The 144,179-nt window shown below is 41.8% G+C and overlaps 1 protein-coding gene across 1 annotated transcript; it reads left to right on the forward strand.

Annotated features, from left to right (window-relative positions):
- The first annotated feature begins 19,388 nt into the window (after positions 1–19,388).
- Positions 19,389–97,686, forward strand: LOC129783214 (amyloid-beta A4 precursor protein-binding family A member 1-like). The gene is given in 13 exon segments (XM_055793092.1): positions 19,389–19,438; positions 19,946–20,651; positions 20,653–21,138; positions 31,652–31,750; positions 35,539–35,578; positions 39,971–40,116; positions 74,893–74,979; positions 75,619–75,804; positions 88,704–88,883; positions 89,656–89,868; positions 92,818–92,937; positions 93,585–93,725; positions 94,095–97,686. Coding segments are annotated over 13 exon segments (2,526 nt in total). The 3' UTR covers positions 94,167–97,686.
- The last annotated feature ends 46,493 nt before the right edge of the window (positions 97,687–144,179 follow it).

Here is a 144,179-nt window from a genome sequence, read left to right on the forward strand (position 1 = left end):
GTCGCCACAAGGCTTGTCTTTCAAGGCCCAGGATACTGTTTTGAGCCATGGCATGGTGCACAGGATATTGTAAGCACATGGCGCTTGCCTTGGTAAGTCTGTGGGAGTGTGATATAGTCAATCTGCCAAGCCTCCCCGTATTTATATTTTAACTATCGTCTTCCATACCAAAGAGGCTTTGACCGCTTGGCTTGCTTAATTGCAGCACACATTTCACATTCATGGATTACCTGTTCAATAGTGTCCATGGTTAAGTCCACCCCTTGATCTTGGGCCCATCTATATATTGGATCTCTTCCTTGGTGGCCTGAAGTGTCATGGGCCCACCAAGCTATAAATAATTCATCTTTATGAGTCTTCTCTTCTCTAGACTAAACAGGCCCAGCTCCCTCAGCCTTTCGTCATAAGGGAGATGTTCCAGTCCCCTAATCATCTTCGTAGCCCTCTACTGTACCTTCTCCAGTAGTTCCCTGTCTCTCTTGAAATGGGGAGCCCAGAACTGGACACAACACTCTAGATGCAGCCTCACCAAGGCAGAGTAGAGGGGGAGGATAACCTCCCTCAACCTGCTGGCCATGCTCCTCCTAATGCACCCCAGGATACCATTGGCCACCTGGCCACAAGGGCACACTGCTGGCTCATGGGCAACTTGTCCACTAGAAATCCCAGGTCCTTCTCTGCAGAGCTTCCCCCCAGCAGGTCATCCCCTAGCCTGTACTGGTGCACGGGGATGTTCCTCCTTAGGTGCAGGACCCTACACTTGCCTTTGTTGAACTTCATTAAATTCCTCTCTGCCCAACTCTCTAGCCTGTTCAGGTCTTGCTCAATGGCAGCACAGCCTTCTGGCGGATCAGCCACTCCTCCCAGTTTTGTATCATCATCAGCCTTGCTGAGGGTACACTGTCCCTTCATTCAGGTCAATAATGAATAAGTTGGACAGGACTGGACCCAGTACTGACCCCTGGGGAACACCGCTAGCTACAGGCCTCCAGCTAGACTCTGCACCGCTGAACACAACCCTCTGAGCTCTGCCGTTCAGCCTGTTGTCAATCCACCTCACTGTCTGCTCATCTAACCCACACTTCCTGAGCACTCATCTAACCCACACTTCCTGAGCTTACCTATGAGGATGTTATGGGAGATGGTGTCAAAAGCCTCACTGAAGTCACGGTAGACAACATCCATTGCTCTCCCCTTGTCTATCCATCCAGTCATTCCATCATAGAAGGCTATCAGGTAGGTCAGGCATGATTTCCCTTTGGTGAATCCATGTTGAATACTCCTGATAACCTTCTTTTCCTCCACATGCTTCGAGGTGACCTCCAGGATGAGCTGTTCCATCACCTTTCCAGGGATGGAGGATGGTGCTTTCAGCCCAGAAAACCAACCAAATCCTGGGCTGCATCAAAAGAAGCATGGAAAACAGGTTGAGGGAGGTAATTCTTCCCCTCTACTCCACTCTCATGAGACCCCCCACCTGGAGTACTGCATTCAGCTCTGGGGCACCCAGCCTAAGGAGGACATGGGCCTGTTGGACCGAGTCCAGAGGAGGGCCATGAAGATGATCAGAGGGCTGGATCACCTATCCTATGAAGAAAGGCTGAGAGAGGTGGGGTTGCTCAGCCTCGAGAAGAGAAGGCTCTGGGGAGACCTTATAGCAGCCTTCCAGTACCTAAAAGGGGCCTACAAGAAATCTGGAGAAGGACTTTTTACAAGGGTATGTAGTGATAGGACAGAGGGTAATGGCTTTAAGCCAAAAGAGGGTAGATGTAGATTAGACATTAGGAAGAAATTCTTTACTGTGAGGGTGGTAAGGCACTGGAATAGGTTGCCCAGAGAAGCTGTGGATGCCCCATCCCTGGGAGTGTTCAGGGCCAGTCTGGATGGGGCTTTGAGCAGCCTGGTCTAGTGGAAGGTGTCCCTGCCCATGGCAGGGGGGTTGGAACTTGATGATCTTTAAGGTCCATTCCAACCCAAACCATTCTATGATAATTCTATGAATCTATTATTTTATGAAGTTCCCCTAGCCCCTCCAGTCCCTTCCAATATTGTGCACAGTATGTTTTGTAAACACATAACGTGATATTAATACATACGTGTGTGAGCACACACAGACCATGCATAGACATTACACTTGTATATCAGGGATTTGTTATTGATCACTAGGAAAAAAATAGGAAATATGTCCATACTCACTTTAGAGAAACAGGGTTTCTCTTTTTTGGAGAGTAACACCTTTAAATTGGATCTATTTCAATTTCTAAGTTTTTCTGTTCATCTTTTTCTTCTTTTCTCTTCATACTTTAGTGGATGTGTTAGTATCCAGCAGAATACAAGGACTCTATTTCCTAATCAACTCCTGAAGTTACCAAACTTACAATTAGTTTAAATTTGAAATTTAATTTTTAATTAAATTGAAATTACAATTTGGCACTAAGTTTTTATCTCTAAATTACTATTTTGTTTTGCTTTGCATCCCCCCTTTTTCTGCCTTTAAGGGTATTGGGTAGTCATACTGGTAAATGTAACAGTTTAAAAGGTACCCAATGTACTGCACACAGTTTTGAGTTCTTTAGGGGAGGGTTTTGGTAATACTGATGATTTAAATTTTGCATATTGGTTAGATTTGGAAGTAGTTTTGCAAGGATCCAGATTTCACGCATTTTCTCTTCTGTTGAATAACCCAGTTCCCCAGCCTAGCATTTTATTCTAAAAAGTCAGGGAATAGATTATTCTTATTATTTGGTTCTTCTAAGGGCATAAGTTTTAAGGATTCCTGGCTTGGGGGATGGGAAGGAGGAAGGGTGTCCCTAGCTGCTGCTGCTGCTCTTTTCTTTTCTTTTCTTTTCTTTTCTTTTCTTTTCTTTTCTTTTCTTTTCTTTTCTTTTCTTTTCTTTTCTTTTCTTTTCTTTTCTTTTCTTTTCTTTTCTTTTCTTTTCTTTTCTTTTCTTTTCTTTTCTTTTCTTTTCTTTTCTTTTCTTTTCTTTTCTTTTCTTTTCTTTTCTTTTCGCCTTAAAGAACCCCTTGGCTCAAGGTCCTTCTCCAAGCATCCTTGCAACACAAATTTCCTATGCTGCTTGCAGAGTTATACCAGACTATCAGGCCCCAGTGTGCTCTGTTCAACCACTTCTTGTTAACTAGCAGGGGTGGCAAGTATTTGTCTAGTGACGGAAGCCGTGGGTTGTTAGATATTTTTAATAGGTACATTATTTACAGGGTTTAAAGGATTAAGCAGTGTTTTATAGCAAAATGAATCAAAAAGGGAGGAGGGGATTACTGGAAAAAGGGAGGTGAGACACAGACAAGAATTAGGTGTTTCTTCATAGGAAAGTGGAATTGATTTCTGTATGCTTTACCTTTTACAAAGGTTTATAGTTTGTTTTTTTTCCCTTTATAACTCAGAGTCTGAATGCTCAGTTCTGTATAAATTGAATCTCTCTTTAGGTTGAGGAGACATCCTTTTGCAATTGTTTATTTTTCTTGTATAACATTTTCTCACATTCCAGGGACTAGTTTGCAGAGAGCTCAGCCTCTGGGTCTCTGTCTGCTTTATGGCAAATATAGCAAGGCTCAATAATTGTGGTGTTCTTTAGCTTTCAATAGACCCTCAATATACTCCTTCAAGTGAATGTTACACATTTTGGTTTCAGACTCTAATGATTTGGACACATTTGCAAAAGGAGCAGTCCCTTCCTCATTTAGAGGTTCTGTACCAGCCATTCCCTCCTTACAACAGTTGTTAAGGGGCAGCCAAGTTCTGTGGACTTTGCTTTAGGGTCATCTCACCTCTTTCAGTTTGCTAGGGCTTCTGCTTTTCCCAGGTCTGAGCATAAATTCCCAATAGGCACAGGTATGGTCAACCATCAATAGATCAACAAAGATGGAAGAACAGTGCTTTTACAGCCACTACATACACATATAAACATGGACAAGACAAATGTCCTGATCTTCCTCTTACTCTCTGGTGAATCAGACTCAGTGCTGGCCAGCAGATCTCATGCACTCATTTGCAAACATCTCATCTTTTTGTACTCCTTGGCTTGTACTCACAAACAAGATGCCAGATATTGCAGTATATCTGCATACTGTTCACCTGGCACCCTGAAACAAGTGTTAGTTTTAACCAGCTGGTTTGCAATCCCAATTGCTTGGTTACAAATGCTACAGCACTCTGCATCTGACTATGGTATGAGGTTATACTCTTTTTGGGAAACACTGATATCTCTCACATCACACAGACCCCACATACACCTGACAAACAATCATACATATTACAGGGTTCCATGCTGTTTTGCTGATTGACTGGATACCAAGCAAAAATGAATTCCAAACCAAGTATAAGAATAAATGCAGTTTATTACATTAAACTATAATAAAGAAAAACAGCATGAAATATGATAAAAGGAAACAGTACTAGTTATTGTGCACAGTATGATAAAAGAGCAATAGGAGCAAAGCATCAGATCATTACTGCAAAGTGTTACAGAGACTAAGAAAAGGATACATCACCAGTTACCACATTAACATCATCCAGGCCCACACTTTGACTGGGAAGCCCCATTGCAGCTGGTGCCAGGAGTCTCTTGGTAACTGGGAAAATTCCTACATGGTGCATCCACTCGTAGGTGAGGCTTCTGGCCCAGTCCCAGAGCTTGCCCACCTTTATACTCAGTGAAAAACAAAAATAGTTTACACACCTAATATATGTAAACTTTTAAATTTAGGTTAAATGCAGGCATGCACTATCTCATGATTCATAAGGCTCACACACACGCCAGGGACATTGGCCATATGCCTGAGAGTGGTGGAGTTACTGTCATGACATAGCTGCACACAATATTTATTGTCTAGATGGTCCTGCTGATATCTTGCTTGTTCAGGGGTCTCAAGACAAACACCACCTGCTCATTAAAATTGTCCTTGAGCTCCCTGAGCTCCCTGCCCAAGTTAAGTGATCTCTAATTAAAGACAAAGGCTTTTTCATAAGCATTAATCAATTTAATAAATTTTCATCACATATGCAAACACTTGTTCCTTATTATATGTCCTCACCACAAAGAAAACAAAATTCTGTGCAAATACCTGTACTCAGCCTATGAATAGACAGGGTCTCAAACAAGCATTCCAAGGGCTGTGGTCCTACTCAGATTGTCAAAACACAGTATGTGAAAAGGCTTGGGTTGTACACTCAATACACAACAGAAAGAAATCCCCACAAATGCATTCAGTGTGCAAAATTATAGAATTCCCTGAAAACAAAGGTGCCTAACATTAAAAAAGGAGAATTCAATACCACTGATACTTTGGTTAAAAATTCAGGCATTTAGGGGTAAGGTAACAGCAGGAACAGAACCACATCACTCAGTGACATGAAATTTATCAAGTGTGATGAGTATAGTGGGGGGGATAGTGATTTCTATCCTAAGATTCCTCTTCTGTGACGTGCTTGTACTTCACACTTGCAGCAGTCTAGGCTGCTCCCTCTCTCGTCCAGTTTAGATAGGCACCATGGACTCTAGGGGAACTAGACACCCATTCTGATTACTTGATGTGTCTGGATCCTTGTTAGTGGCCCTGCCATTATGTGTTACTGTTACACTGTGTGTTCAGACTTCTGTGTGGTGTTGGACATCTGTGTATTGATGTTCCCCATAAGGGACTATACTCTTCACTGTTTATTGCTTTTGAACTTATGTGGTTGGCCTAAGCTATTGTTGGCCTCCGTGGTTGCATCACCCCACACCAAAATCTTTGACTTACTCCATATCTAAGGCCAATTAGCAGTTGTTTACCTGGGTTGCTGTCTGGTGTCCTGCCCTAAATGTGTTCTAAGGATGTAAAGTTATTAAGAGTTTATCTGTGCTGCTTTGTTTCTTTCCTGTGCATGCCTAAACTGTTAGAGCAGAGTAGATGGAGCCCAGAGATTTTGGGTAAGTCTTCTCCATAATAGTTACAGACTATTTGAGGTTGGAAGGCACCTCTGGAGTTCATCTAGTCCAACCCTCCCTGCTCAAAGCAGGACTAACTAGATCAGGCTTCCCAGGACTGTGTTCAGTTGGGTTTTTAATATCTCTAAGGATGAAAACTCCACAACCTCTCTGGGCAACCTTTTTCAATGCTTGACAGTCCTTGTGGTGAAAAAGTTTTTCCTTGTATCCAGTCTGAACCTTTCTTGTTTCAACATATGCTGGTTAGCTCTCATACTCCCACCATGCATCACTGTGAGGAGCCTGGCTCTGTCTTCTTGATGATCTCCTCATGGCTACTGGCAAGCTGCTGTTAGAGCCCCCTGAAGCCTTCTCTTCTCCAGGCTGAACAAGCCCTGTACTCTCAGCCTCTCCTCATAGGGCAAGTGCTCCAGCCCCCTGACCATCTGATGGCCTTCTGCTGAACTCACTCCAGTTTGTCAATGCTTTTCTTGTATTGGGGGGGGGGGGGAGTGAGGTGGGGGGGGGTGGCAAAACTGGATATGGTGTTCTAGAGGTGGTCTAATGAGTGTTGACTAGAGAGGAAGAATCATTCCCTGAAATTTACTGCTTATGCTCTTTTTAATCCTGACCAGGATGCTGTTGTCCATCATTGCTTGCCAGGGCATACTGCTGGCTCATGTTCAGCATTGCTGTCTTCCAAGACCCCCCCCAGGGCCTTTTCAGCAGAGCTGCTCTCCAGCTAGTCTGTTCCCAGACTGCTTTGTTGCCGAAGTTTCTTCCTTTGAAGAAGTACTGACAGGGATGTAAACAACAGTGGAAGAAAACCCACTGCATCCCAAAACTTTATCAAATTGGAGAAGCAACATGGACCCCCTGCTCAAACATATTTAAGAAAGAAATCAGAAGGCATGGATGGTTGGATACTGTCTTGGAGGGATGACTCTGTGCCAGAAGGGGGGAGTACGTACAGGCCTGTAGGGATTGTGACCTGTGGGTGACCAACACCAAAGCAGATATGCTAATAGTGTGGCAGGAAGAAACTCTTATGCATATGACCTCAACCTACTATGCTGCTTATTGACTCTCCCCTTCTTAGTGTCAACTTTCTGTGTTTTTGCCATGGGTCACACCTGGGATGTCTCCAAGTGCATTATCCAAGGAAATTAGCCAGAAGGGATAAGACACAAAATAGTAGGGGAGAGAGATGCTGATTTGCTGTGGAGGTGTATCAGTACATATTGTATGTTTCAAGTAGAGCTCAAAAAAGATTGGAATGCTTAACAAAGGTCACAAATGGAGGTGATGTTTTCTAATGGAGTAATGGTTTGCCAAAGGAAGCATTAATGAGTGCTCAGTGCAAAGAGAGGTGCTTGATCAGAAGTTACCAGCTAGTAGCATTGAGCTGGCAAAATTAAAAGCTATGTGCCAAGCTTTCTGTGCTGCTAGGAGAACAGTCGGTGAGGTTAAAGGTGACTGCCATGGACTGGGATCCCAAAACTTGGGAAACTGGAATGGTGAATTTAAGGACTCTGATGATGAATTAAAAGCAGAGTCCTATCAAGAAGCCCCAGTTACAGCAATTAGGCAGACCTATGAGAAATGAAATACCATTCCCCATAATGTGACCAGACAGCATGTGTCCTTTACTCATAGCAAGATTAGGGATATATAGAAAACTTACAGCCACTACTATGAGGAGACACCCTTGCAGTGGCTATAGATGTGCTGGGAAACTGGAGACAACAGGATATAGCTGATGGCTTGAGAGCAGGCTTCTGGGGAGTTTGGTGCCTATGCCACTTGTAAATGTTCCCCTGCACAACGGAGGTGGGCTTTGGGCTAGGCTGATGGAGGGATATGTTTAGCAATAGGCCGATCCTGTTGAGTCCATGAATATGGTAACTCTCTGGAGGGACTAAGAAGAGGGTAATCAACTACAGTTGCTCGTGCTGCTGGAGTGTATCTACAGGCAAGAGGGGAGGGACCCCAAAAAGTTGGTGATCACTGATGCTATGGCCTGAACACTCCAATGGGTAGGCAGGGTTAATAACACCCCTCTCTTATCACCTGTTAACTTGTTGGGATGCCTTATTGATCAAGGAGTGATCTATATGTATCATATGGGGGAGGGGGGCAGTGGATGGGACAGAACATGCCAGATTAGTGTGAGATCGGCAGCACAGCTAAGGATAATGCTTAAGAGTCCAATAGTAGGCTGCATCCCTGATTTTCCAGGTAAACTCATTGTGTTAGCAGATGTGAATCTCATTTTAGTTGGGACTTTAACAAAGAGATTTAATTTGCAAATATATTAGACTATAAATAGACTGTGAAGCTTAAATTTTATATTTTCATCCATTCTTTGTGAATGTTAAAAAAATCTGCATCTCTTGTATGCTCTTGCTTATCTATTTAATTTCTGTGCATGGAAGCCTTTGAGGTTCATTGGCTCCGAGAAAGGAGAGGCAAACTATTGAATATTTAAAATCTGCTTCTCAGTAATGTAATCCAAGAATATTTCAGATCCTTGAGAAGGAAATGTAGGATATGGCAGCAATAAAATTTGAATTAATTTGATTTTGCAGGGGGAGAAGGGAGTGGGAATGAGCTGATGTGCTCACATTAAATACCTTGAATTTTTATACTCGCACAACTCACCTGTTCTCTTCATCTCCTCCCTGATGTACATATAATTCCCACATCTTTGTTGTTGTCCTTTTCAAGCCTTTCTAGAAGTCTTTAACACACCACCCCCACCCCCCAAAGAAAAATAATATTAGGGTACTAACTCTAATTGAAACAAAGGTTTTGGACCTTCTATTTCTCTAGAATTTAAGGATTTATAAACTTTTTATTTTATTTTATTTTAATTTATTTTTTTTAAAAAATATGGTTCTCAGGCAGTGGTACATTTTAGCTGCACATTACAATATAAAAGGTAAATAAATTATGTAGTATTCATTGGCTGTTCCACTCAAAGTCAGAAGTGACATTGACATTTGTGGAATAAAATTGTAAGGACCTGGAGCACAACCCCCTTCTAGGAATTTAGTTGGCTAAGTAAAAGAGTTTAGCTGGCTGAGTCCAAGGTCAGCTCCTTCACTGATAAGAGCTGTTGTGAAGAAAGCTAGAAGTGAGAGCCTGATCCTCCTTTTCCCCTGGGAGCTGCTTTTAAGGTGAAGCATTACCACTGGCCCCTGCCTGTGCTACATTGCTATATCACAGATGTGTAGCAGCTATGTTTGTGTCTGGTCTTGGATCTCTGTGATTCTGACTGTGACCTGGACCTACTGGCTTGCCTTCCTAGCTTGGCCTTGGACCTGCCTCTGACATGCAGAATCAGACTCCACAGTCTATCAGATTGTAAAGTAGGTATGTTTATTCAGCTCGGGGGGGGGGGGGGGGGGGGGGGGGGAGGTTGTCAGGTTGTCTCACCTGTGCACACCTGGGGCAACAATTTGCCTCAATTTATATAATCAAATGTTGCATATACATAAGGTTTCCAAATACACCTATACATATTCATGACCTATTCCTGCTTCATATTAAAATTAGTTCCAAGAAGTCATTTCCATAAGTCCCTCCCAACTGTGCTTGTGTGGTGCCTCTTTGTGGGGGTCATGGGGATGAAGGCTTGGTAGTCTCCCTCGATCTGAGCTTTTTACCTTCTCTCTTTGTGCAGACTCAGTTGTTCCTTGGTCTTTGTCCAAACTATAGAGTTGGTTTTATCTAGTTCTCATCAGGAACTGTCCTTCAGGAGGAACTGCAGACTCCTTGCTTCAGTTAATTTACACAATGGTTAGTAAAAGAAAGCATTATTTATCAACAACAATCTAGGTAATTGTTAAGCAATTAGATCTACTAAAATTTCTTTAACCCCTTTCCTCACCTCATCACTACAGACTTGCTGGGTGATCACTGGACTGCCTCTGACCCCACCTACTGTCTCTAGCCCTAATCCTGACCTGGATTTACTGCTCCACATTATGGCTCCTTGTTGGTGAGGTCACTGCTCCTGCTTGCCTTATTCTTGTGCTCCAATCCTGGCACACTTGATTGCAGAGCAGCCAGCCTTTGCTGCTCTCGGACAAAAATGAGACAAAGAAGAATCAGGTCCCACTTCCTTTTATATTGTATGAATCCTGATGGCTTCCCATGAGGGAATATTCTCTTAGCTTGAAGTTTTCAAGTATAACCAATTCCTCAAAAGGAATTTATTTACTGAATGTGTGACAGAAGCTAACTGGAAATTTACTGAAGTTTCAACACTTTTGATTGATATTGTGCTCTTGACTTTAAGTTTGGTCTAAGAAGCAGTAAGTCTTTAGATCAAGAGTCTGTCTTGGTAAATACTAAAATTATTTCTTTGTAATAAATGCCTTTAAGAAGTAAAAAAAATATTGCTTAACTGTTCTAGAGGCACTTCAAATCTTGTATATGCTTTGTATTCCATTACTTTAGCCTTTTAATGCTTTTTTCTGCTTTGAAACAATCTGGAACAGCATTCTGTAACTTGCTGCACTCTATCCAAGGAGCTTAATTGGGAATGATCTCTCTAATAAAGATTAAAGCTAGCCTCATTATAATATTGATATTCACTTAAATGATATTCTAATTTCTCTTTTTTCTTTGGAAACTGACTTCTTAATAATTATGATTTAAATGCCAGTGTGGCATTTCCAGTGGTCAGAATTGTAGGCTATCTTGGCAACTAATTTAAGATACAAGCTATAATAAACCCAGGGGGGGAAAAAAAAAAAAAAAAAAAAAAAGAAAAAAAGAGTAAGCTATCAGTGAATAATTGTGTGGTAAAACCCAAACAAGAAAATCAAATTTCCCTAGCTTAGACTTTTATACTAGTAATTTCATCTATGATGCTTAAACTGTAACTTCATTTGGCAAGAACAAACACATTTATTCTCTGTACCACTTGCTATTTAGGATTTGTTGATGTCTTTTTTATCATTTTTGATCCAGTCTGTATGTGAAATCCATTGTTACAGAGATGGACATCTGTGGAGGCTTGCAAAGATTTTTGTCTTCACTGCTTTTGGTTTGCTAGTACTTTGCGTTATAACATTGGGCAACCTTTCTATGGTGGTAGATAGATGGTATCAAATCCCTCTTGAGTTCATTGGCTCTGTTTCTTCTGTTGGCAAGACATTATTGCTAAGAAAGGCCTATTCCTTTCCTGAGCAGAGATTGCTCATACATGTTCTTTCTTTTTCTCTGTCTCTCTCTTGTGTCCTAGAGATTGTGGTGATGCAGGTCGAGGCAGACTGAAAAAACATTATGTCTGTGTAGTTGGGTTCAGACAAAATGGCCTTTATTGTTTATACAAATTATTTATATATCTTAGACAGTACATTTGTCAGACCCTGATAGATTTTTGTGTTCTTCTTGCTTGCTATTTGCTGTTGCTGTAGGTGCCCGTATGCTGCGGTTCTAAGTTCCGATTCTTCACATCCTGTTTACATATCTGACAATTTGTGGCTGTCTTAAAGGTACGTGACTAAGTCTTTGAAGTCAACTAACTTGTCTGCAGACCCGCTGCAGACCCCAACAAGAGATGACTGTCATTTTGTTCTCATTCACTTGTATACATTGATGAGGTCTGGTGTATCTGAATTGAAGATTTGCACCTGAATCATGTTTTTTAAAACTTAAACCTAGATCAAAACAGAATAGAAATTGGATATTGGGACTTCCAATTGGAAGAAAAGATGAACATTAATGGGGGTGACTTAATTCTAGGTCTGTTACTTTTTTTAATTATAAAGGAACTTGTGGAGTTTGGCTATGTCAGGTGCAGGATCCTTTCAGTTCCTTTCTCCTCAGATAGAGGGGGAGATGTGGGCAGGCAATGAAGGGACTTTTTTACCCTGCATCTGTTAGACTGGCTTCATTGTTGACTGTATACTAGCTGTGTATCAAGTAGTCAATAAGTATAGGTTTAATGTATTAAAGGATGTTAAGACAGGCATCCCCTTCAGCCACTCTGGCTCAGGACTCCTTCCTGATTTGTTATCCCAAATCTGGGTTCTTCACCAGGTGTGCAAGAGCCAATCCACACACAGAGTCAAGATATTTGCTTATTGCATGTCTGCCCAGAGATGGGTGCTAAGTGGCAAATCCACAAAGTTAACACACCTCAACACATAGAAAAACATTTTATACACTTTGAACAATTCTTTAGAATTACATTTAGTCACACTTAATTCTCATTAATTCTTACAAGCCTTGTCTCCATTTAAAGGTACAGCATTCTTTTTTTTCACTGCCTATGTTCTGTGGGTAGGGGGCTTTGTTAGTGAGGGGCTTTCTTTGATCGAAGGTGAATCTTTTAGTATGCTAATTAGCATAGTTTACCCATAATTCTAATAATTTTCTGTTTAGTCTCATTAACCACTTGGTTCTCCTTGAGCTTGTCTTGTTTCCCAGCTTGACATATTTATGGTGTCTATTCCTTCTCCCAAGGCCATGTTTTGTTAACTGTTTGTAAGGATTAACTAACATCCCCTGTTTCTCAATTCTTTCTTGTTTTTCACGGGTTCCCTGTTGCACCATCTATGCTTATATTCTTATTGCTTAGCTACCCCTCTAAAGTGTTCAGAACAGAGTAAGTAGCCCCAATATCTACCAAAACATCAACTTCATTTCCCAGCTCCGCTTTAACCAGAGGTTCTGCTGGGAAAGACTCCTCCAGTCCCCCTCATTTCTCACTTACTGGGAGCAAGGGTGCAGAGGTGGTCCAATTCTTAAGTGGCACTCTTGTTTCCAGTGTACATCCCTTTTGCAGTATGCACATGGATTATCACCTAACCGAAACCCAGGCCGGAGACCACCTCTCAGGGGTCCACCCCATCCTTGGCCCCTTCCTCTGATCCTAGTATTTTCCTCTAATACCACCACCAATCTAATATTTACTCTTTCCTTTTGACTAGCTCTATTTCTATATGCAATCCAAGCAACATCCAACAACTTTCCCCAATCTCAAACATAATTTCCTTGTAATTTTTTTCTAATATTATCCAAGGACTGCCCCACAAATAGAGGGGCTAATTGATTTTGTCCCTTTTCCAATTCAGGGTCAATATTTGTATATTTGTGGGCTACCTCCTTCATTCTATTCAGGAAATCTGTGGGGGACTCTTCTATCTTGCCTAATCTCATACAATTTAAACATGTTTATTGCCTTAGGCATAGCATTTTGAATTCCAAGCAAAATCCATTTCTGATATTGAGTCAACAGTTGCCTGGGTCCGTTAATATTTGGGTCCCAGTTTGGATCAACAGAGGGGAAATGATGCTCCACAGTTCCTTGTAAAATTCCTGAGTTAACCTGAGCTTCCACATGTATTCTAGATACTCAATAAATTGTCTCCTTCTCTACTATCAAACAAAACCTGCATTATTGCCTCTATATCCTTCCAGTCTGCATCCTGTATTTTAACCATCATTTCAAAAGCACTAGCCACCTTCTTGGGGTCTTTCCTGTAATTCCCAGCCATTGTTTTCCAATTATTCAAGTCTGTTATTGAAGATGGGACCCTCACCATAATGGGTCTTTCATTTCCCACAGCCTGGTGCAGGGGAGCCTGTATAACTTCCCCTTGTATGGCCCATGCCCGCCCTGCTACTGGGCTAAAACTTTCTGCCCCACTAAATCGCTCTCGCTGTTCATAGTGACTTTCCCTGCCACCAGCCTTACGAGCTTGCCTATGACCATTTTCTCTTACCCATGTCACATCAGTAATATCATCGTCAGAAGTCTCCCAATCTCTGCTGGGGAGCAACCATTCACTCAAATCATCTTCTTCCTTTTGTTCATATAATTTTAAACATCTTTGTCCTATACTACAAGCAGAGCAGCACCTTTTCAAAGACCTGTTCTTATCCTTTTCCAAAGCCAAGAAAAAAGGATCACTGGGAGGTAAATTTATACCACACTTTTTGCCATTCAGGATGGTTCTTTAAAGTGAAAAAAATATCAGCATATAAAATATCATCCCATTTCTTTTCTCACCTTAAAAACAACATCAGCTGTAACATTGCATTATAATTCCAAGTGCTGTTCATTGGCCATTTTTCCCCATCATCCAGTTTATACAATGGCCACCACTGATTACAGTATTTAACTTGGTTGCTTTTAGTTACATTTCCCCCAGAACCACCCCCTATTTGTTTCCAGTGCCCCAAATATCCCAACAGATATTTCTTTAAAATACCCCCTTTAGACTGACCAGTGCCCATTTTCTTTTAGTGTGCTTAAAATTTTATAATAATAGACATGTATATAAATATATTCAGATGTTCAGAGTGCACTATACCAGACAGAAATATATATATATACACACTCGAGTATGTCAGGCAGAAATTTTACCAGACAGATTGTTTTCAGGGGAGCCCTCAATAACCCAACCCAGTGGGGCTTTCACCTCAACTTATGGGCAGGTATCCCAGACCAGAAAGAATGTCTTACATCTTACCAGGGAACTTTGCTTTGCAGCCTTCGTTCAGGGGATCAGAGGTCTTCCCCAAGAATCCCTCAGTGCCCGCTGGAATTCCTGTGATCCCACAGATCTGCTGATGCTCAATAGCAGAGTCCCACCTGGGTCACCAGAAGATACTATAAAGTTGGTCATGTAGAAAAACCCTCTAAGACTTGATTTGAAGTTTTAGAAGGCAGGCATTCTTTATTACAGTGCTGGGAGCACGGGGGAATGTTTCCTCCAAGCATACTTAACAAGTTACTCGAGGGTACACATTATATACAGTAGAGTACTTGCACATTCATAGTGTATTACATATTCATTTTCATTCATGTACAGGATTGGTTACAAGTTTCTCACTTCTAATGCAAACTAGTATGCATCCTCATATAGCACTACTGAAGGTTTTATCAGCTACGCATGCTCCTGAAGCAGGGGTTTGCCCTCTATTGGGGAGGCTATTTGAGTCAGAGGTCACGATCTCCCAATGTCACAATTACCTTTGTCCTACTTTCAACTAATTTTCTGTGGATTGCAACATCTTATCAACTTGTTTCCTCTTTTGCCAGAACTTTCTCGCTTGGAGGCTTCTTTCTGCATAATTTATATAACTGTGTTCTTATCATTATCTGGTCTTTGTTTCCCAAGGTTAACTCCCTTGATTGGAAGGCCTTTCATTCTTCAGTTTTGATGACTTGAGAGTCATCTTGGCCTAAATTTTGTGCACGGATTTGTTTAACATATAGCTAAACACTAAATCAGAGTTTGCTAATTCTGCAGTTTATTCATTTTGTCCCTTATATGACAGATCAAAAGGTTAAGGCCTTTTGCTGAGCCAGCAACCTTCCCTTAACAGAGTACTTTGACATAAATGTATATACAGTGGTGTTCATACAGTGGCATCACTACTCACTGGCTAGTCCAGCTTTATGCTCATTAGTAAAAGTGTATGCACTCTCACACACTCATTCCGCATGCACTCCACATTCACAAGTCCCCCTGGGCATACCAGCATGGACCCTTGCCTGCCTGATACCCCTGTCCAGACCCAGGGCTTCCTACTAACCATGTAGTCTAGCTTGAAAGTTAGCTAGGAAATATGCATGCACACCCCACACACCAGGTTTGGAGAAGATACATTCTGCCTGTACCAGCAACCAGTATGCTGTGCCTGGCATTCCTGATCCAACTGCCAGTGCTTAGCCCCTCACTTGCCTTACTCTGGTCCCTCCCAGTAGCTGGTTTTCAGGACAATGAAGAGAAAATTCTAGTTGTAACTGATATGGAGAAATAGTGTGAAATGGGGAGAATGATAGTGATTGTATATGTCTGCTCAAGGAATGTGGGTATGGTGACTGGTCATGGGTGTGGTGTATGGTCACATAGTCACACAGCTTTGAGGAGACACCTACCCTTCTTCCTCTAACAAAGGGGCTATTTATAAAAAGGATGAGAAAAGGATGAGAGACGTTCCAATGTTATCTAGAGGAAGGGAGTGCTAAGTCTTCTTGTTGGAGAAGATCAGATGGTCACAAGGACATGAATCACCTACAAACCTGCAAGACCACCACATTCCAGACAAAGGACTGATAAGCTAATTAACATACAAAGCGAGAGTAAGCGGGTTTAGGTAACGAATATGTATAGGTGTTAATTGAATATTAATTTGGTTTATTGTATAAATGTGAGATGGTTCGTCACTTTGGGCATGCACGCTTGTGGAGGAGCGATCCCCCGTGCATCTGCGCGCAATAAGCATGCCTACTTTATAACTTTCGAGTTATAGAGTCTAATTCCGTACGTCATAACTGCTCAGCAGTAGTAATTTGTGACCGAGGAATGATCTAGCATGGAGGGCAAGAAGGCCCAACTGTAAGAAGGGGGTTAAACGGTCTGGAAGCAGAAATGCCAGAGATAGAATGACTCCTTGCCAAGGGAGTGAGATAAACAGCTGCAGCATTGTGTTTTAGCCATCCTGGAATGCAGGGATCACTCAGGGTCCACCTTTGGGCAGCAGAGCTGGTGCTGGGGGATGGACCCAGGGCCAGGCTGGGGTGCCCCATGCAATGGCTCATGGGATTGAGCTGGTGCAAGTGTATATAAGAAATCTGCTCATGATGCATCTTTGCAGACTCCTTGTAGAACCACTTATGGTGGTAGGACTCTGTGCAGTGCACTGTTCATTAATATTTTTTTATATATTTAAGCACAAATGTGTTTAAATCACTTTAAGGGCTACAATAAAAATTCCCTAACACTTTTGTGAGAAGAGGCCAGAGGCTGCCCTGTGAAGGTCACAGCTGGTTTCAGCTGGCTTGGCAACAGATCCACTGAATGCCAAAGCTGAGCCAATCAATGAAGCTGATGGTGCCTTTGTGAAAACATATTTAAGAAAGGGCAAAATGGTGCACAGCAGAGTGAGAAGTGAGGAAAAATGTGTGAGAACCACCAAGGTCAGAGAAGAAGGAGGGGCAGGAGGTGCTCCAGGCACTGATTCCCCTGAATCCTGTGGAAATTTTAGAAGAGATCACAGTGAAGCAGATATTTCCCTGCAGCCTTTAAAAGGAGACCACTCCAGAACAAATATCCACACTGCAGCCCATGGAAGACCCCATGCTGGAGCAGGTGGATATTTCCTAAAGGAACTGCAGCCCATAGAGAGCCGATCCTGGAGCAGGGGAAAAGCGTGAGGAGGAAGGAGCAGCAGAAGGGAACTGTTATGGACTGACCTAAGTCCCCTGGTTTCCATTCCCCCTGCATTGCTTGGGATGTGGGGATATAGAGGAGTCAGGAATGAAGGGGTGAAGTTGAGCCTGAGAAAAGGGGTGTTGTTTAAATATGTTTCTCATCATCCAAATCTCTTTTAATTGGCAGTAAATTAAAATAATTTTCCTCAAGTCTGTTTTGCCCATGAGTCATTAGTAAATGATCTTCCTGTCTTTATCTTAACCCATGAGCTTTTCCATCTTATTTTCTCCCCCTGTCCTGTTGAGGAAGGGGAGTGAGAGAGTGGTCTGGCAGCCAGCCAAGGTAAACCCACCACAGTCCATAACTTGATGTTCAGTTAAAGATATGTAGCAGGATATAAATTATAAACATTTCAGAAAATTTGTCATTCTGTGTGGCTGTGTGTAACTTCATTTCTCTCTACTACTACCCTTTCTCTGTGAGTGAGCCACTGGCTCTTACCTAGATGTCATTGGTGCTTTGAGTGCAACTGATTGAAGGCAGGATTTTTGAATAACATTCTGTTTAGGCCCAATTATTTGTCTTTGTAAATCAATGGGAATTTTACCACAAACTTCAATGCAAAAAATAAATTATTGGAATGGATTTTTCTAAACCCTAATATTCCTTATTATCTTCACTTTTCTTTTTGTTTAATTTATGATTAAGATTTAAAAATCTTCAATGCTGTTGTTCTTTATAGTGTTTTTATAGTGTTTCTTTAAACAATATAGCTCTAGTAATCTGTTTGGGGAGTTCTCATTATTTATAATGCATGTTGTAAGAAATCTTCAATTTCTCCTCAGTTCTTAGAAATCTTGGATGAAAAAGGCATTACCCTGTCAATGGAGGGCACTTTCACTTTTTCAGTTAAAAGAACACCTCCCCACCCCCACCCCAATTTTCTAATATTTTTGACGCAAGTGTAAATAAATGAGCTACTTCTGTTTGCTGTTCGTTTACATGAAGTCCTAGTTTTGTGTATGGTATGTTTATCTGTTCAATAATGTTTTTATGTGATTTCTTAATTAGTATTTTGTATCTATGTATTATGAATTAAGTCCCTAGGTTTGTTTTCGGGTTTTTTGTTTGTTTTTTGAGGAAGGTGGGAAAGGCATGTATTAGAGGCTAAGTATAGGATGTTAGATTTGTGCAAATTATGTCTGTGTTACTTCTGGAAATGAAAAAAGTCTGTCTGGAGCCTGGGCCAAGATTTCCTTTTCCTCTATTTTAAGGACTTAGTTTTAAAGACTAAAACAATGGGTATGGCACAACAAGGTGAAACACTTGCTGAAATGGAAGCTACACCTGCTGGGGGTTCCTATAGAGATGTAGCACAAATAACTCCTAGCTGCCCTCCCCTGCCCATCTGACGAACAGCAGATGAAATCACTATTGCTTTTTCTCTGCAGGAATAAAAAATAATTAAAAAAACCACAAAAAAACCCCCAACAACCAAACTAAAAACCCAACAACCATTTCTGTGGCTTTGCACAGAGCTTGTTTAGTGCAGCAGTGTAATTTAAGACTCTCTGCCTGAATTCACTAAATTTTGTTCAAGTTCTATTCTATGTGTTGAATTGATTTTTAATTATTATTGGTATCTGACATATTTTATAGCATCATTTTATATAACAAAATATAAGTCTTCTGACAGGCATTTCTCCCCCCTCCCCCTTATATTTGGTAGTAAACCACAGGCTAAAATTATATTTCTCTCATGGCTATGCAATAACACTTGAAATACATGATATGGTTTTCTGACACTACATTTTAAAACACTGGACAAGGTTCAGAATAGCTGCTATTTGTAGGTAAAACCTATACCCTCTGAGCTAGGTAAACTTGGTTGCTTTGAGAAACATCTAGAGGATAAGCTGTATTCTTATAGGTTTATCTTATTTCCATGCTGTATATAATTATCATTGTTGGCAGACCTCTGTTGTAATTATGTCATCATTTAAGTTTTTTTTTACTCTGAACAGAACACATTTGATAAAACTAAAATGTCTCACTAGTCTCAATGTAGCAAGGGTCACAGTTATGAATATTTGTAATGTCTCACTGTTTTAGGAAAGACGTTTGGGGCAGAAGTATTTTTGCATAATTTTAGATGTATTTAATGAAGATGTCTATACTAGAGCTAGCTATCTTATGCTTCTCTAGGGAAGAGAAATAGGCACTTTGCATTGTACCCTAAAAGTCTTTTTTTCTCTCCATTGACTGAAAGGTACCTAGAATGAGGATCTTGGTTGAAGATATCATGTTGGAAATGTCTAGTCTGCAAAGGTATCATATATCTGACCAATTGCAGACTACTGCAATGGGATAAAATCTCTGTCATTTTACACTGCCACATCCTACCACAATATCTCTACCACAACTGAGCCCCTGGTGAAAGTTAGTTGCTTTGATGTGCATTTTTTCTACATTGTCTAGATGTCTGGATATTCCATAGAAGCACCTCTTGGACTGGTCTGAGACAATGGATTCTTTCCCAGAGAATTTGTCCATAAAACTGTAAACTGCAATTCTCAAAGGAATTGTGGTCCCATCTCTGATTGAATGGTGCCGGTAGAAAACAATTTGCATTGGAAGGTCATGCTGTTGTGCTGGTTGTCCTCTGACTTCAGAGCTGATGAAACCAAAACTTTGTTGGAGAAGCAAGGGTGCCTTTGGTTACTCTGGGGTTGTTTGTTGTCTCCATATTGTGGGGCTTTTTTGTTTGACTGTTTTGTTTGTGGTTGTGTTTGGGTGGGGTTTTTTAATACCATCACTTTCTTAATTTCTTTCCAGTCCTGGTAGACAAAATGTCTATAGAATAAGTGGCCTACACACCAGAACTTTCCATGAACCATCTGAGGTGGAGGTGAATGAAGAGCCAGCAAATGAAGATATGAATGAATCAGTGGAAGCTGACTTGGAGCACTCACAGATAGAAGAGGAAGGACAGTCTCTGATCTGCTATTCAAGCCACAGAAACAGCAACCAAGGGGTACCATTTGGGCAGGAAGAGGAAGGGATGCTAGCTCGATCAGCCAGCACTGAGAGTGATTTCCACAATCACATGGACATGGTAGAAAGGGATGTTATAGCCACAGCAGAGCATGGCTATGATGTAGATATAGTACAGGAGAATGAGGATGAGAGTATATATGCAGTGCAGTACAGGCCTGAGTCTGAGGAGTACACAGAAAATGCTGAAGCAGAGCACACTGAGGCTGTTCATAATCAAACACTGCCTGATCATGTACATTTCCACTCCATTGAACATGAAGAAACCATGAATGCAGTGTACTCAGGTTATGTCTACACTCACCAGCCCCTCCGCCAAGGAGAGGATGAGCAGTATGCTGAGCCCTATGCTGACTATAGGCAGCAGGAGCATGTGTATGAGGAGATTGGGGATGTGCTGGACCTTGATGTTAGGGAGGGGCTTCACCTCTATGAGTGGGAAAGGGAGGAAGCTGACAACTATCGCAAGGAAGCTCTTGGTGCCCGCCCTTCACCATTATGATGAACGATCTGATGGAGAGTCGGACAGCCCTGAGAAAGAGGCAGAGTTTGCTCCATATCCAAGAATGGACAGCTATGAACAAGCGGAAGATATTGATCAGATCGTGGCAGAGGTGAAACAGAGTATGAGCTCTCAGAGCTTGGACAAGGCTGCTGAAGACATGCTAGAGGCAGAGGAGAGCTTGGAGCATGTTCAAGCTCTCCCTGGCAGGGAGCATGAAAGCAATGGTCAACTGTCAGCTGGCTCTAGGGCCACAGCCAACTCAGGAGAGTCAGTACAGAGGTGCAAAAAGGAAAAAAGGGATGCAATATCACTGGCCATCAAAGATATTAAAGAAGCTATTGAGGAAGTAAAGACAAGGACTCTTCATTCTCCTTATACCCCTGATGAACCAAAAGAACCTATTTGGGTGATGAGGCAGGACATTAGCCAAACCAGGGACTGTAATGATCAGAGGCCACTAGATGGATACGTAAGTATGCAGAGCTATAGGCTCACATGTTACAAATAAAGGAACAGGGACCATGTAATACACATATGGTTTAACCCTGGGCAGCATCCAAGCACCACGCAGCCGCTTTCTCACTCCCCCTCACCCAGAGGGATGGGGAGGAGAATCGGAAAGGAATATAAAACTCAAGGGTTGAGATAAGAACAATTTAATAGGTAAAGCAAAAGCCATGCATGCAAGCAAAGCAAAACAAGGAATTCATTCACTACTTCCCATGGGCAGGCAGGTGTTCAGCCATCTCCAGGAAAGCAGGGCTCCATCACATGTAAAGGTTACTCAGGAAGACAAATACCATAATGCTGGATGCCCCCACCTTCCTTCTTCTTCCCCCAGTTTATATACTCAGCATGACGTCATATGGTATGGAATATCTCTTTGGCTAGCTTGGGGTCACCTGTCCTGGCTGTGTCCTCTCCCAATTTTCTGTGCCTCCCCAGCCCTCTTGCTGGCAGGGCCTGAGAAACTGAAAAGTCCTTGACTTAGTATAAATATCACCCAGCAACAACTAAAACCATCAGTGTCCTATCAACATTGTTCTCACATCATAGCCAAAACACAGCACTGCACCAGCTACTAATAAGAAAATTAATCTATTCCAGCTGAAACCAGGACAGCATCCACAATTTATTCCATACCATTTACGTCATGCCACACTTTCCAATACAACCTCATTAACCACCACCACCCTTCCTATCCTTTGATATAATACACAGACATCATTCCCCTAGTCTATGCACCATCCCTGTAAAAACATCTATAAAATGTCCACAAAATGTCCATTGAGTTCATTTAGTACATGAACACGATCTCTTATGGTGGTCACTCAGGAGAAGAGAGGTTGTGTGTTGTATGGGTTATCGGGCATCGAAGCCAGCTCAGATCAGGTCACTGCTGCACTTGCACTGCTTCTTGTAAGGCTTCTCCTCCAATGGTTCAGGTGGTTGCTGCAATAGTAATTCCTATAACATGAAACTCTAATCATGAGTTATAACAATTTAAATGTATATCCATTACAATCTCCACCCCGGTCCCTTCAGATCAGCCCGTAGAGTTTAACATTGCAATGAACTCCTCCCCTTGCCCCTGCTCCGGCTTGGACTTACCCACAGACTGCAGTCCCTTAGCGATTGTACCTGCTCCAAGTGGAGCCTCAGCAATGAGCCACAGTCTCTCCAGGGGTATATCTGCTGCAGCATAGACTCATCCACAGCCATAGTCACTTTGAGGTGCACCTGTTCCAACATGGTCTTATCCATGGGCCATCACCATAGACCTGCTCCAACATGGGCTTACCCACAGCCACAGTCCCTTCAGAAGTAAATCAGCTCCAGCATGGCCTTATCCCTGGCCACTATCATTCCAGGGCTGTACCTGCTCTGTCGTGGTCTTATCCATGACCAAACACTTTGAGGTGCTCCAGCATGACCTCATGCACAGCCACTGATGCTTCAAGGTGTACCTTCTCCAACATGGACTTGTCCTTGGGCCACAATTCTTTCAGAGGCATATCTGCTGCAGCACAGACATAACCATGGCCACAGATGCTCTGAGATATACCTGCTCGGGCATGGACTTGTTCACGGCTACAGATGCTTTGGGGGTGTCCTGATCCCACATGGACTCATCCACAGGTCAGAGTCCCTTTGATCTGAGTTCACACTAGAGTTCCAGACTGTCCAGTACAGCAGCACAGAAACAGCAGCAATGCCCTGGCCATCTGCCAGCCCAGGCTCATCGCCATTGCTGTTATCAGAATGTTCCCAGGCACAGCACAGTAAGATGATAAGCAGTACAGCAAGCAGTGAAAGCAAGAAGCAGCCAATAACAAGCAGTAGACTCTAATATACAGGAAGGTAAGCAAGCCCCATGGTAAGCACAGAAACCTACCCCTTAATAGCTAAACAGCAATAACAGCTATAAATTCGAACTAGCACATTCTAATCAAATCTGTTATCTTGAACCCTTCGTTCCCCATGTTGGGCACCAGAAAGGACCATCATGGTTTAACCCCAGCCGGCAGCCAAGCACTACGCACCCACTTGCTCACTCCCCTCTCCCACCCAGAGGGATGGGGAAGAGAATCGGAAAGGAATGTAAAACTCAGTAGTTGAGATAAAAACAATTTAGTAGGTAAAGCAAAAGCTGTGCACACAAGCAAAGCAAGTCATAGAATTCATTCACTACTTCCCATGGGCAGGCAGGTGTTCAGCCATCTCCAGGAAAGCAGGGCTCCATCACACGTAAAGGTTACTCAGGAAGAAAAATGTAAAAATGTCATAATGCGAGATGCTCCTCCCCCCCACAGACCTTCCTCCTTCTTCCCCCACCTTTATATACTCAGCATGACGTCATATGGTATGGAATACCTCTTTGGCTAGCTTGGGTCACCTGTCCTGGCTGTGTCCTCTCCCAATTTTCTGTGCCCCTCCAGCCCTCTCACTGGCAGGGCCTAAGAAACCCAAAAGTCCTTGACTTAGTATAAACATCACCCAGCAACAACTAAAAACATCAGTGTCCTATCAACATTGTTCTCACATCAGAGCCAAAACACAGCACTGTGCTAGCTACTAAGAAGAAACTTAACTCTGTCCCAGCTGAAACCAGGACAACACATTACAGTGGAACTGAGAGGGTTACACTGTTCTGTGAGTCATTTTATTCCTCAATAAATTATGTAATTCTGTACCTATTTTACATTTTTATTCAAAAAAAGGCATAAGGAGAATAGATATATGTTATCAGTGCACCAAATTTTCCTGAAATGCTGCTGTCTTCATTAGAGTTGTACTAGAGATTAATTTGACACAAAGCTCTATTGACTCTTTCTGAAACAAGTGCTGCTACATTTTTTACCAAATATCCACTGGATAATTAGAATAACTATGAAATAATTTACATTACAGTATAGAACCTTGGTGTTTCTATTAATTGTGGGCTTGACAGTTTTGATTTCTGTCAGATAATAATGCTAAAAGTTTCTATGAAAAACTTATTAATATTATTTACTATTAACATAAATGTAATATTACAGATACAGATATGAAAAGATTCAGATTCCTAATCTGCTTGCAGTCTCTAGAGGTTTTCTATGAATCCTCATGCACTGTATTATATTAATTAATATTATATAATATATCATATCATATTATATTATATCATATAATATATCTTTTCACATCATATCACATTATATTAAATTATATTAAAATATTACATTACAATATAATATATTGAATGATATGATATGATATGATATGATATGATATGATATGATATGATATGATATGATAGTTCATTTGGAAAGGACCTACAACAGTCATCTAGTCCAACTGCCTGATCATTTCAGGGCTGACCAAAAGTTAAAGCATGTTGTGAAGGACAATGTCCAAATGCCTCTTAAACACGGACGGTCATAGAGGATCAACTACCTCTCTAGGAAGCCTTTGCCAGTGTTTGACCACTCTCTTGGTAAAGAAATGCTTCCTAATGTCAACTCTGAACCTCGCCTGGTACAGCTTTGAACCATTCCCACACATCCTGTCACTGGATACCAGGGAGAAGAGATCAGCACCTCCCTCTCCACTTCCCCTCCTCAGGAAGCTGTAGAGAGCAATGAGATCACCCCTCAGCCTCCTTTTCCCCAAACTAGACAAACCCAGTGTCGTCAGCCGCTCCTCATAGGACATGCTTTCCATCCCCTTCCACCAGCTTTGTTGCCCTCCTCTGGACGCATTCAAGGACCTTAACATGTTTTTTAAATTGTGGGGCCCAGAACTGCACACAACACTCAAGGTGGGGCCACACTGGTGCTGAATACAGAGGAATAATCACCTCTCTTGACCAGCTGGTTATGCTGTGTTTAATGCATCCCAGAATGCGGTTTGCCCTCTTGGCTGCCAGGGCACACTGCTGACTCATATTGTGCCTCCTGTCCACCAGCACCCCCAGATCCCTTTCTGCAGGGCTGCTCTCCAGCCACTAGTCTCCCAATCTACACTTGTTTCAGGCATTACTCTGTCCCAGGTGCAGAATCCAGCATTTGGTCTTGTTAAATTTCATGCCATTGATGATTGCCCAATACTCCAATCTATCCAGATCCCTCTTCAAGGCCTCTTGTCACTTGAGAGAGTCAACAGCACCTCCCAGTTTAATATCATCAGCAAACCTACTAAGGGTGCATTCAGCTCCTGCATCCAGATCATTGATAAAAATATTGAGCAAAATTGGCCCTAGAATTGAACCTTGAGGAACACTGCTGGTGACCACTTGCCAGCCAAATGTAGCCCTATTCACTACAACCCTTTGAGCCCTGCCCTTCAGCCAGTTCATCACTCAGTCCACCATAAACCCACTCAACTCACAGTTGGATGATTTGTTCAGAAGGATACTGTGAGGGTTAGTATCAGATTTTGGAAGGGGCCACTGGAGATTGTCTCATTCAGGCCCCCTGCTCAAAACAGGGGCTGCTTGAGTGGGTTGCCCAGGATATTGCCCAGTCAGGTTTTTAATATCTTGTAGGATGCAGACTCCACCATCTGTTCCAGTTTCCAATGACCCTTATGGTGTATTTAAAAAAAAAAAAAAAGAAGTGTGGAATATCCTGTGTTTCAGTTTGTGCCCATTGCCACTTGTCCTGTCACTGGGCACCACTGAGAGGAGTCTCGCTCTGTCATCTTTACACTTTCCCATCAGCTTTTTATATAGATTGTTAAGGCCCCACCAATCCTTCTCTTCTCCAGGATGAACTTTCCCAGCTCTCTCATCCCCTCCTTGCATGAGAGATGCTCCAGTCCCTTAATCAACTTCATGGCCCTTTGCTTGACTGGCTCCTGTATCTCCATGTCTTTCTTGTACTGGGGACCCCAGAACTTGACACAGGACTCCAGGTTGGCCTCACCAGTGCTGACTAGAGGAGAAGGATCACCTCCCTCAGCCTGCTGGTGACACTCTTCCTAATGCATCCCAGGATGCTGCTGGCTGCCTTTGTTGTGTAGGCACATTGCTGACTCATGTTCAACTTGGTGTCCATCAGGATCCCCAGGTCATTTTCTGCCAAGCTGCTTTCCAGCTGGGTGGCCCCCAGCATGTATTGGTGCATGTTTCCTCCCCAGGTGCAGGACTTGGCATTTCCCTTTGCTGAACTTCATGAGGTTCCTGTCAACCCATTTCTCAGTTTCTCAATGTCCTTCTGGATGGCAGCACAATCCTCTGGACTGGAGTATCAGCCACTTCTCCCAGTTTTGTATAATCTGTTTTAAAATATAATATCAGTTCATTTTTCACAGCAGCAAGAGTTATGATATCGAGAAACTGACACTGTATCAAAAAGGCTATGCAGATGCAGTTAGATTAGATATTCTGTGCATAGAACTGGAGAAGTGCAGTTCATGCCCTCATGATGGACTGGTATGGATTTTTTGGCACATACACATCAGGCAGAACAGCATAGAGGCATTCCCTTTAGAACAGGGGTCCTCAAACTATGGCCCCCCAGGGTCCTCAATCCGGCCCCCAGTATTTAAGAACCCCACCCACCCCCCCTCCGACAGGGGTTGGGGGGGGAAACCAAGCAGCTGCAGATGACCTCCTGCCACTTAATCCACGCGCCGGCCCCCTGTTTAAAAAGTTTGAGGACCCCTGCTTTAGAAAAAGCCATGGTTCTCCTAGGTATATGCTCTCATCCCTCTGGAAGAGAAGGGCCCTGTATCTTCAAAGTAGTCTCCTAGGGAAGAATGATGTGCAAGTGATATCTCCACCCAGAAACTGTATGTTGTGAATGCTCTTAGTTAAGTATGGGAAGGAGGCATTTAAAGGTACAAATAGAAGATGTATGCAGCGCACAAATCATAGGTCTTGAGATATACTGCTGCAAAAATTTGGTAAACAGCATCACTCTTCTAAAACAAGCAGATTTTAGTATTAGAAGACATTCTAACCATCTGGGTTGAGCAGGATAAGTTGGATGCAACATTTCTATTGTCTTTCCTATTGATTTTTGTTATTAAATCCCATTGTAAAGGGCAGTGAAGTACTCTCAGGTGAAGTGGATCACATTGTTAGACTGAAGCAATGCAGCTAAGATGGAGAATTTTTGGATGTACTGGGCTAAAAGTGAAATGTAGGTAGGTCTTCAAGGAGGAGGAAAAAAAAGGTTGCAGGTGCTTATTATTATTAAGACTCCTTGAAAAAAGCACTTTAAAAGTCCGTAGCAAAGTTTTCTATGGTAATAATAGAAAGACTGACATTCATTTATTGTTTGTATCTTGACAAAGTTTTAGTTAGGATTCTAAAGCAGTTCTGTTAACTCTTAAAGAAGCAGTATTGGACATTTGTTTTAGATATTAGATTATACTGTTTCAAGTAGCTGCATAAATTGCCTGTCCTCCATGATTTCTCAAATATTTCTAGCTATTGGTATAAAAGCTACTTGTGGGCTGTAGTGTATATTGCATATTGTACCTCTGTATTTTCATTTTGCTGAGGAAAACAAACAGGCAATTATTCTTCAAAGACAAAACTTGGCCATACAAGCATTTTTCAGAATAACTCTAATTGCATGTCTTGTAGCACACTGTAGATTGTATGATATTTGGATTTGGGGGGGTGGGGGTTGGTCAGGCTGCAATAGTTCTTTCAGAAACTTTTGTAGCAAACATGGAAAGACAGTTCCTAGAAGACCGCTGTATGATCTTTCTGATTGGTCAATAAGAATAATATTCTGTAGACAAGACTAGCTTAGGATTTTTGTGATGCTACTGGAACAACCATTAACATATTTAAGCAGTGCTGAATTTCTATATGTCAGCAATTAGATTAGTTTATGTAAAAGCTTTTTTAATTATTATTTTTGCATATGAATATGAGAGCTTTCAGGCTTTTCAGAGAATTCTTTGTGGATACATTTGGTGTTGAAGGATTGTATGCTTTATTTTTTTTGTCCTTGCTTACTGTTTAAAGCTCAGTCTTCCAATATCTGTATATGATGTCAGTTAGATTGACAGTATCTCACACCTTTTATGTTTAACTGTAATATAAACAGCATTATGTATCTAATGGGAATGGGAATGTGATGGGAATGCTTTCCCAAGGGAACAGGTGTACTGGGTTTGCATGGCAAGGTTTTGGTAGCAGGGGGGCTACAAAGGTGGCTTCTGTGAGAAGCTGCTAGAAGCTTCCCCTATGTCTGATAGAACCAATGCCAGCCAGCTCCCAAGACAGACTCACCACTGGTAGTGCCTCTGTGATAACATATTTAAGAAGAGGAAAAAAACCCATCTGCACAATAGAAACTGCATCTGGAGAGAGGAGCAAGAATATGTGAAACAACTCTGTAGACACCAAGGTCAGTGAAGAAGGAGGCAGAGAAGGTGCTCCAGGCACCAGGGCAGAGATTGCCCTGCAGCCTGTGGTGAAGACCACGGTGAGGCAGGCTGTCCCCCTGCAGCCCATGGAGGTTCATGGTGGAGCAGGTGGATGCACCCAAAGGAGGCTGTGACCCTGTGAGAAGCCCACACTGGAGCAGGCTCCTGGAAGGACCTATGGAGAGAGGAGCCCGTGATGGAGCAGTCCATTCCTGAAGGACTGCACTCCATGGAAGGGATCCATGCTGTAGCAGTTCGTGAAGAACTGTAGCCCGTGGGAAGAACCCACACTGGAAAAGTTTGTGGAGGAATGTCTCCTGTGGAGGGTTGCCACACTGGAGCAGGGGAAGAGTATGAGGAGACCTCCCTCTGTGGAGGAAGGAGCGACAGAAACAATGTGTAGTAAACTGACCTTGACCTCCATTCCCATCCCCCTGTGCTGCTCAGGGGGATGAGGTAGAGAAAATCTGGAATAAAGTTAAGCCCAGGAAGAAGGGGGGGGGGGGGGGGGGGGAGTATTTTAAGATTTGGTTTTATTTCTCATTATCCTACTCTGATTTGATTGGCAATAAATTAAATTAATTGTTCCCCAAATTGAGTCCATTTTGCCCATGACAGTAACTGGTGAGTGATCTTTCCCTGTCCTTATCTCAACCCATGAGCTTTTCATTATATATTCTCTCCCTTGTCCAGCTGCGGAGGGGAGTGATAGAGTGGCTTTGGTGGGCACCTGGCATCCAGCTAGGGTCAACCCACCACAATAGGAAATGCTACTTGTGCAGTTGAGTCAGCACAGAACTGTAACATTTTGTGTCACATGGTAAGTTAGGAAGCATATAACTCTCTCAAAGTACTTGTTAGAGTGCCAGGGATCTTATGCGTTACAGATGTTTCAGCATTTTCATAGTACAAGTATATTCCCATATTCTAGGTGCCATTTTACAAAATCACCTTTTCTGTATGTCTCTTTTTGCCCCACAGTTGTGAAAAATAGCAATAAAAAAATAGAAGCAAGGGCTACTGTTTACCTAGGATGCATCTGTATAAAGAATTGTTTTCTAACTCTTTGGTAGCCTCTATTAGTTGAATGTGATTCTGGAATTTATTTTTAGCAAATATACAAGATAGGCCTTTTAAAGAAATGAGGAAAAGGAAGAAGGGGTGGATGTTTGTTGTTGCTGTGTGTTTGTGAAGAAAAAGCAGCAGAAATTAAATTTTATAGCTTCATATTTGATATAGCTCAAAATTTGAGCTGGGGTGGGTATGCAGCCAAGAATTTGCTTCTGGATTGTTGCTGATGCCATCTCAAAGCAGAAATATAGTCATATTGCAGTGTTATAACACTAGCTGCCTTAGAGAAGGTATGTAATAATTGTTTATGAAGTTAGAAGGATAGTATTTGACTGTTTTACTATTAGTGACAAACTGTACTGATCTGGCAAAGCAAGGACAAATATTTCTATGTTGAAGGAGACTAGAATTTCAGGGCTGCTGGGCTAAAAACAACCCAACAGTGTGAAACTAAAGCTTCCTCTGAGAGTTCACCTTATGACATCTGCACTGCCACATCTCCTAAAAATTTGGTTTTGAAATACTTGCTGGGTCAAAGCTTTATGCTCTTTTACATGCTGTATTTTTGTATCATATTTGCACTGAAGTACTTGCTACTCTTGACTTTAGATACCTAGCTATAGTTCTTTAATATTAGCAGCATTCCATAGGAGTGTCCTATTAGTATAATAACATTTCTTACAGCAGTTTACCAAGGTATTTGCTGGTGGATCACATAGAGATAGAAAATTCATGATACTGGTTTGCTGTGCTGTTTGCTTTATTTTTCTAATATGACTTTCCCAAGTATATGATATCTGATGGAGGTTTTATAGTTGGAACAGAGAAGAACATTCTTTATGATAGTGAATGAGTGGGGGAAATAGTATGAAAGATGGTTTCTCCATTAAGATTTAATTAAGGTTTTGGTAGCGGGGGTGGCTGCAGATGTGGTCTCTGTGGTAATAGGTATGGGGCTGCCCTGTGCCAGACACAGCTGGTTCCAGCCAACTTGTTGATGAACCCACAGCAGGCTGAAGCTAAGCCAGTCAGTGAAGTTGGTGGCGCTTCTTTGAAGACATTTAAGAAAGGACAAAAATGCCAGATGATGAGCAGGAGGGGGGGGGAATTTAGAAACAATAATATAAAAATCAAGGTCAGAGAAGAAGGAGCAGGAGGAGGTTCTTCAGGCACCAGAGCAGATATTCCCCTGCAGCCTGTGGAAGAGACCACACCAGAGCAGATATCTACACGGGGGCTGTGGATGACCCCATGCCAGAGCAGGTGGATATTTCCTGAAGGAATTGAGGCCTGTGGAAAGCCCATGCTAGAGCAGATTTTTCCTGATAGGAACTGCAGTTTCTGAAGAGGCCCTCTGCTGGAGTAGGGGAAAAGTGTGAGGAAGGAGCAGCAGAAAGGAACTGTTATGGACCAACCTAAGTCCTCTGTTTCCCATCCTCCCGGTGTTGTTCAGGGTGTGGGGAAATAAAGTAGTCAGGAATGAAGGAGTGAAGTTGAGCCTGGGAAAAGGGTGTGGGGAGAAGGTGTTGTTTTAATTTGTCTTTGTTTCTCACTATCCAAAGCTATTTTAATTGTCAAAAATTAAAGGAATTTTCCTCAAGTCAAGTCTGTTTTGCCCATGACAGTAATTGGTAAGTGATCTTCCTGTCTTTATCTTGACCTATGAGCTTTTCCATCTTCTTCCCCTGTTCTGTTGAGGAACAGGAGTGAGGGAGTGGCTGGGTGGGTGTGTGGCAGCTGGCTGAGGTCAACCTACCAGTTGTCTATCACTGAGGGCAGCTATTAATATTTCAACGTGCTTAATTGAATAGTTTATTGACAAAGAAAAAAAGTTTTTCTTTGATGATTTAGCTGTTTAGATAAGTCTCAACATCCCAATAGACTGTGTGTGATCACTGCAATGAAAAGGAAGGGCTATAACACTTCAGAAAGTGTTTGTCATGTTTTGGTGTTTTCCTCATTTCTTATTCCCACTGCCAAACCAGAGATATTTCTACATCAGTCACTCAAATTATGTAACTTTATTTTCTTACCATGTCTAGTCTCTATCTCCTGATTCCTCTCCACCCTGGGGTGCAGAACCAAGTAGGCAACATCATCAGGATGTCTGCAGTACAGCAGAGACCTCCATTAACAAAGAGGTAGTGCAATCTTGTTAAAAGCCACCGTCTTGTCTGTATCACTTATGCCTTTCTATTTTCTTTACCTCTTTGTACATGTATAATCTCCTCTCTTTTACCAAAACAGCAACAAAAAGAAAAAACTGGTTTGACATTTTTCCTTTGTGCTTGCCTCTCTGTCTGACTGAATGCATAACACAGGGTATCTAAGACCATTTGTGATGGCATTCCTTACTCTGTGTTTGGCTGCACCAGCACTTGTTTAACAGGCTAGAGGGTATTGATTTATTGAGGAACACTGCCAACATGACCTCTGTATTCAGGGCAAGAGGAGCTAGCCCTCTTCCTTATCTCTGCAGAATATCTTGCCATAAAGAAAACAACATTTCTCAGCCAGGTGAATAGGCCCTTCCAATGTAGTAATTTAATGCTGCCCACTATCTTATTGATCAATCTGACCTATCAATCTGATCTATCAAACTGAGCCATAGGAACAAGTAAGTGATTTCTTGATAGCCTGACAATGATTCACAAGCAGAACTGGAACTACAGTCTAGGAGTCCTGACTCGACTCTTTGAAAGCAAGCTATACACTTCATTTTTTTTGTCAAGGCCTGTACTAGGCAGGTTTCCACACTGGTATAGTTGAGCTGAGATGAGAGATGAGAATTTTTTTTTCAAACTTCAATGTTAGATTTGTTAAGAGAGATCTATAATCAAGTAGACACAGTTGCTGATAAATAACTTGTGCTTAGCAGTCAGCTAAGAGCATGATATCTTCTACAAATGAATAAACCAGTGTACTATAACCAGAAGTATTGGCTGAAATTTAAGACTTAGTCCATTCTTTTTTTTTTTTTTTTTTTCTTCTTTATCATCTAGGGGGGGAAAAAGCTTGTAGCCTGTGTATATTTTAATTTAAATCTATGCTTGCATTTAGAAGGGGATGGAAGCTTTCAGAAGACTTAGGAATTTTATCCTTAATTTATCCTGCACCAAAGCCTTCATCAGTATTGGACTGTGTCATTATGATTTCATCTACAATATTCTTGAGCTTGCTAAAGCCTCTGGCTTTATCCAGTTTACAGATGTAGTTGCTTTAGAATCATAGAAACACTTAGGTCAGAAAAGACTTTTGAGATCAAGTCCAGCTGTTAACCCAGGACTACCAAGTCCATCACTAAACCATGTCCCTAAGCACCATGTCTATGTGGTTTTTAAACACCTCCAGGGATGGTGATTCCACCACCTCCCTGGGCAGCCTGTTCCAATGCGTGACCAACCTTTTAGTGAAGGAATTTTTTCCTAATATCCAATCTAAACCTCCCCTGGTGCAACTTGAGGCCATTTCCTCTTGTCCTATTGCTTGTTATCTGGGAGCGGAGACCCCACCTGTCTACAAACCTCATTTCAGGTAGTTGTAAAGAGCAATAAGGTCCCCCCTGAGCCTCCTTTTCTCCAGCCTAAACAACCCCAGTTCCCTCAGCCACTCCTCATAAGACTGGTGACAACTCTAAAGTAATAAACTTTCGGAGTAATTTCAGTCAGATGTGTTGTGGGGTTTTGGGTTTTTTTCCATGCAAATAAGCAACACTGCATGGTTTAGTATCTTCCTTACAAAAATTATAATGACAAAGCCTCATCATTTTTGTGAAACACTTATAGGTCTTAATAAAATCTTTATTTAAAATATAAATTTTACAGTGTTCAGTTGATGGACAAACCCAGTAATTCAACATTAATGTCCTATTTTTTTTTACTCATGGATATATAATTAAAAATTGATTCCCCTTTTTCAGTAACATTATCTGATACCTTGTTATTACTTTAGTTTTATCAGTGTTTCTTGACATGGATATTGAATGAAAAAAATTGTCTGTGTAGAGCCCTTGTAATAAAAACATTAATTTTATATTAGTTTACACAGCTTTATCCTGAAATGAAGTTTTATTGGCTAGTCAGATTACTGGATATCTGTCAAACCTGTAATTATATACATAAAATTTAATGAGGCCTTGAGTCTTTTAAAAACAATTATATGTATGCTTTGAAAAGTATACTTATGTGTATAAGCTGCCTCTGATTTTTTGGAAGTGTACAGTTGTTTTGTTCTCTAGGCCTGTCAGAATCCAGCTAATTGAATCTCTGCTAGCATCACAGTAGCAGCAACTGCATTGAATTGGGTATAGGTGGCACAGTAAAAATAAAGTCATCACAACAGATTGAATAGCCAAAGAACAGCAAATCCTGATTTGAAAATAAAATATTGTGTCCTCTCAGCACTTGATTTCCCTTAAGCATTTTGACAGCAGGTGGTCATTACTTAGTCACAAATTTCTCTCTGCTGATACTGTCTCTGAGAAGAATCATAGAATCATTTAGGTTGGAAAAGTCCAACTGTAAACCTAACACTGCCAAATCCACCACAAGAGCTTTCATGGTTTTGCTGGACAACTCAGCAACTCTTTCATGAGGAAAGGCCAAGTATTTTAAGGTTCTGTAGGCTCTGTTTTCTGTTTTATGCACCTTTTTTTTTCTACCACCAGTTATTTTGCAGTGAAGACAGTTTAGTAGGATGAATAATATTACTTATTCCTTGCAGCCTTGTAACAATAAATGGAAAAGGCTCACCAGATTAGTCATTTACCTGTCACATAAGTGTGTACTTCCCAAGTGACTGATTTGTCACAAGCGTACAAAAGCTGTTAAACAGCCTATCATAAAGGAAAACAACTTGGTATATATGTGAATATGTAAATGCAACTGAACCTCTTCTGAGACACTGGACTTTATCCTGATCATACATGGATCTTGTTTTGTTATATATATATAGCAGTTGCTCCAATTTTAATGCATTGTAGAATGAGGTTCAGATTTGTCAACATCTTGTAATGCTTGACTTATCCAAAAGTTTTATTTCATAAAGGTTTAATAGTAGCATATTCTTTAGTATACCTATTGCCATGGGGTTTTTTATACAAAGTTGTCTAGTAAATTCTCCCATATCTATATATTGTTGAATATAACAAAATGGTGAGTGTCCCTGAAGTTATTTTTTCTAGATGTTTTTATTTTTACCACAGAGTCTTTCATATAAAATTACAATTGGAAGTGAGGTATTATTTTAGTCTGTGTATTTACAAGTGTAGGATGGATGTTCTTGTTTTTTTTCTGTAAGTCCACCTTTCATGAAAGTGAGATTTTACTTGATTAAACAAACAAGGAATAAATGCCTTTCTTGCAGTTTTCATTGTCTAAATCATGCACGTTTATATGTGCTTTTGTGCTTGTTACAGAATCAGTGTAGGACTGTTATTAAATGCATTTACTCCAGCAGATATAGGTGGCTACATAGTCTGTCAAGAACAATCCTAATAAGTAATTAAATTTTGTCAAGTCAATGCTTTTTGTCATGAATAATAGTATTGGTCCATTTTAAATATCTCCATATGTATTTATTTGAAAAATGTCTTTGAGAGATTATGTTTTTTTCCTGTATTTCTGTTTGTTAAAGAGAGCGCAGCACTAATTAGTAGTCAGGAAGTGTGTTGCCAAATACCAAGAGCTAATTCAAAATAATGTTGTGTGTTGCCTGCTTAATGAACATGTTAATAGAATGTACCGTATTTAGGGATAATAACTCTCTAATAATTGGTCAGACTTTTTATTTAAAAGTAAATATTTTCCTAATAAACTCTCACCATCTTTTGCTGATAACTATTACTGTGATTTAATTTTTATGGAGGAATTTTTAATGTGCATTTAAGCATATTTTGTTCTGTTTGAAATACTATTTGTCTTGATTACAGTCCAGAAAAAGCTTGGTTTCATTCCCAACATATGTTGAAGGTAAGATATATTTCATAACTTAATTTTCTTTTCATTATATGAACACCAAAGTTTTTAATGTATATAATTTTATTTTTATGTGCAGAACATAAAACTTGCTAAGGTTAGATGAACTGATTTAGATTAAAATGTGTCCAACCTGGAACTATATTAAACCCTTGTAGGCTTTTTTGGAAGCTGAGTAAAATGTCTCTCTTATTTTATAACATTTTATTGATGGCTCTTGCCACCTTTCAACTGGGTTGTTATTGATATCATTTAAATCACTGATTAAAAAACCCCAAACCGTGGAATTCCTAATGTTTGTGAATGTGTGTAGAGAGTAATTTGTTGCTTGATAAGGAACAGAGGTTAGACAAAACAGTCAATATTTACACAAAACTGAGATTTAATTAGCAGGCAAGTAGGAGTAAACTTGCACTGATTTTCAGGTACTTATCTTCTGATTAAATAACCCTTATGCTTTATAGAACGGCCAAAAAAATTTTAAAAAGCTGATGTCATATTTAATTTAAAATATCTTTAAATTCCTTGGTTGTTTTACAGTGTGCTGTAAATTTTAACATTGGTTTAGTCTTTAAAAGTACATGTTGTATATTTTAGAACCCATGACCAGATGAACTGGTGTACATTACATGGATTGCTTTGAAACTAGCTGAGGTTTGGAAATTCAAACCAATGAAGGATCTCTCTTTGGTAGACAGCCCTTTCTTTGTCAAGACCATCTTAAAGTGTGTCCCTGCCCCCCAACAAAGAAAAAAATTTCTTAACATTCTTTGAGATATTGGTCCAGTGGGCAGTTGCTTAAAACATTGAACACACTATTTTTATGCAGGTAATTGATAGTCTGAGAAAAACTTTCACCTATACTACACTTATTCAACAGATAATTCTATACTCTAACATAATGTATGAAGGGGGGCTTATGAAGAACAATACTGTTGTTCTGCAAGTGTGTTCACATCTCATAAAAATAAAACATGTTCCTCTTTCCTTTTTAATATGCTTCCTGTCTTATCCATACCTCTTTCTAGGGTGAAAGATTTTTAATATTTTAAGATTTAAAGATGTTTAAGATTTTGTGTTTTGATCAAGAACTGTGCTATAAAGGGTTTGGTAATGGAAGTGCTGATAAGGCCTTTATGCATAAAGTAATAAATATCAGCAATTGAAATACTGTATAATTTCAGGGCTTGAGCAATAATATGCCAATATGTAGCATGTCTAGATGCTATGTGGTTGCTTGAAAGTGGTTGGTAAGATGCTGATGCTGTCAGGTCTGGAACAGGCACCAACACAGTGATATCCAAATGCATGCTTTATCCCACTTGGGTGTTCCCCTGATAGCCAGGGAAAGCACCTCAACCCCCCCAGTCATCCTGATCATGGAAGCACGTTTGACATGTCATATGGTCAGAACAGAAGGTTTTCTTCATTGTCCAGATTTAGACTGCAGTGACTGATCAAGCACAGGATTGCCCAGGGAGGACCCACAAAAAACACAGATCACATGATTTACATACTTTATTATCCTTTTTCCCACTGCTTGGCCCTTCTTTTTGTATCTCCTTTTCTAATATCCATGCCTGGACTTGGTGCTCTCACCCACACCTTGAGTCTTTCGAGATGCAGGTCTCCTACTTGACAGCTAGTCCAGCTTGATGTGTGCTAGCAAATTATACACACACACACACACACACAGAGTATTAAAAATCATTAGGGAAATATAAATTCCTCCACTTGCTGGCACCTAAACCTATGGGCCCTGTAACTTGTGGCCCCTTCTCCAGTTGCTGGCACTTAGACCTTACAACGCTCACATAGGATAGAGGGTGAGAGCACACAGAAAAAATAATTGAGTAAAAGGATTTAATAAGAAGACAGGACAGACTTCAGTGATAAGGCACAATGCTCAGTCAAACAAGTGTACTGACTAGCAGCCTGCTTACATGTGACTGGCCTCTTCTAACCCCCCCTTTTCTCCATTTTCCCATGCTTGTACTTCCGCCTCCATCTAATTTGATCTCTCCCATTCTTCACCCTGGTCTCCTCTCAAATATAAAACCCTGCCTCTAATTACTCTTTGCCAACTGGTCTGTTTTGCTACATCCATGCCCAGATTTGGTATTTCTGATGCCAGTCCCGAGACACTCTCAGCATTATATGCTACAGTTACCCAGGCACCATTGGCCTTGCAAGGTTCCACTTCCCCAAAGGCCCCCAATGCTCCCTGTCACGTATCTCTGAAGTCACACGTAGCTCCCCCTTAACCACCAATGCAATCCAGCCATCCCTCATGGTGCTGCCTGTAACTTTTGGCAACTTATCACTCTGTTACCTGTCAAATCTGGCAGTTTCTCATGCCATGGCCAGTAGTTTTCCACATCCTGTTCAACTAGCTGAACCTTGGGCCACAGCCTAATCAGCAGACCAATCATTTCCCTGCAGCCCTAACAATATAAATTCTATTCCTTTAGGTTTCATTCTTGAACATGACTAGTGATCATAATTACTTTCATTTTTGGGGTGTTGTCATGGTTTAACCCCGGCTGGCAACCAAGAACCATGCGGCCACTTTCTCACTCCCCCTCACCCAGAGGGATGGGGAGGAGAATCAGAAAGGAATGTAAAACTCAAGGGTTGAGATAAGAACAATTTAATAGGTAAAGCAAAAGCTGCGCATGCAAGCAAAGCAAAGCAAGGAATTAATTCACTACTTCCCATGGGCAGGCAGGTGTTCAGCCATCCCCAGGAAAGCAGGTCTCCATCATGCATAACAGTTACTCAGGAAGACAAATGCCATAATGCCAGATGCCCCTCCCACACACACACCTTCCTTCTTCTTCCCCCGGTTTATATACTCAGCATGACATCATATGTTATTGAATACCTCTTTGGCTAGTTCAGGTCACCTGTCCTGGCCGTGTCCCCTCCCAATTTCCCATGCCTCTCCAGCCCTCTCACTGGCAGGGCCCAAGAAACCCAAAAGTCCTTGACTTAGTATAAACATTACCCAGCAACAACTAAAATCATCAGTGTGCTATCAACATTGTTCTGCATCACAGCCAAAACACAGCACTGTACTAGCTACTAAGAAGAAAATTAACTCTATCCCAGCTGAAACCAGGACAGTGTCCATTTATGTAGTATCTGAATAGATTGAGTACACTCAAGGTACATCTAAATCAGTAGTCTTAAGCTTTCATCTACTTATTGGGAAAGCCTCATGGTAAAGATTGTATATGTACTCGTATTTGTGTGTATATTATGAGTGTGATTAACATTTAGCTCTAGCTAGTAAATTTTTTTTATTAACTTATATTGCATATATATAACATTATTTTGGGGGTAAAGATCTCAGTCCTTGTTAATGTCATCTTTGGTGAATTAGAAGAAAATTGGCATTTTTGTGTTATGCTCAACTTCAGGCTTTAGCACCTCTTAAATCTCAGGCTAACTCTTGAGTTGACTAAAGACTCTGTTCTAAAAGGATCAGGTTTTGTTCCTAGAAAAACAGAGAGCAAAATCAGTTTATACTTCTTGATATAATATAGACAATTCTACAAATTCTCTCAAATGATGATTATCTGTACTTTTTCAGTGGCCTTAAACAGATTTTTTTCTTACTTGTAGCAAAACAAGAAGCTTCTTCCAAAAACCTTCCTTTTTCTCAGATCATGAGAATTTTAACATACAGAGAGAAAAGCCCTGTCTTCAGCAGATATAATCCTCAAACACCTGAAAACCTGTGTATTATACATGTTTCTTTGTACTGATTTGTGAGATGATTTTTACTTTGACTTTTAACTTTACACAGAAGGTGATGAGAGCTGAAGTCATTAAATATTTTGCAGGACTAAGACAGTAGCTTTTTCAAAATGCAAGTGCTCTTGCTCTGTATATTTACCATCAAAATCTTTTTGTATAACACCTCCCCCCCTGCCCCAACACAATACCCTTGTTGGGAATGAGTGCAATTTTGATAATATTAAACTCCTCTATTATGGAGGGGGGTGTGTGTATCATAATTGTAAAGTATTCTTGAGGAGATTCCACTACCCATTCAAAGTGCTGAGAGAACAATTTAAGTATTCTTGTTTCTATGTAAGAACAAAACTAAAGAGGTTATTTTGCTCTGGAGTGAACCCTACCTTATAGGACAATGATCTATTCTGAGAAATTGCATTAGCAAATAGTTTCTGCTGGAGAGATGTTGGGAAGACATGCTCGGTGTTTTGTATTCCTTGATTAAAATATTGCTTGTCATACCATCATGCTAAAATGAAATAGTTCAGTGGAGCATTTACAGCTCTTAGGTACAGGCTCAAGTGATCAGAATATATTTTTTTTTTACCATGGTTTAATGTGATTTTTTTGCTCCTGTATTTGTAGTTCCTGGACCTTGTGATCCTGAAGACTTGATTGATGGAATAATTTTTGCTGCCAATTACCTTGGCTCCACTCAACTCCTTTCTGACAAAACTCCCTCCAAGAATGTGAGAATGATGCAGGCACAAGAGGCTGTCAGCAGAATCAAGGTGAGGGACAACTCTTGCTCTTTCTCAAGTTGGTGTTTTAGAGCTGCAGATGTGAACTTTTTGTACACTCAAGTCTTCTCATGTTGGATTATCTGTGGTTTCAGAAACATTAAGTGACTAATCTTTCTTTTTGCAAGATAAACCACTTATTTAATGCTGCTTTTGGAACAAGGGTGAAGGAAAACAGTTCCAGATAATTCTAATTTGTACAGTACAACTACTGCTCTATTCTGTTAGCCAAAAATCTGTAATTGTCAGGGCAGGCCCAAAATGAGAGACAGACATGTGATTCAAAGTCTCTAGGTAAGTAATAGCTCAAAGAGGCTGAGCAATGTCTGCTAGCCAGATTTATTAGCTATCCTGATAACAAACCAAGGGCAGATGTAGACATACTATTTATAAAACATCATCTCCTTTGGACAGATACAAGCATAAACCTGACACCACCACCACCCTCACCAAGGGTGTGCCCCCCACACCCTCCAGTGGACCTGGCTTAGCAGGATAATGGACACAAAAAGCCTGAACCTCAGCTGGGGTATGCACCTCTGATGCAGGCTCCAAGGAATGGTCCTCTGGGCCATACCATGCCCAATCAATCAAATACTGCAGGGTACCCCAGGATATCCTGAAATCCAAAATAGCCCAGACGTGATATTTTCTCTGGCCCTGGACCATAATTGGGGGCAGAGGTCAAGGTTGCCACTAGAAGGGATCTGAGTGAATGGGTTTTAATGGGGAGATGTGAACAACAGGGTGAATCTTGAGAGCACGTGGAAGCTGCAGACAAAATGTGACCGGACTAACTTGGGCTGTGATTTTATATAGTCCAAGATAACGAGTCTAAATTAGAAAAAAACTGCGCCAAATGAACATGTTCACCAGACAACCAAACATAGTCCCCAACCACAAAGTCTGATGCTGGTCACCAACATCTATCTGCACAGTCTTTGTAAGCAGCCTTTGCTTTTTCCAGCTGCTCTTGAAGCAAATGTATATGCCACAACCACTTAAAGAAGACCCTTCAAGGGAGTCCTCAGGGGTATAAAAGTCAGTTCACTGGCTGAGGAGGGAAACAAAGATGCTTAGCATAGAATTACCAAGGGAATTTATTCTCTTACTTTTGCTATGCGCACAGGGGTGCCCCAGCCTAATGCATGGAGGACCTTGATACAGTGTAAAGCAGGTTTTATATATGTTACAGTACAGTTGTGTAGACCAATCAAATTACTTCTGTTACAGGGTGGGCTAATCGGTTACTATTGCTTGTGTAATCAGTATGTAATTGTCCCATGCAGGATCAGTACATGCTTGTCCCATGCAGGTGGTATGGATATATGTGTCAGTGGTGTGTTAATTGTTCTAAACCAATGTTCTGTGTAGAGGAGTGCATGTGTGTATACTGGATTCTGGTCAACTGCATTTCTGGCCATGGTTATATGCCTGGGGGTTTTTGGAAAGTAAATCTATTGTTTTATTGTGGGTATGGAGTGGTGTCAGTCGGTGAGAGCCAGCTTAGGTTGGGTCTTCAGGTCACGTTGACCCTGAGGTAAAAGCTCATAGTCTCAGGTACTGTTCGTACTTCTAAGGAAGTCAGCATCTTGCCTTTCACAGGGGAAACCCCCTGGACAGCCTCCAGAGTAGCGGGGTGGTCATGGGGATGAAAACCATACTTCACATAAAAAGGAGTCTGCTGCATAGAAGAGTGGACATTGCTGTTATAGGCAAATTCTGCCAATGGTAAGACAGAGCTGCAGTCATCCTGATGTTAATTAATATAATAATGGAGATACTGCTGCAGGATCCAGTTGACCCACTCCATATGACCATTAGATTGTAGGTGATACAGGTAGGAAAGACAGAGTTGCACCCCCAGCAGGGCCATAAGCTGCCTCCAGAACTAGGCAGTGAACTGGGCCCCTTGATCCATCGCCATGCTATCCGGCAGGCCATGGCAGCAAGGCACATGCTGCAAAAACAAACACACAGTCTGAGGGGCTGTGGGCAGTTTCTTTAGTAGAACAAAAAAAGCAGCCTTCGTAAACAAGTCCACCACCACAAGCACCTCTGCCTGCCCCTGAGACACAGGCAAGTTCACAATAAAATCCATTGAAATAATTTTCCATGGTCACTCAGGAGTTGGTAAGGGATGTAGTAGACCCTGCAGCCTCTGTCGGTTTCTTGGCCTGGGCATTGATGTTATAAGCAAAAACATAGCTTGTGACATCTGCATGCACAATAGGCCACCGGTATATCTGTGTGACTTGATGCAGAGTCTTCCAATGACCATCATGCCCTGCTGTCAGCATGTGATGACAGTACTGAAGGAACTGTGCATGCAGTGGTCCAGCAGGGATATATGGCTGCTCATCATGATACAGTCAACCATCCTTCTCCTGCAGATTCTGTGAAGTATCTCCTGCCTGAAACTGCATGACCAAAGAATCACCAACCATTGCCCAAAGCGCAGAACTTAAAAAAGCATGAGCCAGCATGGATGCAACAAAATTCTGCAGAGAGAAAAAATTACAGGGAGGTGGATCTGTCTCAGCAGCTCATGAGAGATTATCCACCCTACCATTCTGTTTGCCCAATTTGTAGGTGATATTAAACAGAAACAGAGAGAAAAGTTGCCCAACAAGTCAACTGGGGAGAGGCACTTGAGGTTCCTAAAATATTCCAGATTTCGATAGTCAGTCAGTACCAAAGTAGACTCGGCAGGACCCACAAGAAAGTGCCTCCACTCAACAAACACCTCATGGATGGCCAACAACTCTCCCAGATATCATAATTCCTCTCTGCAGCAGTCAACTGTCAGAAGAAATAGGCACAAGGATGAAGCTGTCCATTTGATGGACCACGCTGAGAAAGTGCCACCCCAATGGCAGGGGAAGAAGCATCTGCCTCCAATGCAAAAGCATGACTGGTATCTGGGTGGGTCAAAACCTGGGCTGTCGTAAATGGCTGCTTCAACTCTTCAAAGGCCCCCTGAACCTCAGGCATCCACTAAAAAGGGACAGGCTTACGAGTCAGTGCTGTGAGTAGAGCAACCTTTTGAGCAAAATTCTGAATAAAACACTGATAAAAATTGGCAAAGCTCAAAAAGCGCTGCACATCATTGATGGAGCATGCCAATGAAGAACAGTGTTGATCTTCATGTCCATGCTCATGCCTCAGGATCGATTGAGTATCCTGAGACATCTATACACTGTTGGAAGAAGGCATGCTTCTCCAGCTTGGCATAAAGGCATTGGTGCTAAAGGTGGGAGAGAACGTCCCAAACATGAACAACATGTTCCTCCTATGTGGTCAAGTAAACTAAAATGTCATCCAGATATGCAATGACATAACTGTCCAACAAATCACAGAAGACATCATTCATGAAGTGCTGAAAGGTGGCAGGGGCACTACACAGGCCAACAGGCATCACATGGTACTCAAAATGGCCGTACTTGCAAACAAAGGCATTTTTCCACTCATCACCCCGACAAACACAAATAAGATTATAAGCCCCTCTCAGACCCAGTTTAGTAAACCAGTGGTGTGCACTGCAACATTCCAGTTGCAAAACAGCTCAGGAATGAGAGGCAAGGGCTACCAGTTCTTGATGTTAATATTATTCAGTCCCTAGTAGTCCACACATGGCCTCAAGTCTCCATCCTTCATACAGCTATGGCATCATACAATTCAAGTCATGGGTTATTTTCCCCCAAGGTTAAATATCCTTGAGGTACACACTGGATTTCCCCATCCTTCCACATTATCTACCAAGTGTATTTGAGTCCCTGAGCAAAAGGAGTAACCCATGCTGTCTTTCCCAGCCAGTTCCTTATGTGCAATATGAGGACCTTATCTCCTTTTGCAGTAGGTAGGGGTTTCATTTGCACAGGGCCAGGTCAGTTAGAAGATCCTCTAGTGTTAACCAGCCACATGGCTTCTGCTAAATTTGTATCCCAGTGATTGAATGTCCCAGCACTCATGGCTCTCAGTATAGGTTTTAATAGTTCATTGTATCGTTCAGTCTTTCCAGAGGCTGGTGTGTGATAGCAGATGTGATGCACCCAATCAATACCATGTTCCTTTGCCCAGGTGTCTATGAGGTAGTTTAGGAAAATGAGTCCTGTTGTCTGACATGATTCTTTCTCGGGTGCTGTGCTGCCACAGACCATGCATTTCAAGGCTCAGGATGGTGTTTCAGGTGGTGGTATGGGTTACAACAATTTAAAGATATATCCATTACAGTTTCTACTCCATCCCCAGTATGGCCTCAAGTCTCCATCCTTCTTCTTTACAAAAAATATGGGGGCACCAAGGGGTGGAGTATTGAATAAAACCCTGGGCTAAGCCATTCTCACTATAAGCCTTCAAAGCCACCACCGCTGGCCATGTCTCATGGTTTAACCCTGGCTGACAACCAAGTACCACGCAGCCGCTTGCTCACTCCCCCTTGCTGAGGCAGAAGGCTTGGACACAATTTATACAACCAATGTGATCAAGTTAGTGCCACTTTATTAATAGACTCACCGCAATTTATAGCCCCAGTTAAAAATACACATGCTACGCAGGCTTTGTTATGTAAAAGGTGATAGGTTAAAACTACTTGTTCACACGCTTCCACCTCTCCTATGATTGGTCCCGGTGTGGTGCCCACACGCTGCTCCCCCCTTATGCAGGCATCCTGTTTTTTCTCATCTTTCTGTCCAACTCTCTTATCTCTCTGCGAATAAACAGTTTCTTTGTCTCCCTTGGCCTTGAATATGTCCTTCACAACAGCTGCAGCTTGTTACAGCTTTGGCCTGCTCGGCCAAAGTTACTTGGTCTGGATTGCTCATAATATATCCGTTGTCCTCCAGCCACTCCACACCCCCTCACCCAGAGGGATGGGGAGGAGAATTGGAAACAAATGTAAAACTCAAGGGTTGAGATAAGAACAATTTAATAGGTAATGCAAAAGCTGCGCACGCAAGCAAAGCAAAGCAAGGAATTCATTCACTACTTCCCATGGGCAGGCAGGTGCTCAGCCATATCCAGGAAAGCAGGGCTCCATCACGCATAACGGTTACTCGGGAAGACAAATGCCATAATGCCAGATGTCCCCACCTTCCTTCTTCTTCCCCGGTTTATATACTCAGCATGACATCATATGTTATTGAATACCTCTTTGGCTAGTTCCGATCACCTGTCCTGGCTGTGTCCCCTCCACGTTTCCTGTGCCCCTCCAGCCCTCTTGCTGGCAGGGCCTGAGAAACTGAAAAGTCCTTGACTTAGTATAAACATCACCCAGCAACAACTAAAAACATCAGTGTCCTATCAACATTGTTCTCACATCAAAGCCAAAACACAGCACTGTACTAACTACTAAGAAGAAAATTAACTCTATCCCAGCTGAAACCAGGACACCATGACACAGGATAGATACAACCCAAGGGGAGAGAACCGTCTGGTAGCAGCACGATAGAACAATCATACACCCGATCGGGAGGCGGAGGGTCAGGTTGCTACTTGCTTTTGCTCACAGGCATCCAAAAATCCCTAAAATCTGGCGGCAGTGCCCCCAATAGGCCAGCAGATGGCTTGGGGAAATTGATGCTGCTGGTATGGGACACCTGGCAGGCACTAGTGCCTTCCTGGAACCCTGGACAACTACTGCCACCAGACACCTGCTGCGGCGGGAGGAGAGCAGCAGCAGCACCTGCCTCAATGGCAGGAAGGTAAATCCATCTCTGTGCCCAACAAACCCTCAGCTCATGCTGGACTAACCAAGGCATTCCCAGGATGATTGGCTAAAAGGGCATAGAGAGGACAGAACAATAAATAAACTCCCAAATCCTGGGGCAACAGCGAGCTGCAGAAGCGGGTTGCGCTACTCTGTGGGACAACTCTGCCCCCACCCCCGTGGAGGGTTTTCCGTCAGTTTCCTGAGTCCACAATGGTAGGCGCTGAAGGGAGTGATTCAGAAAAGGGTAGAAAATCCCAACTGTCCCCAAAGGTAGCCAAACCAACTGTCTCCTCTGCTGAGTCCTTAGTAGGGGGAGAAGGGGCCTGGGCAAACCCTGCCCCGACTTGCATCGGTTCTACCCACTACCTTGCTGCGAGCATCAGGACTAGGGGTGGTAGGGTGGACTTGGGGCATGGCAACATGGGCCCCAGCTCCGGCACTGGCAGCATGGCACTGGCTCCGCCCCCTCTGCCAAGCAGAGAGGGCTGCCAGGAGAGCGGGAACCCAATGCCGGAGCAGAACCAGGCAAGTGTAGGCAAGCAGGCAAACTCAATATGAGTGATAAAGCAAGCTTCGATTTATTACGGCGCGATTATGTCTTATATACAGTTCCAGTTAATTATGCCTACTAGTCATCTGCTGATTGGCTAAGCTCTAAAGGGTTACATTTTCATACGTCCTCCTACTTGCGGTTTCTGCAGATAGCTAGCTACATATTTTTTTTCCTCTCTTGTCTACGCGAATTCCTCAAAGTTATTTACAACATTAGGCACAAGGTCAGTGTTTTTCTCAGCTTCCTTATCAGCATGCCTCAGCACAGCTGCAAGGCCTGCTTCAGCTAACTTACGCTAACTTTGTTTCACAAAGATCTTTAAGGGAGTCATGGCCCATGTGATCACACAGCCATTCTGCAACAGGGTTTTTGGTTTTTTTTGTTGTTTTTGTGAGTTTGTGTATTAAGAAGAAAATTAAGAGGTACAATATTGTGTTATATGTTTGTTTAAAGTAACTGTGGGAAAGTGTGAGTGTGGCTGTAAGGGTGAGACATGCAATTGAGCACGAAAGCGAGTGTGGAGTGTGGATCCGCGGATCGGAGTGACAGAGTTGAATAATTGTGTATTGTATTGTGAGTGATTATACCATGGCATCTAAGTTAACTCGGTTGTTTAAAAGTAAAAGCATGGGTAATCTTCCTGTAAATGACAAACTCTGGAAAAATTCTTTGTTGGGATGTTTATTGGCACATTGAGGAAATTTACATGATGATCTGCGAAAGAGCCAGATGATTGAGTATTGTAATAATTTGAGTATTGTAATAATTGGTGGCCTTTGTATATATTGGATGATCAGGAAAAGTGGCCCATGAATGGGACACTGAATTATAACACTATTTTGCAGTTAATGCTGTATTGTAAAAGAGAAGGGAAATGGAATAAAATGCCAGATGTGGATTTGTTCTTTTACTTAAGACAAAGAAAGGATTGGCAGGATGAATGTAAGCTAACTATTAGAGATAATTTTGTAATGGCTATAACTTCTGATAAGAAAGTGGAAAAAAAATGTTGTTCAAATTGTGAGATTGGGAGTGGATACAGGAGCGACATTTTTTTTATTAAATACCTGTAAAGGAAAAATTGGAACAAAAACAGGCCATTCCTGCAACCCCTGGATTTGAAATTTGGAAATAAGATAATTACACATGGATTTTTGTATGTACCAGAATGTCCGATACCCTTCTTAGGAAGAGATTTGTTATCCAAATTAAATGCACAAATTGTTTTTGACAAAGGAGAACTTTTCTTGAAAATACCTGAGTCAAAAACGGGAGAAATCCTGATGATACAAGAAAAAGTAAAGGAACAAGAAATTCCACTGGAGGTGGATTTGGCAGTGATCCCTACTGTATGGGAAACAAATATTCCTGGTAAATTGAAACTAGCAGAACCTGTTAAAATAGATTTGAAGGAAGGCGCAGGAACAGTGAGAATTAAACAATATCCAATCAAATCAGAAGTGAGACAGGAATTGAAGAAATTGATTGATAAATTTTTGGAGTATAAAATTTTGGAAGAATGTGAATCTGAGTATAATACTCCTATTTTACCAGTCAGAAAACCCTCGGGTGAATATAGGCTGGTGCAAGACTTGAGAGCAGTAAATTAAATAGTTAAGGATATTTATCCTGTAGTAGCAAACCCTTATACACTGTTAACAGCATTAAGGGAGACTTATCAGTGGTTTACAGTACTTGATTTAAAAGATGCTTTCTTTTGTATACCTTTGGAAAAGGGAAGGAGAAAACTGTTTGCTTTTGAATGAGAAAATCCTCAAACCGGGCGAAAGATGCAGTTGACATGGACTAGATTACCCCAAGGATTTAAAAACAGTCCAACTATTTTTGGAAATCAATTAGCAAAGGAACTTGAAATCTGGAAACAGGATAAATCAAGACCTGGGCATTTACTTTTACAATATGTGGATGACATACTGATTGCTACAGAAGAAAGATTTACTTGTATACAGGTGACTATTGACCTCTTGAATTTCCTGGGACTAAGTGGGTATAAGGTATCCAGGAAGAAAGCCCAAATAGCCTGTCAGACTGTGATATATCTGGGCTTTGAGATTTCAAAAGGACAACGACAATTAGGAAAAAATCGCAAAGAAGCTATTTGTGGTATACCTGAGCCGAGAAATATTCATGAACTCAGAGCATTTTTAGGAATGACAGGGTGGTGTCGCCTCTGGATCATGAACTATGGGCTAATAGCTAAACCGCTGTACGAGGCCCAAAAGAACTCTCCCTTTGTATGGGGCCCACAACAACAAAAGGCTTTTGTAAAGTTGAAACGTGCCTTAATGCCTGCACCTGCCTTGGGACTGCCAGATCTAACCAAAGATTTCCAGCTGTTTGTACATGAAAGACAACACCTTGCACTGGGCGTGTTAACCCAGAGGATAGGAAGCTGGAAACGACCAGTCGGATATTTCTTTAAACAACTGGACACAGTGAGTAGAGGGTGGCCAAACTGCCTTCGAGCAGTAGCAGCAACAGTGATGCTCATACAAGAAGCTCGGAAATTGACTTTGGGAAGAACAATAACAGTCTATGTTCCACACATGTGGATAACTGTTTTAGAACAAAAGGGGGGACACTGGCTGTCTCCGAGCCAAATGATGAAGTACCAGGTGGTATTGACTGAACAAGATGATGTGATTCTAAAGACAACTAACCTGGTAAATCCTGCAGTGTTTTTAAGTTCCATACAGGAAGAAGGACAACTGGAACATGATTGCTTGGCTACCATCGAGTATGTTTATTCCAGTTGTGAAGATCTGAAGGATGTACCATTGGAGCGACCAGACTGGGAATTGTATACTGATGGAAGCAGCTTTATGGAACAAGGAGTCCGATACGCCGGATATGCGGTAACAACTGATACTACAGTTATAGAAGCAGGAGCATTGGCGAGTACCACATCAGCCCAGAAAGTGGAACTTATTGTCTTGATTCAAGCCCTAGAATTAAGTAAAGACAAGAAAGTAAATATCTGGACAGATTCAAAATATGCCTTTGGGGTAGTGCATGTCCATGGGGCTTTGTGGAAAGAAAGAGAGCTATTGTCCTCTCAAGGATCAAACATTAAGCATCAAACAGAAATTTTACGATTATTGCAAACAGTTCAAAAGCCAGATCAAGTACCAATCATGCACTGTAAGGCACATCAAATTGGGAATACAAAAATAATAGCTGGGAATAATTTAGCTGAATAAAACAGAAAAAAAAAAAAGTAGCAAAGAAACAAGCATCGCAAATGGCAATAATTCCTTCTAAAACAGTAACCCTTCCTAGGGAAAAACAGAGATATTCAGAGGAAGATGACAAATTGGGTCAGTTATTAAATGCTAAGAAAAACTTAGCTGGATGGTGGATAACTCCTAATGGACAGGTAGTAATTCCACCTCTTTTGATGAGAGAGATAATTCAAACGAGACATCAAGAATGTCACTGGGGGACAGAAGCCTTAGTAACATCTTTACGAAAACAAGTAATATCAGTTAAGATGTTGGGAATAGCTAAAATGGTAACTGCAAAGTGTGAAGTATGTTTGAAAAATAATCCAATGATTAAGAAAAAGGTTCAAATGGGTAGACTGAAATCTGGTACAGAACCTGGAGATTATTGGCAAGTAGATTTTTCAGAGCTGCCTAGACAAAATGGGTACCAGTACATCCTGGTAGGGGTTGATACTTTTACAGGATGGCCAGAAGCCCTTCCCTGTCGCACCACACAAGCAAAAGAGGTTGTAAAGTGGTTATTACAAGAAATAATTCCGAGATTTGGAGTTCCTATTGGAATTTCCTCTGACAGAGGTCCACACTTTGTTGCTGAAGTTGTCCAAAGTGTTAGCAAAGTATTGGGTATTAATTGGGATTTACATGCGTCTTGGAGACCACAATCTAGTGGGAAAGTGGAAAGGATGAATCAAACTTTAAAAAGACAAATAAGTAAAATTTGTCAAGAAACCAGTCTAAAGTGGCCTCAGGCACTTCCATTGGCGTTATTACGAATCAGAGTACAGCCAAGGAGTGGAACCTCAGTCAGTCCTTATGAATTATTATATGGAAAACCATATGAGTCTCCAGAACCAAATCCAAACATACATGTGAAAGGAAAGCAGGATGTATATAACTATTTTCTTTCTCTAGGAAAAACTTTGACTGCAATTTGGAGTGCAGTAATTTGGAATAGACCTTTATTCCAGGAAAATTCAGTGCATGATTTCCAACCAGGAGTCTATGTCTATGTGAAGACCTGGACCTCCGAACCTTTGCAGGAGCCCTGGAGAGGACCTTTCCAGATACTGTTAGCCACTTTTACAGCTATCAAAATTGCAGAATCGGATGCTTGGATACATTATACTCGAGTGAAGAAAGCACCTACTTTGTGGAAGATTGTTAATCGTGAACCAGAGACTTTAAAATTGACTTTGAAACATGTTTAATTTTTCATATCAGGTTATGATTATTTTTTGGATTTTATTTTGATCGGTAGTGTTGGTGGGATCATGGGCTGGCTTGGTGGACAGGAACAAAAGACAAGTAGAAACAGAACAAGTGATTGAAATTCCCAAACAAATGGCTGAGGAAAATTTGATGGTAGGATTGACTAAAAATTTGCCAATTTATAAAATGTCACGCAGATCACTGCTTGTTTGCCAATACCGAGGGCAGTAGGTGAATCTATTCCATGGGGAATTTTAACCATGAATCTGACCAATCTGGAATATAAAAATGAGACTACCTATTGTGAACAAAGGCCAGTAACTCAATGGTATGAACAAGTAAAGGTTATTAGAAAACAGTGGAAGTCGCCAGGTAAAGAAACAGATTGTAAAAAACTATTGAATTATGATTTTATAACAGGATCCTGACCTAGTGCCATAGCTCGAGTTCTTCTTCCTGGGGGTCCAAACCCCCAGTTAGGATAGTGTTCTTATGATGAACAACTTAAAACCAATGTGAGCAGAAGTATCATGAAATGGAAGTGTAACAAAACTGGCCAAGGTACCCAATTAGTAGAACAATGGGACTCTATATGGTCTATGTCCATATTTTCCCATTTTCAGTATATGGCAAGAACTTCTTGGTGTTTTACCTGGGATGGAAAAGTTTTTTTCAGTATTACCCTGGGTCAATGATAGATCAATTTCATCGGGAGAGAAGGAAAATAAAATAGTGCTGTGGTGGAAATGTGAAAAAGTGTATGATTGCAGTAATGCAGACTTAGTAATCTAAAGAATTCCTCCGTTGGCCGCTGTTTTAAAATATGGTTGTTTTTGTCGAGGTCTTAAGAACACTCTCAATTTAACCAGCACTTTTACAGTTAGAAAAGGAACTTTGTTTAGTTGTAGAAAAACTACTATTCGAAGTCCAGGACGTTTAGTTTGGGCATTAAGTGATGGAACCTGGACCACACATTTACCATTAGATGGTAAGGTGAAACAAATTACTTCAGGCATGCCAACATTGTGTCCAATTTGGAAGAAATCACCATTTAGAGGATCCTTAGAGAATTTAGAATTGAAACAAATAAAGAGATCTGAGACAAATGATGATAATTGGAATGAACCATTTACAGGAGTGAAAACTGGTTGGGCACTTGAATCACTTTTAAATCCTATAGCTTCATATAGAAACAGAGCATGGCTCTATCATTTAACTGGTCAAGCGGAAAAATTAGCAAACGTTACCAAAAAGGGGTTTAAGGAATTGAATATACAATTACAGGCAACTTCCAGAATAACTTTACAAAATAGAATGTCACTAGATATGCTCCTACTTAAAGAACATGGAGTATGTGGATATCTCAAGGATAAATTGGACCACTGTTGGATCCACATTCCAAATGTCACTCAGGATGTGGAACATGATATAGACCTATTAGGAAAAATTGAAAATAAAACTGAAACAATTCAAAAGGATATGTCAGAAGATTGGCTTGGGAAAATTTTTAACAAACTGGGATGGAATTTGAGCTCTTGGATACAATCTATAATTAACATTTTGTTTCTGTTACTAATTGTCTTTTTGATGAGCATGCTAGTATATGCATGTTTGAAGAAACAGTTTACCAATAGAATTGCAGTAAATCGTATGATTATGAGAGAAGTACCAACTATTTTACCAAGACATGATCCATCACCAAAATATGTTGAAACGAAAGATATATGAATAATGTGAAAGTATCGAAATAATGATTTTCAACACTTTCAAAGGGGGGAAATGTTATCGATTTGTTAATAAGTTAAGATTATTTGACTTTATTTGATTAATTAATTGATTTTATAAAATCATTTTATAAAATTAAAATATAGAAGGATAAGAAATATTTTAAATGAAACTTATAGTTGCACAGTAAAAGCTGCTATGAGATCTCCTGTACATCCTGTACCAAGGCTAGAAGAAGGGGCTAGAACCATTGTTAAAACTTAGGTAATAACTTTAGGGTTTGAAAGGTTTCTTTGCATTTGACCAGTCTTCTGTATGTAGAAGTGTATTGAAATGTCAGAATATGAGATTAATGGAAACCGGGGAGAGTCGACTGGAACAGCTTGTAGTTACCTGCCAAGAAATCGTGAACTTTAGTAAGAGGTAATTCCGGCAGGGGAAGATCACGACCACCGACTCATATACCACCTACCCAAATCGTACCCCAGACCCATTTCTAGACCTTTCTAAGCTTTACTGCGCAGAATCGGATATAGGAGGAGAATATGTTAATGATTTATGGGAAGTATCATGGTTATGCATTAATACTTAATGAATATGTATGAATAAGTTCTATATATGGTGTCTGATTTTGAGACCTGGCGTGCGTTGATCATGAGAGGACTCGCTCACGCACCCGGCCGTTAATAAAGAAGTGTCTGCTTATCTACATCAAATTGGTGTTGATAAGTTCCTCATTCCGAGATTTCGGTAACAAGGCCACTACACATAGCTCACAAAAATCAAAAAACCACATCATATACTGCGTCAGAGTTAGTAATATACAAAGCAATGACTTCCAATCATGCAGTGTGAGAGTATAAGGCTCTGCCATCACTTTAAGAAGGGACATAGCAAATATATTATGAATCCTCCCTTCCCGCACTGCTTTGCTTAACTCTTTAACAGCCTCGTATTGCACAGGCTGCCACTCTCGAGGTTGATTTGTCTGACAAAATACTGAACATGCCATAGCAACTCCCAAATCCCTTCGCTTAAGCGCTTCCCACTTGCATTCCTGCCACCAATCCCTCAGACCCCTGTAGGACAAGGCCTCAAGGACAAGAGTCCAAGTACTGATAGCCTGATGAATAGAGACTTGTTAGAACTTGTAGGGCACAAGCCCTGGGAGCAAAGGAACAAGCTAACTGCAGACCCCTGAGCCGTCACAGTTGAGGAGGCAACCAGACGGACAGAGAAACAAGTAGCCAGATAAGGGAACGGATGGCGCCAATATGTAATCAAGAAAGCCGCGTAGAAAGAAACTCCCTAACCTTGGAATAGAAATTATTGCTATGTCAAGATAAACTAGTAAGTTCCTATTGTTGTAACGGTGTGCCTTAAATATCAACCAATCAGTGTTTTTTACGCTTAAGATTTAACCAATCAGTGTGTAATATGTAGAAGGTAGAAACGTATATAATTGTAAGAAAATCACTAATAAATGGACAACTTGCTTGCATCAAGCTGCGTCCCGTCTCTTCATTCGCCGCAGACCCCCTTTCACCCTCCCCGAAAATACAGTCAATGCATTGGGGGAGGCGGAGGGGGGTGGGGGGAGGGGTGGGGAAGGTCTAGCTCCTATTCCAGATTAATAGGACCTGGATCAAAAGGTTTATCAATGTCAATGGAATCATTGTCCGAGTTGTCCTGTTCCCATTCTTGGTCCTGTGTTGTGAGGGTCGCTGCAATCAGTGACAGAAGCTTTGGGGGCAGAGGAGGTGTGGATGGAATCACCGTTGTTGACAGTGTGTTGGTGGAATTTACAGCTTCCTCTGGTTTAGCACCGTTAGTAGAATTAGTCAACACTTGGTGAAGAGTAGTCAGAATTTGCCACCAAGGTGCTAAATGCATTCCCGACGCAGAGTCCCCCTCCACGGCAGCATCATACAATTGTCTGCTGATCACTTTCATTTCTTTCAAAGTCTCTAAAGTTTCTTGACTGCTCGCCTGTCTCAATGAGTACAGGTTTCTAAAGCTTCTTAAAATTTCTTCAAATATTTAAAATCTCTAAAGTTTCTTGGCTGCTCACCTGTCTCGATGCATACAGGTGTTATCCTCGGGGTTTAGGTTGTCTGCCTGGTCCAGCCAGCCAAGACGTGTCCTCCGGAACGCAGCCCTCTTCCACGAGCTGTCTTTTTTATCGACCAGTTCCGTTCTTATTCTTCCAAGGCTTCGGAACACCACCATAGGGGTCACCATTTGAGGAGACTGAGGCACGGACTCCCGGATCTGACTAGAAGACCCTTTATGAGTCCATATACGTCTCTTTCTGGGGACAAAGCCTGATTCCCAATTACGGAATTTCCACAGCTCACCTCTCAACTCAGGAGGGATTTAAGGCCGGCCGGCTCCCGCTTCCTTTCAGCGGTCCATTCAAAGTTCTGTGGGATTCGCTGCAAGTTGCTCAGACGATTCGAGAGCCCTTCACGTCGGATCCTTAAGCGGATCACGTCGGGGTCACCAGTTTCCGGCGAATGAAGAGACAGGGCACAGCTTGATGCAAGCAAGATGTCGATTTATTGTACACAAACACGAGTTTCTATATGTTTTCAGAAGCTGCGCGCTTTAAACAGATTGGTTCTTTAAGCTAAGCATTACATACTAGGCAATCCCTGATTGGTTAACTAGAAACAAAGGACACTTTAAGTAAGTTTTTACAGTCATCAATTAACAGCAAGGCGTTACTTCTCCTTGGCCCCTCTGTTCCTCATTCCCTTATCTTCTCTCAGCATGACTCATCCTGTTGATTGTTATCTATTCACATTCCTTGTCCTCCCAGGGTTTGTGGCCTACAAGCTCGAGCACATTCCTTTCAGCTGATTGTTACTTATGGTCATGATTTCCAGCCCCCTCCTGCACCTTCCTACAGACTGCAGCCCTTCACAAACTGCTGCAGCATCGGTCCCTTCCATGGGGCGCAGTCCTTCAGGAATGGACTGCTCCAGCATGGGTCCCCCGCAGGGTCACAAGTTCTGCTAGAAAACCTGTTTCAGCGTAGGCTTCTTTCTCCACAGGTCCACAAGTCCTGCCAGCAAACTTGCTTCACTGTGGGCTTCCCAGAGGTCATAGCCTCCTTCGGGCATCCACCTGCTCTGCCGTGGGGTCTTCCATGGGCTGCAGGTGGATATCTGCTCCACCATTAACCTCCATGGGCTGCAGGGGGACAGCCTGCCTCACTATGGTCTTTACCACGGGCTGCAGGGAAATCTCTGCTTTGGCACCTGGAGCACCTGCTCCGTCTCCTTCTTCACTGGCCTTGCTGTCTGCAGTTGTTCTCACTTCTCTCTGCACACATTCTCACTTCTCTCTTCCTCTGCAGTTTGTTGAGCAGATTTCTTTTTTTTTCCTTCTGAAATGTGTTATCACAGAGGTGCTACTGTTACCGAAATCTCGGAATGAAGAACTTATCAACACCAATTTGATGTAGATAAGCAGACACTTCTTTATTAACAGCCGGGTGCGTGAGCGAGTCCTCTCACGATCAACGCACGCCAGGTCTCACAATCAGACACCATATATAGAACTTATTCATACATATTCATTAAGTATTAATGCATAACCATGATACTTCCCGTAAATCATTAACATATTCTCCTCCTATATCCGATTCTGCGCAGTAAAGCTTAGAAAGGTCTAGAAATGGGTCTGGGGTACGATTTGGGTAGGTGGTATATGAGTCTGTGGTCGCGATCTTCCCCTGCCGGAATTACCTCTTACTAAAGTTCACGATTTCTTGGCAGGTAACTACAAGCTGTTCCAGTCGACTCTCCCCGGTTTCCATTAATCTCATATTCTGACATTTCAATACACTTCTACATACAGAAGACTGGTCAAATGCAAAGAAACCTTTCAAACCCTAAAGTTATTACCTAAGTTTTAACAATGGTTCTAGCCCCTTCTTCTAGCCTTGGTACAGGATGTACAGAAGATCTCATAGCAGCTTTTACTGTGCAACTATAAGTTTCATTATAAAATATTTCTTATCTTCTATATTTTAATTTTATAAAATGATTTTATAAAATCAATTAATTAATCAAATAAAGTCACTCAGTCTTAACTTATTAACAAATCAATAACAGCTTTGATTGAAAACCTTAATCGGGGAATTGCTGTTAACTATGAGCAGTTGGCTGGAGAAAATTAACTGTGCCGATTCTGTGACTCAGGCAAGGTATCCCAGGAACAACTCTTTGCAAATGAAGGATATGGCTATTAAGACAGTCCAGATGCGGGAGTCTTGCCACAGTCTTGCAGGGTCCTAGAGAGTCACTAACTTTAATACTAACTTTATTGATTGGCTTCAGAATATTTTGCAATAACAAGTGGAGCATGAGGAAGCTCAAGGGTTGCTTTTAAAACAATTAGCTATGATAATGCCAATGAAAATTGTAAACGGGCAACTTTCACAATTGCAACCCCTACACCTGTCAAATAATTGTAACGCAGAACTCACAGCAGACTGTAACTCTCAGGCTGAGTTCTGGAATGCACCGTAACACATTTTTTTGCTTCTCTAATCTCTTCTGTAAGAATAGTACGCGCTCTTAATTTGCTTAGTGAATTAGGCTGCTAGCTTGCTAAACAAAGTAAAACTACAAAAATTATTATTTTTTTCTGGCTTATTAACAGATGATGATTCTGTCCATCATATGTTGCTACAGAACCGAGTTGCTATTGATTTTTATTATTAGCACAGGGACACAAGTGGGAAGACTTTGATAGGATGCCTTATGTGAATCTGAGTGACCACTCTGAATTAATTCACAAAAGCATACAAAACTTACAAGCCTTAAAACAAAGATCTGCAACAGTACCAGGGGTGGGATGCCTTTGGTCTGTTCTCATGGCTGGGAAACTTTGGGCTGTGGATCAAAATTATTACAGGATTTATTATAATTACTTTAACCACCTTATTGATGTTTGCCTTATGTCTCCCATGCCTTTTTTCCTGGATTCAGTGTTTAGTTGATTGTAACATAAATCAGGTCATGGTCACGCACCTACACACAACCTTTGCCTCTTCGCAATTAACAAGCAAAAAAGAGGAGGACAGAGAATGTCTGAAGAGAGATATAGGAGAGAAAGATGGAGAATATTTGACCTAACAAGAGATGAGAGAACAGCTAGGTATTGTGAAGGAGAATAGGAAAGATGAACATGGCTATCTAGTGTTTAATAGGTGTCTGCATGCTTGTAGTGATATATAGCTGATATGGAGAAATAGTGTGAAATAGGGACAATGGACATCGATTGTGATTGCATAGGTCTGCTCAAGGAATGTGGGTATGGTGACTGGTCATGGGTGTGGTGTCTGGTCACATAGTCACACAGCTTTGAGGAGACACCTACCCTTCGTCCTCTAACAAAGGGGCTATTTATAAAAAGGATGAGAAAAGGATGAGAGACATTCCAATGTTATCTAGAGGGAGGGAGTGCTAAGTCTCCTTGCTGGAGAAGATCAGATGGTCACAAGGACATGAATCACCTACAAACCTGCAAGACCACCACATTCCAGACAAAGGACTGATAAGCTAATTAACATACGAAGTGAGAGTAAGCGGGTTTAGGTAACGGATATGTATAGGCGTTAATTGAATATTCATTTGTTTTATTGTATAAATGTGAGATGGTTCATCACTTTGGGCATGCACGCTTGTGGAGGAGCGATCCCCCGTGCATCTGCGCACAATAAACATACCTACTTTATAACTTTCGAGTTATAGAGTCTAATTCCGTACGTCAGTTTGGCGAGCCAGGCAGGAGGATTTCTGCTCGGCTGAGGGACCAGCTGCGGAGCGGACGCTCCTAGGCGCGCCCCGGGAGTTTTCCTCGGAGGAGCCTCCTCTTCTCAGCTGTTCACCCGGGAGCAGAAGAGAAACCCCTGGATCCACAGATAAAACGGTATGTTTAGAAACGGGGCGGCTGGTGAGACGCACGGAGACGTCCAGCGCGCAGCGTAGTCCCCAGGAGGAAAGGTACCTTGGGAGGGGGTTTGCTGACCAAGGGGTGGCCGCTAGCGATCTTGAGGGCAGATCGAGCAAACCCGAGGTTACTGCCATTCCTAAAAGCCCGGAGGCCTCGTGATGGAAAGCGCGGGGCGGGACGTAATAAGGCGGAATCTCACAGTAACAAGTTAAGAGGGACCTCATAGCAAAAGTAAGAGGGAAACTTTTGCGCCGGAAAAAAAAAATAAATAAAAGGAAAACATGGGAGTAACAAAATCTTAAATACTTCATAAAGATCTGGGAAGCTAAAACTTCCTTTAGGTTGTCTTAAGAATTGGGGAATTCCTAGAATGTAACAACTGAAATAGCTCTCTGTGTCTTGTTTGTTCTATGTGTTGTCTTGTTACATGTTCAAAACTTGGAGTTATGAAATGTATGCTGAAAAATAATAATATTCTGGTAATTCTAGGCAAATAGCGGAAAACTTAACACTCTGCTTAAGACCAGGAAAAATTTGGGGTTTTTTTTGTTGTTTGTTTTTTGGCAATTGCTCATTGAAATGCATACTTTGTGAACTGTCAGTGTTCCTAAAAGTTGTACATAAGTGCACGGTACCGTATAACATACTGCTTGTGTGACTGAGGGCTGCCCGGAGAGTGTGAATGGTGTGGTTGAGATGCGCATTTTGATTTTCCGTGTATAGCTTAATTATTTTGACTGAGTGTGAGTGAAAGAGTGCTTGAGACGCGCGTTTGAGTGCAAAACGAGTAAGGAGCTCTATCCGCGTTTCCGACCTTGGGTGGCTAAGGCGGTCAGAGAAAAACAAAGTAATTAAAATTGCGAAATAGGAAATGGAAGGAGTAAGCCCTGTGAAAAACCGCCCTTAGGTTGTATATTGAAACATTGGAGGGATATCGTAGGACAGGGTGGTACCGAAAATAGAAGGAAATTGATTAAATATTGTAATCAGTGGTGGCCTTTGTATAAATTGGAGTGATGCGAAATGGCCTCAGGAGGGAGGAATGTTAGATTATAACACTCTCCTGCAATTAATGTTGTTTCTGAGAAGAGAAGGAAAATGGGACGAAGTATCGTATGCAGACATGTTCTTTGTCCTCCAGGACAAACCTGAGTGGCAAAAGTACTGTGGATTAGTACCCCCTCGGGATCCTATGGTACTAGCACTAGAAAGAGTGCGGGATTAACATCACCTGATCTTTGATTATGGCTCTAGAAAAGGACAGGAAAAAAAACCTGAGACCTAAACTAGAAAGATGTTCTTGTTGAAATGTTTGTGTTAAAAAGCTCAGGTTGTGGTTCCTTCTGTGGAGCAACCAGAATGAAACACGTTGTAAGATAAAAACTTGTACTAATGTATGTAAAACCTGAGGCGGGGGTGGGGGTGGGGGTGGGAGGGGTGGAGAATCAAAGACCTTGTGAAAGTGTTAAAGTATTGGGGTGAGTTTGTACAAACCCCCGTACCCCCTCGAAGGTGCGACTGAATCATGCTGGGATGCATGGCAGGGTGTTTGCTATTTGCCTGCGAAGGCATGATATGTAAGAACACAGACTTAAAGCAACAAGTAGCAGATTTGCATTCAGGGTAAGAAAGAGTTAAAACAGAAGTGCTGTTGCAGAGGCAGGCTTGTGTAACCTGCAGAGCAGGAAGAGCATCTCCTGCCCCGAACCCTTCTGATGGTGAGGAGGAGGGGGTTGCTATTGCTGACAATTGAGCAGAAGGACCTGACAATGTCACCCCAATTGCTGCAGCATTTGCAGTACAACAGGACCGGTAACGGCCCCTTTAGTAGGCAACGGGTCTGACGAGAATAAAGGTGAAACTTTGATGGGAAATTTAGATGCTTGAAAGTTGGTTATGAAAGATTTGTCAGGATGATCTAATAGGACTAGATAAAGGTTCGAGTTACTAGGTAAGCGTGATATAGAAAAGTTGATAGAAGGAACAGGGAACGTGTACAGAAGGTAAGAGAAGAAGAGCTGGGTCGTGCTAAATTGGTAGAGGAGATGAGGCAGAGACAGGAGGAATGTCAGGCAGAAGTGAAAGAGTGAATCCCTCTCCTATGGGATCGGATCACTGTGCATATTGTAGGGAAAGCGGACACTGGAAGCAAGATTGCCCTAAGCTAAAGAACCATCAAGGGGTTCTGGTGAACTAGGGACTAGGAAAAATGAGGTGGAATTTTAGTGAATACAAAACCAACTTATTTGTTAAACTTCAGTAAAAAAAAATAAAAATTGTTACAGTTGTGGTAGCTGCTGGCCACCAGGAAAACATCCTGAAACCTTTAAAGTACAAACTAAGAAAACAAATAAGAATGCCAAATTCACCAAAATCTTTGTTGGGATGAGATTTATTAGAACATCTAGACGTTTAAAGAAGGAGAAATGAAACTAAAAGTTAAAAATGATCAAGTAATTGAAATATTGAGCTTATCTTTAGTTCAACAGAAAAGAGGAAAAGAGGACCTCCCTGAAGTAAAAGAATTTTTTAACCAGGTGCATCTGAAAATAAATTCCAGGAAAGGTGAAAAATGCTTTCCCTGTTACAGTAAAAATGATAAGGGGGAGGCTTGCCCAGTTCAGATAAAACAATATCCCTTGGTCAGCAAGGCTGTGGGGGATATTGGCAGAAAAACTAAAATAAAATACACTCTCTAGTAGTTCTACTAATGTAAAACTGTGTGTTTTGCCATGACAGTGACTTGTTATGGGATGTGCAGATGAAACTCTGCATTGACAACGAAGTACAAGGAATAAGGTTGGTCAGGTGCCTCCTACCATAGTCAAGGGCAAGACTGGGTTGGCCTCTGTGTTTGCCATCAAGAAGAATCTTGAGCTCCGCTGTTGGATGCAACCCAGTAGGCGTTGAGTGGTGGGGACATATGCCATGCCAGACCTTGATGTGAGGAATGGCCCCCTCTGTTATAAGAGGGTCATCCAGGAAGAAAGAACATAAAAGAAAGAACATAAGATGGCCCATTGAGGCACTGATTTGGAAATTGGAAACTGCCTGGCCGACCATGAGGCCAGACGAGTAACAGAGGAGGTAGGAAAGGAGGAATTATCCTTAACACCAGACGATAAAATCCAAACTGTAAGTACAGATCAGGAGCCAAACTATTCTAAAGAAAACTTAAAGGTAATTCAGGACATGAATGATAAAATAAAAATAAATAAGTGGACTTATTTAAGGGATGGTCGTATAGTGGTACCATCCAATTTAATATGGACCACAGCCCTAACAGAACATAATAAGACGCATTGGGGAGCTGATACTTTATATAAAAGTCTAAATCAGAAATTGATAGGGTGAAACTTGTATGCTGTAATAAAACAGGTGACTCAGCAATGTGAAATGTGTTTATGCAATAATTCCAATACAGCAAATAAAATAAAACTAGCGAACATTAGTAGAGGAAATTATCCAGGACAACAGTGGCAAGCTGATTTTCCGAACTCCCAAGAAAAAGGGGGGTACCAATATTTATTAGTTATGTCTGATATGTTTTCACGTTGGCCAAAAACCTTTCCTTGTCAAACAAATAAAGCAAGAGAGGTAACGAAGGGATTGTTAAATGAAATTATCCCCCGCTTTGGGCTTCCGGCAACAATCTCTTCCAATAGAGACTCACACTTTTGTGCCAAAATAGTACAACAAGTGAGTACAGTATTGGGAATAGATTGGCAATTACATACTCCTTATTACTTCAATGTTCTGTTTGGTGCTGTCGAAGAATGATCAGAAAGCATAATGATCAGAGAGCATAATGATAGTTTTTAGAACAGGGGATTGAATAATGAGCTACGTACAATGAGTGATGAATGGTATACTACTTTTTTAGAAAATGATGTGCTTATATATAATTATCCAAAGTTGGGAGGTGTTCAAGGACCCTTATTGTCAACATGATGAATACACCAAGACCCTTAGTGTCAGCACCACGGATGTACTAGACACAAGGTCCTTGGATCCGTTATCTTTATAAGGGCCATCTGGTCCTAAGTTTCTGTTGTGTATATAACGCTACCTAAACAAGGAATTTGAGTCATGCTCATTAGTCTATCGAGGAACAGAGTCTGCGCAGAAACAAGAAGGCAAAAAAGGTTCACTGGAGGAAGACCCCTGATCTTCATCCTGAAGACCCCCAGACGACCTCTCCACAAGGACATTGCACAGGAGCGAAATATGTAAATGAATTCCCGGAATTGTAATGAATATGTAAATGATTTCCCGACGGAAACCATAATTGGTGGGATACTCTCTTTGGCTGGTCACCTTCTGCAACAGGAATTCTTAACGCTATGGTACACCCCATTGTGATCTTATTGACCAGTTTAGGAATTTCCTTAATACTAACCATTATGTTCTATTTGTGGGTTTGAAGAATGTTTAAAAGGGTAACGCTTATGTATGATGCTTTATATCATTTGGGAAGACTGCTTAAGTAAAAGAATTTACTTAGTTTGATAGAAAAGGGGGGATTGATATGGAGAAATAGTGTGAAATAGGGACAATGGACATTGATCGTGATTCTATATGTCTGCTCAAGGAATGTGGGCATGGTGACTGGTCATGGGTGTGGTGTATGGTCACATAGTCACACAGCTTTGAGGAGACACCTACCCTTCTTCCTCTATCAAAGGGGCTATTTATAAAAAGGATGAGAAAAGGATGAGAGACATTCCAATGTTATCTAGAGGAAGGGAGTGCTAAGTCTTCTTGCTGGAGAAGATCAGATGGCCACAAGGACATGAATCACCTACAAACCTGCAAGACCACCACATTCCAGGCAAAGAACAGATAAGCTAATTAACATAGGAAGCGAGAGTAAGCGGGTTTAGGTAACGAATATGTATAGGCGTCAACTGAATATTCATTTGTTTTATTGTATAAATGTGAGATGGTTCATCACTTCGGGTATGCACGCTTGTGGAGGAGCGATCCCCCGTGCATCTGCGCGCAATAAACATACCTACTTTATAACTTTCGAGTTATAGAGTTTAATTCCGTATGTCATAGCTATGTAACTGCATGAATGATTTCTGCCCTGAGCCTGGTGGTGCATACAGCTGCGGTTCGTGTCCAGGCTCAGAGATGCAAATATGGGCTTCTCTGTTACGGTAAAGTGTCTCTGCTGCATATATATATTTTAAAAAAATAAAAAAAAAGAGGGAATGAAGGGAATGACCCCAGAGGCACGTTCAGAGAAAGCATGCTATGTTTTGAACTTTTTGACTGAACCAGTTCTTGTTTGGTGTGCCCTTCCTTGAAACTGTCTTGCAGACATTGTTGCAAAAATGTGAATGCATGTGGGGAATTAAGAATCTTACTGAAAGCCTTGATATTTGGGATAATTGATTACCTCTGTATAATGTTAATCCAAAAGAAGTCAATATTGTTTGCACTTTGAATGTCGATAATTGTCTTTCTGCAGATGCTAATGTAGTAGGAGGCTATGATGGGAATGTATTGCAGCGGTTCTTCTCGTATCCGGTGTAACAGAAGGGAAAGCATTAAAGAATTAAATCACCTTGTTTGGTAGGCAGTTAAGAATGTGAGTCAAAATTGCCACTGCTTTTTGTTGTTGGTTCAAGGACATGGCTGTGAGGATTTGGATGGTATGTGCTGCGTGGATTTTAGGCGCCCCATTGCAGCAACATGTTATCAAAATCTGAGAAAATTTCAGCCTTTTTTTGGCATCCATTCACTCAATTGGCAGTATTGTTTGTTTGCTATTGCCTTGGTTGCTGTCATGTTTGCAAGGGCCCTGCAGAACATGACAAACCTGGTACTAGCTGTTCAAAAACAAGAAGGGGAAATTGTAAAATTGTACGGAACAGAGACAGTGGGTTGTTTTGACATTGATAATGTGCAGCTTTGGCCTTGCTTTGACGATGTGCTGCTGCGATCCTGCAGCAAAGAGGTAAATAACTTTGAGGGAGTATGAGAAGAAACTAGGATGATACAGAAACGAAGGAGGAATGTGATCTCATCTCTAGAAGATAAGGAAACAGCATGAACAGTAGAGAATAGCCTATAGTGAACAGCACTAAGGAAAGTGTTTTATGAATTTGACTGATCACTCAAACTCTATTCATAAGCAGCTTGCTGACTTAAGAAAAAATATACAGGCCATAAAGATTGAGAATGTGTTAACGGACTGGCTTTCAAGCCTTTCAAGCCTTGGGTTAGGGGGCTGGTTACAAAATATAATCAAAGGAGCATTGATGGTATTGACAGTATTGTTGGGTTTAGTATTATGTGTTCCTTGTTTGTTTCAGTGCTTACAAGGAGAACCCATGTTTAAAACAAATGAGATTTGGATTGCTCAAAGACAAGAAGGGGGAGATGCAGGAGGGGGCCTGGAAATCAGGACCATAAGTAACAATCAGTTAGCTGAAAGGAATGTGCTCGAGCTTGTAGGCCACAAACCCTGTAATGTGAATAGATAACAATCAACAGGATGAGTCATGCTGAGAGAAGATAAGGGAATGAGGAACAGAGGGGCCAAGGAGAAGTAACGCCTTGCTGTTAATTGATGACTGTAAAAACTTACTTAAAGTGTCCTTTGTTTCTAGTTAACCAATCAGGGATTGCCTAGTATGTAATGCTTAGCTTAAAGAACCAATCTGTTTAAAGCGCGCAGCTTCTGAAAACATATAGAAACTCGTGTTTGTGTACAATAAATCGACATCTTGCTTGCATCAAGCTGTGCCCCGTCTCTTCATTCACCGCAGGAAGGACTCATGTTGGAGAAGTTAGCAGAGAACTGTCTCATGGGAAGGACCTCATGCTAGAGCAGAGGAAGAGTGTAAAGATGAAGATCTGACGTACGGAATTAGACTCTATAACTCAAAAGTTATAAAGTAGGTATGTTTATTGCGCGCAGATGCACGGGGGATGACTCCTCCACAAGCGTGCATGCCCAAAGTGATGAACCATCTCACATTTATACAATAAAACAAATGAATATTCAATTAACGCCTATACATATTCGTTACCTAAACCCGCTTACTCTCGCTTCCTATGTTAATTAGCTTATCTGTTCTTTGCCTGGAATGTGGTGGTCTTGCAGGTTTGTAGGTGATTCATGTCCTTGTGGCCATCTGATCTTCTCCAGCAAGAAGACTTAGCACTCCCTTCCTCTAGATAACATTGGAATGTCTCTCATCCTTTTCTCATCCTTTTTATAAATAGCCCCTTTGTTAGAGGAAGAAGGGTAGGTGTCTCCTCAAAGCTGTGTGACTATGTGACCAGACACCACACCCATGATCAGTCACCATACCCACATTCCTTGAGCAGACATATAGAATCACGATCAATGTCCATTGTCCCTATTTCACACTGTTTCTCCATATCAGAGCAGCAGAGACAACTTGTGATGAACTGACCATAACCCCTATTCCCTGTCCCCCTGTGCGGCTCAGGGGGAGGAGGCATTGAATTTGAGTGCAGTTAAGCCTGGGAAGAAGGGAGGGGTGGGGGGAAGATGTTTTTAAGTTTTGGTTTTATTTCTCATTATCCAACTCTGATTTGAATGGTAATAAATTAAACTAATTTGCTCAAGTCAAGTCTGTTTTGCCCATGATGGTAATTGCTGAGTGATCTCCCTGTTTTTATCTAGAACCATGAGCTTTTTGTTATATTTTCTCTCCCCTGTCTGGTTGAGGAGGGGAGTGATAGAGGAGCTTTGGTGGGCACCGAGCATCCAGCCAAGATCGAACCACCACACTCCCGTATCTCACCTGGTAACCATCTCAGTTCATGTGAATACTGTGACTTGAGCTGTTGCATCTGTTCCATGCAACACCTCAGAGCTTTAACAGCATCCTCTGCAGACACACCTGCAGGGGCTTGGGGATCAGACCTGGTATTCCCAGTGGGGAGGGTCTCTTCAAGATCTTTAAGCTAGTTTTCAGGACAGGCCCAGTACAAGAGACAAAACCTTAGAATTCAAAGGCCCTAGCAGGCAATAGCTCAAAGAGGCAGAGCTCTGCCTGCTAGCCAGTTTTACTAGGTCCCTTGATTATACAACAGCAGCAGCTGTTTTCACAGTATTTACAAAAATTCATCTCTGAATGTGTAATCTTGGCAATGCCTTGGTGGTTCATTGTGTGAAAACAGGTTTTCAGAAAACTAGTGTAACCATCACATATCTAGGAGTGCCTTACCTCATAGTAGTTACTAACATGGCCTTTGCTTTTCTTCATTAAACTGCCTTTATCTCGACTCACAAGTTTTTCATCTTCTATTCTCCCCCCTGTCCCGCTGAGGAGGAGGAGTGAGAGAGAAGTCTGGTGGGCACCTGGTTGCTGGCCAAGGTCAACCCACCATACTCATTTCACAAATTAAATTTCTACTGTGTGCATCCTAATAAATGAGTAGCCATGCGCACGGCTGTAGCAAATTTATTTTGGAATTGAGGTCCATGTAATTGCATTTCTGTCTTGGTAAAACCCTAGGATGTACATAGGAGCTTTCTGAATCCATGAGTGAATTTCAGAAGATGACTTCTTTATTGGAATGAACTGTGGGGCATATAGTGCCACTACACATTTGTTTGACAGTTACTTCTTTATTGCTTCTAGGTGAAATTCATGAAACTTACTTATAAAGCCCTGGGCCTTAGACTCTCCAGTAAGGCAGAGAGAATCAGAAAGGTAAAAGTGAGAAAAGTTGTGGGTTGAGATAAAGATAGTTTAATAAGTAAAGCAAAAGCTGCGTGCACAAGCAAAGCAAAACAAGGAATTCATTCACTACTTCCCATTGGCAGGCAGGTGTTCAGCCATCTCCAGGAAAGCAGGGCTCCATCACGTGTAACGGTTACTTGGGAAGACAAACACCATCCCTCCCTTCCTCCTTATTCCCCCGCTTTATATGCTGCGCATGATGTCATATGGTGTGGAATATCCCTTTGATCAGATGGGGTCAGCTCTCAACTGTGTCCCCTCCCAACTTGTTGTGCACCCTCAGCCTCATCATCCACTTGTCTGCCAGGACTCCCCGGTTCTTTTCTGCAAAGTTGCTTTCTAGCCAGTTGGCTCCAACCTGTCCTGTTGAATGGGGTTATTCCTCCCCAGGTGCAGGATTTGCTTTTGTCTTTGTTGAATTTCATGAAATTATCAGTTCATTTCTCCAGCACCAATATTCCTGTTGCCTAGCTGCTTTGTGGAATGTTTCTTGTGTACAATTTTTTAAAGTATTCAAACAGTAATTGTGCTTTTAGCTATATCATTTAAATATATACCTGCCAAAATACAGGAGGGCACTTGGAAAAGAAATAGGGTTATAGGGTTGCATACTGGAGATCATGGTTTAGGTCAAGTAGACCATCCACTCTGAATTCCTTAAGTCCCTTTGGAATGTTTTTCATCCTTCAGTCCCCCAAGGATAATTTGTTTCCTGCAACACTGGTGAATGCTTTTTAGGAGTGACTTCTACACTGACATGAAAAATCCTATGGCATATTTTTGCATTTACTTAAAACTGCCATGCCATACAGCTGAGCATAACGAACGCTAGGGAGGTTTGTATACCTTTGTAAAGTGCCTCTGCAAAATCCTAAATTGCTGCCATTTTGGAGCAAACGGGACCTCATCAGCCTTTGAACCAACAGAATACTTTTCAAGCCTTTAGTTTAGAAATATTGTGATGTCATAAAACCAGCTTTATCTGTTATCTAACCTCCTCCATGCACTGCAGTTTGTAAGTAATGCTCTAAAATATCACTTTTAAATAAGTGACAGATTCTGAGGCCACATTTATGGATTATGTTTCTTCAGATTTTACTTGTGAAATTTCACTTAATGCATGGGATAGCACAATGGAGCTTTGTTTTTAAACAGTCTGTAATGTGATCAGAAATAATAAAAACATTTTTCATGGGCTGTATACAAAAGGTAAGAGTCTGCAGGTTGCAGTTTGGGAGTACCTGCTCTAGATGAAGTAGCTTCTGAATTAACTCAGGTTTGCTCATAATTTAAAACTAGGTCAGAACCTTTAGAACATTTGGTTTCCACCATCTTATGGCTATATCATTCTTGTAAGCTTATTTCAAATCATTGCTCTGACAGTTGTGCAAACATCCCTATTTAGAGTGGTAAGAGACTGAGGTTGTGCTTGTTTTCTAAAACCAAAAGACATATTTGAATACTTCACCAATAATAAGCGGCTTAGTTAATCTAAAAACTGATGTAAATGAATTTGTTTTGGACAAAAGCCACTCTTGGTAACTTTCACCTCCTGCAAATATGGTGCCAAGTATTTGGTGGAAGCTTAGCAGATCTGTTTTCAGTGTCTGTACTTGGTCTGTTAGCTTATCAAACTGTTATATGTTGTACAGTACTTTCTGAAAATGCAAATGTCAGATTGGATTAGTTTAAAATTAGGTCAGTTGTCAGTATCATTTCCCACTGTCTTAGTGCTTACCCTATTCTCTTCCATAAATTTCATACAGGGTGTTTGTTCCCTTTGTTCTTACTTTAATAGAATACATGAAACAAAGAAAAAGAACAGTTCTTTTGTCTTGTAGCTGCAAACATTGTCTGAACATTCCACAATGATGTAAACTTATTTTAACCTAATGGATTTACTGTGGAAAAAAGTTCAACTTGTGGATGTTGTCTACCTTGGCTTCAGTGAGGCTTTTGACACCATCTCCCATAACATCCTCATAGGTAAGCTCAGGAAGTGTGGGTTAGATGAGCAGACAGTGAGGTGGACTGAGGACTGGCTGAATGGCAGAGTTCAGAGGGTTGTGATCAGCGGCACAGAGTCTAGCTGGAGGCCTGTAGCTAGCGGTGTTCCCCAGGGGTAAATACTGGGTCCAGTCCTGTTCAACTTATTCATTACTGACCTGGATGAAGGGACAGAGTGTGCCCTCAGCAAGTTTGCAGATGATACAAAACTGGGAGGAGTGGCTGATACACCAGAAGGCTGCGCTGCCATTCAGCGAGACCTAGACAGGCCAGAGAGTTGGGCAGAGAGGAACCTAACGAAGTTCAACAAAGGCAAGTGTAGAGTCCTGCACCTAGGGAGGAACATCCCCGTGCACCAGTACAGGCTAGGGGCTGACCTTCTGGAGGGCAGATCTGTGGAGAAGGACCTGGGAGTCCTGGTGGACAACTAGTTGCCCATGAGCCAGCAGTCTGCCCCTGTGGCAGAGAAAGCCAATGGTATCCTGGGGTGCATTAGGAGGAGCATGGCCAGCAGGTGGAGGGAGGTTATCCTCCCCCTCTACCCTGCCTTGGTGAGGCCACATTTGGAGTGCTGTGTCCAGTTCTGGGCTCCCCAGTTCAAGAGAGACAGGGAACTGCTGCAGAGGGTCTAGCAGAGGGCTATGAAGATGATTAGGGGACTGGAACATCTCCCTTATGAGGACAGGCTGACAGAGCTGGGTCTGTTTAGTCTGGAGAAGAAAAGACTGAGAGGGGATCTTATCAATGCATACAAATATCTTAAGGGTGGGTGTCAAGAGGATGGAGCCAGGCTCTTTTCAGTAGTGCCTAGTGACAGGACAGGGCAACGGGTACAAACTGAAATACAGAAAGTTCCATCTGAATATGAGGAAGCATTTCTTTACTTTGAGGGTGACAGAGCACTGGAACAGGCTGCCCAGAGAGGTTGTGGAGTCTCTTTCTCTGGACACATTCAAACCCCACCTGGACGCGATCCTGTGCGACCTGCTCTAGGTGAACTTGCTTTAGCAGGAGGTTGGACTAGATGATCTCCAGAGATCCCTACGAACTTTGACCATTCTGTGATTAGTTTTATGAAATATTAGAAAATCATTTACTGAGAAGCTGAAGTAAATCTGCAGTCTGATGCTGTTCCCATTGAATTTGAAAGCAGAGTTCTGAATGAAGTGCATAATAGGGTATTTTGCGTCACCTTTGACATAGTGTTTGCACTGTGGAGTTCTGACTCAAGATTTCTTTCCTTTCTGTTTTTGACATGTGTTTGGTGTTTTTTTTCATGTGTGAGATCCATCATTGTGTATAGTTTCTAGTTTTGTCTGGAAAAGAATCTGATTTTGGGGAACATTTACAATTGTTTATCTGGGTAGTTAAAAAACCTAAAAATAAATCCTACCAGTTGTCCTGGTTTCAGCTGGGATAGAGTAAGTTTCCTTTGTAGTATCTGTAGCTAGTACAGTGCTGTGTTTTGGCTCTGATGTGAGAACAACGTTGATAGGACACTGATGTTTTTAGTTGTTGCTGGGTGATATTTATACTAAGTCAAGGACTTTTCAGTTTCTCAGGCCCTGCCAGCAAGAGGGCTGGAGGGGCACAGGAAACGTGGAGGGGACACAGCCAGGACAGGTGACCTGAACTAGCCAAAGAGGTATTCAATAACATATGATGTCATGCTGAGTATATAAACCGGGGGAAGAAGAAGGAAGGGGGGGACATCCAGCATTATGGCGTTTGTCTTCCCAAGTAACCGTTATGCGTGATGGAGCCCTGCTTTCCTGGAGACGGCTGAACACCTGCCTGCCCAATGGAAAGTAGTGAATTAATTCCTTGTTTTGTTTTGCTTGCATGCGTATGGCTTTTGCTTTACCTATTAAATTGTTCTTATCTCAACCCTCAAGTTTTACATTCGTTTCCAATTCTCCTCCCCATCCGTCTAGGTGAGGGGGGAGTGAGGAAATGGTTGTGTGGTGCTTGGTTGACAGCAGGGGTTAAACCACAACACCAGTGTGTGCAGAAGCTGTTGTTCAGGATATGTGTGCTATTTCTTAATGTCAGTGTCAATTAATTTAATAGAGAGCCTTCAGTATGAGCCAGTTCCGATTGCTTTTGCAATAGCCTGGTAATAGCAAACTACAGCATATTTCTCTGTCTAAAAAAGATTATTAGAAATGTGAAAATGTTTGGTTTTGTTTGTAAATAAGTAACAGAATCTAATGTTTCACTGGCCGCTTTCACACTAGTTTAAATCTGGTAGACTTAAGTTGTGAGCATAAACATGAAATGCTGAGTGTGTCCATGATTCAGGCTTGCTTTCTCCAATTCCTAATACTAATTAGTCATAAATCTTTACCTCTAAAGTGTTACCCTGTATTCCTGTAATACTGTATTTCTATGGGTAGCTTTGTGTTGAGTTTGCAAGGCCTCAGGACTGAAGTTTGTCAGGATTGCTCTGTCTGAACTTTTCTTGATCTGCCCATAGCTTTGTTTTAACTTGGTTTAGCTGTAACAGCAATTTTTATAATTGATGAGGTGTCTATGAATAATATAAATTTCTTTTGTTTATCTTTGCATGGTGCCACCATGGTTTTATGATTCTAACATAATAATGTAGTGTAGAGAAATACAGGCCTGGTATGATAGCTGGGGCCTTGAGAACTGGAGACAGGATGCAGTGTAGAGGAGTACAGGCATGAGATGATAAGAGATGAGTCATGCACAGGCCCATGGCTATAAACTCACCAGTGGTCAGTTAAAGAAATGCAGACCTGGAGCTCAACAAAACTGATTTTAGGGATAACAGATAATATTGAAATAGTACCTAGCATCTGTAAAAAGCCACCATATATAGTACATTTGGATGTAACCGGGAGCTGTAGACCAATGAAGAAAGATCAAAGATTGTAAAAGCATGTTAGCAAACATATACAAATTACCCTGAATGGATCCTGTAGTCAAGAAGCAGCCACCAACATGAACACCATGTTCTTCCTGGTGAAGGACTCCAGATGCTGACAACTTGCTGTAGCACTCCCACCACCACCCCCAGACTGAAACCACTAACTTTAGGCACAAGAGGAGCAGTGGAAGGATGAACACACCATCAGGAACAGGGCTAGAAACTAAATTGTTATACACCCATTCCTTAAACTTTACTATTATTCTTTCTTTTTCTGTAACAATTAGATCTGGACTAATAATGGTTAGACTGTTAAGACTTAAATTATATGAACAATAAATTTTTGAATATATATATTTTTTAAAAAAAGTGTGCTTCCTTTTTTACTGTAAACAAGATTTTGAGCATAATAGGCCCTTGCCCCCTCGCAGAACACCTGTTAATTATCTAAGAAGAGATGTTCATCTTGGAAGTAAAAAGGATATCTTCCAGCAGGGTGATTCTTGCATTTCTTCAACAAACAGGTCCATAAGATCAAGTCTTTAGAGTCCCTGGGTTTATCTTTAAACCGACTGCAAAGCAATAGAATGGTAATGATACTTATTTTCAATTGTTGTCACAGTAATAGTACATAAGAGGTTTTCATGGGATTGGGATGAAATATATTTGGGTATAAAGCAGTTAGAGCTATGCCACAATGAGAGACAGGACACTGCTTGATGCAAGCAAGATGTCAATTTATTGTACACAATCACGAGTTTATATATGTTTTCAGAAGCTGCGCGCTTCAAACAGATTGGTTCTTTAAGCTAAGCATTACAAACTAGGCAATCCCTGATTGGTGGTTAACTGCAAAGGACACTTTAAGTGTTTACAGTCATCAATTAACAGCAAGGTGTTACCTCTTCTTGGGCCATCCCTTCCTCTCTCAGCATGACTCATCCTGTTAATTGTTATCTATTCACACTCCTTGTCCTCCCAGGGTTTGTGACCTACAAGCTGGAGCACATTCCCCTCAGCTAACTGATTGCCACACATGGTCCTAATTTCCAGGCCCACTCCTGCAGAGTTACAGTAATACTGCTTCATGATAAAAGACAATATCAGGTGTTTATGAAGTATATTATCTCCCCCATTCTTGGAAGAATGAAATGGTATAGAAATATCTTTATGAAGGTATCACAGAAAATTCTGGTCTCCAAATGTATGGGTGTATTCACATAGGAGGAGGTGTAGTTGGGGGAAGAAGGGCTCAGTCATATATAACTTCTATTTTCTTTACAGGAAAATTTAACATATTTTTGTATTTGGGATTAAAGATTGCATGCTTTGGGGTTTATGATTCCATGTGTGTGAGACCATTAAGCAATTTGTATTTAAATTCTTTAAATCTGAGAAAGTTGGAATAATAATGGGTGGGTTTCTTTTCTTGCATCTTATACTGACTTTGCCTTGGAGGAGACACTCTCAATTTGTACTGCTGTAAATGAGGAAAGGCTTTTGGAGAGTGGGGGAGGAAACTGTTTCTTCAGAGTAATGTTTAAATGGGGGGGAAAAATCCTTTTATATACTCTTCTGGTGCAGATCTCTCTTCATTTATTAAAAACTGTTAAACGTGAAATTTCTTTTTTTTCCTTAAGCCAAAAAGCAAAGGAGGAAATTAATGTAAGCAGAGATTAATCCATAACTACTAATAAATTGAACCCTGTCATTAGTGTATAGATTCCTGTTTGACTTAAGAGTCTTTGCAAGTTCTTCTCTAACTATTTTCCATCTCTGTTTATTACATGCTAAACAGATGGCCCAGAAATTAGCCAAAGGCAGGAAGAAGGTGCAATACAACTACCATCGGCTTGATGTTATGTCTGTTCTTTTGTTTGCTTTGTTGGGTTTTTTTGCCTTTTTATTTTGTGCTTTGCTTTTCTGCATCCAGCAAGGCTTTTTTAGTTTTATTTCTGAACTACCATACCTGTTAACATTTCTCAGAAATCAATTGCCTTGTTTGTTATCATTAGTCATTGCTTATCATTAGGCATTTTGTGTTAGAAATAGTGTAAAGGTTGGATTTATCAAAGGGATACAGGTAGTACCGAAAATGCATACCAAAGAAATAGCACTGATGTGTCATAGGTTTTATTCTGTAAACTGGTAAAATAAAAAGAAAATGCTTTTTTATTCCTCTATATAGATTGATTCACAGCTGTGTCAAATAACAGAAAAAGTATAGACACTCAATTATATGCTGACTCATATTTTAGTAATATGATTATGGAGTTCTTAAATAGTTATCAGATTTTTTTAAAAGGCATTTAAAATTACAAGCATTTGCTTTTTGTTCACAAGGGTACGACTTCTGGAGGGAGTTAGCAGGTTAATAGTATGTTGTCTGACTGTGAAGACTCTTGCCAGAACTGCACTATAAGTTATTTTAAACTGCACCTGTGGTCCACATTTTTCTATTTTTCTGAGCAGCCACTGTTCTTAAGCCCTTGTATGGGAAGGGAGGTCAGAGTGTTTTTTATGGGATTTAAAATTTTACAAATTGCATCTAATCCACTTTCCTATCTAATACAGGGTTTCCAGATCTTTTTGTTTATCTTTAGCTTCTGCAATGTAATACTTTATTTTTAATTGCTGTTCTGGTGACTGTGTCTTGTTTGTGATCTAATATCATCATTATTAAGGCTTTTACCTAATGTTATTGACTCTATTCCATTTATTTGCAGGCTCCAGAAGGTGAATCTCAACCCGTGACTGAAGTGGACCTCTTAATTTCTACACAGAGAATAAAAGTATTGAATGCAGACACACAGGTATGGACAAAGAAGCACCTTTGCCAAGTCAGACCTTGTCAGTGTTATAATAATAGTCCTTTGAAATAAACCTTCATCTACCTGCCAAAATTTGACTTTCAGGGGGTGCTGTCTCTTATAGTTCCCTCTAAGACTTCCTGGTCAGAAATCTATGCTCAAGAACCACGTCACACATGGAATTAACCATAGTTATCTGACTGATTTGGCAGGTATGCTAATTGCAGTCAGCCCAAAAGACAAGAAGCTTTCTTCACATTATACAGCATTCTAGGCAGTCTAGTACCATAACATGACAAGTGCCAATTGTCCCCAGACAAGCCTGAAATATTTGGTTGTGATAACTAATTTGAAGGCCTTAGTCCTCAGCATGTTGTGCGTGTTCAGGCCAAGATACCAAAGTCTTTGTGTTCTTTTCCACAGTAACTTTCATTTTCAAAATGTGCTTTTTTTGGTTTGCTTTTTCTGAAAGTGAGTCTGTTGGATCCTCGGTACTTCCTTTCATACGGGAGACTTTTGTCCTTTTTGAATACATTTACTTAATAAAGGTGTCATACTGTCATTAATCTCTTTATAAAACACCAAAAGTGCAATAAGAATTTGTTTAAAATAGCATCTGATGCCATTTTTCCTATCCTCCAGGAAACTATGATGGATCATCCTCTAAGGACCATTTCTTACATTGCAGATATAGGGAATATAGTTGTTCTGATGGCTCGTAGACGAATGCCACGATCAAATTCCCAGGATAATGTGGAAGCATCTCACCCCTCCCAAGATGGAAAAAGGCAATACAAAATGATTTGCCATGTCTTCGAGTCTGAGGATGTAAGGATTTTTTTATCTTGTGATTTTTCTAGGAGAAAAAATGTGAGCACATCTTGACAGGCTTGAAAGTCTATACTAAATGGCCCTGTTTGGCTTGTTTGTTAATTGCATAGGAATATTTCATCTAAGTAGCAGAACTTGCTTTCTCTTTGCATAATGGAACCCAATGTTTTACTTGTAAATTCAGTATTTATAAACTCCTTTTTTTAAAAAAACTAAATGTAATACTTTCCTAGAGACAATGAGGAGCGGATTCTAAAAGAACACTGTTGCCACAGCTTATATATACCAGCTCAGGATCTGTGAGAGTGAGCATCCATGAAAGCAGCTTATTTTCATAGGGAGCTTCCATTCCCTAGTGTTGCCACAAGAATTGCTGATATATGACATAAAGGGGTGTTCTGGGGTTTTTTTTTTGTTTATTTGGTCTTCCTTTTGATATGATGATGGAGTTCAGAAGGAGTAGCTGAAATTATTTCCCACACTCAGTATGATCCAGTGGTGCCCAGTGACAGGACAAGAAGCAATGGGCACAAATGGAAACACAGAAAATTCCACTGAAACCATAAAACACACTTTTTTACTGAGAGGGTGTGGTCAAATACCAGAACAGGTTGCTCAGAAAGGTTGTGGAATCTCTATCCTTGTGGATATTCAAAAACCCAACTGGACACAGTTGTGGGCAACCCGGTCTAGTGGACCCTACTTGAAGCAGAGGGCATGGACTAGATAACCTACAGAGGTCCCTTCTAACCTCAAGCATTCTGTGATTATGTGATTTGTGATTATTTTATGATTCTTGTCCAGGACACAAAGCTTCTTTTAAGGAGGCCATTAAAAAAAAGACCTTTATAAACTTAAAACTAAAAATTAAAACAGAATAAATAGTTCAAGTTGGAAGGAACACACAATGATCATTTAGTCCAACTGCCTGATCATTTCAGGGCTGACCAAAAGTTAAAGCATGTTGTGAAGGACAATGTCCAAATGCCTCTTAAACGTGGACAGTCATAGAGGATCAGCTACCTCTCTAGGAAGCCTTTGCCAGTGTTTGACCACCCTCTTGGCAAAGAAATGCTTCCTAATGACCAGCCTAAACCTCCCCTGGTACAGCTTTAAACCATTCCCACACATCCTGTCACTGGATACCAGGGAGAAGAGATCAGCACCTCCCTCTCCACTTCCCCTCCTCAGGAAGCTGTAGAGAGCAATGAGATCACCCCTCAGCCTCCTTTTCCCCAAACTAGACAAACCCAGTGTCGTCAGCCGCTCCTCATAGGACATGCTTTCCATCCCCTTCCACCAGCTTTGTTGCCCTCCTCTGGATGCATTCAAGGACCTTAACATGTTTTTTAAATTGTGGGGCCCAGAACTGCACACAACACTCAAGGTGGGGCCACACTGGTGCTGAATACAGAGGGATAATCACCTCTCTTGACCAGCTGGTTATGCTGTGTTTAATGCATCCCAGAATGCGGTTTGCCCTTTTGGCTGCCAGGGCACACTGCCTGTAGAGGAATGAAACTGGGTTAATTAGCATTGATAATATACAACTGTGGGCTGGCTTCAGGGGCAGTGGGACGGCTGATGTAGATAAGGTGCAGCTGTGGCTGGTTAAGTTAAGAAGTTGGGCAGCCAATGAAGAGAGAGAAGCCAAGGAGGAGAGAGAGTGCCCTGAGTGAGGAGAGACTAGGAGAAGGCAGCAGAGGGACTGGCATGAAGAGTATGTTGGTATGAGATGGTAAAAAGACCTTGTTGCAGCTGGCTAGTTTGGAGAGTGCTGCAACAACTGCTGACTCATATTGCGCCTCCTGTCTACCAGCACCCCCAGATCCCTTTCTGCAGGGCTGCTCTCCAGCCACTAGTCTCCCAATCTACACTCTGTCCCAGGTGCAGAACCCAGCATTTGGTCTTGTTAAATTTCATGCCATTGATGATTGCCCAATACTCCAATCTATCCAGATCCCTCTTCAAGGCCTCTTGTCACTTGAGAGAATCTACAGCACCTCCCAGTTTGGTATTATCATCCACTAAGCTGGTGACCTTAATGTATAAGGATATCAAATTAGTTAGACAGGACTTTCCCTTTGTGACCCCATGTTGACTGTGCCTGGTGAGTGTGTTGTTCTTTAAATGCCTTTCAGTAGCACCCAGTATGATCTTCTCCATAATTTATGCAGGTACTGAGGTTAGACTATCAGGTCTGTGGTTTCCTGGGTCTTCCCTCATGCCCTTCTTGTAAATTGGAATAACTTTGGCTAGCTTCCAGTCAGTGGGCACCTCCTCGGATTCCCAAGACCTTTGGTGGATGATTGTGAGGGGGTCCTGCTATGGCATCTGCAAGTCCTTCAGTACTCAGGGATGAATCCCATTAGGCCCTATGGACTTATGAGCTGATACAACTGGTCCCTTACAATTTCAGTGTCCACAAATGGAAAGTCATGGCTCCCACATTCATGGTCCTTCGACTTAGGGGCCTGGGCAGCCCAAGGTCTGTCAGTATTATTAAAGACTGAGGCAAAAAAACCCAAACATTGAATACCTCTGCTTGTTCTTCATCCCTATTAGTCAGATGACATCTTCAACAAGTATCAGTCCAATGTTTTCTTTAGACCTCCTCTTGCTATTAACATATTTTAAAAAGCCTTTCTTGTTGTCTGACACAACCCTGGCCAGTTTCAATTCTAGTTGAGCTTTGGCCTTTCATGTCTTCTCCCTGCAAATATGAACCATGGTTCTGTAATCTTCCTGCAAAGCCTGACCTCGTTTCCAGAGATCATAGTTTCTTTTTCTGCCTGAGTTCCAAGAGGAGTTCCCTGTTCAGCCAAGCTGGTCTTCTGCCCCACTTGCCTGATTTGTGACACAATGGGATTGCCTGCTCCTGTGCTTCTAAAAGGTGGTTCTTAAAGAGTGACCAGCACTTGTGGACTCCTAAGACCTCAAAAGCAGATTCCAAGATACTCTGCTAAATAGCTCCCTAAATAGCTTAAAATTTGCTCTCTTGAAGTCCAGGGTAGCAACTCTGCTGTCCTTTTTTCTCCTTCCACCAAAAAATTTAAACTCAACCATTTCATGATCGCTGTGGCTAAGACAGCCATCTACCATCACATCCCCCATGAGTCCTTCTCTATTCACAAGTCTAGGAGGGCATCTTTTCCTAGTTGGCTCACTGAGTATTTATGACAAGAAGCTATCTCCTACAAACTTCAAGAATTTCCAGGACCTGCTTGTCACAGCGGTATTATATTCCCAGTTGATGTCCGGGAGTTGAAATCTCCCATAAGGACAAGGGCTACCAATCCTGAATTTTCTCCTCATTGCCTATAGAATAACTCATCACTGCTTATATGCTGGCTGGATGATCAGTAGTAGACACCCACTACACCACCTCTTTTGTTTTCCCTAATCCTCACCCAGAGGTTCTCAGTCACATCTTCCCTAACTGTAAGGGCTGTATAATCAAACCACTCCCTTATGTATAGTGGGACACCTCCACTTCTCCTGCCCTGCCTATCCCTTCTCTACAGCCTGTAGCCCTCCATCCCAGCACTCCAATAATTGGACTTATTCCACCAAGTCTCACTAATACCAATAGTATCATAGCTCTAGGAGCTGACCAATGCTTCCAGCTCATCCTGTTTTTTTTCTCATACTGCGTGCATTGGTGTACAAGCATTTCAGATATGCTCCTGAGACCTTCATGCTCCCAGGAGCAGTGCAAATGTTCCCACTAGCATTGCCACCCTCAGGCAATGCCATGCCAACCCTTCGTTTACCTCCTGAAGCTCATTTTCATAGGGAGCTTCTATTCCCTAGTATTGCCACGAGGATCGCTGATATATGCCATAAACAATTGTTTTGGGCTTTTTTTGTTTGGTTGGTTTTCCTTTTGATATGATGATGGAGTTCAGAAGGAGTAGCTGAAATTATTCCCTTTCCAAAAAAAAGCCCGGTGTATAATGTTGGGAATTCCAGTAGAGTATCCTTTGTAATTACAAAGTCTCTTTATAATTCCTCAGTTGCTGTTTAAATCAGGTGATGGTCATCTTCCTCTTCATTGTTATCAATTTGGGAAAAATGCCCTCTCAGACAGTTGTGGATGTCCCATTCACACCCACTATTACACTCACCCACTGTGGTGGGTTGGCCTTGGCTTGCTGCTAGGTGCCCACCAACCTGTTGGAAGAAGGGTTCGCCGGAGTCAAGAAGACGCTCAATATGAGTTATGCATCTTGCTCAACTTTATTAGTTTCTAACATTACTTATATAGAACCGATACACATGCATATTCGTAAAGCAGAAATATAATTGGTTAGTAGTCTCTAAACACGCGTGGTTCTCACGCTCCTAATTATCATGACTAAAATAAGCATTCTATCCATGTAGCTAATTGTGTTGCTGTGCTTCAGCCTTGTAGTTTGTTACTCCCTATTTTCCCATACTGGTCCCTATCTTTCTTGGCCCTGCACCTGCTTTCCCAGCAGCTGTATCTTGTTACAGCCACGGCCTGTTGGCACAACATAATTACTTGGTCTCAGGATTCAAGAATAGCTCAAGGCTACCTTTCTTGTTAACTTCAGCACAGCAACTTCAGCACAATTCTGATTACAGGCCTATTCTAATACCAGGCCTGGATTGTGCAGATCTTCAGAGATTCTAAGGCCATGCTTCTGCAGCCATTCTTCTACACCAACCCACTGTCTCACTCTCCCTCCTTGGCGGGACAGGGGGAGAATATAAGATTAAAAGCTTGTGGGTCAAGAGAATGGCAGTTTAGTGAAGAAAAGCAAAGGTTGCGTGCAGAATCAAATCAAAGCAAAAAGATTTATTCTCTACTTCCCATCAGCAGGCAATGTCCAGCCACTTCTTGGGAAGTAGGGCCTCAGTATGCGTAGCGGTTGCTTCGGGAGACAAATGCCTGAATAATGAATACCTCCCCTCTCCTCCTTTCTCTCAGCTTTTCTTGCTGAGCAAGACATCATATGATATGGAATAGCCCTTTGGTCAGTTTGGGTCACCTGTCCTGGCTATGTCCCTTCCCAACCTCTTGCCCACCCTCAGCCTACTGGCCTTTGGGGGCAGGGAGGGTTGGAGAGACAACCTTGATGTTGTGCCAGCACTGTTCAGCAGTAGCTAAAGCACTGATGTGTTATCTACACTGTTCTAGCTAAAAATACAAAGCCCAGCACTGAGGGCTGCTGTGGAGAAAGTTAACTCCATGCCAGCCAGACCCAAAACACCCACTCACACTAGCATCTTATCATCTGTTCTTACCCAGACCATTTTACCAAGTGTGGGTGCATGAGCACCCCCACAGAGGGCTGAGTTGTCTGTTATCAAACCTGATGTCCTGTCCTCACTAATTAAAACCCAAACATTTTGAGAAAGAAATATCAATGCACATAACTTGCTGATTTTATATAGTTTATTTTTCTTGAAAAAAACAGTTGGTGGACTGTCACAAATGGCGTTCCTCAGGGCTCAGTATACGGCACAATCCTGTTTAAAAATTTTATCAATGATCTGGATGAAGAAATTGAATGCACCCTCAGTAAGTTTGCAGATGATAGCAAGTTGCATGGAGAGTGTTGATCTGCTTGAGGGCAGGAAGGCTCTTCAGAGGGATCTAGACAGGCTGGGTCGATAGGCAGAGGCCAACTGTATGAGGTTCAACAAGAAGAAGTGCCAGGTCTTGCACTAGGGTCACAACAACCCCACACAATGCTAAAGGCTTGGGGAAGAGTGGCTGGAAAGCTGCCTGGCAGAAAAGGACCTGGGGGTGTTGGTCGACAGCTGGCCAAACATGAGCCATCCGTGTGCCCAGGTGGCCAAGAAGGCCAACAGCATCCTGTCCTGTATCCAAAATATTGTGGCCAGCAGGACTAGGGAAGTGATCGTACCCCTGTACTTGGTGCTGATGAGGCCACACCTTAGATACTGTGTTCAGTGTTGGGCCCCTCACTACAGGGAAGATATTGAGGTGCTGGAGAGTGCCCAGAGAAGGGAAACAAAGCTGGTGAAGGAGCTAGAGAACGAGTCTTACGAGGAGCAGCTGAGGGAACTGGGGTTGTTTAGCCTGGGGAAAAGGAGGCTGAGGGGAGACCTTATTGCTCTCTACAACTACCTGAAAGGAGTGTTAAAGGGAAATTTCACACAGATGTGGGCACCACTAGGCTTGCTTTAATCACAACTCGGAGTTGGGCCACCACCTCAGTAAGTGGCAGAGAACAAAGGGATGCAGCACAGCTTATATACACTTATCAAATCATTAGTCAGTGTCCAAAGTTTTTAGAAGTTTCCTTTGGTCTTGTCAGTTCTGTGAATCTATCATCTGACTCTGTCCCAGTTGATTCATCTATTCAGTTCCAGTGTCTGCCTTGGTTCCAAGGTCCTCCTCAGATCATGATCTTTCTGCCTGCTTTAACTCACACAATCCTTCAAGCACACTTAGTCTTTGAACAAGCAATTCCTATTCACATATACTGATTTTTTTTCTAAAAGCACCTGTGTTTCTGAGAGCACCTGTGCACACAAATTGATCATCTATTGTTTTTCTATTCTCCCACTGGTTAACTTGACTGGGTTTTAAACCAGCCTTGGATTAGGGCTATAGAAGAGATGAGGCCTGGTTCTGCCATTTAGTAGCTTCAGCACTTTAAATTTCTTAATTCAAAATACATTTTCTTTAATGGGAGATTGTTGGGAGGTAGGTGTTAGTCTTTTTCCTCCCAGGTAACAAGTGATAGGACAAGATGAAACGACCTCAAGTTGTGCCAGGGAAGGTTTAAGCTGGATATTAGGAAACATTTCTTCACCGAAAGAGGTGTCAAGCATTAGAACAGGCTGCCCAGGGAAGTGATTGAGTCACCATCCCTGGAGGTATTTAGAAAATGCATAGATGTGGTGCTTAGGGACATGATTTAGTCATGGATTTGGCAGTCCTGGGTTAACTGTTGGACTTGATGATCTTAAAGCTCTTTTCCAACTTAAATGACTCTATGATTCTCTGATATTTGTGTCAATCATGATCCTTTCTGTGCCAGAAAATATTATTCTGGAAAGTACGACATGTCTTTAGGTCTAAAAAAAGAATTGATAACTTAATAGTCTGAACATATTCTGAGGATTTTCAGGACATGAGCATTCCACAGTCATAGAAAAAATTAAAAATAGCTTATAAACATTGTAAAAAATCCAAACGAGTAGGAAAAAATATAACTCAGAAAGAGCTAAGATAGAAATATATCTGTTAGCAGCAAAGAGATTTCTACACTAAAGAGCTTGTAAATCAAATGGAGTAGTAAAGCCTCTTTTATATATAAATTTCACATATTTCTCTGTCATCTTTTCTTCTTCTGGGACAGTTGGGTATCTAGAAGACTTTATCTAGTTAAGCTGACTACGATCCTTCTTAAGCTTTCAGATGGGTGATGGTCAAAATGTGTCCCTGCTTGGAACTGTCTTTATCTTAAAAAAAAATGCAACAACAACAGATTTTCCAAGTATAGTTGGTACTGGATATTCAGAACAGCTCAGCTCCTAAAACATGGCCAAATTCTGGTTGTCTAAATGGCAGCTGATCTCTTCTTGGATGTCCATGTTGGTATATGCACCTGAATGTACAAGTCCATATTTATCTCCTCTCTTGCAGATAGTGCGCTGAACTAATGAGTTGCAGTGCACTCAACTTCTTGCCATATTGTTCTTGCCATCAAATTGTTTTTATTTGAAAGTTTGCAAAATAGTGGAAGTCCAAACTCTGTGTGCTGTTGACCTTTTCAGTGCCAGCGATCATGGTTTTGTCATCTACATGTTTAGAGCTAGCTTGAGTAGATGTAAGATACAAACAGTTTTTATTTGGGGATTGGGAACCTTTTCCTCACTGGGTCCTGAATTGGACTGTATGTAAAAACAGTTTAGCTGTGTTCCTACATCCCCAGCACACCCCCACACCATAGGCTATGGAGTCCTCCTGTCCTCTTTCCCCCCTCTTCCCTCTAACCAGAAATACACACCAGAGGGCAGTTTCATTCCACACTGTGACCAGCACCCCTACACTCCACAGTGCTTCCTGCACCCAACAGTCTGGTTATGCACAGCACTGTTCCACACTGTTTCCTGCACTGCTCTCATCAGCTCTGTGCTCATGCCATGTTGCTTTCCGCTTGTAAACAATATGTATATCATTCTAAATTTACCTTGATCACCTCACAATAAAGGATTCCACTAGCCTGCTCTTTTCAGCTGCTTCCTTGCATGTCACAGAGATTAGAGCTTTCCTTTTACATGCCTTTGTTTTTCTACTATTACCAGTAGCAGGTGGTAGGAGCTAGAATCATAGAATGGTTTGGGTTGGAAGGGACTTTTAAACATCATCTAGTCCAACCTCTTGCCATGGACAGGGACATCTTTCACTAGATCAGGTTGCTCAAAGCCCCTTTCAACCTGACTTTGAACACTTCCAATGATGGGATATTGACACCCTGCCCCTTGACCAGTATCAGTGGTGTAGACAGACTGCCAACACCATGCCCTTGACCAATATCAACAGCATAGACAGACTGCCAACACCCTGCCTCCTGACTGACATCGGCAGCATAGGCAGGATGCCACCCACATTATTCAAGTATGGTATAATTCTCTCAAATCACAGTACCATTGGTGGAGCCATGGGGTGGCACGACTCTTACCCACATTCAAAAGGCATTTGCACAATTGGCTGTTGCTGCCAGATGACCTGGACACCAAGTGTCCCTGGCAGGCCACCAGAGCCATGGCATCACTTATGATCCTGTGTTTGCTATTGGCGATCAGGTGAGTTGCCATATTGATACTGAAAAACCGGCAAAAAGAAAACCCTCTAGACTTCATTTTGTAAGTTTAGAAGGCAGGCATTCTTTATTGCAGCGCTGGGAGCATGGAGATTAGCATCTCAAATCATGCGCACCTATCTGACCAGCGTTCCTCAATTTATTACAACAAAACATACATATTCATCATATTTCCCTGAAATCTAATACATATTATAACTACTTCCCCAAAATGATTTACATATGTGTAAGGCACTTGGGTATGCACACTTCGCTCCTGGGGGTCTTCCTTGGGATATTTTGAGACCCCTGGTGGTCGACAAGTCGGTGAACTTCAGCTGAACTTTCTTGGGGAACATGCGTACTACTTGTTCTTATGTAACTTAATTTGTTCTCTGCACTATATGGTTTTGACTGCAGTGCTCCATTACCCCACTTCTCTTGTCTATTGTTATATCCCAGGTGTCTCAGAAAGCTAGCTACATCTTAGTGAGCTTATTCAATAGGTCGAATTAATCATTGCTTTAATTTCAGCCTCTGTTAGTGATTCTTTATATCTTAATTATATTAGTATGGACGTGTTGTTGCTCATCTTTCCTACTGCCTCAGTAAAGCTTTGTTTTACAACACATTGTCAGACTCCATTACCATTTGGATCACAGACATCTGCAACTTCTCTGGGCAACCTGTTCCAGTGCCTTACCACCCTCACTGTAAAAAATTTTCTTCCTTATATCTAATCTAAATCTACTCTCTCTCACTTTAAAACTTTTGTCCCCTGTCATGTCACTACAGGCCTTGGTAAAAAGTCTCTCTCCATCTTTCTTATAAGCCCCTTTTCTATATTGAAAGTCCACAATAAGGTCTCCCAAGAACCTTATCTTCTCCAGGCTGAACAACCCCAACTGTCTCAGCCTTTCTTCATAGGAGTTTTCCAGCCTTCTAATAATTTTTGTGGACCTCCTCTGGACCCGCTCTAACAGGTCCATGTTTGTCTTGTACTGAGGACCCCAGAGCTGAATACAGTACTCCAGGTGAGCTCTCGCCAGAGCAGAGTAGAGGGGCAGAATGACCTGCTGGCCATGCTTCTTTTGATGCAGCCCAGGATACGATTGGCTTTATGGGCTGCAAGCATGCATTGCTGGCTCATGTCCAATTTTTCATCCACTGATATCCCCAAGTCCTTCTCCACAGGGCTTGCTCTCAATCAATTCAGCAGCCAGTCTGTACTGATACTGGGGGTTGCCCCAACTGAGGTGCAGGACCTTGCACTTGGCCTTGTTGAACTTCATGAGGTTTGCATGGGCCCACTCCTCAAGCCTGTCAAGGTCCCTATGGATGGCATCCCTTCCCTCTAGTTTATCAACTGCACCACTCAGCTTGGTGTCATCTGCAAACTTGCTGAAGATACACTCAATCCCACTATCTATGTCATTAATGAAGATATTAAACATTATTGGTCTCAGTACAGACTCTTGAGGGATACCACTTGTTACTGGTTTCCACACTGAGCCATTGACTGTAACTCTTTGGACATGGCTATCCAGCCAATTCATTATCCATCTAACAGTCCATCTGTCAAACCCATATCTCTCCAATTTAGTAGCAAGAATGTTGTGGGAGACAGCACCAAAGCCTTACAGAAGTCCAGGTAAATGGCATCCATAGCTCTTCCCTTGTCTACTGAAGCAGTCACTCCATCATAGAAGGCCACTAGATTAGTCAGGCATGATTTGCCCTAGGTTAAACCATATTGGCTGTCTCTAATCACCTCCCTATCTTCCATATATTTCTACATAAGTTCCAGGAGGATCTGTTCCATGATCTTACCAGGCATGGAGGTGAGGCTGACTGATTGGTTGTTCCTGGAGTCCCTCTTATTACATTTTTTTAAAAATGGGCGCAATATTCCCTTTTCCTCAGTCACTAGAACAGCTCACAGGGAGTAATGCAGCAGTGAGTGAAAGCTATGGATCATCCAGTAGCTTTAGGAGCAGAGCAGCCAAGAGCAAGCTATAGGCATAGGAGTGAGCCATATAGACTAGGCAGAGTGGGCTGGAAATCCACTGAACTTCATTCATGAAATTCAACAAGGACCAATGACAAGTCCTGCACCTAAGGAGGAAGAAACCCTGGCAACAAAACAGGCTGGGAACAGACTAGCTGGAGAGCAGCTCTGCTGAAAAGGCCCTGGGGGGGGTCTTGGAAGACAGCAATGCTGAACATGAGCCAGCAGTATGCCCTGGCAAGCAAAGATGGACAACAGCATCCTGGGCAGGATTAAAAAGAGCATAAGCAGTAAATTTCAGGGAATGATTCTTCCTCTCTAGTCAACACTCATTAGACCACCTCTAGAATACCATATCCAGTTTTGCCACCCCCCCCCCCACCTCACCCCCCCACCCCCCACCCCAATACAAGAAAAGCATTGACAAACTGGAGTGAGTTCAGCAGAAGGCCATCAGATGGTCAGGGGGCTGGAGCACTTGCCCTATGAGGAGAGGCTGAGAGTACAGGGCTTGTTCAGCCTGGAGAAGAGAAGGCTTCAGGGGGCTCTAACAGCAGCTTGCCAGTAGCCATGAGGAGATCATCAAGAAGACAGAGCCAGGCTCCTCACAGTGATGCATGGTGGGAGTATGAGAGCTAACCAGCATATGTTGAAACAAGAAAGGTTCAGACTGGATACAAGGAAAAACTTTTTCACCACAAGGACTGTCAAGCATTGGAATAGGTTGCCCAGAGAGGTTATATAGTCTGTCTCAAGATTTTCAATACCTAACTAAAAACTCTGAATAACCTGGTCTGACCTCGTAGATGATTGCTTTGAACAGGAGGTTGGGCTAGAGATCCTCTGAGGTCCCTTCCAACCTGAATGATTCTGTGATCATGGACCGCTTCCAGTCACATTAAGGACTGAATCTGCTCAATTGGCCAGTGGTTTCCACCCTTTCCATACTTTATCTGGCAGTAACTTCAAATATGATTGTGAGATTTTTAAAGGAAAGCATTGGTAAGAAGGAAGAGTAGGAAATACCATATATGTATCATAGCATAGCTAAGGTGGGACAGCACCTCTAGAGATTGTCTAGTTGAATACCCCCTGCTCAAGCAAGGTCCACTAGAACAAGTTGCCCAGGACTGTGTCCAGTTGGGTTTTGAATATCTCTAAGGATGGAGACTCCAAAACCTCTCTGGGTAACCCATTCCAATATAGAGTCACACCCTCATGGTAAAAAAAGTGTGTTCTAGGTTTAAGTGGAATTTTCTGTGTTTCTGTTTGTGCCCGTTGCCTCTTGTCTTGTCACTGGGCACCACTCAAAAGAGCCTGACTCCATCTTCTTTACATTCTTCCATCAGGTATTTGTGTTTATCTGTAAGATCCCCCTGATCTTTCTCTTCTCTAGGATGAACAGCCCCAGCTCTCTTAGCCTCTTCACATATGTCAGATGTTCCAGTCCCTGAACCATCTTTGTGGCCCTTCTCTGGACTCCAGTATGTCCATGTCTCTCTTGTACTGGGGAGCCCAGAACTGGACACAGGACTCCAGGTGTGGCCTCACCAGTGCTGAGTAGAGAGGAAGGATCACCTCCCTTGACCTGCTGTGAACACTCCTAATAAAGACCTTTTATAATAAAATACTTTTACCTTCTTTTAAAGGCCTTCTCATTATCTTTTAAAACACTGTTGTGTGTTTCCTAGAAGGTGGTGGGTTTTTTTATTCATGGCTTGCCTTTGTGAAAGTGAAAACTAGCACAGGTGAGAGCTCAAGTTCTCCCTCTGGAGTCTCAATTTCAAGTAATGCAATGGGTATACCTTTATGTTAGCAGTAGTTAGCTGTGAATGGAAGGCTTTACTTGTGTTTCTTATGTATAGTTACTTGTTTCATTGGGTTCACTGCATGGATGACTATGTTGATATACTGTTCTGCTTTTTTAATTATTACTTTAGGTTAATTTTTAAAAACATTTATTACATTTCCTTAACTTGTAGGCATGATCCATTTTGTAGTGTGTTTATAACAGAGAAAGTATCAGTGAATGAAAGCATTGGAATGTTTGATGTTCTTTTCTTCTTTGGGAATTACTACAGGCACAGCTGATTGCACAGTCTATAGGTCAAGCATTTAACGTGGCCTACCAGGAATTTCTGAGGGCAAATGGAATCAATCCAGAAGACCTAAGCCAGAAGGAATATAGTGACTTGCTCAATACCCAGGACATGTACAATGATGACCTGATTCATTTTTCCAAATCTGAAAACTGCAAAGATGTATGTCTCTGCTTTTTTTCCATAACACCACTAAGCTCATGTATCCTGAGTTCAGGTTTTCACTGGCAACAATCAGAAAGCTATTAGTGCTTCCAATAAATAACCTCACTGAGGTAATTTCTATTTTTCCCAGTAGGTTTATCCTGTGGGCAATTCTGTTTTAAAAGCAAGCAGTGAATCCTAAATTTATCAATAGTTGAATGATTACTGTCTCTGTGTGGTTTTTACCAAACAATTTTCTCATTTGAGACATTAGATGTCAGTGAAGTGAATATACAGTGGACAGTATAAAATTTTTGGAGGCACTGAGGTTGATAAGAGTGGCTGACCCCAGATTTTAGAAGTCTATATATTTGCTGCTGGTTTTATTAATAAAGATGAAGTAGTGTAACACTGCAACACACGGGTAGTTGTTTCCAAAAACACAGTCACAAGTACGTTAAATCCCTCCCTGACTTAGTTCTGTCCACCAGAGTCCATCATGCCAGGTTTTCTTCTATACCAGCTCCCTCCAGCCATATGAACTGATGAGTTCTATTTGGGGGGGATTTTGAATTAAACAAAATCTCTAGTTTTAATGTTATTTGGTGGTTGAAGGCATTTAAACTATATTAAACTATATACCCTATTGTGTTTTGCCTTTGAATAAGAAAGGCATTTTGCAAATAAGAAGCCTGTGTTTGTTTATATGGAAACATATGGGGGGTGGGATCATCAGTTCTATAGATGAGAAAAAAAGTTTTTGTTTGAAACTCTCTTTCTTATGATTCAGGTTTACATTGAAAAGCAAAAGGGAGAAATTCTAGGTATAGTGATCGTGGAATCTGGCTGGGGATCCATTTTGCCTACAGTTATCATAGCCAACATGATGCATGGAGGACCAGCAGAGAAGTCTGGGAAAGTAAATATAGGGGATCAGATCATGTCAATTAATGGGACCAGTTTGGTTGGCTTACCACTTTCAACATGCCAGAGCATTATAAAGGTACAAAGAATATTCCTGGATATTGCATGTTTTTAAACCTTTATTGGAGTCGTGGGAGAGCAAAAAGTATAGAACTATTTGTTGTCTAACTCTGATCTTGTGCATTTTATAGCAGTTTCCTTTTGATGACTTTAAAGTAGAGGGCAAATTCTGATTTACCTGTTTTCTGAGCCCTAAGAAGGGAACTATGCATTTAGCTGCTTAGATCAAGTCATGGTGCAGGACTTCAGGCCCCAAGGGAATATTTGGGACCAAAAGGAAGATGTTTGTTACTGTCTGGAGGCACCTAAACTTCATAGGGCAGTCTGAGACATAGGTGTCTAAAATCTACAATGGTGCAATTTTAGCCATTTAAATTATTCCTGTGATCTAGTTTCTAGAGAAGTGAGTATTTTTTTTCAAAAGATTGGGTTTTTAAAACATATTTTAACATTTTTCTGAACTTTGAATAAAAAAAAAAATTAAACCTATTTATTTTCTGTAGGAACAACTTGAGCGCATTGGAAAGTATAATGTTTCTTTGAATTTGGCTAAATGGTGGGAGTTTTTAATTGGAAGAACTTTTTTTTAATTGACATGAGAGCATGTAAATGCAAAAAGCAGGCTAGTCAACTGGAAATTAAGAGCCTCTGGGGTAGATGAAACATGCAAGAGTGAGTAATTAAACATCAAAGTTTTAGGAGGGCGAAAGATGCAATTTTTGAGAATGTTGGAAATTCAGCTAAATTGTCTTCTGGGTTACCTATTGAAATAGTCAAACACCACAGGACTGCTGCATATTGTAGCATGTAGACATGCAATGTAATGCTGTATATGACTATAGAAATCCTTCCGTGTCCCTGCTGGGTAGTGGTGTTCTGCAGTAAAAAAATGTTTGTTTAGTAATTCACAAAATAAGTATGTCTTTGTTGCCCATGAATTCCTTTCTTAATGCTTGAACTAAAAAATTCACTATAAAAACCTGATATTCTGGTTTCTGAAAATGTAAACACCGTGCCCTAACAAGTAATAGATATTTAAGTCTCTGAGAACAACCACTCTGGATTCCATTAATTCAAATGATATCTTGTGAATGCAGTATATTAAAACCTTGGTAACAGCACTCTTTTTTTTTTTCTTTTCTTTTTTTCTTTTTCCTGAAGCAGAAAAAAACCTTAAGTACCTCTGCACCAAATTCAGCAGAACAAAGCTCACCACCCTTCATGTTATCAGCTTTGTCTCATACTTATTTTCTATCCCATATCAGATTTATTTCTAAAACTGATATATGCTTTTCTCATACAGATGGACTTTTCCTGTGATGCATTAAGAATCTTCAGCACTTTCACAAAATGAAAACAATCAAAAAGCTAGCTTTGCTGTCTCCTGCCTTTAGAGGCCTTTCCACTCCTTTTTCATGAGGCTGTTACCAGAGGAACTGCTAGCCATTTATCTTTCTGTTAAGAAGGTAGTCGGTGCATTTGCAGGTCTTTATAGCCATACATCTAGAACTGTTTATGTAACATTTTTGGGTAACACAAATGAACCCCCAAATGAAACATCGGTCACCCAAGTATATATTTCAATGTTGCAGAAGTATCCTTTTTGTAAACTTTTTTAGTATTTTTTAGTATTCTATAAGGACTCCTATGAAAAGATAAGCATTTTATATAGATGAGAAGAATATCTTGCAAGTACTTCACATACGGTTATTTTTAAATTAGAGATGTAAGCCTTGTTACTAATTGACTATAAACCATTTACAAACTGACAGATCTAGGAAGAAACTTTCTATATGTGTTGGTTATTCCCTAATTATATTATGCTACTTCCATCTTTTTCAGAAGCATCTGATGCTAACTACTATCAGAAACAGATTCAGGGACTCTGCAACCATCATATCCAGGCAGTTAGAAGCATTGATTTTTCATCCCAGCAGAATGTTAGTCTCAAGTCTAGAGTTAGGCTCAGCAAAATCAGCAGCAGTAAACTGCATGTAGAGACATCAGTCTATTACCTTAGCTGTAATAGGAGTTATTTTCCTGAATGAAATCCTAATCTTGTTGAAGTCAGTGGCAAGCAACCCACTGTTTTCAATGGGACCCATATTTGACTTCGTGCATATGAAAGTCAAAAGCAGCTGTTGGAATTGGAATAAATGTTAACATGATTGAAGCTTGAAGCTGCCATATTCTCTACATAGCATCTCTTTCCCATATGGGTTCTATGTATTGAAGGCTAAACATGTGTAAATGCAACATTTAAGAGTAATGTGTATTCAGTTATATATAAAAAAGTAATCTAACATTGGAGTTGGTTTTATCTACAAGAAACAGCTCTGAATGCCTGAATATGTGTAACGGTCAGACTCTACAATTATCTCCAATTTTATGTTTGGGTTTTCCTTCTTCATTTAGTTCTTCTGGTAGCAAAGATATAAAGGTGAATGTGATAAATCCAGTTTAGAAGGGAGGGGTAATGTAAATGTGAGTATTGCTTATACATGGACTTGATGTTTGCATTACAGAAATGAATATAACTGCACCAGGAAAGCCACTTATTTGTATCTGTCTATCTTAGCTGCATATTTTAAATTTCATTTCCCAGCCAGAATGTTTGTCAATTTTCTGGTCAACTGCATAGACCTGCTTTTTATTTCCTTTGCTTCTTTAGAACAATAATTCGTGTTCTCAAACGAAGAAATTTCCAACAGGAAGCTAGATATCTTAAAACAACCACATCAGCTTATTGACAAGAAGAGGTTTATACTGCATCATTCAATTCACTGAGCATCCTTTTGCTTCTGTCTGGTATTCAGGAATCCTGTTTCATAATGATACATTCAAAGAACTGCTTATTCAGGGCTATTCCCATGTTAACATTCTAAGCATTGTTTTTCCGAGTGCTTATGTTAAATTGTTTCACCCCATTTTTGTCAGCATTTTTCATGGTGATGGTTATTTTTTTCAGGGTTTGAAAAACCAAGCCCAAGTTAAACTGAATGTAGTTAGATGTCCTCCGGTAACCACAGTCTTGATCAGGAGACCTGACCTCAGATACCAGTTAGGCTTCAGTGTACAGAATGGGATTGTAAGTAGCTTCCAGACCTTCTGGTGATGCTTTTACATATGTTAAGGTTTACATATGCAATGAATTGTGTTTTTTCCCTCACTGCAGCAGGGGCTCAGTATACATTTTAAGTCTAAGACACAAAAGCTGAACTGGTCAAAGTTATTCATCTGACTTTTTTCCAAGTCAAAAGCAGGGAAAGAAACTTTATTTCATAGCTTTAGAATCAATCAGGAGTAAAAAGGCTGGTTTAGGTTAAAGAAACAAAAGTGTATGGAGAAGGCTGCTTTCAGTCTGCATCATTTGTGTCTCTGACCAAACCATTGTATATGGTCTCAAAAGAAAGAGTCTGTCTTTGACTGTCTTTTAGTGCAAGGCTTATGCACTTTGAAGTTTTTGTAAACTATGCTTCTTCATACACTCTTAAATTTTCAAACCATGAAGTAACAAGTATTATACAGATAGCTTTTGGTGGATGGTTTCTTTTACTTTTGGAAGAGAATGTGTAGTACACATTATTAATATGCTAATAAATGTTACTTTGAATCAGTGAACCACTACATTTTAGACTTCCCTGCAAACACATGTATGTAAGTACTGAATTATCATTTGTGGTCAAAAGTCTCTGTTCCATATCAAAACTGATGATTTTGTCCTTTCCCTTCCAGATCTGTAGCCTTATGAGAGGAGGTATAGCAGAGCGAGGAGGAGTACGAGTTGGCCATCGTATCATTGAAATCAATGGGCAGAGTGTTGTAGCAACACCTCATGAAAAAATTGTTCACGTTCTCTCAAATGCTGTTGGTGAGGTAGGAGCAAGAAGTGTGCCTAGACAGTATTGCATATTGCGTCATCATTGCCTCTTTTGGGTTGTTACTGTTCAAACATAAATACTAGAAGTGAGAGTGAGAACCACCAAGGGTTTTCTTATTATTGAAGTGCCTACAACTTCAGATAAAATTGAGATGATTGGTAGATACTCAACACCTTAGATAATCCTTTTTCTCTAGACCTTAGTATGGATATGAAAATTATCAGGCTTTCCCTTTCCCTTCTGTCCTGTGTTACCTCATCTAGTTTCTTCCCTAGTACTCCCTAGGGCCTAGGCTATTGAACACTCATGGTTTTGGTAGCATGCCTAATAGGAGTATTGATTAACACATCTTATTACCTTCTAGATTCATATGAAGACCATGCCAGCTGCTATGTACAGACTGTTAACTGCGCAAGAGCAACCAGTTTATATCTAAAGCTGACATCTCACCTTCACAATATGCATGAAGGATAGTTTTCCTCATTACTACTTCTGTTTCTAGTTCTGCATTTGTATCCACAGATACATTTCTCTCTCTCCCCAACATTTGCTGTGTATAGAGGAGGAGGGAAAATATAGCCATGAGACTTTTTGGTTGCATCTCTATACAAATAAAGCTTTATGCAACTCCACACACAGGGTAAATAGCAACAGCAGCAGTGTCCATGGTAAAATTCACAAAAAGATGACTTACATGTCTATGAAGAATGAGTAACTGATGCTGTCATAAAACCAATTGTTCAAATGCACACCTTTTAGTTTCTATCCTTCAGTATAGTAGAACCCCAAAAGGTGCTCCATGAATTGGTATAGATAATGCAGTTTTGACATGTTTTGGCAAATAATTCAGGATATGTGATTTTTTGCAGTTGGGTTCCCTATTTTTCTAATCTTCGAAATACTTTTTTTTCAAATGCAATGTCTTTTATATGCTCATTTCAGAGGTTAAATGAGGCAGGAGGTGAGTGATCTCTAGATATCCAGCAAGAGTAATATTGAGGGGGTTTTCTGAGAAGCTATACATTCTAAGTTCTTAATTACAGATTTGGTACACACAACTGTGTGCTTGTGTATACTGACATTTTTAAATTGTGATTGATATTTATGAAGCTTGAAAATAATAGTTCTGCACACTAAGTAATTTTGTTACACTGAGCCAGTTTAAAAGTATTTTTTGTTGAAAGACATCTAGTTTTAATGGCATTTGTTTAGACAGATAAATGGGAGAAGTAAACGTAAGGTAGGAATAAATTTATTTATTTTGCTATGTAAGTTAATTTGTGTTTTGGTTTTCCATATGACAGAGAATGTGTGAGTATTACATGGATTTTTATGAAGAAATGTAGAGATGTATGAAATGCAGGATTTGATTGGTCTATAACTTATATCAGGGAAAAAGGGGAAAACCACTAAAATAATAAAGCAGCTGATGGCTCTTTTTCCTCAATAAGAAAACATTCTATTTTGTGTAGCTACATTTTGTCTGTACTGCATACTGCTGTTTACACTGAATTTGAACCATATATTTAGACCAGGCTGATGCACTGTATTTTCTGAAAGCAACAGTTTCTGCCTTGTCTTATTTTGATATAAAGGCTCGGTGTGATTAAAAACAAGATCAGAACACATATAGGGAAAAAAAAATCCCATCCTTTTAGCTTGAAAATGGTGTGATGCTTATAGCCATTAGTTTCTCAGTTACTGTGGAATGGACTGCGGAGTGCATTGTGTTTGGAAACTAGTAATGATACCTGGACTTTATTCCAGAGATTTTGTTTATATGTGTATACACATGCACACTTCTGTTGATGAGATCCATGAAAACTCTGTTTTTACCTGAGCACTTGGTTTCCATCTGTGGTCAGAGGTTTATTGTTGCCTTTCAGAAACCATGGACATACATGGGATGAACAGAGAGAAAGAGAAAATAAGCTTTATATTTCAACAGGCAGTAAGGGAGATAATAGAACAGAGCATAAGCTATTGTACTAATGAATACATTTTAGTTTGAAAATCAATGACTTGATTTACTGCAGTTCTTGTTGCATAATTCAATCTTGATCTCTGGAATAGCAGATTTTGCAAGCAAATGGTGTTAGTATTCCAGGTTAGTATTTACCTCTGCTATCAGACTGATGTAAATAGATTGTGAATGACTTGTGATTAGAATTTTTAATTGTAGATATCTGGATTATGGAGATAATTTGAAAATTTTCATAACTTCTTATAAATATAGTAATATATCTAAATATTATATATAAACATATATTGTTTAGTAGGTTATATACAGTGCAGCCTTTCCATGTTGCCTGAGGAAACTCAGTCTTGAAGACAGTTATCACACTTCTGATTCCTGCTGTGTTTTACACCCTCAACTTCACTTGTTTTTATGGTTCTGTCCAACTCATGTTGAGGGGTTTTCCCATTGACTTCAATGGGAGATGAAGAAAACCTAAGCACACAAAAAAATGAATAATTAAAAACAAGGCTGTTTTCCTGTAATTAAGCTTACACCTAGTTATAAGCACCAAAGTACCTAACCTGTTGACTTCATGGTAAACAGATGCTTAAAGCTAAGCATGTGAATGCTTATAGGATTGGAGTCTAGTAAAGAATCTTCATTGTTCCAAGTAATTGTAATATGTGTATTAAATTTCTACACTGGGAAGTTTCCAGTGTGCACTCCAGATAAGTCTTGTAAACAATCCCACAGTTTTAGTTTGCAAAAGTAAAGATAGTTGCAAGAAAAATGAGCTGTAAAGGAAGAGTTAACAGTTTTCTATAGTAGTGCAGTAGTTTATTAGATTAGATGTGTGAATTCTTCATGGATTCAAAAGAATAAACTGCCATTTTGCATTCTTTCTTCTGTATAAAGGTCTGAAAAGTTTTTTCCCTCTTCACTATTTACTATATTCTTATTAATGCTTCAATAGTTACATTAAGGATGAAACATTCTTCTTGGTTTTATTAGCAAGTTTCCCCAGTTGTTCTGAATCTTGTTTTGATTTGAGATTTGATTGGAATTTCCAGATTTGTTTTGTTTTGTGTGGTTTTTTCCTTAATTTTCTAAATGAATTCAGTTTCTGAAGATGGCAATGTGCATGAGATCTCTTGCACATATTTTGTGCAGTGCCTAAACTCTCTTGTATTATTGTTCTGTAAAAAGGTTGAATGGGAATTATTATAAAGTATTGGAAACACTGAACTTGGTGATCTCTGTCTCTGTGTAAATGAGCCTAGAATGTGAGTGTGCACATCTGAATGTAATTCCTCTGATGTTTTTTGTCAGAGGTCTTTGACCCTTTCTCTGTAATGGAACTGCAAAGGTTTCATTTGGGGGTGTGTGTGTGTGTGAGTTTGGGTTGAGGAGGAGTTGCCATCCATTTTGTTGTGATGTATTTACTGTGCTACATTCCTTTATTTAGCAGAGCACTAATGTCTATAAGAATTGTAAAAATAAAATATAGAACAAAAATACCTCAGACAAGGCTGAGAGTTTGCTGATAATAATTTAGGGCTTACCCCACCCCACCCCCACCCCCTCTTATTAAATATGTTATCACAGAGTCGCTACCACTGCTGCTGATTGGCTCAGCCTTGGCCAGCAGTGGATCTGTCTTGGAGACAGCTGTCGTTGGCTCTATCAGACATAGGGGAAGCTTCTAGCAGCTTCTCATAGAAGCCACCCCTGTAGCCCCCCTGCTATCAAAACCTTGCCATGCAAACCCAATACAACTGTGCTGCTTATGAGTCTGTTTCACTGTGCCTGGGAACATTTTGATAAAAGAACTAGCCATGCGCTTTCCCCTGGCATTGATGCCATTCCTTTGCTGGATGAGGCATCTTGTGGAGAGAATGAGGGATTACACCTCCCACTTCTTTGGGCTTGATGTGTCTAGTTTTGTTAAGTGGGCTCACAAGGTTCTTGTACATCCTTATGTAAACTTTTTGAATCTGTTATCTAACATTGTTGGCTTTTTATTGGGTGTGTGGAACTTGGTTTCATCTTGGCATAAGAGGAAACAACTTGTTAGTAAAGTGACAAAAAAACGTCCTGAGGTGGTTGATCTGTGGGTGGCAGGGTGTGTGGAAGGATTTGGGAAGGTTCCTAGGGTGGTTATCACCTCCCATAGGCTGGGATTTTATGCCTGAACAGCCATGTAATCCCATTGAATAGGTGTGCCACTTGATGGAAGGGTGCCTTCCCTACCCCAATGAGACCCAGCAGCTCTTAGCACTGTTTTGGTGCTTGGCTATTGCCTATCAAGCCTCCGTTCAGCACCATCACAAGACCATGGTTGAGACAGGAATCCAAGCCCTAACTACAGTAGTCATCTCAGCAGATGAAAAAGAAACTCTGGATGCTGAGGTTGACAGGTCTGTACCATCGATCAGTAAGAGAGGTGGAGGAGGGGTCTGATCAGGAAGCTAGTTAGTCCTTCAGCAAGAAAACAGGAGGAAGAAGCAAGACAAATCACCCAAGAGGGCAAAACTACCTGGTCCCTAACCCTGTGTGAACTTCAAGACATGCAGAAAGATTATGGCCGCCAGCCAGGCAAAAGGTTTGCTGCCTGTTTGCTCTGATGCTAGTATACTGGGAGCCAACAGTGAGGAATTAGAAGGGAAGGAAGCCCAGAAGCTTGTGATGTCCAGGAGGTCAAGTGAGAATTCAACACCTATCACTCAGAAAACACTGGGTCGCTTTGCAGCACTTTTAAGGGAAAGGAATATGAGAAACTGTGGATACTATGTGAGTTAAATTAATCATTACTAAGAGTTGGATAAAATCCCCTGTATCCATGACTAGCCCAACAGGATGACCATGCGGTATCACTGGGACATACATCAGGCTTTGCGTGCTGCTGCAAGATACAGCCGACAATGTCTGCGAAAATGGAAAACCAGAAGAAAATGCCAACTCCAAAAGAACATGTGTGTGGGGACAATAAGGAAAAGATCCTAAGGGGATCCCAAAAAGTACCACGTGAACCAGAAGAACCAGTCAATGGGCCCATGAACTGCAAACTGGATTTTGATCTGTGTCACACAGAGAGGGCCAGTGGTGGTGGAGGAGCTCCCTTTCCCCATGGTTGTGGGGGATCTTGCAGCTACCTGTAAGACCATTCTGGGGTGCAGGTTTGTGCTATATGTGTTTCCTTGTCTATAGGTTGATGCTTCAAATAAGAAGACTGAGTATGCAATCAAGACTGTCCTGTTAGACTGTCCTGATTACTGCAAAAGCAGCCAGACCCAGGCTTTGGGGGGCAGACTGCAGCCCCATGCTTTTGGAGACCACAGCTGCTGCAGATCAGTAAGAGCAATGGGAACAATGCAGAGCTAAAAGGCCATGATTGTCATGTGGTACAGAGGAGTAGCCAGCAGGATGCTGGTGAGAAAAGGGCAGGCAGTAGTGCTATGACAGGCTGTCGGAAGTCAGGGGGGTAGTCATACAAGTGCTAGCTGTGCTGATAAGGCTGTGGCTACTATTCACAGGACATCAAAGCAAAACGCAATCAAGGACGCTAATTAGTACAGCTAAGCCAGTTTTTCACAGGGTGCAATAGTAAGCAAATGGTTTTAGCATTCAAAGACTGTGATGATTTTTTGAGCACAGATGAGTAGCAGGCAGGATGAAAGTGCTGGTGGGGCTGTTAGTTCTGAGGCTTTGACTTACAGGTTAGCAGAACAGAAAAAAACCTGCTAAAATGAAGCATGTTAATTTGGAAATCTACATGAGTTTTGTGTTGCTGCAATCACCTTATTGGCAAGGGGCTTAGAGGATCACAAGGGCCCTTAAATGCAAACATGGTGGGCCAGTGACCACATCTCCCACAAGGGTAGAAGATGATGCCCTGGAAGTGACTTCCCAGTTGCTGTAGCCTCCTGCAGAGCAAAAGGCTGTCGAACACAATGAGGATGTTTCCCAGGGGAGGCTGTCTGCTGCACTTGAAAGGCCTGAAGGAGAATTTGAAAGCCTCCTACCCTCAAATGTAGCAGGTGTGGTGGAGCAGGCAGCAGACCACCCTGTGGCTTCTGTAGAGCGTGTTAGGCAGTGGAACTGGCTGACCCAGAGGTTCAGAGCTAAACAATATGTAGAAGAACACAGATTTGTTAATTTAGATCAGGTATCACTACACAAAGCTTATGAAACGCTTGACATGTAGAGCAAATTTCCGATCATTTATGCCAACTGTTTGACCCTGGTGATTAAAATCAGCTACATCTTGAAGCTGTCAGCATGCATGACTCTTTGAACAATATGAGTACTGCAAAATTTTCAGACTTGGGTCAGTACTCTCCTGTGCTGTGATTTGATCAGTCTTTCTACCTGGGTGTCATTATTGTAAAAGCTGTTGAGGATGGGGTATGCAGAAACTTGCAGTCTCTCCCCCATTCCAAAATTATAGACAAAGAGCAGTGTTATTTAATTGATCTAAAAAAAAGTGACAATAATATCTGTTTTGCTGAGAGTCTCACAGTGCTTACAGCTGTGAGGGACCTGACAGATGCAGCACTGTTAAGCAGAGCTGACTTGGGGAATCAGACTCCACAATCTATCAGATTGTTAAGTAGGTATGTTTATTCAGCGCTGGGCAGCACTGGGGGTAGTCCCACCAAAGCCATGCAACAACTTGCCTCAATTTATACAATCAAATGTTGCATATACATAAGGTTTCCAAATACACCTATACATATTCATGACCTATCCCTGCTTCATATTAAAATTAGTTCCAAGAAGTCATTTCCATAAGTCCCTCCCAACTGCGCTTGCATGGTGCCTCTTGGTGGTGGTCGTGGGGGTCGTGGGGATGAAGGCTTGGTAGTCTCCCTTGATCTGAACTTTTTACCTTCTCTCTTTGTGCAGACTCAGTTGTTCCTTGGTCTTTGTCCAAACTGTAGTTGGTTTTAGCTAGTTCTCATCAGGAACTGTCCTTCAGGAGGAACTGCAGACTCCTTGCTTCAGTTAATTTACACAATGGTTAGTAAAACAAAGCATTATTTATCAACAACAATCTAGGTAATTGTTAAGCAATTAGATCTACTAAAATTTCTTTAACCTCTTCCCTCAGCAAAAGAGCTACATGACCAACTGGGGTGGCCTATACACAGGAAGGTCATGCTGAGTGACATCCTTTTCCTTGAGGATCTGCTGCACTTTAAAATACACATCATACTCCTATTTGAGGGGAAAAAGGGTTGGGGGATTTTTAAGCCAAACGACAGTCTTAGATATCCCGAGACCTGTTTCCTCCTTTAACATGATGAACATTATTATGATGTTAAGGAAGTCAGGAAGGTGTTTTGGTGAGAAACTTTTGTGAGCTTTGTCAGACATTGTATAACCATGACCATAGCTGTAAATATTATTGCTGATTCTGCTTGTCTCCTGACTGTGCATTTAACTTGGGGACAAGGATAAGGTACCCTAGCTGCCAGCTGCTGTGCAGGTTTGGGGAATGCTTACAGAGGCACAGGGCCCTGGCTACCAAGAAAGAAATTGTTTGGCTATGATTTTCTGTGAAAAGTGTAAGGCCTATCTAGAAAACACAGCACTGGCAAAGCAAAGGCTGGAAGTGCAGAATATGCTATATGACCAGATCTGTAATGTAAACCAGCACCAGTGTTTCATGCCTGTGATCAAAAAATCCACAAGAAGGGCGGGGCTATATTAGCTATGACATAGAATGCATGCAGAAAACCAGAACACATATCTCAAACTACATCTTTTCCATGAAGTTAGCACCAGATGCCCCTTGGGATGAAGAAGATGGGGCAGAAAGGAAAACTGAAGGAGAATGGGAGTTTAAAGGGGCCACATATCTTGTGGACTTTATTCAGTTGTTTCTCGACACAAAGTTTCAGGGCTATACTTTCCTAGCACATAATGCCAAAGGTTATGATGGCTATTTTGTTGTTAGTCAGCTTCTGAAGGAAAAAAAGAACGTGCAATTAATCACCTAAGGGGGTAAACTCATGTGGGTAATACTCAAGTACACAGTCTGAGTATATGTTTCATAGTTTCTTTAAATTTTTACCTTTGACTTTCGAAAATAGCTAAGTTACTATTACCAACAATGTAAAAATTTTGAGGGAGGGCTGCCAATCATACAGGAATGAGATTATGGTGATAACCTGTTGCACATTGTCATGGTTTAACCCCAGCCGGCAACCAAGTACCACGCATCCGCTTGCTCACTCCCCCCCCACCCAGAGGGATGGGAAGGAGGATCGGAAAGGAATGTAAAACTCAAGAGTTGAGATAAGAACAATTTAATAAGTAAAGCAAAAACTGCACATGCAAGCAAAGCAAAGCAAGGAATTCATTTACTACTTTCCATGGGCAGGCAGGTGTTCAGCCATCCCCAGGAAAGCAAGTCTCCACTGATGACAAAAAGCCTTGGAATGAAGAAAACTGCTAAGAGACTTTTTGTACTTTTAGCAGCAAGTTATTTATTATCTGTGCAGGGGAGGAGGTAGTTCACACCACAGAAACTCGCTCCGAAGCATAAGTGTTAAACAGGCTAATTTATACATTTGACATACATGATTGCAACATCTCTTCATATATTATTCATGTAATTGCAACATCTCATTGCATATTAATGATAGGTGGAGTCTAGGTGGAGCCTGGGCAGAGTTTAGACGGATTCTTCTCTTGGCATCAATTCTGAGAGGGTCGTTTCGGCCTTTGGCCCCGCTCAGGTGGTCTTCCTCAGAGTTGCACTTTTCAACTTTCGTTCATAAGTGACCCTGCCAGGATCTTTTACATAAATCTTGTCTTGCTACCATTTTCTTCTATTGATGTGTCTAACTTTACCTAATTTATGATTTCTCGTACCTGGTACAGAAATTTCCAACAATTGCTTAGGCCTGGGTACAGTGAGCAACAACAGGGCAGTTCAGCACTACATGCTATGGTTCCTCAGTAAACAAGTTGAGTAATTTTGCAAGGCACAATGGGGTTTTTACAGACCTGAGACTCTTCTCAGGTGGATCTTTAGGTTTTTAGTCCTTATTCCTTTTCACCATCATGTGTAACGGTTACTTGGAAAGACAAAAACCATAATGCCAGATGTCCCCCCCTTCGTTCTTCTTCCCCCAGTTTATATACTCAGCATGACATCATATGGTATGGAATACCTCTTTGGCTGGTTTGGGTCAGCTGTCCTGGACATATCCCCTCCCAATTTCCCGTGCCTCTCCAGCCCTCTTGCTGGCAGGGCCTGAGAAACTGAAAAGTCCTTGACTTAGTATAAACATCACCCAGCATCAACTAAAAACATCAGTGTCCTATCAACATTATTCTCTCATCAGAGCCAAAACATAGCAATGCACCAGCTACTAAGAAGAAAATTAACTCTATCCCAGCCAAAACTAGGACAGTATCCATCCCTTATTCCATACCATTTACGTCATGCCACACTTTCCAATACAACCTCATTAACCACTATCACCCTTCCCATCCTTTGATATAATACACAGACATCATTCCTCTAGTCTATGCACCACCCCTGTAAAAATGTCAACAAAATGTCTATAAAATGTCCACAAAATGTCCACTGAGTTCATTTAGTCCATGAACACGATCTCTTATGGTAGTCACTCAGGAGAAGACAGGTTGTGTGTTGTATGGGGTAATCAGGCATCAAAGCTAGCTCAGGTCAGGTCACTGCTGCACTTGCACTGCTTCTTGTAAGGCTTCTCCTCCAATGGTTCAGGTGGTTGCTGCAATAGTCATTCCTATAACATGAAACTCAAATCATGGGTTACAACAATTTAAAGGTATATCCATTGCAATCTCCACCCCTGGTCCCTTCAGACCAGCCTGTAGGGTTTAAATGAACTCCTCCCCTTGCCCCTGCTCCGGCTTGGACGTATCCACAGACTGCAACCTGCTCCACGTGGATCCTCAGCTAAGATCCACAGTCTCTCCAGGGGTATACCTGCTGCAGCATAGACTCATCCACAGCCATAGTCACTTCGAGGTGCACCTGCTCCAACATGGCCTTATCCATGGGCCATCACCATAGACCTGCTCCAACATGGGCTTACCCACAGCCACAGTCCCTTCATAAGTAAATCAGCTCCAGCATGGCCTTATCCCTGGCTGCCTCCAAGGCTGTACATGCTCTGTCATGGGCTTCTTCATGGCCACACACTTTGAGGTGCTCCAGCATGACCTCATGCACAGCCACCGATGCTTCAAGTTCTACCTACTGCAGTGTGGACTTATCCACAGCCACAGATGCTTTGAGGTGTACCTTCTCCATCATGGACTTGTCCTTGGGCCACAATTCCTTCAGAGACATACCTGCTGCAGCACAGACACAACCATGGCCACAGATGCTCCGAGATATACCTACTCAGGCATGGACTTAGTCACAACTACAGATGCTTTGGGGTGTACTGCTCCTACATGGACTCATCCACAGGTCACAGTCCCTTTGACTCGAGTTCACACTAGAGTTCCAACCTGTCCAGTACAGCAGCACAGAAACAGCAGCAATGCCCTTGCCATCTGCCAGCTCCAGCGCATCGCCATTGCTGTTATCAGAATGTTCCTGGGCACAGCACAGTAAGATGATAAGCAGTACAGCAAGCAGTGAAAGCAAGAAGCAGCCACTAACAAGCAGTAGACTCTAATATACAGTAAGGCAAGCAAGCCCCATGGTAAGCACAGAAACCTGCCCCTTCATAGCTAAACAGCAATAACAGCTATAAATTCAAACTAGCACATTCCAAGCCAATCTGTTATTATCTCGAACCCTTCGTGCACCACGTTGGGTGCCAAAAAGGACTGTTTTGGTTTAACCCTGGCCGGCAACCAAGTACCATGCAGCTGCTTGCTCACTCCCCACCCACCCAGAGGGATGGGAAGGAGGATCGGAAAGGAATGTAAAACTCAAGGGTTCAGATAAGAACAATTTAATAGGTAAAGCAAAAGCTGTGCACACAAGCAAAACAAAGCAAGGAATTCATTCACCACTTCCCATCGGCAGGCAGGTGTTCAGCCATCCCCAGGACAGCAGGTCTCCATCATGCACAACGGTTACTTCAGAAGACAAACGCCATAATGCCAGATGTCTCCCCCCCTTCCTTCTTCTTCCCCCAGTTTATATACTCAGCATGATGATATGGTACGGAATACCTCTTTGGCTGGCTTGGGTCAGCTGTCCTGGCCGTGTCCCCTCCCCATGTCCTGTGCCCCTCCAGCCCTCTCACTGGCAGGACCCAAGAAACCAAAAATCCTTGATTTAGTATAAACATCACCCAGCAACAACTGAAAACATCAGTGTCCTATCAACATTGTTCTCACATCATAGCCAAAACACAGCACTGTACTAACTACTAAGAAGAAAATTAAGTCTATCCCAGCCAAAACCAGGGCACACATTCTGTGAGGAAGAGGACAGTAAAAAGGTGAAGGTTTATCACTGTAGAGACCCTTTTCAATATAGTATGCTGGCCTTTATTTGCATGTCCAGTTTATGTTCCTTAAACCTAACATGGTTGTGCTCCTTCCTCCAGATGGTTATCAACTGAGGAAAAAGAGAAATTCAGCTCTCTCTGTTCAATGGCTTCTCTATGTGGCTGAAAAGGAAAATATTCAAATCAATCATGCATTACAAGCTGGCAAATATGAAGTAGGAACCTAGTTCTTGGATGGTCATTGATGGAGTGCCAAGAGCTTTTGAATTTAATGTGTGCTTTTTTCCATGGCTGTATCAAATGCTACAATGAAAATGTCTGGAACCCTCTGGTAGGACCACCTTTGGACATTTGCTTTACACAATACAACAAAAGATGGACCATCTAAGGAGAGCGGGTTTCAACATCAGATCTATATGAGAGCATGAGTGGGTCACTATGACAAAATCTGATGGGGAGCTTGCAGAGTTCTTAGGTGGGACCAAACTGTTCACACCTCTGTCCCCCAGAGATGCTCTTTTTGGTGGCAAGACAAATGCCATTTGCCTCCATTACAAAGCAGCCCCTGATGAAAATGTACATGACTATGATTTTACTAGCCTCTATCCCTTTATCAACAAAACAAAACAATAACTTTGAAGGGTATTTTTTGAGAATTGTGACACCCTGACAGCCTAATTCGGGCTGGTCAAAGGAAAGGTGTACCTACTTCATGGGCTCTTTTTCCCTGTGCTTCCTGTGAGGGTAAATGGCAAGCTATTGTTTCCTCTGTGACATACTTGTGCTGAAACCTGCTAGACCCTCTGCACCCACAGTGATGAAGAGTGAGCCCTTGTGGGTACCTGGTGTTCCCCAGAACTGAACAAGGCTTTCAAAAAGGGCTACAGAGTTTGTGAAATCTATGAGGTTTAGCATTTTGAACAGAGAGGTAGCAGTTTTTTCTCAGATTATATGAAACTCTACCTCCTCCAGAAACGGGAAGATTCAGGCTGTCCAGTCTGGTGCACAGATAATGACAAAAAAGCTAAATATGATGAAGATTACAGACAGAAAGAATACATCATTTTGCAGCCTTAACATATTAAGAAAAACACCGTGAAATGCAAAATTGCAAAACTGACATATAATAAGCTGCACTAACATGCTGGTTAACTGCCAGCATATCAACACAATGATCACTGAAAAAGTGACAAGAGCAAGCATGGCTCATTTTACTTTGGGAAGGTGATTACATCTTTGGCCTCAGAAGCCTCTGATGTTTTAAGAAACCCCACAAAAATGGTAGTGGTAAAATATTATGGGGGTGTTTCCAAGACCAAGAAAGATGACCAAAGAATGGAATTTTAAGATACAATACCATATTGCAATTGATGTTATCTTGTTGACGAGAGGGAAAATGGGATGAACTCTCATTAACATGCTATGCCAAAGGTGATCAATTGGTCCAAATTGTATGAAAAGAAACAAGAGCTGAACGAACCACTATTGGCTTTTATGGAAAGGTTAAAAAGAACTGCTAAAAATATATATACTAATTTAGATCCAGAAAACCCAGAAGAAGCTATTCAATTGGCCTCTATTTTTATGGGGCAATCATCCCCAGATATAAGAAAAAAATTCAAAAATTAGAAGGGGTGGATTTAAGGGATCTGTAAAAAATACTGGAAGTAGCGTGGGCTGTTTTAATAATTGAGAAAAGTAAAAAGGGACACTGGAAGAGGGAATGCCCTAACTTGGATCATGCTTTGCAGACCATTAAGTTGATGACATTAAATGATGAATCTTGAAGGGGACCGGGGAAGTCATTCCCAGGTGAACCCCTGGTTATATTGAAGCTGGGGAACAACAAGATAGAATTTTTGGTAGATGCAGGCTCTGTACTCAGTACTTGTAAAGGTGGTCTTAGTCGAGAGACTGTAAATGTTGGTGCCACAAGGAGAAGCAAGAATTGACCCTTCCTGCGATCCTTAAAAATTAAGTTAGGAAAGCAATGTGTAACTCACCAATTTTTATATATGCCTGAATGCGATGCCTTTGACAGGAAGGGATTTATTGAGTAAGCTGGATGCGCAGGTAGTCTTTACTAATGGAGAAGCACAATTGTTAATACCTGAATCAAATGCTGTGGAGGCAAAGATTTTTATGTTACAGAATACACAGAGATCAAAGGAAGAAATCCCTTAAGAAGTAGAAGACACAGTAACCTCTTTGGTATAGGCTAGTGGAAACCCAGGTCGATCCAAGTTGGCCAAGCCAGTAAGAATCATTTTAAAGTCCAAAACCAAACTGGTAAGACAAAACCAGTATCCCCTTAAGTGGGAGGCTAGGAAGGGATTGGAAGAGTTAATAGTGAAATTTTTAAATTATGGATTGTTAGCAGAATGTGACACTCCAATATTGCCAGTAAAGAAACTGAATTGGGAGTATAGATTAATTCAGGATTTAAGAGCTATAAATCAGATTGTCCAAGACATTCACCCCGTGGTAACTAACCCATATACCTTGCTGACATCCTTAAAGGAAAGATACTAGATCTTAAGGACGCCTTCTTCTGCATACCTCTAGACAAAATTAGTCAGGTGATATTTGCCTTTGAATGGGAAAGCCCCACCACCGGACGCAAACTCAACTTACTTGGACAGTATTGACGCAAGGTTTCAAAAATAATCCAGCAATATTTAGCAATCAGCTGGCAAAGGAATTGGAATTGTGGAAAAAGGAAAATCCAGAAGGAATAGTATTTCAGTATGTGGATATTTTATTGGCTGCAGAAACCCAAGGAGAATGCTTACACATGACTATAGCTTGTTAAATTTCTTAGGACAAGGAGGATCAAAGGTCAAAGCCCAAGTAGGAAAAGAAACTGTGCTCTGTCTAGGATTTGAGATTTCCCAAGGACAATGGAAACTGAGAACCAACAGGAAAGAAGCAGTCTGCCAAACTCCAGAACCAAGAACTGTGCGGGAGATGAGAGCATTCCTGGGCATGGTCGGATGGTGCAGACTGTGGATCCTCAACTATGGACTACCGGTAAAACCCCTTTATGAAACCCTGAAGGGGTCAAAAGAGAACCACTTACTAGGGACCCCCGAATGCCAAGTAGCCTTATTAAGGACTTAAAAAGGGCTCTGAATTCAGCACCTGCATTGGGACTACCTGATTTGTCTAAGCCTTTTGAGCTATTTGTATATGAATGGCCTTGGGCATGCTGACTCAAAGACTGGGAACATGGAGAAGAGCTGTGGGATATTTCTCCAAATAGATAATGCTAGTAAAGGATGGCCAGGATGCTTGCGTGCTGTGGCCACAACTGTTCTCTTAATTCAAGAAGTAAGAGAATTAACAATGGGACAGAGAATTATAGCATATGTTCCGCATATGGTGGTTTCCGTTTTAGAACAAAAGGGGGGGCATTGGTTGTCTCCAAGCTGCATGCTAAAATATCAAGTTATCTTGTTGGAACAGGATGATGTGGAACTTAAAACCACCACAGTGGTTAACCCAGCAATGTTTTTGAATTCGGAAGCAAAGGACTTCATATCCCCGTATCATGATTGCTTACAAACTATTGAGCATGTATACTCAAGCAGACAGGATCTGAGAGATAAAACATTAACTGATCCTGATTTGGAATTCTTTACTGATTATAATAGCTTTGTATGAGATAGAAGACAGATGGCTGGATATGCAGTGGTTACAATTACACAGGTGATAAAGGCCGAGACTCTACCCATCAATATGTCACCAAATATGCATTTGGGATAGTCCATGCACATGGGGCTATCTGGAAGGAAAGAGGACTGTTTTCAGGCCAAGATCTCCTATTAAATACAAGGAAGAAATTCTTAATAATGCATTGTAAAGCACATTGATTTGGAAAAACTGCAGTAAATGTGGGTAATTGATTGGCTGATAAAACTGCTACGGAGGTGGCTGAACAAAGCATCCTTGCGTTAGTGCCAGCAAAGCAGGTACAGCTTCCAGTTCTGAGGCCAAATTATAGTGAGGCAGATCAACAATTGGCATCTCTGTTAAAAGGAACCATAAACAGAGAGGGTTGGTTAATAACCCCCACAAAACAAGTCATTGTTCCGTCGCAAATAATGACTGGGATTATAGAAAAGAGACATGAAGAAACATATTGGGGTAGTGAGGCTATGAACTCTAGTCTTCAAAATTTGATTATATGTGTAGGAATGACTGGAATAGTAAAGTGTGAAAGTGTGTAATAGCAAAGTGTCCCATTAGTTTAAAAATAATCCTGTGAATAGGAAAAGACCACCCCCAGGGACCACTAAACAGGGAAATTCACCTGGAGATTACTGACAAGTTGATTTTTCTGAACTACCAGGACAGAATGGGTATAGGTGTATCTTAGTATTGATTGATACCTTCTCGGGATGGCTGGAAGCTTTCCCCTGTCACACCAACAAAGCTAGAGAAGTAACTAAGGTATCACTCAAAGAAATAATACCAAGGTTTGGGGTACTGATAGGAATGTCCTCTGGTCAGGGTCCACATTTTGTAGATCAGAATTAGGCAATTTAGGTGAGACTTGCAAAGAGAATCACTTTGAAAATCTGACTTAAATAAATGACACATAAGAAATTTATTAAGTCTCAAAGGGGGGAAATGTTACAGAAGGGTTGAGGTATACATGTACTGCATAAAAAGAGCTACCCGAGAGAAGGAAGCCATGCACATTAGGTGGAGCGATCCCCCATGCATCCAGCGCTGCAATAAAGAATGCCTGCTTCTTAATGCTACATTGATGTTAAGGAGTTTCATATTCCCGATTTTGGTGACATAAAGGGGTCCTTTCTGAACCTCATGACTCAATGGGAGGGTGTCCCTGTTAGTGACCCTGTCCTCTATGCAGTAAATCATTAAGCGTACCTTTCCATTGAGTCTTGTTAAAACACTGTTGCATTTACTATCAAACTTTGTTAAATCGCTGTTTTATACCAATAAACATACTGCTGCTTCTTTCTTACTAGTGAAGTGTGTCACTCCATCCATGACAAAGCAATGGTCTTCTGGGTTTTCAAGACATTCCTGTGATATATGGTGCAGGCATAGGGGATATACTCCACATGCTGTTTAGAAAGGCCATCCCACTTGTGAAACGAGGTTTGGAAATTGTTAAGCCACACATTAAAAGCACCACTCAAGATATTACAAAAAACATGTTTAGACATGTTTCCAAGGTTGCCATGGGCCAGTTGGAAACATTGTCAAATCAGGAGTGTCAGGACTTGTTTATATTCAAAGAAAAAGCCTTAAAAGAAAGAGAACCATGTCATGCCCCTAGAGGGAAAGTTCTCCCCAGCACCTTAAAAGAAGAAGGAAGGGTGGCGCCAGTGAGCATTCTGGCCAGGACAAGAAAAATAAAAAGAACAAGCCAGGCTGAATGGTCCAAAAGAAATGGAAAACCCAGAAAAAGAGGTTCTGTTCTGCTGCTAGAAAAGGAAATATATTTTTAAAGGGCTGGCTTGCTTTCATGACTGCTCAGAAGAATGTACAAAAACAGAACTGGATTTGTTTGAAGCGTCTCCAACACAGATCAGCATTGAGAAAAGCCTGTTAATCAAGATGCCTCTACTTTCCACGATTTCAGAGTCTACACCTTTGGACTTTTTCATAGCTGAGAACAGGGAAGATTTCAGAGAGCTAAACAACACCCTGCTGTAGTTTTTCTGCAAGACTGTAAAAGCTGACAGGTCCAACTGTTGTCTCTAAAATGTGAGTCCATTCCCAGTGTGCAATAAACCAGTCTTACACACTGAGATGAGATATTGTTTTATTACAGAGTTGTGCAAGTCTGCATGCTAGCAAACAAAGATAGCATACCACAGTACAAAGTTACAAATATTATATACAATATCTTATCGCACTTTCCCTGCCCAGAGGTCAAGTACATATAGATGATTTGCTACACATTTGCATATCCATTACCTAACTTATTTTACTACCACACATGCTCTCTGAGGAAGGGTCTTTTAGTGGGCCTGGATCTCTCCCTTAGGGGGTGTGATTAATGAGGATAGTTCACTTCTAGGGCAAGGCTAAAGACCATAAGAGCTAACTAATCAGAGTTTAACATGAACAAGATCATCTAAGTACGTATGGTTTACATCATGAAGATAGGCTGTTCTTTGTTTTATCTCTCCCAAAACTGACTCTCTTGATTAGAAGTCCCTTCATTCATCATTCTCAACAACTCTAGAGGGTCAGCTTGACCTAAACTCTGTGCACATATTTGTTTAACATATAGTTAAACACTAAATCAGAGTTCAAGAATTTGGGAGTTTAGACAACACAAACCTTGGAGGCAGTAAGGACATGGGTCTCATGAATTACCCACTGGCTTCTATTTTCAGCTAGCTGGATGTTATTCTGGGGGACCGACTGATAAGCCAGAGCAACAACTGCTACCCATATCTGTTCTCATTTTGGCCAGGATAGAGTTAAATTTCTTCATAGTAGTTTGTATGGGGCTATGTTTTCGATTTGTGATGAAAACAGTGTTGATAATACAGGGATGCTTTCATTATTGATGAGCAGTGCTTACACAGAGTCAAGGCCTTTTCAGCTTCTCACACTGCCTTGCCAGTGAGTAGGCTGGGGGTACACAAGAAGCTGGGAGTAGACACAGCCAGGACAGCTGACCCCAACTGACCAAAGGGATATTCCAGACCATATGATGTCATGCTCAGCAATAAAAGCTGAGGGAAGTAGAAGGAAGAGGGGGATGTTTGTGTTACCGAAATCTCGGAATGAAGAACTTATCAACACCGATGTGATGTAGAGAAGCAGATACTTCTTTATTGATGGCCGGGTGCGTGAGAGAGTCCTCTCATGATCAATGCACACCAAGCTTCAAAATCATACACCATATATAGAATTTATACATATTCATTAAGTATTCATGCATAATCATAATATTTCGTGAAAATCATTAACATACCCTCCTCCCATATCCGATTCTGCACAGTAAAGGTTAGAAAAGTCTAGAAATGGGTCTGGGGTACGATTTGGGTAGGTGGTATATGAGTCGGTGGTCATGATCTCCCCCTGCCGGAATTAACTTTTACTAAAGTTCACAGTTTCTTGGCAGGTAACTACAAGTTGTTCCAGTCGACTCTCCCCAGTTCCCATTAATTCTATATTCTGACATTTCAATACACTTTCTACATACAGAAGACTAGTCAAATACAAAGAAATCTGTAACATCCCAAATTTGTTATCTAAGTTTTAAACAATGATTGTAGCCCATTCTTCTGGCCTTGGTACAGGGCTGTACAAAGGATTTCATAGCAGCTTTTACTGTGCAACTACAAGTTTCATTAAAATATATTTCTTTTTCCTCTATATTTCTATTAAAATGATTTTATAAAATCAAATAAAGTCAATTAATTCTAACTTATTAGCAGATCTGTAACATTTGGAGTTATGACGCTTGTCTTCCCAAGTCACCATTATGTGTGGTGGAGCCCTGCTTTCCTGGAGACAAATGAACAGCTGCTTGCTGATGAGAAGTAGTGAATTAATTCCTTATTTTGCTTTGCTTGTGTGCGTGGCTTATGCTTTCCCTTTAAACTGTCTTTATCTCAACCTATTTAGAAGGTTTGCATGGCAGGTTTTTGGTAGCAGGGGGGCTGCAAGGGTGAATTGTTGGGGTCTGCAGTGGGTCTGCAGATGAGTTAATTGACTTCAAAGATTTACTCATGTACCTTTAAGACAGCCACAAATTGTCAGGTATGTAAACAGGATGTGAAGAACCGGAATTTAGCAGCATATGGGCACCTACAGGAACAGCAAATAGCAAGCAAGAAGAACACAGAAAGCCTATCAGGGTCTGACACATGTACTATCTAAGATATATAAGCAATTTGTAAAAACAATAAATGCCATTTTGCCATTTTGTCCGAACCCAGCCACGCAGACAGTGTTTTTCAGTCCGCCTCGACCTGCATCTCCACATTTGATGACCCCGACATGCCGATGTGATCCCAGTAAAGGGTATCAAAAAGAGACCCTGAGACTGTGCCGATGTGACCCTGGTAAGGGGTGTCAGGAGCAGATCCTGAGACTGTGACCAGCAGGTTGCTGGGGAGGCGGAGCCTAGTGAAGTGGAATAGCACAGTGGGCAGCTGCAAGATCCCCGGAGACCGTGACGCTGGTAAGGTGAGCCACCAGGGACAACATGGGAAGTAAGTTATCTAAAGAAGATACCATGGTGCTATCAATGTGGAAATTAGTATTAGAGAAGCGTGGAATTATTTTAGATGGGCTTCGGTTAAAAAATATTTTATTGTGGGCCAAAACACATGGAGTAGAAACGTCCCTCACGACTGCTCTTAGTGTGTCGACCTGGGACAATTTAGAATCAACACTGTCAGAAGCTGTGGAGAAAGGGTACAAAGAGGTGTCGGAGCTTTTGCCTACATGGGGACTGCTTAGACATGCTGTAGGGGGCTTGCAAAATCATCAAGGTGCGAGTGGGGGCTTACAAAGTCAGCAAGATGTCATTGGGGGCTTGCAAATTCTGCAAAAAGCAAGTGGGAGCTTGCAAAATCAGTAAAATGCAAGTGAGGGCTTGCAAAGTCTGCAAGACGCAAGTGGGAGCTTCAAAAGTCAGCAAAATGCGAATAAGGGTACATCGTTCAAACCTCCCCTGTATCCCCCTCCAGAATACAGACAAGAGGATGAGTGGGTGGGGGAGGGGGAGAGTCTGTGCTCCTTACCAGACGCCACTCCCCAATGCCCGAATCCCCTAAATTTCTCCAACAGCATCAACCTATACTCGATATCGAGGATGAGGACAAGCAGAAACATCAGCGGACCGATCCCAGCCCCCCTGACTCCCCTCAACATTTGTGCCAGCCCACACTCTTTCCTCCCCCAGCTGCTCTTCCCTCCTGCCTGCCCCCTCTGCTCCTCCCCTGCCGATGCAGGATGGAAATGCCGAAAACCCGGATTCGGGTCCAGCTACGACAACATTATAAGTCAATGAAGAAGATGGAGGTGGTAAAAATCCAGTTTCCAGTGGTACGGTAATGATGTGCAACCCTCGCCGATTTTGGCAAGCTGTAAGAGATGGGGCATTAAAAGAGGGAAACTGGGATTTAGTAGAACTGATAGGCGGACCACTCCTTGATCTTACTACTCCTTCCACCGCTGCACCGGATGCATATCCTATTGTAATGCGAGATGCTACTGATGGTAATTCTAATGTTCATACACCATTTGCTTGAAAAGTAGTGCAGGACTTGCAAAAAACTGTTTTGCAGTACAGGGTGACTGTGTTCTGTTCACGCGGAAAAGCTGTCTATAATCTACTGTATTACAGTTGTTGAAATGTATTTTTCTGTTAAAAAAAAAAGGAATAAGGAATTGTAGAATTGTACAGAACAGAGACAGTGCGTTGTTTTGACATTGATAATGTGCAGGTTTGGCCTTGCTTTCAATGATGTGCAGCTGAGATCCTGCAGCAAAGATTTAAATAATTTTAAGGGAGTATGAGTAGAAACTAGGATGAGATGGAAGCCTGTGAACGAGTAGTTTTAACATATCACCTTTTAAATAACAAAGTCTGCATAGCATGTGTATTTTTAGCAGGGGGTATAAATTGGTGTGAGTCTATTAATAAAGTGGCACTAACTTAAAAAAAAACCAAAAACCAAAAACCAAAAACCAAAAAAAAAAACAAAAAAGGGGGAATGAAGGGAATGACCCCAGAGGCACGATTAGAGAAAGCATGTTATGTTTTGAACTTTCTGAAAATCTCTGCCGGCTATACGGTGCCTCCCATTCTGCAACATTTTGTGTCAATTGGTGACAAGCAGCAAAAGCATGAAGGTGTCTTAGTACGCATGAAAGGCCCTCGTACCCGGCATTGGTCGGGACCGCATGAATTGTTAACTTGGGGGAGAGGTTGTGCTTGTGTTTCTACAGATGAAGGTCCGCGATGGATACCTGCTCGCTGTGTGTGGCCTGAGCTTAGCGTGCCGGATCGTGGGAGCGCTGCTGCCACCAGTCAACCCAACAACTAATGTGTGGCCTCCTTACTGAACCAGTCCTTGTTTGGTGTGCAACTTCCTTGAAACTGACTTGCAGACATTGTTGCAAAAAAGTGAATGTATGCAGGGAATGAAGAATCTTACTGAAAGTCTTGATATTTGGGAAAATTGATTACCTCTGTATAATGTTAACCCAAAAGAAGTCAATATTGTTTGCACTTTGAATGTCGATACCTTGTTTGTTAGGCAGTTAAGAATGTGAGTCAAATTTGCCACTATTACATACAAAACAGAGCAACTATTGGCTTTTTGTTGTTGGCTCAAGAAAATGGCTGTGAGGATTTTGATGGTATGTGCTGCATGGATTTTAGGCGCCCCATTGCAGCAACATGTTACCGAAATCTGAGAAAATGTCAGCCATTTTGGCATCCATTCACTCAATTGGCAGTACTGTTTGTTTGCTATTGCCTTGGTTGCCGCCATGTTTGCAAGGGCCCTGCAGAACATGGCAAACCTGGTACTAGCTGTTCAAAAAACAAAAAGGGGGAATTGTTGGGGTCTGCAGCGGGTCTGCAGATAAGTTAGTTGACCTCAAAGACTTAGCCGTGTACCTTTAAGACAGCCACAATTTGTCAGGTATGTAAACAGGATGTGAAGAACCAGAACTTAGAATCGCAGTATACGGGCACCTACAGCAACAGCAAATAGCAAGCAAGTAGAAGGAAACAAAAACCTATCAGGGTCTAACACCTGCACTGTCTAAGATATATAAATAGTTTGTATAAACAATAAAGGCCATTTTGTCCGAACCCAGCCACGCAGACATAGTGTTTTTTTTCAGTCCGCCTCAACTTGCGTCACCACAAACCAGTACCTCCTGGTGCAAAACATTCATGCAGGAAAAATCATGACCCAGAAGACATAATTTTAACAGGAGGAGAACTAAGACTGCACCTAATTGCCAAATGAAGTAAGGATAGTTTTTGAGTTTAGATCAGTGCAAAACCACCTTTTCGCACAAATCTTCCTATAGCTGGAGAGCCTTCTTTCCTTTACTCTTGTACTTATATAAGAAAATAAATGCTGTCTGATGTCCATTCCTTAATAGAAGGGAAGGAGGAAAATAATAATTTTGCCATTTGAACATCTGGTTCAAATTTCCAGCTGAAATTTTTCCAGATAAAATATGTAAATTCAATTAAAAATACATTTTCCTAATAAAAAATATTAATGCCTATTTTTTCAGGAAGAAATGTCAAAATTACATTTTTCTATTTGAACTGTTATTTTTTTGTGAAATATCATTTGAGTGTATCTGAATAGCAACTTGCAAGAGTTTCAGTACAGCAAAAGCAATAGAGCCAATCATGAAAAAAGAAGCTGATTATGACAGTGATCTAGTTCATCAGCATCAATTACAAAATAACACTTATCACAAGATTGGAACTTTGTTATTGTTATTTCAAGGGATGATATGAATATTAGGGAAATAACAGGTTAATTTGTATGATGCAGGATAATTCATTGGGCTGCTCCAGGAGGAATATGATAAGGTATAAACTTATTATTAGCTAGGTTAACATGACACAGTGTGTGTGCACCAGATGGAGATGTTATCCCATAGGCAGGCTTGTTACCCAGTGCACAGCACCAATTCACACACTAAGTTGAGGGATTTCTATTCCTTTATTCTTGTTTGAGCAAAGTAGGGAGCTAAGTGATAACCCAGAAATGCCTAGATCCCCGACTGTCAAAATGTTTACACAGTTTAGCATACAAAGACATCAGCCTTTATTGGTTACAAGTTACCTAATTCCTTAATTACTTAGTATTCAGTTTCCTATTTGTCAAATAATTCTCTCATTTCTCATGTTAATTAGTTCGCATGCTCAGTCTCAACTTTTTTTGGGGTCTGAGGGATTTCTTGAGTCTGTGGTCAATGAGTTGGTGGTTGCAATCTCCCCCTGCCAGAATTAACTTTCCCCTAGTTTCTGCTGAGCTCATTCCTCATGGTGGACTTCCAGTTAGCTCATCTGTCTTGTGAGGGTGCTTCCTTTTGAAGTTATTCTTCTGGACAAAGGATTTATCAGTGCTTAACGAAGCACTTGGCAGAATATAGAAAAATACTTATATCTTGAATTAATTAACAACTCATTTGTTTCAACTGTCTTAAAGTCAAACTTCTAACAATACGTTTGATTTTATTAATCATTCTATTAATCATTTGATGTCAGAGATATTACTCTTTATGAAGTATTATGAATGTATCATATTTGCATTACTCATCTTTGCTTGCAGACAGTCTGAAAGTACTTGTCATTAAGCATATGTATCGACTTAGTCAGTGTGCCCTAATAGATTAAGTGGAAAATATTGTCATAGAGGGCACTGATAATTCAAATACTGAAGCTCAGTAAATTAATTCTGATATTTATTTTTAATTCTTCTGTTCACTTGTGTCACAGTAACTTCACCATCCAAAGAAACTAAAGTATGATCCGGAAAACTGTGCAAAAATTGGATAGTATGGGCCTAGTATCTATACCGCAGGAGTCCTGAATTTCTCCCCACTGCTTTTTGTGCTAAGTTCATAGAACAAAAGGCCTTGATGACACTCTGTGCTCACAATGCCATCTCAGTTTGCACTTTCTGATGTTTATACCCACAAATGTCAAATGATGTTGTGTGGCTGTACTCATCCATGTTCATTGTGCAGTTGAATCATCCACCTCTGTAGTTACTGAACTAAGCCACATATACAATACCCCCCTCCCCCAGTCATATATTTGGAAGTGTCATAGGCAAGACCTAAATCCCTTGCCTAGAACCATTATCAGTCATGAGCTACAACTGGATATAGACCCTTGCACTCACAATTTTAAAAATACAGTGTTTTTTCATTTAACAGTGTGAGGAAATGGCACAGCAGGTTAATAGAATGCTTTTATATTTCCTCTGGCAGGAAAATATCCCCACTTATATAATATTGTTTCAAAACAACTGAAACAACCCTAAGGATCCTAGCAGCTGTGGGCCCTGAAATCTGTTGTCTTTCATAGAATTAAAGAATCATTTAGTTTGGAAAAGACCTTTAAGATCATCGAGTCCAACCGTTAACCTAACACTACCAAGTCCACCAATAAATCATGTCCTTAAGTGCCACAACTACACATCTTTTAAATACCTCCAGGGATGGCAACCTGTCCTGGTTTCAGCTGTGATAGAGTTAATTTTCTTCTTAGTAACTGCTACAGTGCTGTGTTTTGGATTTAGTATGAGAATAATGTTGATAACACACTGATGTTTTAGTTGTTTCTAAGTAGTGCTTACTATAAGGACTTTTCAAGTTTCCCATGCTCTGCCAGCGAGCAGGTGCACAAGAAGCTGGGAGGGAGCATAGCTGGAACAGCTGACCCGAACTAGCCAAAGGGATAATGCAAAGCATAGAATGTCATGCTGAGTATATAAACTGGGGGGAGTTGGCCAGGAGCTGATGATCACTGCTCAGGGACTGGCTAAGCATCAGGCGGTGAGCAACTGTATTGTGCATCACTTGTTTTTCTTCCTTTGGGTTTTATTCCTTCCTCTCCTCTTCATTACAATTATTGTTACTGTTGCTCTTGTTATTATTATTATTTTTACTTCATTTCAATTATTGAACTGTTCTTATCTCAACCCACAGGTTTTACCTTTTTCCAGCACTCCCTATCTGAGCATGTGTATGGGTGGTGGGAGAGAGCAAGGGGATGGGTGGTACTTTAGTTGCTGGCTGGGGTTAAACCACGACAGTCCTTTTTGGCACCCAACGTGGGGCATGAAGGATTGAGATAATGACAGATCAAATCAGAGCATGTTAAAACAAATGTGTTATAAGTATTCATTATATTAGTTTAATAGTCGCTGGTCACTATGTTTACTTATTTGCTCTCAGAGTTGCTGCGTGTGATCTCAGGGTTGCATTATGTAATACCTTGCAGTATGTGTTCCCTTTGGTGGTGTTTATCATCCTTGGGGCCTGGGCTAAGGTTTTAATTGTGTTTTACTTTATGATATGATAGAATCACTGGTGTTGAAACTAACCTGGTATGTGTACTCAGCATTGTCATCACCTCTGTACTTCGGGAGCTGTTTAGTGGGAACTATTAATAATTGCACCTTTTGACTTTTCTCCTCAGAGAAACAACCTATAGGGGAGACATCTTCCTTCCTTCTTTCTGACATCTTCCCCTTTTTCTCCAGGTCAATTACAAAAGCGTTTGAGAATTTTGAAAACTTTAAATGTCCTTGGGATGTTGAGACCAGCCTATTTCTGGTCCTGGTCCTGTTACTAGGAATGTTGAATGTGGTTCAGATCTTATTTAGGGCTAAGCAACTATCTGGGGCTACTCCAATCCCTGTAACAGGCACTGTGGCTACTCAAACTCCAGTGACAGGCACTACAACTACTCAGACGCTGGTGATGTTTGATCCATATGAACCAGAGGATCAACCTGTGCCAGTATCATTTGCCCTTATACACACAAAGAAATGGATATGAAAGTCAGCTTGTTTAGTAAAGGAGGATGAAGCAAGGCCACCACAGGATCAGGAGGAAGAGGCAGAACAAGAGGTAACCCCTCGATACCTATCCCTGAGTGAGCTGAGTTGACCAGGTGAGCACATTATCACCTGGTTGCTTTGATGCTGGGATAACAGGGCTAATAGTTTGGAATTAGAGTGTAAGGAAGCCAAGCAGCTCGGATCACATTCTAGAGAAGGGGGCACTGACAAGGCAATTGGAAGAGGGACACAAGTCCTCAGCCTCTGGAGGTGACTACTGTCAAGCATGAAGGAAAGGTATCCATTCAAGGAAGATGTTATATGTCACCCAGGCAAGTGGAGTGCAATAGAGAGAGGTATCCAGTACCTGAGGGATTTAGCCGTGCTAGAGGTGATTTATTATGACCCAAACAACATGAAGTTACCCACAGATCCAGATGAAGTCCAATCCACATGGCCCATGTGGCAGAAATTTGTACGGAGCACACCATCATTGCCAACTCATCGGCAGCAATGAGCTGGAGAGACAAAGTGACGTGGATGAAGTGGCTCACCAACTCCAAGAATATGAAGACAATCTCACGTCCCTCTTCCTCCATCATCTTGGCTGTGGAGAAAGTGGTCCAGCAACTTGATAAGGATAGATCCTACTCCCCACCTATACAGATCCGTATCTCAGCTATTAACAGTAAACACCCTTCTGCTTGAGAGGGAGTATATAGGAGACACACACCACAGGATACCCATTGGATTTATCTGTGGGACTATGGAGAGGACATGAGGAGGTGGGATGGAAAACCTACATCAACCCTAGAGGCAAAGATACATGACTTGCAAGGAAAACCAATGTGGGTTCTTCCAGGAAGTTTGTTGCTCCAGTCTCCAGTGGGCAGTTTCCCAGAAAGAGTGGAAGGGCTGATCTTACTCCTGATCCTATGGAAAGGAATTCTAATCTGTTTTTAAAAGAAGTAAGTGGAGAATCCTATGACCAGGACTAGAGGGGCTCTGGCTCCAGCCAGGTGGAGGAGAGGGACAACAGGGCTTACTGGACGATGTGGATCAGATGGCCTGGCACGTCAGAACCACAGAAGTATAAGGCTCTAGTATACACCAGTGCACAGTGTACCCTAATGCCATAAAGCTATACAGGGGTGTAGAGGAATTATAGAGGACTGTATGATAGCTTGGAGAGTGCTGCGACAATTTGTGCCCCGTGTGAGGCCCTTCAGATTATGAGACTGAGTGTAATGAGTGATGACAGAGGTGATGGCTGTGTTGGGGGATGTTTGAAGTTTTGAACAGTGATGGTGGTGCCCAACGTAGCGGAGACAGGTGGGGATAGCCTGCGATCGAGATCACGTTGAGATAGGCGGGAAGAGCCTGGGGATCTGGATCAGACACTGGTAAAGGTGAGCCGCTGGGATCAAAGAGAAGGAAGCCTGACTGCTGTGGAGTTAAGAGACTGAGGGTAACAGGCGATAATGGCAGAGTACATGGCCAGACGTGGCAGCAGCCCGCAGCAGTGGTGGGTCCAGAGCAGGTCCAGCTCGACAGTGGTGATGGCTGTGCTGGGGGAAGGCGCGGGAGCAGCGCGGTGCCATGGGCAGCTCCCACCGTTGCTGCTGCTGCTCGGCCTGGTGGTATTCTTGCCGGTGTTTATGTGCTCATTGAAGGTGTCTCCAGTTAAAGAAGAAATGGGCCACCACAAGGATGTTAAGAAGTTTTTCAGGACACAAAGATGTGTTAGTGCTGTATTCTAGATCTACTGCTTCTGAAAGCTCACTCAGGTTACTGTCCAGCGTGACCCAAGAGGTGAAAGGACAAGGCACTATAAGTTCATCAGAACCCCCCTCTAAAGAAAACAAAATCCTGGAAGCTAAGAAAGCAGATAAGAAGAAAGGTGATCAACCTGTAGAAGCTGAAAAGCCCAAGATAAAAGTGAAGAAGAAATTCAGGGACAAGTTGTCTGGACTGTATGAAAAGTTTATTTGTAAAAAGGTTATGATGATTGTTAAATACCTAAGGTATGAAATGATAAAAAGGAAAAAAAAAAAGAAAAAAAAAAAGGGGAAATTGTAGAGGAATTAGAGGACTGTATGATAAATTTATTTGTAAAAAGGTTGTAATGATTGTTAAAAACATAAGGTATGAAATGTTAAAAAACAAGGGGGGGAGAATTGTAGAGGAATGAAGCTGGGTTAATTAGCATTGATAATATACAACTGTGGGTTGGCTTCAGGGGTGGTGGGTTGGCCGATGTAGATAAGGTGCAGCTGTGGCTGGTTCTGTTAAGTGGTTGAGAGCCATTGAAGAGAGAACAGCCAAGGAAGAAGCAGAGAGAGGAAGAAGTAAGAGAAGAGAGAGTGGGCCCGAGGTGAGGTGAGGTGAGGTGAGGTGAGGTGAGGTGAGGTGAGGTGAGGTGAGGTGAGGTGAGGTGAGGTGAGGTGAGGTGAGGTGAGGTGAGGTGAGGTGAGGTGAGGTGAGGTGAGGTGAGGTGAGGTGAGGTGAGGTGAGGTGAGGTGAGGTGAGGTGAGGTGAGGTGAGGTGAGGTGAGGGCAGGGCAGGGCAGGGCAGGGCAGGGCAGGGCAGGGCAGGGCAGGGCAGCAGAGGGACTGGCATGAAGAGTATGTTGATATGAGATGGTAAAAGATCTTGTTGCAGCTTGATAGTTTAGAGAGTGCCGCGACCCAGGGGCACAACCCATTTGTATTTCTGGAGTGACAGGGAGATCCCAACAGCTAACTGTATTAGAGGCTGAAATAAGCTTGACTGGGAATGAGTGGCAAAACTAGCCCATTGTGACTGGCCAAGAGGCTCCGTGCATCCTTGGCATAGATTGTCTCAGGAGAAGGTAATTCAAGGAACCAAAAGGGTACTGGTGGGCTTTCAGTATAGCTGCCTTGGAGATGGAAGAAATCAAACACCTGTCTACCTTGCCTGGTCTCTCAGAGGGCCTTCTGTTGTGAGGTTGCTGAAGGTCAAAGAACAGGTGCTGGTCACTACTACAGCAGTGCATCAGTGGCAATATTGCACCAACTGAAACTCCCTTATTGCCATCCATAAGCTGATTCGTCGACTGGAGTGCCAAGGAGTGATCAGCAAGACTTGCTCACCCTTCAATAGCCCCCTATGTCCAGTGCTAAAGTCTAATAGAGAATGGAGACTAACAGTGGACTATCATGGCCTGAATGAAGTCATACCACCGTTGAGTGCTGCTGTGCTGGACATGCTAGAACTTCAATATGAACTGGAATCAAAGACAGCCAAGTGGTATGCCACCACTGATATCACTAATGCATTCTTCTCAGTCCCTTTGGAAACAGAGTGCAGACAACTTTCACTTGGAGGGGCATCTGGTATACCTGGAATTGACTGCACCAGGGGTGGAAACACAGCCCTACCATCTGCCATGGAGTGATCTAGGCCACACTAGAACAGGGTGGAGCTCCAGAACATCTGCAATACATTGATGACATCATTGTGTGGGGCAATACAACAGAAGAAGTTTTTGAAAGAGGGAAGAAAATAGTTCAAATCCTTCTGAAAGGTGGTCTTGCCAGAAAACAAAGTAAGGTCAAGGGACCTGCACAAGAAATTCAGGTTTGGGGAATAAAATGGCAAGATGGATATCATGAGATCCCAATGCATGTGATCAACAAAATAAGTTATGTGTCTACCAACTAATAAGAAAGAAACTCGGGCTTTCTTAGGCATTGTGGGTTTTTGGAGAATGCATGTTCCAATTACAGTATGATTGTAAGCTGTCTCCTATCAAGTGACCTGAAAGAAGAATGATTTCAAATGGGGTCCCAAGCAATGACAAGCCTTTGAACAAATTGAACAAGAGATCATTCAAGCAGTATCCCTTGGGCCAGTCCGGACTAGGCAAGATGTAAAAAAACGTGCTTTGCACCACAGCCAGGGAGAATGGCCCTACCTGGAGCATCTGGCAGAAAGCACCAGGGGAGACTCAAGGTCAACCTTTGGGCTTTTGGAGTCTGGGATAGAGAGGATCAGAGGCCTACTATACTCCAACTGAAAAAGAGATATTGTCAGCTTATGAAGGGGTTTGAGCTGCTTTGGAAGTGTTTGGTACTGCAGCACAGCTCCTCCTGGTACCCTGATTACCAGTGCTGGGCTGCATGTTCAAGGGGAGGATCTCCTCTACATATTATGGAACTGATGCTACATGGAGTAACTGGATCACATTGATCACACAATGTGCTCAAATAAGAAGTCCCCATCATCCAGGAGTCTTGGAAGTGATTGTGGATTGGCCAGAAGGCAAAGGTTTTGGAATATCTCTAGAGGAGGACGATACAAGTGCTGAAGAGGCCCCACTGTATAATAAACTGCCAGAACATGAGAAGAAATATGCCTTGTTGACTGATGGGTCCTGCCATATTGGAGGAAAGCATTGGAGGTGGAAGGCAGCTGTATGGAGTCCCCTACGAGAAGTTGCAGAAACTGCTGAAGGAGAAGGTGAATTGAGTCAATTTGCAGAGATGAAAGCTATCCAGCTGGCTTTAGACATTGCTGAATGAGAAAAATGACCAATACTTTAGCTCTGCATTGACTCATGGAAGGTGGCCAGTGCTTTGTGGGGGTGGTTGCAGTGATAGAAGCAGGGTAACTGGCGGCACAGAGGTTATCCCATCTGAGCTGCCGCATTGTTGCAAGATATTGCTGCCTGGGTGGAGAACCTAGTTGTGAAGGTAGATCATGTAGATGTACCCAAGAGTCAGGCCAAGGAAGAACATTAGAACAACCAGCAAGTAGATCAGGCTGCTAGGATTGAAGTGGCTCAGGTGGATCTGGATTGGCAACATAGGGGTGAATTATTCATAGTTCTGTCGGCCCATGACACCTCAGGCCATCAAGGAAGAGATACAATATATAGATAGCCTCCTGATTGAGGGATGAGCAGGCAGTGAGCAATTGTATTGTGCATCACCCATTTTTCTTGGGTTTAATTCCCCCCCCTTCATTAGAATGTGTTATTGTATTATATTTTATTTCAATTATTAAACTGTTCTTATCTCAACCCAAAGGTTTTACCTTTTTCTGATTCTCCTCCCCATCCCACTGGGGGTGCGAGGAAGAAGGTGAGAGTGAGCGAGCAGGTGCAGGGTACTTAGTTGCTAGCTGGAGTTAAACCACTCCCCTGAGGAGCCTGTTCCAATGCTTGAGAACCATTTTGGTGAAGACATTTTTCCTAATATCTAGTCTAAACCTCCCCTGGTGCAACTTCAGGCCATTTCCTCTCATTCTATCACTTGCTACTTGGGAAAAGAGACCGACACCCACCTCCCTACAACCTCCTTTCAGGTAGTTGTAGAGAGTGATAAGGTTTCCCCTGGGCCTCCTTTTCTCCAGACTAAACAACCCCAGTTCCCTCAACTGCTCCTCATAAGACTTGTTCTCTAGACCCTTCACCAGCTTTATTTTCCTTCTTTGGACATGCTCCAGCACCTCAATATCTTTCTTGTAATGAGGGGCCCAAAACTGAACACAGTATTTGAGGTGCAGCCTCACCAGTGCCGAGTACAGGGGGATGATCGCTTCCCTAGTCCTGCTGGCCACACTGCTTCTGATACAATATTTCTGATTTCTTTCCTCTCCCTGTCAGCCATATACAAGTCAAAAGGGGCCAAATTCTTATAAATTGTAGTAGCTATAGATGCATTAGGAGTCTAAAACTTTTGAAAACCTCAAAATTATACCTGCAATTCAAGCATTGGAGGGTGCATCCAGAGACACAACACCCAGGGATTCCATTTCTTTTGCAGAGAGTTTCTAAGTTCTGAGAGTTGCCAGAATCTGGTTTCAGAAAAGTACTTTCCTTCCTTCTTCCTGCTGATTCCTTGCACTTGGTTAAGGCAAGAGACTGTCCTTGACTAGTGTCCATGATTCTAGACCAATGTTGAGGAAATGGTTGTCCAGTGCCTTCGGGTCCTCAGCCCTTGGACCACCTGCATGCAAGAATACCACAGGTTTTCCAGCATTTTATCATGGGTGAACAATTGAATGATGAGTGAGACTCAAAGGGTTATAGTAAACGGGGTTACAGCAGACTGGTGACCAGTCCCTAGTGAGGTTCCCCAAGGCTCAGTTTTAAGGTCAGTGCTCTTTAATGTTTTTATAAATGATCTGGATGCAGGATGCAAATGTACATTAAGTAAGTTTGCTGATGATACTAAACTAGGAGGAGCTGTGGACTTCCTCAAGGGTAGAGAGGCCTTACAGAGAGATCTGGATAGGCTAGAGAGCTGGGCAATCACCAACCATATGAAATTTAACAAGAGCAAGTGCTGGGTCCTGCATTTGGGACAGGGCAATCCTGGTTATACATACAAATTGGGGGATAAAAGGCTGGAGGGTAGCCCCACAGAAAGAGATCTGGGGCTTTAGGTTGATGGAAAATTGAATATGAATCAACAGTGTGCCCTGGAAGCCAAAAGGACCAACTGTGTCCTGGGGTGCTGTAGAGGAATGAAGGCAGTGGGTTGAGTAGCATTGATAATATGCAGCTGTGGCCTTGCCTTAGAGGCAGTGGGTTGATTGATATGAATAATGTGCAGCTGTAGCTTGTTCCTGCTAAATAGTTAAATAGCCCTAAGGATTGTGGGAGGGGTGGTCAGATGGAGGAGGAGCAGTGTGGTCTGACCTTTGGAGGAAGGAGAAACAGCACAGACAGTAGAATCTGACCAATGGTGGTAAAAGCCTTGTTGCAGCCTACTAGTTTGTGCTGCAACAACAGGGTACATCAAGCACAGCATAGCTAGCCGGTCAAGGGAGGTGATTGTCCTACTCTACACTGCACTGGTGCGGCCCCACCTCAAGTACTGTGTGCAGTTTTGGGTGCCTCAATATAAGAAGGACATGTCCAGAGGAGGGCAACCAATATTGTGAAGGGCCTCGAGGGCAAGGCTTATGAGGAGCGGCTGAGGTCACTTGGTTTGTTCAGCTTGGAGAAGAGAAGGCTGAGGGGTGACCTCATCACAGTCTGCAACTTCCTCAAGAGGGGCAGTGGAGGGGGAGGTGCTCATCTCCTCTCCCTGGTGATCAGCAATAGGACACAAAGAAATGGAATGAAGCTGCATCAGGGGAAGTTCAGAATGGACATTAGGAAAAGGTTCTTCACTGTGAGGGTGGTCAGTCACTGGAACAGGCTCCCCAGGGAAGTGGTCACAGCACCAAGCCTGTCAGAGTTCAAGGAGCATCTGGATGACACTCTTAGTCATATGGTTTAGTGTTACGTAGTCCTGCAAGGAGCAGGGAGTTGGACTTGATGATCCTTATGGGTCCCTTCCAACTTGAGATATTTTATGATTTTATGTGAGCTGGAAGAAAATCAGACTTTTTTTGAACAGAATCCTGATGATATTTCATTTTATAGTCTTCACAACCAACATAGTCTTCCAAAATATTTTTGGGTTTCAACAAAATGGCAGGGGGTCCCTGCTAATGGCAGGGGTGTTGGACTAGATTATCTTTAAAGTTTCCTTCCAACCCAAACCATTCTATGATTTTATGAAAATCAGATTTTTTTGCAAAACTTTTATCCTCAGACATTTTCCAGACTGAATAATACTTTTAAAATTTTATTTCAATATTTTCTTGCTACTCAGTTTCTTGGTTTGAGCCTACTTGACTTTGTATTCCTCCTAAACATTGCACATGGCTTTGGATTGCTTAGCTTTAAAGATCAGACAAGTTTACACATGGTTGAGATAATCACTTTCACCAAATCAGTGTAAATAGGAAAATTAGCTAGTCTGATTAGTTGAAGATGGCAAGTAGTTCCTACCAAATATTGAATGCTGTTGATGACTCATAACAGTGTTTTAAAGGGATGCTACCCTTTTCTCATATTCAGTAGAAAAGCTTTGGAGTTGAGCAGATCTAAAAGGGCTACTTACACTGGTTGAAAATAACCTCTGAAGCTTTTGTTGTGGATGTTATGACACTACACGCCAAAACTGAATGGATCAGTTGAGTTTATGGGGCACTTCTGTGAAAACGTATTTAAGAAAGGGTGGTAACTGCTGGACAAAAGACACAGCAGGAGACATGAGACACAACAGGACAGGAGAGATGGCTAAGCAGGAGCAAGGGAGAAACAAGCAAGACGCCAGGAGAAACAGTAGAGTAGGAGAAAAACACTGAAGGAACAAAAGAACCACCTAAGCAGGGACAGAGAGGAGACTCTGGAAGAGGTATGATTCTAAAGGGACTGCTGACCAGTGAAGGAACCCATGCCAGAGCAGCTGAGTAAGAAACAAGGAGTGATAAAAGGAACCATAATGCACTGACCCAAATCTCCTGTGCCTCACCAAAGGGCCTGAGTATAACATGCAATGAGGGGATTGGAGACCAGGAAGAGGGGAGGAGAGGTGTCTGGAGGGAAGCTGAGGTGTTTTCCCTAAGTGTTTGTTTTTATTTTTCAATACCAGAATCTGTTAATTTGCCATAAATTAAATTAAGCAAAATTCCCTGACTCGAAACTGGTGTTTTGGTTTTTTTTGCTTGTGGCACCCTTTGCTGTTTAAACCTTCCTGTAATGGAAATTGAAAGAATTCTGCAGCTGGATGATTCTGATGGGTTCTTAAAATGTCATGTTTGTCCCTGGGCATTTATATGTTGCAAGTACACAAATAGCTTCTTAATGTAGCCTTTCTATATAATATATATTTCTATTATAATTTCATTCTATTCTTCAGACTCAAGCTTCAGCTGCTGCAATAAATATCCAGTTGTAAAACATACCAATAGCTCAGTATGCCAGAAGCCTGTTTTAAAAGACCAGAATCTAGAGAAACAATGTAAAGTACTTGTATTCACTGCCTACCTTCCTACCTCCACTCCTCCCACTACAAAAGGGACAATGGCATAGAAATTTGAAGTGCTTGTGTGGCTGTATCATTTTCCCTGAAGTGACTTCAGCATTTGATTTAATTGAAATCTTCATATGCCCCTGTCATGGTTTAACCCCAGCTGGCAACTAAGTACCACGCAGCTGCTCACTCCCTCCCACCTACACCTACTAATTCCCCCCCCCCCCCCCCCCTCCGAGGAATGGGGAGGGGATTCAGGAGGATATAAGTGAGTAAACTCATGGGTTGAGATAAAGACAGTTTAATAGGTAAAGCAAAAGCCATGCATGCAAGCAAAGCAAAGCAAGGAATTTATTCACTACTTCCCATGGTCAGGCAGGTGTTCAGCCATCTCCAGGAAAGCAGGGCTCCATCACACATAACAATTACTCAGGAAGACAAAGCCATCTCTCTGAACATCCCTCCCTTCCTTCTTCTTCCTCCAGCTTATACACTCAGCATGATGTCATATGGTATGGAATACCTCTTTGGCTAGTTTGGTTCACCTGTGCTGGCTGTGTCCCCTCCCAATTTCTTGTGCCCCTCCAGTCTTCTCACTGGCAAGGCCTGAGAAACTGAAAAGTCCTTGACTTAGTATAAACATTACCCAGCAACAACTAAAAAAGTCAGTGTGCCATGAACATTGTTCTTGCAGCAAATCCAAAACACAGCACTGCTCATGAAATAAAGTTTAATTCACAGAGTATGTTGTCCTGTAAATTTGAGAGATGCAAACAGACTGTGACACACGTAAAACAAATTACTACATATTGTGTTAATATTCATTTGCATTCGGGTAATTATGATGATGTGTTTAGCATGTTCTCCTCAAACACAGACAAGAGGCAGTTTAAATACACACATAATCTTTATTGCATTTAAGAAGGGATTGAAATTATGGCCCTTGTATAATGAAGTAAGCAGGAGCTAACTGGAGGACAAAGAGAAAAAGTAATTTTATGTCACAGTAGTCAAACTCAGCAAATGTGGGCTTCTCTGTTAAATTTTGGTTTTGTATTAAAAAGAAAGCTGGACAACAAAATGAAGACAATTAAATTGTGTTCAAAATGGCAGCCTAATTTTATTTTCATGCACTTAAATTACACTTTCTTCTCAGATCCACTGAGGGAAAAGAATTCTGACATTTGTACAACAATAATGAAGCAGTGAGATAAATGCCCTGCATTTCCCAGCCATTTGCAGGCAGGCTTTTTGAATTAGTGTTAACAGAATTTGTAGTTCCCTTGCTAGGCAACATCACTGAGCGCAGTGATGGTATTCAGCAGGCCTTGCAGCTCAGCCTCATACTTTGACATGGACATAACTCTGGCCTGGGGCATTTTATGGCAACACACAAATCTTGCAATTGTGTAGATAAGACATAACTTGCAATAGAACTAGGAGGACAATAAAACTTTCATTTAACATAATCAGTCTGTGATTAGTAGGTAATTCTAGGTAGCTTTTCCCAGTTATTGTAGTAATGAAATAATGTTATCATAATTGCTGCCGTCTTATAGCTGGAGCCTTGGTGCAAAAAGGCAACAGTATTCCCAGACTGCTGAATGCATATATATTTTTATTTGCTAAAGAGAATTTCAGTTCTAATGTCATGGACAAAATTATTTGAGCCCATCACCTTGAGATCACATCAATCTATTTTACACCTTTGGAAAAAGCAGTCTAGAGCGATTGCAATGAATAAATACAGCTCAACTGTGCAAACCTATTTATTTCAGTGTCATCATCACAAGCTAGTGTAGAAAAAGATTTAGAGCTTGTCTCCACTCTTGGGGTTACATAAAGATGATGTACTTCATTTTAAGTGTATCATCTGAATGAGCACATAGTGGCTGCATCCCAATGGCTTTACAGTGAGTTAGTGTTTTCATACAAGGAAGGTGCCTTCTGATGCCTGTACTTCTTTATACCATTTCTGGTGTCCGTTCACTATGGCATTTTTCTAGCAGTGCATGGTAGGATGTGGGCCATGAAGCAGTCAAAAACTGCTGTGCACCACCTCAGGATAACATATGAAAAATCCTTGAAAGTTCTCCTGTTGTCTCATAATCTGATTCTTTTGAATGGCGTCGTGGTTTGACCCCAGACAGCAACCAAGCACCATGCAGCTGCTCACTCACTCCACCCTCACCCAGAGAGATGGGGAGGAGAATTGGAAAGGAATGTAAAACTGGAGGGTTGAGATAAGAATAATTCAATAGGTAAAGCAAAAGCCACCCATGCAAGCAAAGCAAAACAAGGAATTCACTCACTACTTCCCATGGGCAGGCAGATGTTCAGCCATCTCCAGGACAGCAGGGCTCCATCACACATAATGGTTACTTGGGAAGATAAATGCCATAATACCAGATACCCCCCCTGTCCTTCTTCTTCCCCAGCTTACATAATCAGCATGATGTCATATGGTATGGAATACCTCTTTGGCTAGCTTGGGTCACCTGTCCTGGCTGTGTCTCCTCCCAATTTCCTGTGCCACTCCAGCATTCTTGCTGGCAGGGCTCAAGAAACTGAAAAGTATTTTACTTAGTATAAACATTACCCAGCAACAACTAAAAATTTCAGTGTCCTATCAACATCGTTCTCACATCAGAGCCAAAACACAACACTGCACCAGCTACTAAGAAGCAAATTAACTCTATCCCAGCTGAAACCAGGACAAATGGCTAGTGCCAGTGAATAACCATGAGCTGTCCTGACAGACCACTGTAGAGGCAATTTGTGCTTCAGTCTGATAGTCAGGAAGACGCATGCACACACAATGTGTATATATTCGATGTGATGCTGATCAATGCAAGCTGGTTGCAAGCCAGAATCACAGGTTCCTCTGTCTCATCTACAGTTGCCAAAGATGGAGCACAATAATGAGGTCAAGGAAGGGGAACCTGGGTATCTGGTTCAGTAAGGACAACACAATAGCTTCATTTAGTGCATAATTGTTCTGGGAGTAATAGAGGCATTGACAGTATTTATTAAGAGTTAATAAAAATTAACTTCTGTCACAAAGTAGTTCTTGTGAAATTTAAGAGGGGTATTTTTAGAAAAGGAGGTCAAATGTAAATGCAGCCCTACAAACTCACCTGAAATTAATCATGACACTGCACATAAATCAGCCATCACACTATTTGTACGTACTTTCATAGTATCTATCCAGCCTACAGCAGCACTGCCCACAGATTTTTAACCAATTTACATCCAATGCATGTTTCTTGTGCCACTGGTAATGTCCCTGGCCTACAGACATCCCTGAAAATGTCCACTCCTTTTCTCCAGACTAAAATGAGATGTTTCCCAATTTGTTTTTGCTCAGTGAATGCCATATACGCAGCGAGGAAAAAATATACTGTATTTGACAACATATCATGAAGTATCCGTGCTGTTTCACTGATGAGGAGCTTTCCAGGATGATGCTGAAAAGATTTAATGGTTAAAGCTCAGCAGAAGATTCGACAGAGAAATGAAACAAAAGGGTCAGTAGCTGAGTCATTCTTCAGCACCCCTTTGTGGATGACTCCAAGGCTCACTGCGTATTGGATCTGGGTTTCTCAGCTAACCATTTGTGCAAAGTATTTTATCTACACAGATAATTACTAACATGGGAATTTATTCCAGCATAATTATAGCATTATAATTAGATCAATATAGTTCTACTGGTAAATTTCCTATCTGGAAAGTGTTATCAAAATTACTAGAAGAAACAATACAAATACACCTTGATTTTTTTAGCCACATTTCTTCACTTCCATATTTGCATATAGAGGAAGGAAAATAATTTTATCCTCTGTATAATGCAGAAGGGGGTTTTAATGTTATTTGGTATATATTTTTCTGTGTTAAAATTAATTGCTATAAAATTTCATACCAAGCATATGGTAGTACAATATGACTCAGAACTCAGAGAATCAAAAAGTAATACTTTTTTTTCTTTTTTTAACCTCCCAAAAGACTCAATAGAACTCAACGAGCTAGGATTAAGGGGGAAAATGGCAAATTTCCAATTTGCACTAATTAAACCTGATCACAGCTGACAAGTAACTGTTCCTCTGGGGGCTAATCAAATCATTTGAAAGCTCTAATTCAAGATTAAATTACAGTACAAACAGTTTTGAAAGGCATCAGACAGAACATGGTCACCACTGGAATATTAAAATACATCAGCCATCTGACACAAATCAATTGATTTCTTATCATCTGGCCTGTTCTTGTTGTGATGAAAAGCTCTGTTCAACTCATTTCAATACCATTTTTCTTCTCTGCCTGCACTCAGTAATTTTCTCCACAGCCAGCAACCACCTGTGGAGGTGGAACAATGAATTCTTTCATGGTAAGAAAGAGAAAAAAATAAAACTCCTTTCACTGGAAATATTTTGCTCTTGGTGTCTCTCTTCTGAGACAATGTCTGTCTATGCATTTTCAAAAATGAAAAGACTAAAGAAGTAATTATTAAAGTTATCATGATCAAAGAGGACACTTTTCATAGCAAATCTCTTATATATAATTTTGACATACAAAGAGCTAGATCCTTATCAATGATAAACTGGTATCAAGTGCTTGAGGATGTCTGCAGGCACTCACAGTTTGACATGATCTCCTTGTACACTATTAGGCCTCAGTGCTGCAAGGGACTGTATAGGAATGGGTCCTTATGCCCATGGTCAGCAGCACTGACATTGGCTGTGTTTCATTCAGACACAGGACGCTGTTGTGCTTGTTTATCAGTTTGGGTAAATGAAGTTAGTGTTATCCATGGCATATCATTCAAGAGGCTGTTCCCTCTGGATATGTAGTAACCTTTGGGCTTTGATTTATGGTTCTGTGTCACTCCTTACTTCCATGCATACATGGAGAAAACTAAGGTAGTCCTGTTGCATGACATGCTTGGTGGATTAACACAATGATCAGATGCAGTACTATGGCACTATGCAGGCACTGGGCTACCTCACATTTGCTGTGCAGGCACCTCATTTTCTTGGCTTGTCAGACTCACTCTAGCAATGTCATCATAATCATAAAACATCCCTAACCAACATAAGTATATGTTGGTAAAACTATAAAGCAGAGACCAAGCCAAACACTGAGGTTCCCCAAAGCTGCTGGATCTCTCAGTTCAGAATGTTACCCAAAAATCAGTGGAGCTCTTGATCAGTAAAGGCATTTTCCAATATGGAACAACTCATGACACTGGGGCTTTCTTCTCTCTTTCAATGGTGCGCTAAGAAGGTCAAATAGTGATTTCCATAAGGATTCCTGGATTTTTTTAATTAAATACCAACAGAAGTTTATGGTTTTAATTATAAATTGTAGAGCTGAAATCTGTATTTTTTTATTTTTAAAATATGCTCTTATTGTTCTTCTGAGTCTTTTAAAACGCCTGCCTTTCTTTAATAATAGTGTCTTAGGCTGACTCCAGGTCTTTGTTTAAATATTAATACATTTTCACCTCCAACAATTTTGTTTTTTCATTAGAAAAATACTTTGTCATTTACTAAATGGTCTGGTTATTCTGAGAAGTACAGCAGCTCCTGAAAAGTGCAAGTATTTAGCTTCTTATAGGAGATGCTCAAGACAGCATTCCTCAGGGAGCACTAAGGAACCTGGGAAAAGGCTTAATGCAATTGCCATCAAAAAAAAACCCCACAACAGGTGATTAGCTGTTATGAGAACAAAGGCTGTATTAGTTCACAGAAAGAATTGAAACTAATCCACTAATATACACCTGGAAACTATTCTTTTTGAAACATCTTCATGTCTATATTCTCTCTCCCAAACTGGGAAAGGAGAGAACATTATATGTCATATAGGAAATAAGGTCTAAAATCCAGTCTACTTTAAATATCTTTGGCTTACTATTTATCACTTCATGAAACTTAAACCACTTGGACTTCTACTGCTATCAGTTATTTTATTTAGCTCAATTAGATGAAAACAGTGTCCTGATTCCTTATGTCTGTTTAGGACACGTACAGAAGATGGTCAGGAAATCTGAACAAGATTATTTTTTCAGCTTAAAGAATGACTTACATTAAGATTTTCTATTGGGTTTGCATGGCAAAGGAGCTACAGGGGTGGCTTCTGTGAGAAGCTGTAAGAAGCTTCCCCTGTGTCCGACCGAGCCAATGACAGCCTGCTCCAAGACAGACCCGCTGCTGCCCAAAAATGAGCCAATCAGCAATGGTGATAGTGCCTCTGTGATAACGTATTTAAGAAAGGGAAAAAAACTGCTGCACTACAGCAAGAGGAGTAAGAATATGTGAAACAACTTTGCAGACACCAAGGTCAGTGAAGAAGGAGGGGGAGGAGGTGCTCCAGGTGCCGGAGCAGAGATTCCCATGCAGCCCATGGTGAAGACCATGGTGAGGAAGGTTGTCCTCCTGCAGCCCATGGAGGTTAATGGTGGAGCAGATATCCACCCACAGCCCATGGAGGACTCCACGCCAGAGCAGGTGGATGCACCTGAAGGAGACTGTGAACCCATGGAGAGCCCATGCTGCAGCAGGCTCCTGGCAGGACTTGTGACCTTGTGGGGTCCCATGCTAGAGCAGTCTGTTCCTGAAGGACTGCACCCCATGGAAAGGACCCACACTGGAGCAGTTTGTGAAGGACTGCAGCCCATGGGAAGGACCTCATGCTGGAGCAAGAAAAGCGTGTGAGGAGGAAGGAGCAGCAGAGACTATGTGTGATGAACTGCCTGAAACCCCCATTCCCTGTCCCCCTGCACTGCTCAGAGGGAGAAGGCAGAGAAATCAGGAGTGAAGTTCAGCCCAGGAAGAAGGCAGGGGTGGGGGGAAGGTGTTTTTAAGATTCAATTTTATTTCTCATTTTTCTACTCTGATTTTGTTTGGTAATAAACTGATATCCCCAAGTTGAGTCTGTTTTGCTGGTGACAGTTATTGGTGAATGATCTCTCCCTGTCCTTATCTCAATCCACAGTCTTTTCATTATATTTTCTCGCCACTGTCCAGCTGAAGAGGGGGAGTGATAGAGCAGCTTGGTGGACACCTGGCATCCAGCCAGGGTCAACCCACCACATCAGGAAATTGCATCCTCCCATTGTCTCTTTCCTCCACAACAAAAGAAAATTCTGATGCTAGCAAAAATACTGCAATGTCAAACACAGAAAAGTTCATCAACATTGGCATTATTGCAGCCTAGGCAAAATTTTGAGTAGAAAAAATGTATGCAACAATATAATTAATGCCTGTATTATAATGCATAAACTCAAGGACCCTGAAACAAGGCTGCCCCAGCAGTCCTGATTTTTAAGTACTAGATTTTACAACCTTAATATTTCATTCTCCGAGGGTTTTGGAGTGTGGTGTATATTTATATATATATGTATATATATATACACACACACACACTCAGCTTTGCTAGTGAGATGTATGGAAAGCAGCACTTTTAAATAATCGGATTTCAAAGACAAAATTGAAAAAGTTGATATTTATATTCATAGCATGGTTTGGGTTTGAAGGTACCTTTGAAGATCATCTAGTCCAAACCCCCTCCCATGGGCAGGGACACTTTTCAACAGACCAGGCTGCTCAAAGCACAGTCCAAACTCACCTTCAACACTTCCAAAGATGGGACATCCACCAATGCACACCTCCATCCCAAAGTAACCTGCCTCCAAGGTACTACTGCACCTCACTGGGCACATGATACCAATCAGTGACAACAATCTGTATGACTAGAGTCACTCAAGCTCCACCTAAATGTAAAGAAAATGGACTGGTCCTGGACTGAAATAAGTCCAGAGGGGGGGGAAATTGTTGTCTAAACTCCCAAATTACCACACTCTGATTTAGTGTTTAACTATATAAAAATCTGTGCACAAAGTTAGGTCAAGCTGACCCACTCTCTGAAGTCGTTAGGAATGAAGGGACTTCTAATCAAGGTAGCCAGCCTTGGGGAGGATGAGAAACACAGAACAGAGAGTGAAAAGAACATCATTATCGAAGTTGTGCAGAAAGAGGCCTTCAAGTGAGGAAAATTCTGGCTGCAAAAGGAAACAGGATGACAAGGTGTTGCAATCCATTGACAGCAACAGAAAATTAGTTGAAAATAGGACAAAGATAATTGTGGTAGTGGGAGATGGTGACGTCCGATTCAAATAGCTCCCCCAAAAGAGGGCAAAGCTCCACTTGAGGAGCATGTGTAGTTAGTAAAGAACTTCAGCAGTGCTATCTGAGGATGTGTGCTAATTTGCATTAGAAGTGAGAAACTTGTAACCAATCCTGTCTATGATGAATGAATATGCAATGTACTATGGAGTATAAAAAGTGGACAGATGAGGGGAGAAGTTAGGGAAGACTCCATCATAACTTCTGGGATCAGTCGATGGGCTGAACCTGTCTTCTCCCCCATAAGGATGCCTATTGGGTAAGAACTTTTTTCTACGGCTAACTTATGCTAGCTCTTATTAAGTGTATTGTTTTAAGCTTGTTTTGCAGTCAGTGTATTATCACTGACAGTCTTCAAACCTTAGTCTGTCACAAACTTGCATTTTGTATAATAAAACTCTTCAGCTGAAGTTCATTTTGTATAAGTCTCCGGAGATTTGAGTATTTGTGATAAGGGATTTGACTCAGAGACGCTGTCAGTGGGGGTCCCTGAATAGGTTAGTCAAATCACCCTCCTATACAGTGGGCTGTCAAAACGCAGGTAGCAGACAGGCTGGTCAGACACAAGGGTCTCATCTTTCTTGGGGAACTCACAAGCTGATCGAGTATAAAGGGTTTGAGGAAAACCCCCTTCTTAACATGACAACTGGGTGCCACCATTTTATGGAAGGGAGCTGCTATATTGTTATACGTCATAACCTGCATGTTTTCATACTGCTCTGTGATTGGCTGATGGCCATTTCTTGACACTGTCATGCCCACGTGTTCTCAGGGAGTGCTGTGATTGACTGGCAGGACCATCCACCCCTTCCTGTTTATCCCAGAATGATATCAGAGCAGAAGAAACCTTCCCTCTAATTATGCAGGGTCTGTCAAGTTGTTTCAGCCAACAGTTTGTGGCTGTTAGCCACCATTTTCAACAATGTCATGCTCCATGTGTTTTCATACTGCCCTGTAATTGGATGGCAGGACTAGCCTCCACAACCAGTGTACCCGGAAGCATGTCAGAAATGGAAGCACCCTGTCATTACATACAGGGAAGCTCCCACTTTTGACAGTGTTATTCCCCACGTGTTTTCATACTGCATTGTGATTGGCTGACAGCTATTTCTTGATACACTCATACCCATGTGTTCTCAGGCTGCCTGCTTCCTTTGGATCAGGAAGTGCTCAGATATAAAAATATACATATTTATATACAAGATATTCATACATAGGGCTATATATATAAAGAGGTGTACAAATATGTATGCATAGATATATTTTTATTTACAGATAGATACACTCTCATATATATATTTCTCTATATATTTATATAAAAAAACATAGGTATGAAATTGATAAAACATTTAATAAATTTAATGGAAAAAATATTTAAAGATAAAATGGGAATAGAATATAATTAAGCAAGAGTAAAAGGCAGGGTTGAGGTCCCCCACTTTACCAGGCTGCAGAACAAGAGAACAAGCCCTAACATGTCTGGGGCGGGGTGGGGGAAATTTGAGAAGGTGAAGGGGTGCCAAAGGTGTGTGGGGGGGAAGGGCACAGACAAGTTGGAACATGCCTGAAGGCTACAGATCCTTCCCAGGAGGCACACCAAGGGGCCCCCTGCTCAAACGCTGTCAGAGGCAAATAAAAGACTAAACCTGTGAGTTGGACTGAGGCCCCTGCATCCAGACCCAGTTCAACATGCATGGCTGTGCAGGATTACTAGGGCAGTTTGGGCTTTGCACAGTGCTGCAAAATACAGACAGCACTATCTGCAATAGTGGAAAACCAGAACCAGATGCCGACTTTGGAAGAACATGTGTGCAGGGAAAATAAAAAAAAGACCATAAGGGGTTCACAAAAATGGCCATGCAAACCGGAAGAAATGGCCAATGGGCCCGTGAATCTGTGAATCTCAAACTCGATTTCGAGGTAAGTGTCAAGCAGAGAGGGCAGGTGGTGGTTGTGAGCTCCCTTTGCCCATGATTATGGTGGACCTTACAGCTACCCGTAAGACCATTATGGAGTGCATACTGGTGCTATATGTGTTTCCTGATCCTTAGGGCAAAGAAGAGGCAGGAGACCGAGCATGCAATCAAGGCAGTCCTGTTAGACAGTGATTACTGGAAAAGCAGCAAGATCCAGACTTTGGGACACAGACCACAGCCCTACGCTCTTAGAGATCACAGCTACCACAGAAAGAGCAAGCAGATCAGTACGAGCAATGGGGTGCTGCAGAGCTGAAAGACCATGATCATTTTCAGGCACAAAGAACTAGCAGGACGGATGGTTGTGATAAAAAGGCTGTTGAGTCTGTTAGTTTTGAGGCCTTGGCTTACAGGCTAGCAAAACAGAAAAAGCTGTTAAAAAGACTGCTAATTAGGAAAGCTAAATTAATTTTGTGTTGCTGAAAATGTCTTGCTGGCAAGGGGCTATGGGGACCACAAGGGCCCTTAAATGGAAACTGTTTTTCTGAACATGGTGGGCCAGTGAACATGTCTCCCACTGGGGTAGAAGATGACACCCTGGAAGGGACTTCCTGGTTACTGCATCCCCCTGCAGAGCAAGAGGCTGTTGAACACAATGAAGATGTTTCCTAGGGGGCCACCTGCTGCACTCCCAATGCCTGAGAGGGCATTGAAAAGACCAACTTTACCCCCACCCTCAAATGTAGCAGAGGCGATAGCAGACAGCAGACCACCCCTTGGCTTCCATGGTGCATGTTCCGCAGTGGGACTGGCTGATCCAGAGATTCAGAGCTAGGTGGTACATAGAAGAATACAGTTTTGTTAATTTAGATCAGGTACCACTACATGAAGCTTTTGAAACATTTGTTTGAGGTGTAGAGCAAATATCTGACCATTTACGTCAACCGTTTGAACCTGCTGATTAGGCTCAGCTCCATCTTGAAGCTGCCAACATGCATGACTCTATATTCTCCCACCATTAATTTAAACAATATGAATGCTGCAAAGTCTTTATACTGGGTCAGTACTCTCCTGCAAAGTAAGAGTGCACTGTGTTTTGATCAGACTGGCTATCACTATTGTAAAAGCCATTGGGGGTGGGCTATGCAGAGCCCTGCAGCCTATAATCCCCCATTACAAAACTACAGACAAAAAGCATCACTATTTAATTGATCTAAATAGCAGCAACAATAATCTCAGTTTTGCTGGGAGTCTCACAGCACATACAGGAGTGAAGGATCTGACAGATGCAGAACTGTTAAGCAGAGCAAAAGAGCTACATGACAAATTGGGGTGGTCTGTGCACAGGAAGGTCATGCTGAGTGACATCCCCTTGTTTGAGGATCTGCTACATGTTAATATATGCATCATCCTCCTTTCTGAGGGGAAAAAAGCTTGGGGGATCTTTAAGCCAAATGACAGTCTTAGATATCCCAAGACCCGTTTCCTCCATTTACATGATGAACATTATGGGGTTAAGAATGTGAGGAAGGTATTTGGGACAAGAAACTTTTGTGAGCTTTGTCATACATTGTATAACCATGGCCATAGCTGTAAATATTATTGCCTGTTCTGCTTGTCTCATGACTGTGCATTTAACTTGGGGACAAGGATAAGGTGTCCCATCTGAAGGCTGTTGTGCAAGTTTGGGGAAAGTTTACAGAAGCACAAGGCCCAGGCTATTAAAAAAACAAATTAATTGTTTGGCTGAGAGGTGTAAGGCCTATGTAGAAAAACATCATGAATGTAAAGGCTGGAAGTGCAGAATGTGCTATAAAAAGGTCTGTAATGTAAGCCAGCACCATTGTTTCATGCCCATAATCAAAAATGCAGAAGCAGGACAGGGCTCTATTATCTATGACATGGAATGTATGCAGAAAACCAGAACACGTATCCAGAACTACATTTCTGCCATGGAGTTTGCTCTGGATGCCTCTTGGGATGAAGAAAGGGCAGAAAAGAAATTTGAAGGAGAATGGGAGTTTAAAGGGGACACATGTCTCATGAACTTTATTCGGTTGTTTAATGACACAAAGGTTTAGGACTACACTTTCCTAGCACATAATGCCAAAGGCTATGATGGTTACTTTGTTTTTTAGTCAGCTTCTGAAGGAAAAAAATGGGCTTGCAATTACTCATCCAATCATCACTTCCCCTTGGTGAAGCCATGCTGATTACTCCCAATCACCTTCTTGTCCTTCATGTCCCTGGAAATGGTTTCCAGGTTTAGCTGCTCCATCACCTTCCCAGGGACTGAGGTGAGGCTGACCAGCCTGTAGCTCCCTGGGTTCTTCTTCTTGCCCTTCTTGAAGGTAGGAGCGATATTTGTTTTCCTCCATTCCCCAGGCACCTCTCCCAGTCGCTATGATTGTTCAAAGATTATTGAGAATGGCCTTGCAATGACATCTGCCAGCTCCCTCAGCCCTCCAGGGTGCATCCCATCAGGGTCCAATTTGCTTCCTTGACCTGATCCTCTTCCACCAAAGGTACATCTTCCTTGCTCCAGACTTTCCCCCTGGTCTCTGAGATCTGGGATTCCTGAAGGCCAGTCTTGCTAGTAAAGACTGAGGCAAAGGCGGCATTCAGTACCTCAGCCTTTTCCATGTCCCATGTTACCATGTCCCATTCAGCAGGGGGGGCACATTTTCCCTAGCCTTCCTTTTGTCACCTGTGTACTTAGAGAAGCCTTTCTTGTCACCTTTAACAACCATTGCCAGATTCAATTCCATTTGAGCTTTGTCTTCCGTAACCCCATCCCTGCATGCTCAGACAATGCCTCTGTATTCCTCCCAGGTTACCTGTCCTTGCTTCCACCCTCTTTATACTTCCTTTTTGTGTTTGAGCTTGGCCAGTGTCTTGGTTTAATCCCAGCCAGCAACTAAGCTGCCACTTGCTCACTCCACCCCAGTGGGATGGGGGAGGGAATCAGAAGAGTAAAAGTGGGAAAGAAACTCATGGGTTGAGATAAAGACAGTTTAATAGTTAAAGCAAAAGCCATGCGCACACAAGCAAAGCAAAACAAGGAATTCATTCGCTACTTCCCATCGGCAGGCAGGTGTTCAGCCATCTCCAGGAAAGCAGGGCTCCATCACATGTAATGGTTACTCAGGCAGACAAATGCCATAATGCCGAATGTCCCTGCCTTCCTTCTTCCTCCAGTTTATATACTCAGCATGGCATCATATGGTATGGAATATCCCTTTGGTCAGTTGAGGTCAGCTGTCCTGGGTGTGTCCCCTCTCAATTTCTTGTGCCACTCCAGCCCTCTCGCTGGCAGGGCCCAAGGAACTGAAAAGTCCTTGATTTAGTATAAACATTACCCAGCAATAACTAAAACCATCAGTGTCCTATCAACATTGTTCTTGCAGCAAATCCAAAACACAGCACTGCACCAGCTACTAAGAAGCAAATGAACTCTATCCCAGCTGAAACCAGGACAAGCCTGTAGGAGGTAATGCTTGAATATTAACTGGCTTTCTTGGGCCCCTCTTCCTTCCAGGCCCTTATCCCCTCGGACTTTATGAAGCAGATCCTCGAAGTGGCCAAAATATTTTCTCCTGAAGTTCAGGGCTGTGAGATTGCATTTTGCCCTGCTCCCTCCTCTCAGGGTCCTCATCTCCATCATCTCATTGTCACTGCAGCCACGGCTGCCTTTGACCTTCATATCCCCAACGATCCCTTCCTTGTATGGGAGTATGAGTTTCAGTAGAGCACCCCTCCTCGTCGGCTCCTCTATCACTTGGGTCAGGAAGTTGTCATTGATGCTCTACAGGAACCTCCTGGATTGCTTATGCACCATGGTGTTGTTCCTCCAGCAGATATCAGGGTGGTTGAAGTCCTCCGTGAGGACCAGAGCCCGTGAGCATGAGGCTGCTTCTAGCTGTCTGTAGAAGGCCTCATCCACTTGTTTTTCCTTGTCAGGCAGCCTATAGCAGACACCCACTACAGCATCACCCATACTGGTCTGCTCTTTAATCCTTACCCATAAGCTCTCAGTTGGCTCCTCATCCATCCCCAGGCAGAGCTTCATACATTCCAGCTGTTCTCTCACATAAAGGGCAACTCCCCCTCCTTGTTTTCCCAGCCTCTCCTGATTTTGTGATCACTTCCTGTCACATCATGTGCATAGCATAGAAGTACCCTGCCTGAGTATATGTCATAGACCCTTTAAAGTTTGTACCCATGAAACTAGACTCCTGCCTTCCCCAACCTTTGGGTATCGAGGACTGCAAAGGTTATTTTAGCATTGCTGGAAATAAAAGTTATGTGGGACCTCTTCTACCACCAGAAAATTATGGAGTGGTGAACATTTCAAAAAGCTGCAGCTGACTGACTGAGGGGGAGCAGTCAGAAGTGTGCCATGACTTGTCTGCATTCTTGTCTGAGCCTGCAGCAGCTAAAGAAAGGAGAACAGATATAGAAGTGTGTAGTGGGTTTGCATGGCAAGGTTTTGGTAGCAGGGGGGCTACAGGGGTGGCTTCTGTGAGAAGCTGCTAGAAGCTTCCCCTATGTCTCATGGAGCCAATGCCAGCCGGCTCAAAGATGGACCCACTGTTGGTCAAGGCCGAGCCAATTGAAACAGAGCAAGGTCTTAAAGGATTAATAAGGATGGATTTGGTACCATGCTCTGGGTGATGCTCTGTTTATGTTGAGATATAACAGAGACAGCACGGCCTGTTCTGTTCCGCTGACGGTACTAAAGTAAGAGATAGGAGGAATGTACTCTGAGCGATCTAGCAGTTGTAAATAAAGATAAGGTGGGCATTTGAAGGAGATGAGAAGGCCATGAGTCAGGAGGTTTTGCAAGCTCCAGCCGAAGAGTCAGGAGGTTTTGCAAGCTCCAGAAACTAGGACGTTGAACAAAGAAAGTTGAAAAGTTCAAGCAAGGAGGAACATTGAGTGACCCCCAAAAGTGAGGCCGAAGAATGGAACGACCACCCAAAAGTCTCCCCAAAAGACGATTCTAGAAGACTCCACTTCAAGCTCTGCCTAAACCTCGCCTATTATGAATATGATGATTAGATGTTGAAATTAAATGAATACATATGTAAAGATGTTGTAACCTCTCATGAAAACTATATAAATTACCTGACTTTTCACTGAAAACTTCAGAGCTAGTTTGTCCAGTGCAACTGGCTAGCCTCCCCAACATTGCATGAAATAAATACCTTTGCTATTTAAAGACAAAATTCGTCTCTGAGCAGTTACTCTATGCCGTTTTGGCATCACAATCAGCAACATGGTAGTACCTCTGTGATAACGTCTTTAAGAAGGAGAAAAAACCCAACCTGTGAAACAAATTGCAGTGGAGGACAGGAGTGAGAATATGTGAGAACAATAACTCTGCAGACACCAAGGTCAGTGAAGAAGGAGGAGGAGGAGGTGTTCCAGGCGCCGGAGCAGAGGTTCCCCTGCAGCCCATGGTAAAGACCATGGTGAGGCAGGCTGTTCCCCTGCAGCCCATGTTGGTCCACAGTGGAGCAGATATC

This window comes from Falco peregrinus, chromosome W, assembly GCF_023634155.1.
Source record: "Falco peregrinus isolate bFalPer1 chromosome W, bFalPer1.pri, whole genome shotgun sequence".
In the NCBI taxonomy this organism is placed as follows: domain Eukaryota; kingdom Metazoa; phylum Chordata; class Aves; order Falconiformes; family Falconidae; genus Falco; species Falco peregrinus.